At 67.2% G+C, this 131883-nt stretch overlaps 10 protein-coding genes across 13 annotated transcripts in view; 6 read left to right on the top strand and 4 right to left on the bottom strand.

Annotated features, from left to right (window-relative positions):
- Positions 1 to 24862, bottom strand: part of LOC114514595 (lymphocyte antigen 6H-like) — a 28652-nt gene extending 3790 nt beyond the window's left edge. Inside the window, exons 1-2 of one of the 3 annotated variants that reach the window (XR_004904461.1) lie at positions 24853 to 24862; positions 20911 to 20994 (exon numbers count right to left, since the gene is read on the bottom strand). The gene's annotated coding sequence lies outside the window, so the exon portion shown is untranslated. Of the gene's footprint in view, positions 1 to 20910; positions 20995 to 21088; positions 21169 to 24852 lie in introns of those variants that run through there. The other 2 variants (XR_004904459.1, XR_004904460.1) reach the window with 2 other exon arrangements.
- On the top strand, positions 3915 to 25905 carry LOC114514592 (lymphocyte antigen 6H-like). The gene is made up of 6 exons (XM_028533796.2): positions 3915 to 3949; positions 4050 to 4133; positions 4377 to 4499; positions 4767 to 5111; positions 18110 to 18115; positions 25895 to 25905. Exons 2-4 carry the CDS (start codon positions 4082 to 4084, stop codon positions 5042 to 5044), a joined length of 453 nt encoding a protein of 150 aa, XP_028389597.1. The 5' UTR covers positions 3915 to 3949; positions 4050 to 4081; the 3' UTR covers positions 5045 to 5111; positions 18110 to 18115; positions 25895 to 25905.
- A 6614-nt stretch (positions 25906 to 32519) lies between these two features.
- On the bottom strand, positions 32520 to 37818 carry LOC114514446 (cytochrome P450 11B1, mitochondrial; the record flags this gene model as incomplete). The annotated part of the gene is made up of 9 exons (XM_028533607.2): positions 32520 to 32812; positions 32987 to 33181; positions 33281 to 33359; positions 33736 to 33902; positions 35109 to 35263; positions 35419 to 35622; positions 35740 to 35939; positions 37113 to 37268; positions 37550 to 37818. Coding segments are annotated over 9 exons (1539 nt in total), but the record flags the coding sequence as incomplete, so codon positions are not given.
- Positions 37819 to 41686: 3868 nt separating this feature from the next.
- Positions 41687 to 48758, bottom strand: GML (glycosylphosphatidylinositol anchored molecule like). The gene is made up of 3 exons (XM_036031469.1): positions 48636 to 48758; positions 47957 to 48064; positions 41687 to 42113 (listed from the first exon to the last, which is right to left on the bottom strand). The coding sequence occupies exons 1-3, from the start codon at positions 48736 to 48738 to the stop codon at positions 41785 to 41787; spliced, it is 540 nt and encodes a 179-aa protein (XP_035887362.1). The 5' UTR covers positions 48739 to 48758; the 3' UTR covers positions 41687 to 41784.
- Positions 48759 to 72773: 24015 nt separating this feature from the next.
- On the top strand, positions 72774 to 74372 carry LY6D (lymphocyte antigen 6 family member D). Its single transcript, XM_028533606.2, has 3 exons — positions 72774 to 72848; positions 73553 to 73651; positions 73841 to 74372. The coding sequence occupies exons 1-3, from the start codon at positions 72797 to 72799 to the stop codon at positions 74074 to 74076; spliced, it is 387 nt and encodes a 128-aa protein (XP_028389407.1). The 5' UTR covers positions 72774 to 72796; the 3' UTR covers positions 74077 to 74372.
- Positions 74373 to 80391: 6019 nt separating this feature from the next.
- On the top strand, positions 80392 to 83040 carry LOC114514587 (ly-6/neurotoxin-like protein 1). Of its 2 annotated transcripts, XM_028533792.2 has the most exons (4): positions 80392 to 80539; positions 81447 to 81633; positions 81851 to 81952; positions 82131 to 83040. In XM_028533792.2, exons 2-4 carry the CDS (start codon positions 81582 to 81584, stop codon positions 82325 to 82327), a joined length of 351 nt encoding a protein of 116 aa, XP_028389593.1. In that variant the 5' UTR covers positions 80392 to 80539; positions 81447 to 81581; the 3' UTR covers positions 82328 to 83040. The 2 variants fall into 2 exon arrangements, with proteins under 2 accessions (XP_028389593.1, XP_028389592.1); XM_028533791.2 differs by having other exon boundaries at positions 80452 to 80539; positions 81447 to 81952.
- A 3735-nt stretch (positions 83041 to 86775) lies between these two features.
- On the top strand, positions 86776 to 88169 carry LOC114514597 (ly6/PLAUR domain-containing protein 2-like). The gene is made up of 3 exons (XM_028533801.2): positions 86776 to 86880; positions 87635 to 87754; positions 87943 to 88169. Exons 1-3 carry the CDS (start codon positions 86790 to 86792, stop codon positions 88131 to 88133), a joined length of 402 nt encoding a protein of 133 aa, XP_028389602.2. The 5' UTR covers positions 86776 to 86789; the 3' UTR covers positions 88134 to 88169.
- A 1280-nt stretch (positions 88170 to 89449) lies between these two features.
- Positions 89450 to 94385, bottom strand: THEM6 (thioesterase superfamily member 6). Its single transcript, XM_028533787.2, has 2 exons — positions 92685 to 94385; positions 89450 to 90755 (listed from the first exon to the last, which is right to left on the bottom strand). Exons 1-2 carry the CDS (start codon positions 93639 to 93641, stop codon positions 90642 to 90644), a joined length of 1071 nt encoding a protein of 356 aa, XP_028389588.2. The 5' UTR covers positions 93642 to 94385; the 3' UTR covers positions 89450 to 90641.
- A 6309-nt stretch (positions 94386 to 100694) lies between these two features.
- JRK (Jrk helix-turn-helix protein) lies at positions 100695 to 109152 on the top strand. Its single transcript, XM_028533605.2, has 2 exons — positions 100695 to 102573; positions 109140 to 109152. The coding sequence occupies exon 1, from the start codon at positions 100922 to 100924 to the stop codon at positions 102557 to 102559; it is 1638 nt and encodes a 545-aa protein (XP_028389406.1). The 5' UTR covers positions 100695 to 100921; the 3' UTR covers positions 102560 to 102573; positions 109140 to 109152.
- Positions 109153 to 117052: 7900 nt separating this feature from the next.
- On the top strand, positions 117053 to 119174 carry ARC (activity regulated cytoskeleton associated protein). The gene has a single exon (XM_028533763.2). The coding sequence runs from the start codon at positions 117705 to 117707 to the stop codon at positions 118926 to 118928; it is 1224 nt and encodes a 407-aa protein (XP_028389564.1). The 5' UTR covers positions 117053 to 117704; the 3' UTR covers positions 118929 to 119174.
- The last annotated feature ends 12709 nt before the right edge of the window (positions 119175 to 131883 follow it).

Below are 131883 nucleotides of genomic sequence, written 5' to 3'. Positions count from 1 at the left end.
TGCTTTTCCTCTTCCCCTTCTGGTACCCCTTACAATCGGATGTTGGAACGTTTTAAAGATGTCCTGGAGGCTCCTAAGCTTCTCCTTGTTTTTTTTGAATTCTTATTTCTTCATTCTTTCCTGCTTGGTTGGTTCATTTCTTTCTTCTGGTCCACTCTATTGTTTTGAGACCCAGTTTCCTTGCCTTTACTATTGGCTCTCCGTGCACTCTTCCTTCATCTCTTTTATGGTAACGTGCATTTTTTCATCTAATTTGCCCCAAAATCAACCAATTCCGTGAGCTTTCTGATCACCAGTGTTTTGAACTGTGCATCTGATAGATTGGGTATTTCTTGGTCGCTCAAAAGGATGAGTTCTGAGGCACTGATTTGTTCCTCTGTTGGACACATATCTCTCCCTGTTCCTCCTTTTTTTTTTTTTTGTCTGGTCGCCCTTCTTACAGTGAGGAGCTGAGCCTTAGGTGTTCACCGGGGCTGGGCACCCCAGTCGCTAGATTGTGACGTTATATGTGAGGGGGGGGGGGTCAGGAGTGGGGGCGGGAGGGAATAATGGCGGTAGTTCCGTTCTCCTGGGATCTCAGTCCCTTCTCTGGGATCCTGGGTTGTGAGCTCTGGCTGGTCCGCAACCGACTGCTCACTGGGTCGGCAAGCCGCTGCTTGCGTACTCAGGGTCCACCTCTTTGTTCTTGCGTGCTCCGGATGGCTTTGCGGGCCAAGTTCGTGCCAAGTTCCCCCCGGATCTCCAAGCGCCGCCAACCCGCGCCCTTCTGGCTCCTCGCTCTGTCCCCTCGTACTGGTCCTGGATGAACGAGTCTACTTCAGCTTCTTGGCTGTCAGACTTCCATTCAGATAAATTCTCTGTCATTCAGGTGTTATTCTGGCTCTAAGTTGTTGTGGTTCTAATCTTGGTTGTGCGTGGAGGTACGGTGCATCCACCTATGCCTCCATCTTGCTGGAAGTCGGAAGTCCCAGTTTCAATTGGCCTGATTATTAGGTGAGCACAACAGGACAGCAAGTGGTCATGTGGGCTTCTTTAAGTCTACTTTGTAGCAATGTTGCCGACATTGTGCAGGGACTCAAGGGGGAGGAGGGAGACAGGGAGAGAAACATCATGTGACACAGAGCCTTCATCAGGGATCTTGCCCATGCCCCCATGCTCCCGACCTGGCACACAGCACTACGACCCAGGCATGGCCCCTGAGTGGGGGACAGGTGGCCTTTCAGGTCACAGTCTGTTGCTCAACCCACTGACTCACCAGCCAGGACTCCCAGTTTCATTTTCCCTTTCTCCCCGGAGGAAGTCAGTTTCGTTTCAGGAGCTCTCCTCTGTGTGTCGGGTTTCAGTATTCGTTGGCGGCTTTCTCTCCTTTCAGAGGCTTGACCTGGTCTTTGCTGTTTGCAATCCACCAGGAATCTTCTGCTCTCTGCCACTTGGACCTCGTCAGGGTGGTTGGCGGTGCCACGGGGTGTGAGATAAGATGCTAAGGCTTTCCCCTGGCAGCTCTGGTTTCAGTGGACTGAGTGCTGGCCTGCCAGCTCACAGGTCAGGGGTTCGATTCCCAGCCAGGACACATGCTGGGTGGTGGGCCCGGCCCCCACTGCAGGTGAGCGGGAGGCAGCGTGTGGGTGTACCTCTCTCCCACACCCATGTCTCTCTCCTCTCCCTCCTTTCCTCTCTGTCTAAAAAATAAGTAAAAGTAAAATATTACAGAATCTAAGGCTGGTGTTCCAGTCCCTTCTTGAAGAGGATTGAGTTTGAGGACTGCTTGTGTCTTTGAACTTTGTCTTTGCTTAAGATTGTGTATCTGTGTCTGTTTTTGAAAGGATGGCGGGTCTCAACGTGGAACAGTTTTGCTGAAGGTCAGGGTCTAGTAAAGAGGATGAGATCTTTCCTGTGCAAACTCTCCCTGTTGTTTCAGCCTAAGGATCCTACTGGGAAGGGATGGAAATGGTGGTTTAATAGGGAGAAAGGACCCGCAGTCCCGTCTCCAGCAGTGAAACCCAGGAACCAAAGGGGAAGGGGAAAGGGGACATTCTGAAGTTTAGGGGTCCGCTGGGCCAGCCTGCTGTCTCCCTGCTGTTGCTCCAGCCCCGAAGCTGTGGAGGGCAGGGGGGTCCTGAGCCGCTCCCTTACCATGCACACTAAGAAGTAGCAGTGATCACCGAGAATAAAAATGTGCGTGTCCTTGCTGGGGGAGAGAGAAGCTGTTTCTGGAAGTTATGGAATAAAACCTGTCAATCTAGACAGAGCTGCCCCCTGGACTCCCAGCCCAGGTGGAGGCCTGGGCAGAAACCCTTCACTTCCCCCCACAACCGAAAAGAGGACAACAACCAGTTTGAAAACAGAAACAACCAGAACTGCCAGAAACCTCAACTGCTGGAAGTCCGACCCCCGAGGAGTGGAAGCACAAACAGTCCACAGACTGGGGGAGAGGCGGGGAGGGGCAGTGGGTGCACAGGGGAGCGGGCCAGGCGGGGGCCTGCACAGCAGGTGGTCCCACACTTGCGTGAGGATAAAGCAGAGGAACGACCTGGGAGTGAGGTCACATCTGGCAAGGAGACGCAACTCTGGACATGTGCACGGGGGACCCCAGCAGCCAGGGCTGCAGAGCAGGGCCACCCGCCCATGGGCTCCTGGGGAGGTTCCCCACTTGCTGCCAGGGGTGGAGGACACCTGTGAGGAGACCCAGAGGGAGGAGTCCACCCCATCCCAGGCACCCCTGAGGCAGGCTCCAGACCTCCCCCGAGACGGCTGAGCTCCAGCCCTAGGGAGCGGCCCCACACGGTGCTGGTGTCCTGGCGGCCCCGCCACCGGAGGTCGGCCCACTGGCCCCGGGGCCCTCTGCCCTGGAGTGACTGGCTCTGGGGCCTCTGCCTTGTAGGTCTGTGTCGGCTCCCCTGCCAGCCCTGTGCCCGGGCCACAGACTGAGGACTCTGGGCCTGGGGTGGGTCACCCCCATTCTCGTGTGTGGTGTTACTGCTGCTGCTTGGTCCTGAGTGATGAGTGTTGTCACTAGGCTGGCGTGGGTTTGGCCCCGGCAGCCATGCCCCCCCGCCCCCCCCGCCTGATGGTGCTGCTTCTCTGGGCTTCCACTGGGGCCCAGCTGAGGCCGCGGCGGTTCGGCAGGGGCTTGGGGGCTGCAGCCGGGGTCATGCGCACGGGTGCTGTTCACCTGGTGCTGGACCGCCATGGCGCGCCCCACCCATTGGCCATCCACACCCAGCCCCCCCACTGCTGCCCCACTCACCGTGGTCGGACCACCCGCCCTGAGGTGCGGGCTGGGCGTGTGAGACTGAAAATCATGGTTTCCACCCACACGTGCTCGAGACCCACTGAGGATGGATTCCGTGACATGCATGGTTCCCGGCGACAGTGAAACCCACGGACAAACACGTGTTAGCGTGTGAGGTGTTTTCTGCTTCTGTGCTTTCTGTGGAGGTCCTTCCTGGGGAGCCCCTTGAGGACCCAGGGCAGACCTGTGGACAGGGACTGGGTCCGTGACAACGGAAGGGAGGTGGGTCACCGCACGGCTCAGGGGAGGCAAACCAGGACCACTGAGACAGGCGGGAGGGCCCCCCACTTCCTCCTGAGATTCCCACAAACACTAATCAGTCATCCCTGCCACATGGCCCCTGAGATGGCCCCTCCCCCCCTTGTTGGGACTCTTCTGACTGTAACCTGCTGAGGTCCAGGAGGTTCCTCCAGGGGTTAAACCTGAAGGAAGGGGATGGGCTTGTTGTCTGTCCTCTTGCTCAGCACCTGGGGCTCTTGAACTTCAGGATCAAATAGGCCCAGTGACAACCACCATGGGTGGGGCTAGGGCGTTCCCCAGGAGAGGGGGGTGCGATAGGCTGCAGGGCAGAAGATATGAGGGCCAACCGGGAGGTGGGTGCAGATGCTGCTGCTCTGAAGGAGGCTGAGGCCAGCAGTGAGCACACAGCCGGTGCAGGTGGGAGGAGGCGGGGGAGGTGAGCAGGGGGTCAGCCAGGGAGGGTCAGGACTGGGGAGGGGAGGCCAGAACCTGAACCTGGGCCCCCCCCCCCCCGCAGGCACCCCCCTCGTGGCACAGCATCCAGGAAGCATGAGAGGCCTCCATCTGGTCCTGCTGGCGGTCCTGCTGTGCTCGGACCACGGTGAGTGCCAGTGCTGGCAGGACCTGTCCTGGGAGTGGGGGTGTGTCCTCAGTCCCCTGTTTCTGGGCCCTGAGGGGTCTGTGCTCCCGGCCCCGGAGGGTGGGCCTCCCGGATCCTGAGCAGGGGCCTGGAGGCGGCTGCCCAGAGCCCGGGCTCCAGTTCGGGTTGTGGTTGTGGTCGGCGGGGATCTAAAGCCAGCCTTCCTGTCCCCTGAGCCTGCCCTGTGTCCCCACCCTGCCCCAGCCCTGAGCCTACAGTGCTACCTCTGTGCTGGTGCCCAGATGGCCACACAGTGCTGGGTCATGACCTGTGGACAGAGACAGAACTTCTGCTTCAAGGGCACCGTGATCACCACCTGGCCAGATGGTGAGTTCCCTGTGCCCAGAGCGTGGGGTGGGTTCAGGGTGCCTCATGCAAGGGGTGTGGGTGTGTCAGGGGCCAGGTCCGTGTCACCTGGGGCTGCTGCCTGTCCCTGCCCCCCCGCCCTCTGCACTGAGCAGCCTGCAGAGGCCTCCGGGGGGGGGGGTCTCCCCGCTCATGGAGGGATGGCCAAGGGGAGCTGGTGACCACGGCCACCCCAACAGGGACAGAGGGACCAGAAGCTCCCACAGCAGGCACTTTTTCCTCCTGCAGGACGGAAGGTCAGCGGGAAGAGTGCGGGTTGTGCCCCTTCCTGTGAGGAGGTGTCTTACATGATGCAGACAATGTACGGCTCAGGCCCAGGGCCAAGTCTACTGGCAAACATATCCAAGCAACTGGGTTTGCCGGCCCCCAAGTTTGATGTGCAGAGTCTGTCTTGCTGTGAGAAGGACCTCTGTAATGGGGTGTCCCGGCCAGGGCGCAGCCTCTGGGCCCTCGCTGGGGGCCTCCTGCTCAGCCTGGGGCCAGCGTTGCTCTGGGCCCTGCTGTGAGGACCCGCCTCAGGCACAGAAAAGGGTGAGGGCGGCCGTGTCCACGCACCACCCACGGGGCCCCACGGCAAGCTGGATGTCCCACCCACACTGGCCCGCTCAGACCTGGGAGCGCTCGGCCAAAGGGCTGAGCTGCCCTCCTCCCAGTGCAGGGCCCAGAGACAGGGCGGCCCCCCTGCACGGACCCGGCTATGCCCACAAGCCTGTCTGCTTTGCCAGCAGCGACCGTTCACCTCTGCCCCACGAGGCAGGCACCACCTGCTGGGCAGGGGCCCCTGGGAGAGCCGCCCCACAGCCCCTCCTGCAAGTTCCCCAGTGTGCTCCCCGCAAAGAGATAATAAACTTGGCAGCCCCCACCTGCTGTGCGTGTGCCACTCAGCCCACCAGGGGACGTGGGGGCTCCACACCCACTTCCACAGGAGGCTGGGCTCCCGCCCCATGTCAGGCCCCAACCCCGAGGGCCTGGCGGGTTAGGAGGGGCCGGGCCCGGGGGAGCCCCCTCTGCAGCCCGTGGGGAGGTGCCCACCCCTTCCCTGCAGCACCTCCTCCAGGCCTGCTGCCTGCCCTGCAGCCCCCGCCCCTGGGGGTGCCTGCTGACCTGGGCCCCTGGGCCTGGAGGGCTGGGACGGGACGCCCTCCACAGGCCGTGAGGTCCGTTCCTCCCCTGGGTCGTCGTTGCTCCGTCTTCCCCTCTGCACACCTGCTCCCTCGAGCCCTTGCTCCCACCACGGGTGGGGTGGCCAGCGCCTCACCTCTCCCCAGGGCCCCCCCCCCACGTCTTCCCGAGGGAGAAGTCTCCCTCCACTCCCTGACACCCTGGGGCTGAGGATGTCCTGGGTGTGCCTCTAGGGCCCCCACAGAGACCGTCAGGGTGGGAAACTGAGGCGTCGAGAGGGGACGAGCTCCCACCCCGGGGTGCTGCCCTCACCCCTCAGTTGGCAGGTTGGAGGGGACCCCACGTCCCAGCTCAGGCTTCCTCGGAGGAGCAAGTGCGGACCAGGGGCCTCTCCCACCCGAACTGAAAGGGAGGCTCAGCCCCACCCCTAACACTGAGGCCCGTTCCCCCTCGCCCCAGGCTTTGGGGCAGCTGTGAAGTGGTGCAGGGCCTGGGGCGGGGCCGTGCCCCGTGGGACGGCAGCTCTGGGGCCAGGAAATCTGGAAGCTCCTGCATCCCAGAATGAACCCCCTCCTTCCTGCCAGGACTTTGGCCCCACACAAACCTCACCTGAGGGTACCCCACAGCACAGACCCAGGCAGGGCCCTCGGGCACTTGGGGAGCTGTGGGCACAGGTCTTCCTCCTCTGTCCTGCCTTCAGTGTCTGTCCTGCTGGCCCTGCCACACAGCGGGGGCAGGAGTGCCTCAGCCCCGCACCCTGCTCCCTTTTCCCTGCAATGGGGGGGAGGGGGGCCACAGGCTGTGAGGTCCGTTCCTCCCCCGGGTCGTCGTTGCTCCGACGACCCACTGCAGGTCCCACTGGAGGGAGGCGCACAGAGGGTCTGGGGTAGAGCCGTGCAGGTGTGGGGGTGGACGCACGTGCGTGGTGGGTGGTGTGCGTGGCGTGCCCACTCTGTGTGAGGTGTGTGCCGTGTGGGGGTGGGCAGTGTGTGCGTGCTGTGCGTGTGCGGGGCGGGGACACGGCACCAATGGAGCAGCCAGGGCTGGCACCCAGTGGGCCCCACCCTGGAGGCCCCCAGGATCCCCTTCCCAGACCGGCACCCTGGGTCCGTCCCTGGGTGGGTCCTGTCGGGAGCAGCTCGAGACGGGGGGGGGGGGGCACCTGTGACTCTGCAGGCCACAGGGCATGGGGCTGGGGTGAGTGGGGTGGGGTGACTGCAGCCCCCCTAGAACAAGGGCACCTGGGGCAGGGAGTCCCCCCTTCCCCGGCTGTCCACAGGGAGAGCCCCAAGAATGAGGACAGAAGTCTTCCAGGAAGGGAGAACAACGACCAGAAAACAGATTCCACCCCCCAGTCATGGGGTTCTGCCCCCCCCCCAGCCCCCTCCCCCCAGGTCCCCTCCCTTCCTGAGTGGGTTGCCCAGCACTTCTGGGAGTGGAGGGGCACCCAGGGGAGGGCCGGGGTGGCTGCTGAAACCCCTGCTGTCCCCCCTATGAGCCAGACCTCGGTCACCCGAGGACCTGCACACACTGGGGAAGGGAGTGGGCAGCAGGGACTCCACTGTGACAGAGCAGGGGGCCCAGCCAGGATGGGGAGGGAACAGGGTGCTCCAAGGTCTGGGACCCCAGGGGCTGCAGTGAGAGCTGTGACCATGTCCGTGACCATGACCTCTGTGAGGGCGTCACACCCACAGGCAAATTGCTGTGGGGAGAAATATAACTGAGGCCCAAACCTCCACCCTGGCCGGTGTGGCTCGGTGGAGTGAGCACCGTCCTGTGCATCAAGGTGTTGCCTGTTGGACTCCCCGACAGGGCACACACCTGCGGGGTGGGCCAGGTCCCCAGTACCGGGTGCCAGAGGGTCAGCCTCACCGGATGTTTCTCTCTCTTCCTTTCCCCCTCCCTTCCCCTCTATCTAAAAAGAAGGAAAGAATAAAAGATCTTCTGCCAACCCAGAAAGCCTCTCCACCTGCCCACTGTGTTATTGAGTCAGCACTAAAGCAGGTGAGGGCCTCCCATGCCAGGGGCCAGGAGGTCCCCATGATGGGCAGCAACCAGGGGGCCACCTGCAGCACTCTGGGGCCCCCGCAGAACTCCACCAGCCTCCAGGGCGAGGCCCTGGCAACGCCACTGGACACAAGCAGTGCCTAGGAAACCCACCTGTAGAAAAGGTTGAAATGTGTGCCAAAGGGGCAGAGAGGAACCTCACAGTGACAGCCTTTCTGAAGGGCGGAGGGAGGGGGGAGGGATGTTCCTCCCTGCACTCACTCACTCACCCACTCACTCCCTCAGCAAAGGAGTGTTCTCCACCCAGGACTCCTGTCCCAGCTCACCTGGCCTGTCCCTGCCCCCCTCTGCCTTGCCCCATCTTCAGTGCCCACCCACCTGTCCATCCAGAAGGCCTCCCCCACCCCTGCACCATGCTGGCTCGTTGCCTTAGACACCCCACAGCTCTCAGACACCCGGAATTTGACCAGCGTCTGCCAGTGTGCATCTGCCCCCTGCTGTGGCCCCACCTGGGCCTGACGGCGGTCGGGGCAACAGGTGGTTCCCCGAGGGATGCAGGGGATCCTGAGGGAAGGGGAGAGCCTGACAGGCACCCGGGGGCAGCCTGCCTCCCGGCTGCCCCTCACGCTCCTGTGCACGCGTGTGCAGGCCCACTCGTGTGACACATCTCAGCTCAGGGGCAGGCTGGTGAACACAGGAGGGTCCTAGGGGTGGGTGTCTCTCGGAGACCCCCACATGGGGCTGTGGTGATCCATGGGGCCACCCGCCACTCCACACAGGGGAGAGGGCCCGGGTGGTGGGTGGTCAGATCCTCCCTCCATGGCCCAGACCACTCGTGCATGCAGCATGCAACTCCCGTCTGCCACTTGAGGCTGTTCTTACAGTGGAAGCCCTTCCAGTCTCGGCAGGGAGTCCTGAGAAGTCACCCCAAGGATTAAAGTCCTGGACTGGGGGCTCCTGTGTTGCTTTCAGGACCGTGGACGGTGAGATGGACTCAGTGGCTTCCGATTCATCTTCTTAAATACAGGAGAGAGTGGGAATGAGGTGACCGGGGTAGGATAGAAAAATACGGAGTAACAGCCCTGGCTGGTGTGGCTCAGTGAACTGGGTGCTGGCCTACAAACCAACCAGAGAGTTGCTGGTTGGATTCCCAGTCAGGGCACAGGCCTTAGCTGTGTGCTGGGTCCCCAGTAGGGGGCACCCAAGAGGCAACCACACGCTCATGTTTCTCTCCCTCTCTCTCCCCTTTCCCCTTTTCCTAGAAATAAAGAAATGAAGTGTTAAAAACTAAAAAAGAAAAATACCGAGTAACAATGTACATATCTTGTGCATACTAAAAAATTCATTTCTTACAGGGTGTTTCCTCTGGCCCAGGCCAGCCCCGCCCCCAGCCTGAGCCCCACCCACCCGGCAGAGAAAACTGGGTCCAGGGGCCCAGGCCGAGGCAGGATCGGGGTGTGGGGGTCTCAGGGGGACTCCCCGGTGTTGCCAGACCCTTAAGGCAGCAGACAGGTGACAAGGTCAAAGCGCCTCGAGGCAGGCGGGACATTGAAGGTTGTTACCACAAAGCCGTTGTAAACTTCCCACCATCCCTTCCCCCACATGGCGCCCGGGGACAAGAAGATCCCAAATAAAAACACAACCTTTAAGCTTGGAGTCCATCCCCATCCACTCCCCAGACTGGAGCCCATCAACTCCCCAGAGACCCGATTCCTTCACCAACAAAGGGTTTCCAGGAGGCTCATGCCTCAGCGGGAGAGCAGGGAGAGCCCCCAAGATGAAGAACTGGGCAATTCCCGAGACCCCTGCAAGGGGGCAGAGGCAGGAGGCGGCACAGGGCGCACCCTGAGGCTGCCCTGCTGTGCCGACCAGCGTCCAGCATCCTGGTGGCCAGGAGAGCCTTCCAGCACCGAGCGGGAGTGAACAGTGAACCCAGGGAGGGAGGGGGGAGACCTGTCTCTCCCACTGACTCCGCCATCCAGAGCCTGGTCCCTCGGCCTGACAGGTGCTCCAGCCTTGCCAGAAACACGAGCTCAGCCTGGGGGAGGGAGCCCTGGAAACTCTGGGCATCGTCCCCGTTATGTGGGGAGGAAGCCTTTGAAACTGCTTTGTCCCCAGGGAAAGCTGGCACCCTGCCTACCTGCCACCCAGCATGAACCCTTTTAACCCCCACCCCACCCACTCTATGCATCCTCAGGACAAAGGGCTCGCAGCTTTGGGGCCCTTGGCTCTCTGGCCTCTGGCCACCCGGGGGCTTACCACGCTGGCCTTCAGCAGCCTTTCCTTGTGCCACCCTGCTTTGCCCTGAATGTGTGCCCCTCACTGCCCCCCACCTCAGTGAGGCCGGTTCTCCTCCCTGGGAACAGATCAGGAATTATCCCTGATTGCCCGTTAATAGACGTGCTGATGTGTACGTGTGTTGGCAAGAGGAACCAGGTGCCTCCCATGCACAGACTCAGCCTGTCACAGGCAGCTGGTCACCCACCCCAAGGCCCTCGGGGCCTCCCTGGGAGTGCACATGGTCCCGTCTGGAGTCGCCACAAAGGGGAACCCGAAGCAGATCCAGAGGCCCACCACCCCTACAAGAGCTGGTTCTCAAGAGGAAGGTGCTGATGTAAAGGAAAGTAGTTTAGTTGCAGGTGCTGGCCACCTGGAAGACAGGAGACTCACATCTCAGAGCCCATGTCCACCTCTCATGGGGGCAGCAGTTTTGGAAGGAGGACGGGGGAACAGAAGGAAGAGATGGAGGCAGGGGTTGAAAGCTTCTCCACAGGCAGGTGAGCACAGTGCATTCTGAGAAGGCCCGTGATGACCTGGAGTGTGTCACCCCAGCCTCCATGGGGGAAGGTTAGCAAATCTCCTGGAGCCGAGGTGCTTCAAGATCAGAGTCTGTGCCTTTTGAGCCATTACTTCCTCGGATTGTTATGCAAACAGGCCGTGCATGTACGAGCTGCACAGTGGTGAGTGCCGGCCCTCACAGCTACAATGTCAGAAGAATGGTGGGGCGGGTTCCAACTTCCCAGCATGACAACCTTCACTGTTTCAAACCTCCACTCTCAATTCTCCTTCCTTTTCTGTGAAAGTTAGTGCTGTAGCCCAAATATTTCCAAAAGTTAGGAGAATGAACCCTGAATCTCATTCTTAAGGGAAAAATAAAGTTTTACAGTCAAGTCACAAGATTCGAGTCTCATGTCCATATCTGTGTGTCTCAGACCTTGGTGAGGGGGTCCACAGCATTGTAGCTGAGACAAAAGAATTTCACAGGGACTGCCGAGTCCTGTGGAGAAAAAGGGTGGGCGACTTTTCTCTCAAGAGGAGCCCAAAGCCTCAGCCCTTGCTTTGGTGAGCTTTTATTCTTTCTGGGCACATTGCAGGAAGGACCTCATTTACTATGCACTGGCTTGCTTTAGGTGGTTCCCTTTCACACAAAACAAAGGAGAGGATGTTGCTAATCACATCACAGAAACAGGATATTTGCACATGAAAAGGCAAAAGTGGTTCAAGAGGTTACACTGGTTCTTGGAAAGTTTAGCATGGGTTTTAGGAAGTTACTTTGCAGTAAATGTTTGCTGCCTCAATTCAGCGTGAGAAAGTTTTAGCAAAAGCAAGTCTCATAGCACTCTAGGTACATTGCAGGCCTGATTTTCCACGGGAGAACCTACCCATGGGTGTGGGTCCTGTGCATCTCCCATTGGGAGCTGGGCCCACGCCAGGCAGAACAGTCTCCTATAACTGTGCACCACAGATTTTGTTTAAACACAGTTTTTTCTCCTAAATCATCCTCACTTTCATCAAAGAGCCAAATGAAGACCAACTCATGTACTGCAGGAAGTCCAGTTTCAATTGGTCTGATTATTTGCGTGAGCACAACAGGAACAGCAATTGGTCATGTGGGCTTCATTAAGTCTACTTTGCAGCAATGCTACCAGGAATTTTCATACTGAACTTGAGTTAGCCCCACAAGGAAGAGAAGCCAAGCTACTCAGTTGCCACCCGACTTTGCCTGCAGTACCTACTGTTATGGGTCAGTTCCTTAAGTTCTCCAGGTCCCCAAAGTGTCCTGGGTAGCATCTTCCCTGCTGCCTCCCAGGAAAGCAGCCTTTGCTCCTTACCTGAAAGGCCGCCATGAACCTTGTGAATCAGCACCAGGCTGTGTCTCCAAGGGGCCTTTATCACCTCCAGTCTTTCATCTTTAAAGGATTTGGTTGACATCCCGAGTCTGAGAGGGACATGACATTCCAGTCAAAGTCTTGCTGAACAAGTCCACAACTGGAAGTGAAGAAAATCAGATTCCTATTGAATACATGAGAGAACCTACTGCCATGAAAATAAGACTACTCTCTCAGGATCAGTTTCCAAATTCTGGAGGGATCCAGCAGGGAGAGAAAGGTAACTGCTTCAACATGGGTGGAATTTACCAGATGACTGGATGAAAACCAGTGCAAAACTCAGCAATATTTAGAACAAAGCCACAACAACAGTAATTATCCCCAGTTCATTCAGTCCCACTATTGATTCCTGTTTACCCTGATTATTTCCCAGTATCTCTGTGAATTCAGTCCTTCTCCAGAGCCCCCCAAACACCGACTTCTTTCAGGGAAATAATCTGAAAAGTTATTCTCAGAAAGCCATATTTTGGAATAAGGCAGAGTCCTTTCCACAGACCTTTCTGAAGATGTAACATTTTTTTTCAAATGCATCAGAGTGAAACAATGACTGTCTCTAAATGAGAAAGAAATACTCAAAATGACACACTTATAGACCTGATCACGGTGAAATCGAGAAAGGAATTTGCTTTTTATTTTTTTCTTTCTTTTTTTAAAGATTTTATTTATTTATTTTTAGAGAGGGAAGGGAAGGAGAAACAGAGAGAGAAAGAGAAACATCAATGTGCAGTTGCTGGGAGCTGTGGCCTGCACCCCAGGCATGTGCCCTGACTGGGAACTGAACCTCTGATGCTTTGGTTCCAGCCCACGCTCAATCCACTGAGCTATGCCAGCCACAGCAAGGAATTTGCTTTTTCTGTAACAACATTTCAAAACAACAATCAGAATGACAAAGAAAAGAATATCAGAGCAGGAAACAATTAATTTGTTCCCACTGTGCGATTGTGCCTGTGGTTTCTGTTGGCCAATTACAGTTGGTTTTGGAAAATCAAAGGGAGCTTTTGGCTTTTTCACTTGTGCACCATGACTGACCCCTTTTATTACAAATAGCATGTATTGTTTCCCAAGTTAATGAGAATTTTCCACTTTTGGTGACAAAGAAAAGAAATTAGTGTTGTTTAGATTGACAAGTGTATTTCATAACTCACAGACACATTCTTTTCTGGTCTGGAGGCCGGGACCAGCAAGGTTGGGGCAGCTGAGCCTGTGGTCAGGGCCCTCCCCTCCTTGAGTCCACGGTGGTGCCCTCCTCCCCTCAGGGCCCCCCCCACGGGTCTGTAAGTCCAGGTCACGTGCCTGTGCCCAGGGACTCAGCCCTCACACTCACAGCACAGGACCTGTAGAGAGCTGTCACACCTCAGCCTTTCCCTCAGCCCTCCTGGGTGTTGGCTGTGCCACAGAGAGAGTGACAAGGTGGTGAGGGGAGTGGACATGAGGGGAGGGGGAGGGCTGAGGCAGGCAGGCAGGGTGCCAGGATGGGCCTGGGTGAGAAGACCGACCCTCTGGCCATCCTGTAAGCCAGGTCTCGGAGCACATTAGGTGCCTTGTGAGGGCCCTACCTAGGCAAGTGTGTGTGAGTGAGTGTGTGTGTGAGTGTGTCTTCAGAGGCTGGGGTCCAGGTCAGCTCCCAGTGTGGTCTTCTGTGACCCTGAATGACAGAAACAGGGGACAGTGGGCCTAGGAAAGCTTCAGGGGTGTTTTCCCTGGAGCCTGAAGGCATGGCTCTGTGTGGGCCACAGGGTGTCCCAGGGAGGAGGGGCTGGGCAGTGGGAGGGCCACAGACACCACCCAACCCACCCTGGGTCTCTGAGGCCAGCCTCTGGGAGGGGGTCCCTCCTCTCCTTTAGCCCCGCCCCAGGAAGCTCTGCACTTACCACATGCTTTGGCTGTGAGAAGGAACTGCCCACTTTCTGCTGGCTGTCCCTGCACAGGGAGTGCTTCTCGCTTTTCCTGCCCCACTTTGTCCCACAGCCCCGGGCCCTGTGGGTGGAGGTGGCCCTGGTCTTGGCTAACTGTCCTCCCATATGCACACTTCCTAGGAGCAGGTGTCCCCCAGGCTGCAAAGGGCCCAGACCTCCCTTGACCCAACCCCCATGCCCCCAGCCCCACCAAGGATCTGCCTGGTGTCAGCACCTACTGCCCTCCACAAGTGGCCGGCTCCTGGGTCCCCATGCTGTCCAGGCTGGTCCAGGAGGCCCTGGAATGACCCCTTGGCCCCTAAACTTCTCTCCCTTGCCTGTGTCTCTTGGTTGGGCAGGGACCCTGGACCTGGTGCTGGCCTGAGCTCTAGCTGGGGGGGTGGCCATGGGGGCAGCTCAGTGAGCAGGGGAGCAGTCTGAGGAGCTGGTGAGGTGGTGCCCACCGTGTGACCTTGAACTCCCTGCCTAACCTGCCTGGGCCCAGTTCTCCCTCTGAAAGCCTCAGCACCCTCCTCTCAGGCTGGCCCTGCCTCCCTCTCTCAGATCACTGTCCCAAGTGCTGCTGGGAGCCCCCAGCCCCTGCCCCACACACAGGGGCCTCAGGCCCCTCCTGGAACCCACACTCACCCCAGGGCACCCAGTCCAGGAACAGGGACTCCCCTTCCAGCCTCCCAGGCCTGTGCCCTCCCCTCTGTGCTGGGTGCCGACCTGGGGAGGCCCTCCTCCTCCTGCCATGGAGCCGTGGGCATCTGCCCAGCTTCCAACCCTGCCTGGCGGGCACTTGGTGATCAGTAAATAGCTGGGCGACGGCATCTGAGTGGGGATGCGCCTGGCGAGAGGGACGGCGCTGTGGGGACCGCGAGCCTCAGCGCCAGTGTGCAGGGGCTCGGCGATGGGGGGCCGGCGCCCCGGCTCCTTCACTGGCCCGTGTGCACGGGCCCGGCCTCCCCAGAGCTGCCTGTGGCCGGCGGGTGCAGGGGGCCTGGGACGCCCAGTCAGGGGAGGACGGCTCTGAAGCCCGCACCCCCGGGACGGCTCTCTGAGAGGAGCGGACCGCAGGCTCCCGTCCGCCGGGGTCTCCAGACAGCACAGACCCCTTTCCCTAGATGAGGGGTTGACCTAGTGGGACCTTAAGGGACGGGAGCGCGGAGACCTCCCTTGTGCGTTTCTCCTGGTTAAGAGCGATCTGGGAACGGCAGGTGGCGACCCGGAGGCCAGCTCTGGGGGGTGATAGTTGGGGACACGGGGCGGGGCTCCCTTAAATAGCGTCCCTTGGGGGGAGGCGAGGTGTCGGGTGATGCCTGGGGACGCCGAGCTCCTAGGCACAGCCCCGCACCCCCGCACCCCCGCAGGCAGTGGTCTTCCAGATCGCACCCGTCCCCAGGTTCTCAGCTCTCCCCTTGCTTTCCCTGGCCCTGGAGGCCTCGCCGAGAACCCTCCCCGCTCCCCGCCTGAGGGCGGGGCCTGCGCCCTTGTCCCTGGTGCCAGTCCCCTTCCCGCGGCCTTCGCGCGCCCTCTGGAGGCCAACGTGCGAGTAGCACCCTGGTGCAGGCTGAGTGGCCCTGGCCGGTCCACCCAGGAGCAGAGGAGGTAGGCAACGGGCGAGCCAGTTCCCAAAGTCCCAGACACTGAGGGCATCCTCTCCCCCGGGCCCGGCTGACACCAAAGGACAGTGCGAGGTGCAGGGAACATACTGGCGGGGGGACCCACGGAAGACGAGGGGGGTCCAGAAGAGGGTAGAGCCTTCTGGCTGAGCAGCAGGGCCCGGCCCCTGCAAGGCGGGAGGGCAGAAGCCAGGGGTGGGGCGGGGTGAACTTGGGGCTTCAGAGCAGCGGGGTGGCATGGCCAGGGGACCCTGGGAGCAGAGGGCAGACATCCTTCCGCTCAGGGCTGGTGGGAAGGGGCGGGGCGGGGGGGGGGCGGTGGTGGTGTCATAAATCTCCCTGCAGGGGAAGGGGTGATGGAAGTTTTACAGCGGCTTTGTGGTAACAACGTTTCATGTCCCGCCTGCCTCGTGGCCTTAAGAGTCTGGCTGTGCTGGGGTGTCCCCTGAGTCCCCCACAAGCGGATTCTGCCTCGGCCTGGGCCCCTGGACCCAGTTCTGCCTGCAGGGTGGGCGGGGCTCAGGCTGTGGGCGGGGCCCACCTGGGCCAGAGGAAACACCCTGTAAGAAATGAATTTTTTTAGCATGAACAACATATGTACATTGTTACTCGGTATTTTTTTTTTTAGTTTTTGAACACGTCATTTCTTTATTTCTAGGAAAAGGGGAAAGGGGAGAGAGAGAGAGGGAGAGAAACATGAGCGTGTGGTTGCCTCTTGGGTGCCCCCTACTGGGGACCCAGCACACAGCTAAGACCTGTGCCCTGACTGGGAATCCAACCAGCAACTCTTTGGTTTGTAGGCCAGCGCCCAGTTCACTGAGCTACACCAGCCAGGGCTGTTACTCCGTATTTTTCTATCCTACCCCGGTCACCTCATTCCCACTCTCTCCTGTATTTAAGAAGATGAATCGGAAGCCACTGAGTCCATCTCACAGTCCACGGTCCTGAAAGCAACACAGGAGCCCCCAGTCCAGGACTTTAATCCTTGGGGTGACTTCTCAGGACTCCCTGCCAAGACTGGAAGGGCTTCCACTGTGGGAGCAGCCTCAAGTGGCAGACGGGAGTTGCATGCTGAATGCACGAGTGGTCTGGGCCATGGAGGGAGGATCTGACCCCCCCCCACCTGGGCCCTCTCCCCTGTGTGGAGTGGCAGGTGGCTCCATGGGTCTCCACAGCCCAATGCAGGGGTCTCTGAGAGACACCCACCCCTAGGACCCTCCTGTGTTCACCAAGCTGCCCCTGAGCTGAGGAGATGTCTCACTCTAGTGGGCCTGCACTCACGTGCACAGGAGCGTGAGAGGCAGCCGGGAGGCAGGCTGCCCCCACGTGCCTGTCAGGCTGTCCCCCTGCCTCAGGAGCCCCTGCATCCCTCGGGGAACCACCTGCTGCCCTGACCGCCTCAGGCCCAGGTGGGGCCACACCAGGGGCCAGCTGCACCCTGACAGATGCTGGTCAAATTCCGGGTGTCCCTGAGCTGTGGGGTGTCTCAGGCAAAGAGCCTGCATGGTGCAGGGGTGCGGGAGGTCTTCTGGATGGACCCTGGGACAGGCACTCAGATGGGGCAAGGCAGAGGGGGGCAGAGACAGGCCAGGTGAGCTGGGACAGGAGTCCTGGGTGGAGAGCACACCTTTGCTGAGGGAGCGAGTGGGTGTGAGAGAGAGTGAGTGAGTGAGAGAGTGAAGGAATGAGTGAGTGAGTGGATGAATGAATGAGTGAAGGAGTGAATGAGTGAACAAATGAGTGGATGAATGAATGATGAATGAATGTTGAATGAAGGAATGAGTGAGTGCAGGGAGTAACATCCCTCCCCCTTCCCTCCCCCCTCCCTCCTCCCTTCAGAAAGGCTGTCACTGTGAGGTTCCTGTCTGCCCCTTTGGGACACATTTCAACCTTTTCTACAGGTGGGTTTCCTAGGCACTGCTTGTGTCCAGTGGTGCTGCCAGGGCCCCGCCCTGGAGGCTGGGGGAGTTCTGCGGGGGCCCCAGAGTGCTGCAGGTGGCCCCCTGGTTGCTGCCCATCATGGGGACCTCCAGGCCCCTGGCCTGGGAGGCCCTCACCTGCTTTAGTGCTGATTGAATAACACAGTGGGCGAGTGGAGAGGTTTTCTGGGTTGGCAGGAGATCTTTTATTCTTTCCTTCTTTTTAGACAGAGGGGAAGGGAGGGGGAAAGGAAGGGAGACAAACATCCGGTGAGGCTGACCCTCTGGCACCCGGTACTGGGGACCTGGCCCACCAGCCCGGCGTGTGCCCTGTCGGGGAGTCCAACAGGCAACACCTTGAGGCACAGGACGGTGCTTACTCCACCGAGCCACACCGGCCCGGGTGGAGGTTTGGGCCTCAGTTTTATTTCTCCCCACAGCAATTTGCCTGTGGGTGTGACGCCCTCACAGAGGTCATGGTCACGGACATGGACACAGCTCTCATGCAGCCCCTGGGGTCCCAGACCTTGGAGCACCCTGTTCCGTCCCCATCCTGGCTGGGCCCCCTGCTCTGTCACAGTGGAGTCCCTGCTGCCCACTCCCTTCCCCAGTGTGTGCAGGTCCTCGGGTGACCGAGGTCTGGCTCACAGAGGGGGACAGCAGGGGTTTCCGCAGCCACCCTGGCCCTCCCCTGGCCGCCCCTGCACTCTCAGAAGTGCTGGGCAACCCACTCAGGAAGGGGAGGGGACCTGGGGGGAGGGGGCTGGGGGGGGCAGGACCCCATGACTGGGGGGTGGAATCTGTTTTCTGGTCGTTGTTCTCCCTTCCTGGAAGACTTCTGTCCTCATTCTTGGGGCTCTCCCTGTGGACAGCGGCAAGGGGGCACTCCCTGCCCCAGGTGCCCTTGTTCTAGGGGGGCTGCAGTCACCCCACCCCACTCACCCCAGCCCCATGCCCTGTGGCCTGCAGAGTCACAGGTGCCCCCCCCCCCCCCCCGTCTCGAGCTGCTCCCGACAGGACCCACCCAGGGACGGACCCAGGGTGCCGGTCTGGGAAGGGGATCCTGGGGGCCTCCAGGGTGGGGCCCCCGGGGTGCCAGCCCTGGCTGCTCCATTGGTGCCGTGTCCCCGCCCCACACACGCACAGCACGCACACACTGCCCACCCCCACACGGCACACACCTCACACAGAGTGGGCACGCCACGCACACCACACACCACGCACATGCGTCCACCCCCACACCTGCACGGCTCTACCCCAGACCCTCTGTGCGCCTCCCTCCAGTGGGACCTGCCACGGGGCCATGGGGGGAGGGGGGCACCTCCCCATTGCAGGGAAAAGGGAGCGGGGTGCGGGGCTGAGGGACTCCTGCCCCCCGCTGTGCGGCAGGGCCAGCAGGACAGACACTGAAGGCAGGACAGAGGAGGAAGGCCTGTGCCCACAGCTCACCAAGTGTCCGAGGGCCCTGCCTGGGTCTGTGCTGTGGGGGACCCTCAGGTGAGGTTTGTGTGGGCCCAAAGTCCTGGCAGGAAGGTGGGGTTCACTCCGGGATGCAGGAGCTTCCGGATTTCCTGTCCCCAGAGCTGCCGTCCCATGGGGCATGTCCCCGCCCCAGGCCCTGCGCCTCTTCACAGCTGCCCCAAAGCCTGGGGCGAGGGGGAACGGGCCTCAGTGTTAGGGGTGGGGCTGAGCCTCCCTTTCATCTCGGGTGGGAGAGACCCCTGGTCCGCACTTTCTCCTCCGAGGAAGCCTGTGCTGGGACTTGGGGTCCCCTCCCAGCTGCCCACCGAGGGGTGAGGGCAGCACCCCGGGGTGGGAGCTCGTCCCCTCTCGACGCCTCAGTTTCCTACCCTGACAGTCTCCGTGGGGGCCCTAGGCCCGCACCCAAGGTGTCCTCAGTCCCAGGGTGTCAGGGAGTGGAGGGAGACTTCTCCCCCGGGAAGACTTGGGGGGAGGCCCTGGGGAGAGGTGAGGCGCTGGCCACCCCTCCCGTGGTGGAGGCAAGGGCTCGCGGGTGCAGGTGGGCAGAGGGGAAGGCGGAGAACGATGACCCGGGGGAGGAACGGACCTCACGGCCTGTGGAGGGCGTCCCGTCCCAGCCCTCCAGGCCCAGGGGCTCAGGACAGCAGGCACCCCCAGGGGCGGGGGCTGCAGGGCAGGGAGCCGGCCTGGAGGAGGTGCTGCAGGGAAGGGGTGGGTGCCGCCCCACGGGCTGCAGAGGGGGCTCCCTCAGGCACGGCCCCTCCTAACCTGCCAGGCCCTCGGGGTTGGGCCTGACATGGGGCGGGAGCCCAGCCTCCTGTGGAAGTGGGTGTGGAGCCCCCACGGCCCCCGGCGGGCTGAGTGGCACACGCACAGCAGGCGGGGGCTGCCAAGTTTATTATCTCTTTGCGGGGGGCACACTGGGGAACTTGCAGGAGGGGCTGTGGGACGGCTCCCCTAGAGGCCCCTGCCCAGCAGGTGGCCCCTGCCTCGTGGGGCAGAGGTGAACGGTCGCTGCTGGCAAACCAGACTGGCTTGTGGGCACAGCCGGGTTGGTGCAGGGGGGCCGCCCTGTCTCTGGGCCCCTGCACTGGGAGGAGGGCAGCTCAGCCCTTTGGCCGAGCGCTACCAGGTCTGAGCGTGCGAGTGTGGGTGGGACAGCCAGCTTGCCGTGGGGCCCCGTGGGTGCTGCGTGGACACGGCCGCCCTCACCCTTTTCTGTGCCTGAGGCGGGTCCTCACAGCAGGGCCCAGAGCAAGGCTGGCCCCAGGCTGAGCAGGAGCCCCCCAGAGAGGGCCCAGAGGCTCTGCCCTGACCCGGACACCCCATTACAGAGGTCCGTCTTACAACAGGACACATCACGCACTTCAGACTTGGGGGCCAGCGCACCCAGGTGCTGTAATGGGTCGCCCAGTGGACCTGGCTCTCGGCCGGAGCCGCTTACACTCTCAGCATCTTTGGAAACCGCCTCACAGGAAGTGGAACAACCCCCTCTCAGCTCGCTGTTCTCTCCTGCAGGAGGAAAAAGTGCCTGCTGTGGGAGCTTCTTGCCCCCTCTGTCCCTGTTGGGGTGGCCGTGGTCACCAGCTCCCCTTGGCCGTCCCTCCATGAGCTGGGAGCCCCCTCCCCTTCCCCCTGGAGGCGTCTGCAGGCTGCTCAGTGCAGAGGGCGGAGAGGCAGGGACAGGCAGCAGCCCCAGGTGACAGGGACCTGGCCCCTGACACACCCACACCCCTTCCATGACACCCCCTGAACCCAGCCCCACGCTCTGGGCGCAGGGAACTCACCACCTTGCCAGGTAGTGACCTTGTAGCCCTTGAAGCAGACGTTCTGTCCCTGTCCACAGGTCATGACCCAGCACTGCGTGATCGTCTGGACCCCAGGACAGAAGTAGCACTGTAGGCTCAGGACTGGGGTGGGGTGGGGACACAGGCCAGGCTCAGAGGACAGGAAGGCTGGCTTTAGACTCCCGCCGACCACAACCACAACCCGAACTGGAGTCTGGGCTCTGGGCAGCCGCCTCCAGGCCCCTGCCCAGGACCCGGGGAGCCCACCCTCCAGGGCAGGGAGCACAGACCCCTCAGGGCCCAGGAGCAGGGGACTGAGGACCCACCCCCACTCCCAGGACAGGTCCGGTCAGCACTGGCACTCACCGTGGTCCGAGCACAGCAGGACCGCCAGCAGGACCAGATGGAGGCCTCTCATGCTTCCTGGATGCTGTGCCACGAGGCGGGTGCCTGTGGAGGGTCCCAGGTTGAGGTTCAGGCCTCCCTTCCCCAGCCCTGGCCCTCTCTGGCTGACCCCCTGCTCACCTCCCCCGCCTCCTCCCACCTGCACTGGCCGTGTGCTCACTGCTGGCCTCAGCCTCCTTCAGCGCCGCAGCATCTGCACCCACCTCCCCGCTGGCCCTGATATATGCTGTCCAGCTCCGTGCTCCACCCCCACCCCCTGCAGATTGCCCCAGCCCCACCCATGGTGGTTGTCACGGGGCCTATTTGATTCTGAAGTTCAAGAGACCCTGGTGCTGAGCAAGAGGAGAGACCACAAGCCCATCCCCTTCCTTCAGGTTTAGGCCCTGGAGGAACCTCCTGGACCTCAGCAGGTTACAGTCCGAAGAGTCCCAACAAGGGGGGGAGGGGCCACCTCGGGGGCCCTGTGGCAGGGATGACTGATGGGTGCTTGTGGGAATCTCAGGAGGAAGTGGGGGGCCCTCCGGCCTGTCTCGATGGTCCTGGTTTGCCTCCCCTGAGCCGCGAGGTGACCCACCTCCCTTCCCTTGTCCCGGCCCCAGTCCCTGTCCCCAGGTCTGTCCGGGGTCCTCCAGGGGCTCCCCAGGAAGGACCTCCACAGAAAGCACAGAAGCAGAAAACACCTCACACCCTAACACGTGTTTGTCCGTGGGTTTCACTGCCGCCGGGAACCATGCACATCACGGAATCCATCCTCAGTGGGTCTCGAGCACGTGTGGGTGGAAACCATGGTTTTCAGTCTCACACGCGCAGCCCGCGTCAGGGCGGGTGGTCCGACCGCGTGAGTGGGGCAGCAGCGGGGGCCGGGTGTGGACGGCCACTGGGTGGAGAGTGCCAGGCATCCTGCACAGGGTGAGAGCACCCGTGCGGCACGACCCCGGCTGCAGCCCCGGCCCCTGCAGACCGCCGCGGCCTCAGCTGGGCCCCAGCCGCAGGCCCAGAGAAGCAGCACCGTCAGGCCGGGGTGGGGGGGGCATGGCTGCCCGGGGCCAAACCCACGCCAGCCTAGTGACAACACTCATCACTCAGGACCAAGCAGCAGCAGTAACACCACACACGAGAATGGGGGTGACCCACCCCAGGCCCAGAGTCTCAGTCTGTGGGCCCGGGCACAGGGCTGGGCAGGGGAGCCGACACAGACCTACAAGGCAGAGGCCCCAGAGCCAGTCACTCCAGGGCAGAGGGGCCCCGGGGCCAGTGGGCCGACCTCCGGTGGCGGGGCCGCCAGGACACCAGCACCGTGTGGGGCCGCTCCCTGGGGCTGGAGCTCAGCCGTCTCGGGGGAGGTCTGGAGCCTGCCTCAGGGGTGCCTGGGAGGGGGTGGACTCCTCCCTCTGGGTCTCCTCACAGGTGTCCTCCACCCCTGGCAGCAAGTGGGGAACCTCCCCAGGAGCCCATGGGCGGGTGGCCCTGCTCTGCAGCCCTGGCTGCTGGGGTCCCCCGTGCACATGTCCAGAGTGCGTCTCCTTGCCAGATGTGACCCACTCCCCGGTCGTTCCTCTGCTTTATCCTCACGCAAGTGTGGGACCACCTGCTGTGCAGGCCCCCGCCTGGCCCGCTCCCCTGTGCACCCGCTGCCCCTCCCCGCCTCTCCCCCCCCCCCCCCCCCGTCTGTGGACTGTTTGTGCTTCCACTGCTCGGGGGTCGGACTTCCAATGGTTCGGGTTTCTGGCAGTTCTGGTTGTTTCTGCTTTCAAACTGGTTGTTGTCCTCGTTTCGGTTGTGGGGGGAAGTGAAGGGTTTCTGCCCAGGCCTCCACCTGGGCTGGGAGTCCAGGGGGCAGCTCTCTCTAGATTGACTGGTTTATTCCATAACTTCCAGAAACGGTTCTCTCTCCCCTGGCAAGGACACGCACATTTTTATTCTCGGTGATCACTGCACTTCTTAGTGTGCAGGTAAGGGAGCGGCTCAGGACCCCCTGCCCTCCACAGCTTCGGGGCTGGAGCAACAGCAGGGAGACAGCAGGCTGGCCCAGCGGACCCCTAAACTTCAGAATGTCCCCTTTCCCCTTCCCCTTTGGTTCCTGGGTTTCACTGCCTGAGACGGGACTCGGGTCCTTTCTCCCCTTAAACCACCATTTCCATCCCTTCCCAGTAGGATCCTTAGGCTGAAACAACAGGGAGAGTTTGCACAGGAAAGATCTCATCCTCTTTACTAGACCCTGACCTTCAGCAAAACTGTTCCACGTTGAGACCCGCCATCCTTTCAAAACAGACACAGACACACAATCTTAAGCAAAGACAAAGTTCAAAGACACAAGCAGTCTCAAACTCAATCCTCTTCAAGGAGGGACTGGAACACCAGCCTTAGATTCTGTAATATTTCACTTTTACTTATTTTTTAGACAGAGGGGAAAGGAGGGAGAAGGAGAGAGACATGAGTGTGGGAGAGAGGTACACCCACACGCTGCCTCTCGCTCACCTGCAGTGGGGGACGGGCCCACCACCCAGGCATGTGTCCTGGCTGGGAATCGAACCCCTGACCTGTGAGCTGGCAGGCCAGCACTCAGTCCACTGAACCAGAGCTGCCAGGGGAAAGCCTTAGCATCTTATCTCACACCCCCCTGGCACCGCCAACCACCCTGACGAGGTCCAAGTGGCAGAGACAGAAGATTCCTGGTGGATTGCAAACAGCAAAGACCAGGTCAAGTCTCTGAAAGGAGAGAAAGCTGCCAACGAATAACTGAAACCCAGACACACAGAGGAGAGCTCCTGAGAGGAAACTGACTTCCTCCGGGGAGAAAGGGAAAATGAAACTGGGAGTCCTGGCTGGTGAGTCAGTGGGTTGAGCAACAGACTGTGACCTGAAAGGCCACCTGTCCCTGAGTGAGGGGTCATGCCTGGGTCGTGTGCTGTGTGCCAGGTCGGGGCATGGGGGGCATGGGCAAGACCCCTGATGAAGGCTCTGTGTCACAGGGTGTTTCTCTCCCTGTCTCCCTCCTCCCCCTCTAAGAGTCCCTGCACATGTCTCTGAGCAACAAGATCCCAAATAAAAACACAACCTTTAAGCTTGGAGTCCATCCCCATTCACTCCCCAGACTGGAGCCATTCGACTCCCCAGAGACCTGATTCCTTCACCAACAAAGGGTTTCCAGGAGGCTCATGCCTCAGCGGGAGATCAGGGAGAGCCCCCAAGATGAAGAACTGGCAATTCCCGAGACCCTTGCAAGGGGGCGGAGGCAGGAGGCAGCACAGGGCGCACCCTGAGGCTGCCCTGCTGTGCCGACCAGCGTCCAGCATCCTGGTGGCCAGGAGAGCCTTCCAGCACCGAGCGGGACTGAACAGTGAACCCAGGGAGGGAGGGGGGAGACCTGTCTCTCCCACTGACTCCGCCATCCAGAGCCTGGTCCCTCGGCCTGACAGGTGCTCCAGCCTTGCCAGAAACACGAGCTCAGCCTGGGGGAGGGAGCCCTGGAAACTCTGGGCATCGTCCCCGTTATGTGGGGAGGAAGCCTTTGAGACTGCTTTGTCCCCAGGGAAAGCTGGCACCCTGCCTACCTGCCACCCAGCATGACCCTTTTAACTCCCCATCCCACCCACTCTATGCATCCTCAGGGCAAAGGGCTCGCAGCTTTGGGGCCCTTGGCTCTCTGGCCTCTGGCTACCCAGGGGCTTACCACGCTGGCCTTCAGCAGCCCTTCCTTGTGCCACCCTGCTTTGCCCTGAATGTGTGCCCCTCACTGCCCCCCGCCTCAGTGAGGCCGGTTCTCCTCCTTGGGAACAGATCAGGAATTATCCCTGACTCCTCGTTAATAGACGTGCTGATGTGTACTTCTTTACGTGTGTTGGCAAGAGGAACCAGGTGCCTCCCATGCACAGGCTCCGCCTGTCACAGGCAGTTGGTCACCCACCCCGAGGCCCTCGGGGCCTCCCTGGGAGTGCACACGGTCCCGTCTGGAGTCGCCACAAAGCGGAACCGAAAGCAGATCCAGAGGCCCACCACCCCTACAAGAGCTGGTTCTCAAGAGGAAGGTGCTGATGTAAAGGAAAGTAGTTTAGTTGACGGGAAAGACCTGGTTCTTCTTGCAGATGCATGTAAAGAATTACATGTCAGCAAATCTGGTCGTGTGTCATCAGTATATTAGTGGGTCTGCTTCCATGGAAGAGAACAGGACCAGGTAGAGTAGGGGGTGAAAGGGAAAGTTTCAGGGCAAAGCAGGGTGAGAGAGGCTGCAGACCAGGGCGGCAAGCCCCTGGGCAGCCTGTGGCCGGGTGGCCAGAGGCCCTGTGGCCCGAGAGCCAAGAGCCCCCTGAGCCCCTGAGAGCGAGAGAGCGAGTCCTTTGTTCTCAGGACTTACATAGTTGGTGGGATAGGAGGGAGAAAAGTCACATATTGATTAACGGGTAAATGTGGCACCAGCTTTCCTGGGGGAACGTGACCACCCAAATTTAGGGGTGCATGGGGGTCTGTCCACCCGAATTCTTATCTTGCTCCAGACCCCATTTGGTCATCCTGTTGTCAAACACATACGTGACAGGGGGCAGCTAATTAAATCTTGGGGCACTTTCCAACGTTATGTATGGGCTCTTTCTGCAAGCATCAGGGACCGCCTCCCACATTCAGGCCTTGGGATGAAAGCACGGTTTCAAGGCTCTCCTTCCCAGATTGTGGAAATGTTACGTAGAATTTCCAGGACTTGTCTTCTTCTGTGCTAACACAGTGTTTCTTGTGATGTGGGAGCACCTGGCGATATCATCAGACCAGGCTCAGGACTGTGAGTTAGCATGGGAGACTCGCCTCCTCCGTCCTCCCTGCCTCGGTTTACTGCTTACTCCACCTAGGTGGTAAAGGGCGTTGCCTGGCAACCAGGGCGCTGACGGCTGGCCGGTGACAGTGTTGCAGTCTCAGGGTTCTTCCTGCGCGGTCTCCTGCCTCAGTTTAGTTGCAGGTGCTGGCCACCTGGAAGACGGGCGCTCCCGTCTCAGAGCCCATCCCCACCTCTCGTGGGGGCAGCAGTTTTAGGAGGAGGACCGCGGGGAGCAGAAGGAAGAGGTGGAGGGAGGGGTCGAAAGGTTCCCCACGTGCAGGTGAGCGCAGTGCGCTGCGGGGAGGCCCGGGGTAGGCGGTCTGCTGAGCGTCGCCCCGGCCTGGTCAGCCTGGATTCCCGGCTTCCCGGCCCGGGGGCTGAAGGTCCCAGATCCCCCTGAGCTGGGGTGCCTGTGGGTCGGCCTCCGAGTGTTGTGAAACGCGTTCCTAGGATTCTGCTGCAAACAGGCCATTCACCCGCAGGCTGCGTCTGAGTCAGCTCTGGCAGTGACGAGTCAGCGGCCCGGTGGGCGCGGGCGGGGGCGCGGGGCAGTTCCCCCCGGCGGGACTCTCCTCGCCGCAGCCACAGCAGCCCCTGGAGGTGGAAGACGCCGTGCACACAGGCGGGGTGCACTCTCGTAGACGGGCAGGAGGCCCGACGCGGCTCTGCACCGCAGGCGTGCGGGACTGTGACCGAGTCCTGGTGTTCTGACACATCCGCGCTGTTTTAAGCCGCCGGGTTTGTGGCACTTTGTGGCGACAGCCCTAGGAGACCAAGGGGGCCCCTGCCAGCACCCATCAGACTTGGACTCCCTCCCACACCGGCAGCGGGCGAGTGGGGGCGGTCCTTCCCTGGACATCGGGTCCATGGAGGCCCTGAGCTGTCCCCTGCTTGGCCTGGCCAGCTTCTCCTTCCTGCCGGGTTCTTTCTGCCTGCATCAGAAGGGTTTCCGACACTGACGCCAGGAGGCCCCTCTCCTGCATTTTTTTCCTAAGAGCGTCTCGCTGCTGCTTCCCACCTGGGAGCCGGTGGCTGTGACCAGGGCCATCCAGCTCCCCCCCCCCACCGCTTCTGGACCCCAGTGGAGCGCCCGCCCTCCCGAAGCCTGCGCAAACCCACGCGCCTCGAGCGTGAGTCTGCTCCCGGACTTCCTGCTCCGTCTCGGCCCCCACTTCCCTGTCCCTGGTCCAGGCAGCACGGCCGAGTGTGACGGTCACTGTCGGGAGGCCTGGGTGCTGCGTGAAGCGGCCCTCCGCACGCTCGCCCGCCAGCCCCGCCCCCACTGCGCGGACAGGGCCCGCCCGCAGCAGCTTGTTCTGGTAGGACGGGCCACCCGACCGCCCGGTGAGCTCGGCCTCGGCGAGGCAGGGCTGAGCGCTTTGCTCCCGGCGGCGCGTGCTGCGGTGGCCGGCCCCGTGCGGGGGCTGCAGGAATCTGTGTCGCGTGAGTGAAGGAGAGGCCCAGAGGACCTGCTCCTCCGCGAGCTGATGGCGGGACGGGCCGCCGCGCTGGGACCGGTGGGCTGTGCCCTGCCGGGTGTCTGCTCATCCTCAGCCCCACACCCGACAGACACTCAGGGCTGCCTCAGGCACACCCCCCGCCCCCGTGAGCTGAGGGAAGGGAGAAAGGGCGTCAGCGAGGGTTCTGCTGGGCAGAACGGAGGAGACCCTTCCACGAAAGCGGGTCCAAACCCAGAGGAAGGGTTCAAGCGCCTCCCAGGGCCTGGCCTGGGAGCTAGCCCTCAGAGGCCTGAGAAAAGGCCCCGTGGACACGTTGCAGTTCGTTCTGTGAGTGGGAATCCGGGGAGTGAGTGTGAGGCAGGTCCGACCACACTCAGGGGTGGTCGACTGGGCAGGCAGGAGAAGGCGGAGCGGGGAAACCCCCCAGCTCTGGACTAAAGGCCGGACACCAGGCCCTTTCCCTCCCCCGTGATGAACGCCGACTTGGACCTTTCCGTCTTCGCCGGGACAGTGCAGCCTGCGACCGGCAGGCCGAGCCACAATCCCCCAGCGCCGGGGCACTCCGAGCTGGAACACTGTGGTTCAGGCAGCAGCAGGTAGTAAGCTCGGCAGACAACACCCGGAACTACAACTGTTGCCCCAGGAGCTGAGGGCGAGACCCACCCCGACTCCAGGAGACCACAAGCAGCCCCACCTTTGTGCCCCAAGAGGACCCCAAGCAGGTCAGGACGGTATCGGAGCCGCCGTGCTGCAGGGGGAGACCCCACCGCCCAGGGCACGGAGGAAAGGATGCCGGAGCTTTTATCAGATCAGGGGCTGGCGGGCCCGCCACTCCCACAGCTGCTGCGGATGAACCCGGAGGGACAACTGAAAGCACCTGTGGGGGTTGGGGCAGCAGGAGAAGCTCCCAGCCTCACAGGAGAGTTCGCTGGAGAGACCCACGGGGTCCTAGAACGTGCACAAACCCACCCACCCGGGAACCAGCACCAGAAGGGCCCCCTGTGCTCGTGGGGAGTGGGGGGGGGCAAGTAAAAACCTGCAGAGAGCGGAGCGAGCGGCACTGCTCCCTCTGGGACCCCTCCCCCACTGAGAGTGCCACAGCACAGCCGGGAGGGTTGCCCCGCCCTGGGGACTATCCAAGGCTCCGCCCCTTACAACATAATAGGTGTGCCCTGACCCCCCCCAAAAAAAAAGAAAAAAGAAAGAAAGAAAAAGGCCCAAATGGAAGAACAGATCAAAGCTCCAGAAAAAATAGAACTACCCGGTAAAGAGGTAGTCTACCTGTTACAGAACAAACAAGGGGGGCCTGGGACGATACACTATGACTGAAAGAAGCCCCCCAGGTCCGTCATGTCCGCCGCCAGAGGAAAGACGTCTCTCGATGCCAGAGATTTGTGAAAAGGAAAGGAAACGTTTATTTAATGCTAGACAGACTTAAAGTAGTGACCTAATGTCTTCACCAAAAATCCTAAAGTCCCTTAAAGCACCCACAAACAGACACAGTCCTTCCTTCCTTCCCCTTTTATCTCCTAAAGCTGCGGGGGTCCCCACTCTGGCAAAGGCATGTGGTCCTCTCTCCCCGGACCATGGGAGTCCCCACTCTGCCAGAGCCGCGTGGTTCTCCCTCTCAGGGCCGCGAGAGTCTTCACTCTGCCAGAGCCGCGTGGTTCTCCCTCTCAGGGCTGCGGGAGTCCCCACTCTGCCAGAGCCGCGTGGTTCCCCCTCTTAGGGCCGCGAGAGCCTTCACTCTGCTAAAGCTGTGAGGCTCTCTCTTGCAGGGCTGCACATGGTTCTCCCCCCTCCAATGGCTGCCGCGTCTCGGGTTTAAATCCCGGCGCCAATCTTCCTCTGCAGCCCCATTTCCGGCTCCTCTCACAATTGGCTCCAGCTGCCAGATTCTGGGCAGGTGTGGCCCTGTGGTGTGGAGCCAATGATCTCCAGGCTCTTCTGGATCTCATTACAGATCCCTATTTGAGGCTCCCCTCTTGGCTGCACCCTGTTACATACCTATTAGATGCACAGTTCAAAACATGGGCAATCAGGGTGCTCACAGAATTGGTTGAGTATGGTCACAAAATAGAAGAAAAAGTGAAGGCTATGCAAAGTGAAATAAACGAAAATGCACAGGGAGCCAACAGTGATGGGAAGGAAACCAGGACTCACATCAATGGTTTGGACCAGAAGGAACAAACATTCAACCAGAACAGAATGAAGAAATAAGGATTAAAAAATATGAGGAGAGGCTTAGGAACCTCGAGGACAACTTTAAATGTTCCAACATCCGAATCTTAGGGGTGCCAGAAGGAGAAGAGGAAGAGCAAGAAATTGAAAGCACATTTGAAAAACATAATAAAGGAGAACTTCCCCAATCTGGCAAAGGAACTAGACTGCCAGGAAGTCCAGGAAGCTCAGAGAGTCCCAAAGAAGTTGGACCCAAAGAGGAACACACCAAGGTGCATCATAAGTACATTACCCAAGATTAAAGAGAAGGAGAGAATCTTAAAAGCAGCAAGAGAGAAGGGGACAGTCACCTACAAAGGAGTTCCCATCAGACTGTCAGCTGATTTCTCAAAACAAACCTTACAGGCAAGAAGGGGCTGGAAGGAAGTATTCCAAGTCATGAAAGGCAAGGACCTACATCCAAGATGACCCTACCCAGCAAAGCTATCATGTAGAACGGAAGGGCAGATAAAGTGCTTCCCAGATAAGGTCAAGTTAAAGGAGTTCATCATCACCAAGCCCTATTATATGAAATGTTAAAGAGACTTATCTAAGAAAAAGAAGATGATCAAAAATATGGACAGTAAAATGACAACAAACTCACAGCTATCAACAACCGTGCCTAAAAAAAAAAAACCCACCAAAAACAAAAACGAACTGAGCCAACAACTAGAACAGGAGCTGAGTCACAGAAATGGAGGTCACCTGGAGGGTTACCAACAAGGGAGGGGGAGGGAGAGAGAGGGGGGAAGGTACAGAGAATGAGCAGCACAAATGGCAGGTACACAACAGGCAGGGGGAGGGTAAGAACAGTACGGGAAATGCAGGAGCCAAAGGATTTACATGTACGACCCGTGGACATGAACCAAGGGGGGGAGGAATGTGGGTGGGAGGGGTGTGCAGGACAGGGGGCAGTAAAGGGGGGGGATGGGACAACTGCAATAGTATAATCAATAAAACCTATTTAAAAAATAAAAAAGAAACAACTTTAAAAAAAGGATGCCTTTGCAGACTTTAACTGAAAGGGAAGGAACATAGAGAAGTGAAAGACGATCTTTGTTTTTTTTTAAAGATTGTATTTATTTATTTTTAGAGAGAGGGGAAGGGAAAGGAGAAAAAGAGGAAGAGAAACATCAGCGTGTGGTCGCCTCTCTCGAGCGCCCCCTGCTGGGAAACCTGGCCCATGGCCCAGGCCTGTGCCCTGACTGGGAATCAGACCGGTGACCCTTTGGTTCGCAGGATGGCGCTCAATCCACTGAGCCGCACCAGCCAGGGCCAAAAGAAGCTCTTTAAAAGCATGCAGAGATGCTTCAGATCAGGTGTCACTTCTGAAACGTGCACGCTCACGCCCCAAGGCAGGCCCTTCGACGGGGGAGAAGTGGGGAGGGCCGCAGAGGCGAGGCCCTGGGCAGGCAGCTGAGCTCTCAAAGCCTCGGCTTCCTCATCCGTCAGGTGCTCGCTCGCGGTCGCCAGGGTCCGGGGGCAAGGCTGGGGGTGGCGTTGCCGCACTCTCCCTCCCCGCCCACCGCCATGGCATCTGGCGAGAACACGGCGCGGGAGCCACACTGAGGGCACCCTGTGCGGTCCCCAGGGGAGCAAGAGCCCGCACACGCCGGTCCTGGCTCAGGGCCGCCAGGAACGTCAAGGGAGCACGTGCGCCCAGAGCTCTGCAGGACGACCCGACCGCGCCCTGTGGGGCGACGGTGCTTTACCTCCGTCTCCGTGGCTGCCGTCCCAGCTCGCTGGCTGGCCGCACGGCCGGCCCCGGGCAGGGGGGCAGGGGGGCAGGGGCTTTGGAGGGGCGGGAGGAGGAGCTCCCACTCAGTGCGCGCCTGCGGGGGCAGAGGCCCGGGGGGCTCTCCGGATGCCATCCTGGGGCACCCTCGCCGGGGACACGGGGCTCAGTGTCACTCAGAGTGCCCTGTGACGGGCTGAGGCTCGGGGGCTGCGGGGGCTGGCCCACGTGGGGAGCCAGGGCCCCAGCCTGGGCCTGCCCGGGACCTGAGCCCGGACCCTCCTGCCTCCTCCCCGGGGCTTCCCAAGTCCCTTCCGCAGAGCCTGGCCGGGGCGGGGCGGGGCGGCCGCGCTGCGGGGCTGCAGCCCTGCTCACGGGGGCCAGAGCGGTGGCGCGGGCGTGTGCAGACCCTCGCTCACCCAGGGACTGAACAGGGTGCCCGTGGGATGGCTCGGTGCCAGCCGCCTGTGCAGCCAGAAGTGTGGCCCCCTCCCTGACTGCCTCGGGGTGGCCTCAGTGCCTTGTTCTCGCCAGATGACGGGCGGTGGGGAGGGGAGTGCAGCGACGCCACCCCCAGCCTTGCTTCCGGGACCCTTTTTGTGTGGAGGGTGCCGCCTGGTCTGAAGCGTGTGGGACAGGTGGCTCCCTCCTGCCATCCAGGAGACCCCAGCCGGCTCCCAGCTGTCCGGAGCCTCTCCTGCCCACGAGGCCAGGGTGGCGCCTGTCCCGAGGGTCGGTGTGAGGCGGCAGCTGGAACTTCAGACAGAGGGCTTTATTAAAGGGGGCGCGCGGATGCACTCGGCTGGGAGGCCCCGCCCCTTCTTCCAGAGGCTTCTCTGCAGTCCCCCTGATGCTGGCCAGTGGGGTTCACCGTCCTTCCATCCTTCCTGCTTTCAGGTGGGCATCAGGTGTCTCAGGCAGCTTCTTGGGGGCCCTTCTTCCAGGAAACAGAACGGACGGCCTGCCTCTCCAGGCCCTTGGCTGGGAGACTTGGCCACAGTGGCCGAGGACTGGCAGTGCCGGGGGGGGGGCCACATGGGCCGGGCAGAGCAGGTGGGTGGGCAAATCACAGCCAGCGTGAAGGTCTGCTCTGGGCAAGAGCATCGCAGGCAAGAAGCACGGCGTTTGAAAAGCCAAAGAGCAGGACAGGGGACCCACACCGTTGGCTCTTGCGTGGGGGGAGAGTTGAGTGCAGAGGGTGCATGAGGCTGGACAGGGAGCGAGGGGCAAGGTCAGAGCCCCCGCCCCGCCGGGTGGACGCACGAGGGGTGGGCGTCGAGGCCCTCCGACGGCGTTCTGTGTAGGAGAAGGTGCCGGTGGGACTGGATCAGAGCCAGGGCCTGCAGCCAAGACGATCCCCAGCTCTGCCCCGGCCTCGCTGCGCCACCTGGCCAGGCCCGACCTCAGAGGCCCCGGCTGGCTGCTCCATCTGCGCGAGGTGCCGGCTGGACCGTGGTGCGGCCCCGGAAGCAGGGCCCAGGGGAGAAGGGGGATGGCCTGGGGTCAGGCGGAGGGGGGCTGGCGGTGTGACTACCTGATGGCCCGGAAGGTAAGGAGCGGAATGGTGGAAGGCATCAGCACGAACCGGTAGACCATCTTTACGTCCTCTTGCGTTAGCGTGTCCACCTGGAAGTGTTTCAGCACCTAGGACAGAAGCGCGGTTCCACCTGGAGGACAGGTCAGCCCCGTCTGAGGCCCCGGCGCGGCCTCCCCTGCTTTCCGGGCGGTCCGGACGCCCCGCCCCCAGGCGCCCCGCCCCACCCGCAGCCCCGCCCCCAGGCCTGCGCCCCCGCCCGCCGCTCGGCTCAAGCCGCTCACGTGGTGCAGCAGAAGCAGCGATTCGGTCTCGGCCACTCGCCTTCCCAGGCACTGTCGCGCGCCAAAGCCAAAGGCCAAGTGGGGGAGCCTCGTGCTGGACCCCTTTCTGAGCCAGCGCTGGGGGTCATAGAGCTCGGGCCTCGGGAACACGGAGGGGTTCCGACCCAGGCTGTAGAGTTGCACCAGGACCAGTGTCTGCGGGCGGAGGGGAGCGGGACGTGGGGCAGGGTGAGCCGGGCGAGGGCCGGGCCGGCCGGTGCGGCGCCCGCGGTGAGGGCTGTGGGGCTCGCTCACCCCGGCGGGGATGTGGTAGTTCTGCAGGACCAGGTCCGAGCTCACTTGCCGCTCCACAGTGATACCCACGGGGTACAGCCTGTGCACAGGGGCAGCCAGCAGCGTCCTCAGCCGCAACAGGGCCCCTCGCCTGCCTCCTCCAGGGCACGGCAGGGAGGGCAGCTCCCCCCTCACACGCCCCTGTGTCACTGGGAAGCTGCGTCCGCGCACCCCCGAGCTCAGCCTGAGCCCCCTCAGCCTGGGCAGCCTCCTGGCTGAGGGGGGCGAGGTGGGTGCTGGCGCCCGGATGCTGAGGTAGGACCCCAGGGGACAAAGCGCCCCTGCCCCTTTAGGGCGAGGGACAGGAGGTGCAGGGGATGCCTCTTTGGGCAAAGCTGCCTGTAGCCCCAGGATCTGCCGCCCTGCAGGCTGTGTGTGGCCCGAAGTGGCTGGGGCGGCCCAGGGGCCGCACCTACCGCAGGGTCTCCTTGAGGGCGGCCCGCAGCAGGGGCAGCTCCGCAGGCGCCCTCTGGGGGTTTTCTGAGATCTTGCTCTCCGCCAGCAGGCTCTCCTGACGCAGGGCCTCCTGCACCTCGGGGTTCCGCGCCAGCTCAAAGAGGGTCATCAGCAAGGGGTAGGCCGTCTGCAGGAGCCGAGGGTGCGGCCTCAGGCCTGGGCCCCGGGCCTGCACCGCAGCCCCCGGGCCGCCTCCCGCCACAGTGACGGGCGTGCTCCGAGCAGGGCGGAGCCCAGGGAGCCGAGACCTTGAGGCCCGGGTCTCACCCTCCTCTGGGCTCCAGGACGGGCTCACTCGCGCTGGCCTCTGCTTGGGGTGGGGCCTGGAGCCGGTCCGCCTGCTCCCACTCGATCATGTTCCCCGGGCATCTGCAGCTAGCCAGAGCCCAACCAGGCCCCCCCACCACCCCCGGGCCGTTTCTGTGCAGGGAGAGGCAAGCCCAGCCTGGGGTCTGGGGAACTGAGTATCTCCTAAATCCCGTCCCCATGGCAACGTGCCCCCCGGCGCCTCCCGACGGGGGGCGATGACCTGTCTGCTGCAGCCTTTGCTTCAGCAGAGGGGCCCCGGGGCCCGTGAGGCACCCTGGGGAGCAGGAGTCAGACCCCGACGGCCCCCTCCCTGCTCTCCCTTGCTCCTGCTCCTGCACCCCGGCCCGCCGCGTTCTGTGCCTCCTCCTCTTGCCTGCCTGCCTTCCACGTGGCTCTTCCTCACTCAGCTGGAAGTCCCTGCCCCCGGGACGGCTGCCTCGAGCTGTCCCTTGAGGCACGGGCCCTCCCCTGGGCTCTCTCGCCTCACGGCCGTGTCTCGGCACCGATGTGGGCCTTGCCGTCCCAGGTGCCAGGCCCAGAGCGGCCCTGAGATGCCGGCGGGCGGAGGCCGGGCCCAGAGGCAGGGAGCTCTGGCTGCAGCCAGCGCCCCGCGGCCTGCCATCTGCTCCGCCCTCCGCGTGCTGGAGCCCTGTGCTGCCCTTCCTGTCACCAGCCTGTCACCTCCACAGGATCTTCAAGGAAAGCCAAACGGGATCTGTCGCCAGGCAGGGTGCCCTGTGCAGCCAGGTGTCGGCCAGCCCCCGTTCTGCCGGGACCCTGTCGGTCTGCGCGGGGCTGCGCCACGCGTCCCCAGGCCTCGTCCCTCTGCGGGCTGCCGGGGCCCGGTTCCTGCCCGGACCGCACGCCTCCCCGAGAGGCCGCCCCCTTGTGCCCCCCCACCCCCCAGAGCCTGCCGTCGGTCCGGGGACTGAGGCCCCAGCCTGGACATCTTGGTGGGTGGCACAGACTGGGAGGGGACACGCGGGCTCCCTGTTCTACGGGCAGGGCTGGCTGCCGGCCTGACCGTGTCCACGCTCCCGGCAGTGAGGTCGATGGAGCTGGCCTTGATGGCGTCCAGGGTCATGTCCGCGTGCAGGAGCAGCTCTGCCACCACGCCGGTGTAGTGCTGGGGGCGGCCGAGGGCCAGCTCCTGGTAGATCTTCTGGATGCGGTCATTGGCTGCGGGCACAGAGACAGGGCCCTGGGCCCGGGGCCGCCGCCCCTGCCGGCCCTCCAGGCAGCCTCGGGGGGCCCCCTGCTCTTGCCCAGCCCTGCCTCGGTGCCCGCTCCTGAGCGGACGGGGAAGAAGCCTCGGCCCCCCCACCGGCCCTCACCATACTGGAAGACGCAGTCCCAGGCCTCAAAGTGCTGCCTCCACACCGGGGCACTGGTCCAGCGGGACAGGCTCCGGGGCATGAACATGAGCTGCATGGTGGACTTGAGCATGGCCTGCAGGGCACGGATGAAGTCCAGGCTGGCTGGGCTCGGGCTCTGGCTGAGGAGGCCCAGCCGCTCTCCAAACAGGACCAGGTTGCTGGCTGTGGGGGACACAGGGCTGACGAGCCTGCGGCCGCCTGGGGCCGCCCGGCGGCCGCCTCCTGCCGGCCCTCCTGCCCCCGGCCCCGGGCCCAGCGAGGCCGCTCCGGAGCCCGCACCTTCTAGGGTGTAGCAGAAGATGCCGGGCTGGATGTCCACGGTCAGCGTGCCCCGGGCGTTCTGCAGCACCCTCGCCCTCAGGGCCTCAGAGAAGTCCCTCGCCACCCTGTCCACCATGGGGGTGTATTTCTGGACAGCTTGCGGCGACATCAGATCTGGGTTAAGCCGCTGTCGGTCCGAGCGCCACGCGGGACCGTTTCTGTGGAGCAGAGAGCAAGCTTCAGGGCACCCCGAGTCAGCAGTGGGCCCCCAGCCCCGCACCCCTCCTTCTTCATCCTCAGAGGGAGGTGTCTGCCGGCCCGGGGCGCCAGCTGCCTGTGTCCCCGCCCCGCTGTACGCCTCTTCCAGGGAGCCCTTCGCGGGGCTCAGCTCTGCCGCGGCGGTCAGGCCGCGCTTCCGCCCAAGCGTGCGTGCGTGCCCACGCTGCACGGAGCTTGCTTGTGCCGGCTGCTGGCCCCGAGCCCGGCCCTCGGTGGGTGTGGGGCCTCTTCTTGAGAGGCGGTCGGCCCCCCTGTTAAGCTGTGCCCACCCCACTGGTGCCACGCCCGGAGGGGGTGAGGGCGGACTGCCTTCTCAGCCACAGTCAAGCACGGACACCTTTCCTCAGCCGGCCGCCCGCAGGGGCGGGAACCGTCACACGGGCACGCAGACACTGCCCGTGGGGCGTGGGACAGCGCATGCTCACGGAAGGGTGCCCATGGCACACGCAAATGTGCACCCGTGTGTACAGTAACACAGAACACACGAACACAGACACACAAAATGCTCCAAACCAGGCGGCCACATGCATGTGGGGAAACATGCCACACACATGTGCACACAGTGTGCGCACACACAGCAGCAGCCCACACCCAGGTGAGCACGTGCTGCCCTCTGCACACACATGCACGTGCATGAGCACACATGCTAGTGCTCCAACATGGGCAAACACACCCGTTCACGTGCACATAACCATGTGCACACACGTGTGCTGGCAGGCGCAGACGCAGGCAGGCACGGGTACAGCCACCCCAGCGCACCGTCCCCACAGACACGACACGCACGGGGGAGTGCAGGTGCCGGCGGCCACCCCCTCGGGAGCCCTGGGACCCGGCCCCGCAAGCACAGCTCACCGCACGCAGGCCCCCGGGGCCCGAGGGGCTCCAGCTGGTGCCCGCAGGGGCCTGGGCCGGCAGCTCCCCTGCTCAGACGGGGTGCTCCCTCTCAGACCCAGTGCGGGCGTGCCCTGTCCCCTGGGCACCGTCCCGTGGTCACGCTCTCTCCACTCCCCCACGGGGGGGCCCAGGGCAGGCCGGCTCCCGGCGCTCCCTGTCTTGCCGCCTCTGCTCCCGGGCTGCCCACCCCCCCACCCCCGACCCAGACCCGCTCTCACAGCAAGAACACGCCATGCTTGTGCCCGCGCAGCTGCCGGTGGGCCAGCCAGGGCTCCAGGACCATGCGGTGGGGCAGGCGGCCCTCCGCCTGCTTCAGCCTCTCCACGTCCTCGGGCAGCATCACGCACACCATGCGCTTCCCTCCCACGTCGTACCTGCGGGGGACGAAGCCGGCTGTGGCCGCACCTTCCCCGCCCCCACTCGGCCAGCGCATCCGGGCTGCCTTCGCTCGACCGCGCCGTCCCCCGACCTGGCTCCGAGCGGGCAGGCCCCCTGAGCTCTAACCCAGGCCTCTGCTGCCGTCCTGCCAGTGCACCTCCCGCCGCGACGAGCCAGGGTGCCCGCCCTCCGGGCCACGGACGCTCCCCTGTGCAGCCCCACCCACCTGCCGGAGGGCTCGGGGTGCGCCAGGGAGGCGGGGCGGGGGGGGGCTCACCTGAAGATGGGCCCCAGCTCCTGGAAGGTCTGCTGCATCTGCAGGTGCAGGTCCTCGCAGCCGGCCCGCCAGACCCGCAGAAGCCGCAGCCACTCGCTGCCCGGGCACCGGGGGATGGCTTCGAAGGGCAGCACGGCCCTGGGGGCCGGAGTGGCACCGGCAGCCAGCGAGTGGGCCCCGCGCAGGCACAGCCGGGGCCCCGCCATCCAGGCCCCTGCCCTGGCTCGGAACTCCGTGCGGGCTCCCCCCGGCCCCTCGGCCCGGTCCTTTTATCTCTCCGGAGATGAAAGGCCGGCTGATAACGTCATGGGAGAAAGTGTCCCTGGACTGGGCCAGGGCGCCCGGGGAAGGGGTCAGGGCTGCGGGGGTCAGGGCTGCAGGCGTCCAGCCAGAAGAAGAGGAGAGGGAGGGGTGGGTGCCTCGCCCCGCAACCCCACAGGTCTGCCGTGGGCTGGGTGGGTGCGCCGGGCAGGCGCAGGGTCGGGGCTGGGGGCTGAATTGGGCCGGGACGGACGTGAGGCCTCTTCTTCCCCCACCCCCCCCACCCCCCCAGTGAAGGGAGCAGGAGGGACGAGCCCCTTATCTGATCAAGGGCTGGGGGGGGGGGCCTTGGCTATTTTAGTCCCCCTGCCGCAGGCCCCGAGTGGGAGGGAGTGGGGCGGGCTGCACGCCCCGCCGCTCACTCTCCACCCGCACTTCTTGGGTGCTCCCCAGGCCTCGCGTGGGCGCAGGGCACGGAGACCGAAGCCCGGGGGCCTGTCTGTCTGTCTGGTCCGGCCGAGAACGCTCAGAGATAAGGGTCACTCCTCGGACTGGACGATGAGGGCACAGCTGGCCTGAGCCCTCCCAGCGCCCTCACCCCTCTTGGCCCCGCAGAGGGCTCTTGGGGTGTGGACGCAGGGCCAGGGCACGGCGGCAGGGGGGAGTCTGGCTGCGGTCGCAGGCTCCCCACTCTCCTAGGACTCTCCCTGGCGGGAACACAGTGGGGCCCGTCCTGGGAGCGTGGACCCGGTCGGGGGTCGGGGGTCCGGTGCCATCCCACCGACTCCCAGCGGCACTCCCAGGAGGTGGCTCTCGCCGCCCTCCTTCCCATTTCCAGACAGGCCGACTGAGGCCCAGGGCTTCTGTGACCTCCCAAGGTCGCCGGGCACGCGGCAGGGCCCCCGGAGCCATGCCTGCCAGCCCTGACCCTGCTTTGGGGATGGGGTGTGGGGGGGGGGGGGCTGGGCTCAGGCTCTGGGGGCAGGGCGGGCTGCCGGCCGAGAGCAGTTTCCTGTTGCGCCTGGCTCGTTCCCTGCCCTCAGGCCTTCCTCCGGGGCTGCTCTGGGGGCTGCTGAGTCAGACCCGCCAAGGCCACTCCAGGCAGCCGAGATGGAGATGGATGACGTGCCTCAGCCTCTGTGGTGTCACAGCTGTCCTTGGGCAGGGACGCAGGCCCCAGCCCTGCCTGGCCTTGCGAGCCGGTGCCCCGGCCCAGGCCTCGCCGAACGCCTCCCCTGCGGCCCACCTGCCTGTGCGCCCTCCCCCTACCCTTCCTGGCCTCCGGGTCTGTCCCCGGGCCCCTGGGGGTCTGGACCCGTGCCGGCTGGCAGGGTCCCCGGATGGCGAGCCTGGAGACAGCGGGGCCAGAAGCCGGTCTCTCCTGCCCGGAGGAGCCGCGACACGCAGGTGCCAGCCCTGAAGCCCGGGGCCCAGCTTTGAAGGCAAGGGCCGGGTCCCAGGAGCGGGTCCCGCTGGCAAGCACAGATGGGGCTCGGGGCGCCTGCCCTTGGCTGTGGCCGTGCTGCCCGCCTGCCCCAGACCCGCGGGAGCCTCCTGGGCAGGAGCTCCCGAGCCAAGTGCCGCCAGGAGCTCTTCCAACACAGCTGCTGCTGCGGGCCAGGGTGCAGCCCGGCCTCCGACCCCCAAGCGCGCAGAGAGCGGCCCGAGAAGGAGCCCCCAGCCCTGGAGAGGGCAGGCCGCTGCTGTGCGGGCAGCACGGGTCAGAGGCCGAACCGGTCTGTGCTAGTCCTTGCACAGCGAGCTCCAGTGCCACGCTGGGAGCACGGGCTGTGAGCGTTCACTGTGCCCGGCCCCGGGTTCGAGAATCACCCAGCCGTGCCCGCGGCCACACCACCCTGGATGCGCCCAACCTCATCTGCCCCAGGAAGCAGGGCGGGGCCGGGGCCGGGCCCGGTCGGCGCTCGGACTGGGGAGAATCGCCCAGCTGCGCCGTGGGCATCGGGCGACAGGAATACCTGGACGCGAGTGGCCTGAGTCAAGAGAAAAACAAGACCCGCACCGGGCTGCCCCTCCCTCACCGGCGACGCATCGGTGAGGCGGGCAGACCTGCACACAGGTCCTGCCAAGCCCCTTCTGTCCCGCGTCCCCATCGGCTCACGGCTTGGCTGGCTCTGTTTTGGTGAGATTCGGCATGTCACACATCTGGGTGTGTGTTGTTCTTTCTTCTCCTCCGTTGGATAATGAGACTGACATTCATTCACGTGCCCCCGACCTCTGTAAACGCCTCCCGAGGGGTCTGAACACTCCGGAGTGAAGAGACCCCCGGGGGCCCCTGGCAGCTCCGGGCCCCCGGGAGCGGCTGCGTTCCTGACCAGGGCTGGGAAGTCTGGGCGGCAAGTTGGTTACACCATAGAAGTCCTGCAAGTGGCGTCCACCCGTGATGGGACGGCTGCGTGGTGTTCCGTGGCCACTTTTTTAGTGAGTGGGTGGGTGAGACAGACAGGGAGGGAGGAGCCAGCTGCCTCCCATGTGCGGCCTGGCCAGGGACTGGACCCACCACCTCCTGGTGCGTGGGACGATGTTCCAGCTAACTGAGTCCCCCGGCCAGGGCTCTCGGCTTTTAATTCCTAAGAATGTCAAGTCATTGCCCCGGCTGGTGTGGCTCAGGGGATTGAGTGCTGGCCTGTGAACCAAAGGGTCGCAGGTTCGATTCCCAGCCAGGGCACAGGCCTGGGTTGTGGGCTGGGTATCCAATGGGCGGCGCATGAGAGGCAACCACACACTGATGTTTCTCTTCCTCTCTCTCTCCCCTCCCCGCCCCTCTCTAAAAATAAAATATTTTTAAACATCATTAACTGGTTAGATGTTAATATGTATACATATTTTTGGTGAACATTTGAGGTTTTGCCACATAGAAATTAAGTAGTTTATATTGTTTCTAGGAAAATATTGTAGCCCTGGCTGGTGTAGCTCAGTGGATTGAGCGCAGGCTGGGAACCAAAGTGTCCCAGGTTCGATTCCCAGCCAGGGTACGTTCCTGGGTTGCAGGCCATGACCCCCAGCAACCGCACATTGATGTTTCTCTCTCTCTCTCTCCCTCCCTTCCCTCTCTAAAAATACATAAATAAAATCTTAAAAAAATATATATATATATATAAAGAAAATATAGTAACTGCACATATGTGGTTGTAGGAAGTATTCCGCCACTGTACTTCATTCTATTTTTAAGAAGATTTTATTGACTTACTTCCGACAGTGGTGGGGCTGTCTGGGGGTAAGCGTGCCCTGGCACTGGATGGTGGTGGTGGGCGCACTCCATGGGGACAGGGCAAAGAACGGCCACGCCCTTCGAAGGGACGAACTTTGGGGTATGCACATTTTATCTCAGGAGTTTAGAGTCAGGCGCTGACTGGAAGACGACGCGGGGGAAGCTGGCAGAAGAGGGTCCTGAGTCGCCACCCCTCTGAGGCGCTGAGCGGGTGGTCGCCAGCCTCAGCCCAGGCTCCCCCTGCCCTAGCCACGCCCCTGGTGGGGGGGAGGGGGCCCTTCCCCCGCTCAGACCTCAGCTCTGGGGACTGACCCCACCGCTGCGTGAAGCCCCCCAGGGCCTGGGGACAGCCCAACCGCCCACCCCGCCCACGCAGGGACTTGGCACAGTCAGCAGGCACAGGTTCTGTGCCTGGCCCCCAGCCCGGCAGCTGCTCGCACTGTGTGTGTGTGGCGGGGGGGTCTGTGTGCCCCGTGCGGGCCACCGGCACGCCTCTTCCCGCCGACGTGCGCCCTGTGCCCTGGGGCTGAGGTGCTTCTGACTGAGACCCTCCCCCTCTGACGCTGACCCGTCTCGGGGGTTGGGGCGCACGCGTGAGCCGGTGCCAAGAGGAAAACATGGCAAATACGAGAAACGGAAAGGAATCTCTGAGCACGCACCACCCAGACAAACAGGGTCTTTATTTCTCTCTTGGGAGAAGCCGCCCACGGGGGCCGGTGGGTCCGTGTCTCTGGTTCCCGAGACACTAAGGGGGAAGGAAGTGCTCTGGGGAGGGGAGGGGACGCGCCAGGGCCCCGCTGAGCAGGAGGGAGGCCGCGGTGAGGAGGGGCCCCGTGCCCCGCAGGCGCTCGGCCCCTTGGACCGCCTCCTCGATGGTCTGCGGCTCCCCGACGTCCCGTTCCACGTTGGCCGGCCCCCCGCTGTTGCAGGTCATTGAGCCGCAGCACAAAGCCCAGTAGAAACTGTTCCTCTTCATGTTGGCCTTCGGCGCCGGCCCCGGCTGCATGGCTGCGTACACGAACGAGCAGTTGTCGGTGCAGTTCTTGTACACGAGGAGCTCGCGGGCGTTCACACCTGCAGTGGGGGCGGGGGGCGAGAGAGAGCCCGGGCGCCTCGCGGTCCGCCCGCAGATGTCAGCGCACGCCCCGCCCCCCGCCCCGCCCCGCCTGCGGCCTCCAGGGTCCCTGTGCTGCTGGGCTCCTCCCAGGACGGGGCGCTGGGCGGAGGCGCCCGGGCGCCGCACCCCCTGCTCCGGCCCTCCCGGGCGGCTCGGGGGAGCCGCGCGGCCGATCCAGGGTGGGGCCCGGGAGGCGGGGCCTCGCTGTGCGACGTGTGCACGCCTGCGAACCACCTGGTCCTTTTGAAAGTCTCAGGCTTTGAGAAAAGTTGCAAAGACAGCACGAGGAGTCCCTGCTCACCTCATAGCCCGTCCCCCGTGTCCGCTGGTGGCTTTGCTGTGGCGCACTTGTCCCCAAGCGAAGGACCACCGACACGTTCTCACTACTGCACGCCCACACTTTCTTCGGGTTCGCTCCTTTTCCCCCGTGTTCTTCCCCCGCACCAGGACCGACCCTGCACCCCGCACCGCACAGGACGGGGGGCCGCTGGGACACACGCGAGTCGCCCGGTGGAGGTGCGGTCAGCGCGGTGCACGTCGGGTCTCGGGAGAGGACCACCTGCAGCTCCTGCTCCCCCCCCACCGCCCCCGTGTCTCCGCCAGGCCCCGGGCGGGCCGGGCCGCCACTGGGAGCACACTGGCAGCCACCCTCCCCGCCCGCTGCAGGGAAGAGTCCGTGTGACGCCGTGGGTGCTGCTCTCACGAGACCAGCGGTGAGGCTGCTGGGGAAGCCGCCTCTGCCTGCGGGCTTTCGGGGAGAACGCGGGCCCTTCAGCCGTGGGCCAGGCGCAGTCGGGGCGCGTGCTCCCCACCTACTCGGCGTTTCCCCGTCTCCCTGAGCTCCTGTCGGGAAGGCTACACAGAACGAACGGCCTCTTGGTGTCTGGGTGAGGCCTCGCCGAGGGCTCCCTTTTCGCGCCGGCACCGAAAACCTGAGTCCTAGATTGATCTCCGGTGTCTTGCTCTGCTCGACCGACGCAACGGGTTCTGCCCGAGGGCCAGCGGGCGGCACGGAGGGCTCGTCCGTTGCTCATCCCGCCTCCTCGGTCCGGGGTTCCGCCCGCCTCCTCGGTCCGGGGTTCTGGGGTTCCGGGGTTCCCGCACCTGCTCCTCTGGTCCTTGGGGTGCCGTTCGACGCTCTTCTCTCTCCTTGAGCGGGCGCTTGGTCTTTTCCACCCTTTTCTCTCCTCCAGACCCCTGTGAGCTAACGTGTGCTGCTCTGAGCCCGCCCTCAGCTGCTTCCCGCGGTCTTGGGCCCGCCCGATCTTCACAGTCGTCCGGGCCTCGACGTGTCCCGCTCTCTCCTGGGGCTTCTACTTCGAGGGATCGGGTCCTTAGAAACGCTGTGCAGGGTTTCGGAGCAGAGGGGACCTTCTGGCCCGCTCCGGAGCGAGGCGGCCCAGCGTGCGCCCCCGGGGCGGAGGAGGAGCTCTGGCAGGGTGCGGGTGCCTGCCGTGGGCGGGTGCGCGCTGCGTCGCGGCTCGAGCTCAGTGCCGAGGACGTCACGTGCGGCCCTGTCGGAAACGCGCCTCGGGTCGCCGCAGGCTCTGCTGCCACACGTGGCGGTCGCCCCTTGTCCGTGGGTGGCGTTGCCCAGACCTGCTGCGGCGGAGTTTGGCCAGCAGGAGCCGTCGGGACAGACGCAGCCCGCTGGCTGTGTCCACAGTAAAGCTGTGCCTGAACGTGGGCACCAGCCTACGTGGACCTGCCCTCCACGGCTGCCTCCATCCCCACACAGAGCAGCGCCGGGGGGCTGCTCGGAGGCCAGACGGCCTCCTCCCGGGAGAAGTCTGTGGACCCCTGGCCTGTGGGTGCAGCGAGTGTCGCCTGCGTGGCCGGTCTCCCGGAAGCTGCAGGAAGGGGCGTGCCTGGACCGCCGGCCTGACTGCGGCCCTGATTCCGCCAGGGGTCTCTCTGTGAGTGCCGTGTCCCGAGTCAGCGGGCGCAGGGGCATCTCTGTCGTGTGCTGTCCCGGGGAGGTTCTGGTCTCCGCCTCTAGAGAGGGTGCTCTCACACCAGAGATGCTCTGACCTTAATGTGTGCTTTGCCTCTGTGTGTCCACGAGAGCCCTTTTTGGGCAGTATTTCATTGTATACCATTTTCTGTATTTCATTTTCACGCTTTCTACGTTCTTACTTTAGAGCAGGGGCCCCCGGCCCTTGGGCCCCGGCCTGTGAGGAGCGGGGCCGCACGGCCACCTGAGCACGGCCACCTGAGCTCGGCCGCCTGCCGCCCCCGCCCCCGCCCCAGGTGTGCCGGAGGAGGTCGGGGACTGACTGCTGACTGAAGCGTTCCTCCAGGACACACAACGTGTGATTTTTTGTTTGCTCCAGAAGTTTGGCCTTTCCCCACGTAGGAGCTCAATGTCGACGTAGCTGACCATGCTAGTCAGCTTTGCCAGTTCACGCTGTGCTTGGGGACGGCTGTGCACCCGAGCACCGTTGCAGGGAGCCCAGAGGGACCCCGTGTGACCCCTTCTCGGTCGCTTCCGATGGCGACGTGCAACACTTCAGTGAGATATCGAGACTAATGAGGGTCCTGCTACCCACGACGTCAAAACAGTGAGCAGACGCGCCACCGTGGTCTTCGCGCCCACAGACCCACTCACCTCCTCTACACCCACATCCCCTGACCTTGACCTCATGAACACGAGTTGGTGTGTGTTTCTATGGGTTTGCCATTTCTAGAACATGCCGTAAAAGGAGCTCCCAGTGTGCGCCCTTTGGAGGTTGTCCACTCCACTCGGCATAACCCCCTGGATCTCCACGCGAGTCCGGGCGTGCATCCACCCCCGCCCCGGCGTGCAGGTGAGTGACACCCACGGTGCACGTGCGCCCGGCCACGTGTGTGTTGTTGTGTGGGCTGAAGATTTTTAAACTGATTTTATCTACTTATCTTTAGAGAGTGGAGGGGAGAGAGAAAGAAAGGAAGAGAAACATCAGTGTGTGGCTGCCTCTCCCGCGACCCCCATTGAGTACCCAGCCTGCAACCCAGGCCTGTGCCCTGACTGGGAATCGAACCTGTGACCCTTTGGTTTGCAGGCTGGCACTCAGTCCCCTGAGCCGCAACAGCCAGGGCAGGGTTTAAGATTTGACTGCTTGGGGCAGACCCTCGGAGGTGCGATCTGGGCCACCGTGGCAGTTGCACGCTTAGTTTCTGAAGAGACGGTCACTGTGTCCTCCACAAGGTAGCTCCCCTGTCCCTTGTCATCGGCAGTGACCCAGCAGTCTGGCGTCTTTTCGTCCTGGCCGGCACCAGGTATGGCCTCTCTCACTCAGGACAACGAACTGCGGCTCTAACTGGATCACCCTGGCGGCTACAGAGCCCCTTGGGCTCACTAGCCGGTCACATCCGTGCCCGTGTGCCAGGGAGACCCCCGCATCGCCGCTGTGGACCACGGAGCGCTCCGTCCGGGCGCGGTCTCCGGGTCCTTCGAGGCTGTGCGGTTTGCCTGGACTTCCTCCCGGGGCGGAGCCCTCCGCACAGGGTCTCTGAAACAGAAGGGTCCCTGGGACTGGTGGGGCTCTCCGGTCACCCACCCTCTTCCCACGGGCCATGCGAGACGACGAGTCAGAGAGCTCCGCCGCGGCTCGGCTGCCAAGGACGCCCTCCCCGGCGCTCCCTTCTCCGGTCAGCTCGGACTCCGGCCCTGCCCACAGAGGCCCGCGGCCCGCTGAGTGGGTCCCGTGTGAGGCCAGGCTGCGGGTCAGGCCCACTTTGCCTGCAGGGGGCGACGAAGCTCTTCCTTCTCCGCTGGGTTCGAACCTCCGTTGACGGTCACGTGGGCGTACCTGTGCAGGGCTGTTTCCGGGCCCGGGTCTGCCCCACAGGCGATGTGTTTGCCCACCGGCCGGGGCCCCACTGACTTCACATGCAGTGGGCGCTCGCCTCCGACATTCAACAAGTTTTCCGTCGAGTCTTGTGCTGACTACCCTGCACAGCCACGGGAATCCGCCGAGACCCCGAAGGGGAGGAGCCCAGCGTCCCAGCTCCCCCGGGTCTCGCGGAGCGCTCCCACAACTCCCTCCGCCCGGTGTCCGCCGGGACCCCTCGGGAAGGTGGCGACACGAAAGCTCAGCGGAGCACGGCACTGAACCCAGGGGTCCGGCTTCCACCACGGTGGGAGGCGCTGAGAAAGAAGTTCCGGGGAGGCGGGGGGCCCCAGGGCCAGCCCAGAGCCAGGCGCACGGGAGGGAGCGGGGGCAGGGTGAAGGGTCCCAGTGGGCAGGAGAACACCAGGGCCACGCAGCCCTGTGGTCCGCTGCTGCCAGGCCGGATCACGCCCCAGAGCGCCGGTGCCTGCGCAGCTGCTGGGCTGTGACCTGCTCTCAGGGGCACAGCCCCGCCGTCGGGGTGGGGGATGGGCCCAAAAGGGTGAGAGTGAGGACAGCCTGGGCCCCCGCGCCCCCGGTGTCCACCGTTGCAGAAGACACCACCGCTGTGCCGAACCACCAGGACCTTCTCGAGGCATGGTCTCTGCCTCGCCTGTGCCTGGCCGTGCTCACACAAGCTCTGTCTGGGCCACTCGAACCCAGAGCCCGGCGGGGCTGAGCCTCTGAGGACGGCATTCCCGGCCCTCCTCAGGTGCCACGGTCCCCGCACTCCACGACACGCGGCGTGGCGCGGCCGGCTGACCTTCCCAGAGCTTTGAGGGCCAAGGGTCCCCTTTGGAGAGCTGCCACTCCAAAGTGGCCGGCCACCAGCACCGACACACAGGCCCCTGCCGGGCCCCTTGTCCTGGAGGGCAGGGTTCCCACAGCTGACCGGCAGGGGCCCCGGTGCTCCCTCTCAACCCCAGCGCTAGAGCTGAGACCTGCCTGTAAGGAACGGGTCCTGGAGCCCTCGCGCCCCGCCACGCCCAGCCCTGGGGAAAGCCCAGCCTTAGCTCCTTGCCTGTGCGCCCCCTCCAGAGCCGTGCCCTCGCCCTTGCCGTGGGCCCCCACACCTGCCCGGGACGGCCCAGGGCCGGTCTGGCCCCACACTGGGCGATGACAGGCCAAGGCTGGCAGGAACAGGGGCCCCTGTGGGGACACAGCCCAGGCCCTCGGCGCCTGCCTGTCCCAGGTCGGCAGGCGCCCCCAGGGCGAGGGTCAGTGCGGAGAGGAAACAGGGAAGGGCTGCTCTGAGGGTCTGACACAGACGCAGACGCGGAGGGACAGGAGCTCACAGACCCCGGGGACGACGGGCTCACGGGGGCCCGAGAGGGCCCAGGCCAGGCTCCCTGCCCGGTTCAGGAGACCCGGCCTCGGGCTATGCAGGCCCCCCGCGGGGGTTCTGGGGGAGGGGTGGCTTTCTCAGAGCACAAGCGCCTCCAAGGAAGCGCCAAAGCATCTTGCAAGGTGGGGCCGGGCCCTGACACCATATGTGGCCCACCAGAGTGGGGACGCTGCGTCCGGGAGTGCCTCCCGTGTCCACTTCTGGGCCCACCTTAGCTGGAAGCCCCTCCAGGGGCCACACTCCAGGGGCCCTGGGGAGGCACCCGGCCGCACTGTGGCGTCTGCACGCAGGCCCGGGGACCACCGGGAGGAAGGCCTTGCGGTCCAGCCGCACTCCCAGCCCTGGGAGACTGGGGGACTGCGACCGACGCCAGCACACCGCGCAGGGCGCAGGCTCCGCAGCGGGGCTCGCCCTGCTCTGTCCTGGGTGGAGCCCGGAGCCCGGCCCCACGCTCCTGAACGGGCACAGAGCAGGCCGGGGCGGGGCACACCCTCAGAAAAAGCAGCCCCTCCCTGCCGCTGCTCCTGCCCGTGCTCTGGCGGCGACTGCGCACCGACCAGCAGACAGACGAGCAGGCACTTACGGATGGCGAGCGTCATGCAGCGCCTCGTCTCGTAGGGACAGACCCTGGTGTTCGAACACTGGAAGGTGTTTATGACTGCACAGCTGAAGCACTGCACGTTGTAGGTCCCTGAGAGGAGCGAGACCCCGGCTGAGCTCTGAGCACTGAGGCTCTGCCCGCCCCCCCAACAGCCCTCCCCTGGGCCCCCCTTCTCGCCTGCCCCCACCCTCCCCCGCCTCTGAGGGTGGCCCGGGGCCCACAAGCAACAGTCCTCAGTGGGCTCTGAGTCTGGGCAGGACTAGCCTGTGCCAAGGCCAAGCACACCAGGAGCTGTGAGTGTTCCCAGAGGCAGGCTGCAGGGCGCGCCCTCGGCGGCTGGGGTGGGGGCCCTGGGCTCTGGGGTTCCCGCTGGCCTGTCCAGGGCACCCTCTGGCACCCGCCTGGACTCAGCTGCTCCTGCCTGTGTGCAGCTGGGACGCCTGGCAGGCCTCCAGGTCAGGTGCTTTGGGGAGAGGGGCAGGCTTCCCCGAAGATCTCCTAGCTAAGGACACTGTACCCCCCCCACCCCCGTGCCCACCGACTGCTGGGACGAGAGGGCGCCCAGCTGCCAGGATGAAGGCACCTGCACTCCAGCCCTCCCCATGCCGGGAACTAGGAAAGTGGGCGAGTTCCCAGCCCTCCAGACAGGCACAGGAAGGACACTTACACCGCACAGACAACTCCGAGTCCCCAGCGGTGGCAGACGTGTTAGGGTCGGCCAGCGTCAGCACCGTGGCCAGCAGCAGCGCCCCGAGCAGCAGCATGTTGGGCCGGAGCCGGAGCCTGAGCCTGCGGCGGAGGAGACCCGGGTGCAGGTCATCCAGGGCGGGGCTCCTCGGGCAGCGTCCGGCAGCACTGAGGCCGCGCGGGTGCCGCGGGGGCCCAGGCTGGGGCGGGGCGGGGCGGGGGGGAGGGGCCGGGGGCGGGGCCTGGCCTGCTCTGCTGGGGAGCAGGGGGGCCCCGACCCTTTTAGGGCGCTAGGCCCGCCCCACCCGGCCCCGGTCCGAGGGCCGCCGCCCAGGGCCCGCACAACTGACCCCAGGCAGGGTCCCGGCCCGTGGGCCGCGTGCCCCACGATGTACCCACACCTTCTGGAATCTTCCACCTGCCCCTCAAGCTCCCCGACCACCTGGAACCTTCCCTCCACCCAGAATCCGCCACCCGCCTGCCCCCACCCCCCACCCCCGCCCCGGCTGCGGCCCCCAGACCTCTAGAACGTCCCAGCCCGGGCGAGCCCTCGGAAAGAACGTCCCAGCCCGGGCGAGCCCTCGGAAAGAACGTCCCAACGAACGTTCCCGAAGCTGCGCGAAGCATGCCGGGAGCGGCTCCCGGGCCCCGGGGGCCCTCCGATCCCAGAAGTCCCCGCGCTCATTGCCCGAGGCCCGGCTCCCAAACCGCCAGCAGCGAAGGTTCCAGAAGGTGTGGGCGCGTGGCAGGGCAGACAGCCGCGCGGGCTTGGACGGCAGCCTCTGGTCAGTGGTGGGGGACCTGCGCGGAGGCCCTCGGACGCCGGCGGGATGGGCCGGCGCGGCGCCCCGCGAAGGGTCCCGGACCCGCTAACGTGGCAGCTGGGTGGGCCCCGCCCCGCCCCCTTCCCCTCCCCCCTCCAGGGCCCCGCACCGGAGTGGCAACCCCTCCAACCGCAACCCCCTGGTCCTGAGCCCCACCAGCGGCACTGTCCCCCCACGATATGCGGCTCCCCCCCCACCCCCCCACGGTCTCGGCCGCAACCGCACCACCCCTCCCCCCATCCTGGTCCCCCACCTGCATGGCACCCCCACCCCCCACCCCGTACCCCATGGCGGGAGGGCCGGATGCACGTGGAGACAGGCTCCTGAGAGGAGGACCGGGAGACGGGGGGGGGGGGGGGGGGGTCAGGGGGGGTGTCGGGGTGTGGCCCAGGGGCTGGGGACTGGCTGTCCTGCACTGGGGACCTAGAATGGTCTGAGCGCTGGAGTCTCGAGACAGGCTGGGTGGGGCAGCAGCTCCTGCCTGGAGGGGCGGGATGGCAGAACGGGGCGTTCCAGAGGGAGCCTAGGGGCCACCCCCCCAGCAGGGGGCAGTGTTGGGGCTGTGGGGCAGCGGGCCACCTAGGCAGGGAGCTGGCTGCAGGGCATCCGGGCCAGCCTGTGCACTCGGGCAGGGTGCCCCGTGGGGATGCCCTGGGTGGTAGGTGCAGAGGGAGCGATGGTGGAGGGGGAGAGTATGGGCTGTGGGGTGAAAGAGCCCCTTGGGGTTCTGAGAGAGCAGGACCTCAGGGCGGGGGTGGGGAGCCGGGGGCTGCCTTCAGGGAGGGGTGGCCGGGTCCCCTGCCGAGAAGGGGTGCTTGAGAAGGTGGGGGTGGATGCACAGCGCGGGGGGTCCTTGGGGATGGAGGGACCTTGGTAGTGGTGACAAGCCACTCACCACCAGCAGGGCACGCCCGGCTCAGGCCCAAAGGTGAGGAGCAGGCAGGGTGCCGGCCCCAGTGGCAGTGGGCTTGGCCTGTGGGGGACACGCAGGTGGCCGAGGTGACTGCGTGGCCGTGTCCCTTGTGTGCAGGGCCGGGCACTGCTGGAAATGTGGGTCTTCCTCGTTCTTCTCCTGGCCGTGGGCCTGCCTCAGGTGCAGATGGACGTCGCCGTGGCCGGGAGACAGCGTGAGTCCCGCCCCAGCACGGAGCCCCCGGGAGGCGATGGTGCCGGAGCCGGGATGCAGGGCCTGGGGGACCGGAGCGGGAGAAGGTCCCGGGGCCAGGACGGTGGGCGGGACGGTCACGTGGGGGTGGGCGCCAGCGCCCCGAGTTTCCTGCTGCTGGAGCCAGGGAGTGAGAGCCCGGGGTGCACACGCGCTGGCCCACGAGAGCTGGTGCCATGCGGGGTGTCCCCCGGGCACGTCTGGGTGTGGGCGTGTGAGGGAGCGCGGGACGGAGGCCACGAACTCGGGGGGCAGGCCGAGGGGCATGGGGAGACGGGACCACAGCGGGAGGGAGGGTGCATGTGGGGCTGTCCCCGCGACCGTCTGGAGAAGGTCTCTTCCCACTTTCCTTTTTACCCCTCTTTCAGGGGCACTGAACTGTCACGTCTGTGAGAGGGAAAATGACTTCGGGTGTGTGAACCCCAGGGACTGTCCCCAAAGCACGGAGTTTTGTTCTACCGCAGCCGTGAGTAAGTGTCTCGGGCGCCCCTGGGCCGCAGAGGCAGGCCCACGGAGCACCTTCGGGAGTGAGGGTCTGCCTTGCGCCCCTCGGGGACCCGGGAGTGACGTGGGAGGGACCCTTCGTTTGAGTTTGAGGAAGCGGGTCCTGAGGAGCCAGCCAGGAGAGGGGAGCCAGCCTGTGCAGGACAGGGACATCCTCGGGGCACACGTCACCGGTCGCCAGGAGGTCATGCGGGAGGAAGCACAGAGGGGAGGGTCTGTTCATCCACCTTTGAACGGCAAGTGTCAGCATGTGGCCCCCCCACTGAGAACAGCTCTTCCGGGAGACGGTCCCGGTCGGGCCCAGGGTGCACAGTGCGTCCCAGGAGGCCCAGCATCGCCCCTCCAGCCCCCCCACCCAGGCCTTGCGGGGGTTGGAGAGCTGGGATTCGGTTCTTGAGCTGCTTGGGGCAGGACGGGGGAGGCTCCGTGTCCCTGGAAACGTGTGGGGGCCGCGCCCAGGCTGAGCGCCACCAGAGCCTCCTGCGGAATTCATAAGTTCACCTGTGGAGGTGACTTGCACAGCGAAACGGACGAGCCGCCGTCACAGACGGCCAGGCAGGCCAGCGCTGAGCCGTGCCCACGCAGGCTCTGGGCCCCGGGGCTCCCAGGGGCACCCTGCGCAGCGGCACGGTGGCCGGAGTCCTGGCTCCCTGTGTCTGCCCCGGGGTCACCGAGGCCCGACGACCCTGTGTTTGAGAGCCGAGGTCCAAGCTGCCTGTGCGTCCCCGGACGCGGAGCCCCTGGACCAGGTTCCCCACACACATGGGCAGGCCCCGCTGGGGGTGCCCGGTGCCACACTTGGCGCGTGCCGGAGCCCCCAGAAGCAGCTGAGAGCAAGATGTCCGTGTCTCTTCCTGCCTGGTGGGGGCTCCAGCCTTCTGGAGGGCACCCTCTGTGGCGCGGCTGGTGGGCGGGGGGAGGAGGGCACCCACCGGGAGGGCCCGGGTGGGGCAGAGACAGCAGGAGTGGCGCCGGGGGCCCTGCCTGCGCTGTACGTGGTCCTCTCTCCGTGTCCACGTCCGTGTCTGTGTCCGTGTCCTGCCAGGGCTGTTCCCACGTTTCTTCTACGTGTCGAAGCAGTGCGCCAGGTACTGCCCCGTCTACGCCTCCTCGTCGTCGGCGGTGGCCAAGTCCTTCGTCCTGGAGAAGCCCATGCCCTTCATCTACGTGCGCTGCTGCCGGGGGCCCCTGTGCAACGGCTACATTCCCAACATCACGGAGTTCAGGGAGTTCAGAGAGGCCGGCCGGGCCCCCGGGGGGCGGGGCGGCGGCGGCGGCGCTGGGCTGGCGCTGCTGCTGGCGCTCAGCTCCGGGGCCCCGGGCCTCGGGCTGTGCTGAGCTGCGCGGGGGCCGGGCCGGGGCCACTGGCTGTCGCATTAAACTTGTTTTCCCTTGGCGGACTTGTGGTCTGACTTCCGAGGGCCCTGGCACTGCAGGCGGCACAGACCTGGGGCTGTGGCGGCAGCTGGCGTCCAGAGCCCGTCCACCCCTGCTCACAGCAAGGTCGTGTCTTGGTGTCTCTCTGACACCACCGGGCCTTGTGACTGCCTGTGGCCGTCAGCCATGCTGGCCTCTCCCGCTCCGGGGCTGCAGGAAAGGGGAGGGGGCGCCGAGTCCCCCTCCCGAAGAGGAGCGTTTGCGGGTTCCGGGCCTTTGGGGGACACAGGGTCAGTGGAGGAGGCAGCCTGACTGGGTGGCGAGGACCCCTCCGCCAGGGACGGGGACGGCAGCCTGTGCCGAGGAGGCGGGCCCTGGCTGCCCTTGTCCCGCGCTCCCTGCCAGACCCCAGGAGCCCCAGGAGAAGGGCTCCTGTGCGGTGAGCCTGGACCTCAGCCCCCAGTGGCGTCTGTGCACTCACAGACGACTGCTGGGCCCGCGTCCTGCCCCTGAGCCTGGGCCCGGGCCCAGCAGCGGGTTCGCAGTCCGGGGGCCTGGGACACTCCCGGAACTCGGGTGTGGGCGGCCCCCCTCCTCTCCAGCAACCTCTGGGCCCCGGGTCTGAGCTTCGAGGACCTGCGGCCGGCAGGCAACTCTTGGCCCTGGGGCTGCCCCCTCGGGCTGGAGCCAGCAGCAGGCAGCCCGGCCTTCCTGCCCTTGTGCCAGGCCCGGTGTCCCCTGGGGCGGAACGGGCCCTGCGGAGGGGTGTCTCGGGCCGGGGTCTCCGAGGGAGAGGAAGGACGTGGTCTCAACGCTGAAAACGGCAGCCGGTGCAGCCGCCGGATGAAGCAGCAGCAGCTGCAGCTGGAGTGGGGAGCTGCGGGTGGATCAGAAACTGAGCCTAGTAAACCGCCAGGGCACGGGACGTAGCCCACGGCCAACCCTGTGCCCTCTGGCGCCCCTAGCGGCGGGGCCTGGCGCAGCCGCTAGGGGCTGGGCCACTCTGGGGCGGGGAGCTGGGCTTGGACCTGAGGCCGGGGGCCGGGGCGGCAGGGCCAGCCGCAGTAAGCAGGGGGTGGAGGAGCTTCCAAAACAGGCGTGAAAGTGACGGTGGCTCCAGAGCTGAATGGGGAGCCCGCTCACAGGAGGCTGTCTCAGCCTCAGACCCCAACTGCCAGGGCGGCGCCAGGCAAGTGCCCGCCCAGGACTGGCGCTCAGAGCCGCCCGGGCGTCCCCCATTGCCCCTGTGAAGTTTCCCCGGTTTGTCACATGCTGGTCCCGGCTTATGATTCTCTGCTATTCCCGAAGAAACCGATTTTGCTGGTGGAATGACTTGTTTACTTGGTTTTATTAGTTAGGACGGCACAAAGAGGATGAGGGCCCACGTGACCGAGACCTTTCCAAGGGCGAAGGGAAACCCCACGGGCTGGCTGCTTCCAGAGCGCCTGCATCTGGGAACCTAGACTCGCCGTGGGGCAGCTGGCGGGACGTTCCCGAAACGCCGCAGGCTTTCTCGGACCACCCCGGGGCCGCAGCCGCAGGGGGGCGGGCGTGTGCGCAGCCGCGGTGGACAGAGAGGGAACGCGCACGGCGTGCGGTGCCGAGCGCTGCTCGTCCGTCCCGCGCCGCCTGCGCGTTACAGGTGGGGGAACCAGGGCTCCGCTGGGCGCGGACTTCAAACTTGCCCCAAGGGTAGCTCCCCGCACCCCCATTCTGCAGGACGCTTTGTGGACAAGAAATGGAAGGCACCGCCCCATAGGGTCAGGGGCCTTCCTGCGCTGGGAAGGTCCCCCTCGTGGCAGGCCTGTGGGAAGCGTGTGCAGGGTGTCCGGCCAGGCGGGGCAGCACACGGCACCCGCGACGGGAACGGGAAGTCCTGGCCCGGTCATTGCGCCCCGGGCCCCCAAAGCCCCCGCCCCAGTTCTGGTCGCCCTGACAGGGCCACGTACAGACGTGGAGCTTAGGAGACATGTTTGTTTGTTTTTTTAAGTAAAAGAATCATTTCCTCTGAAATATTCAGATAACCCAAACAATGGCGCGGGCCTGCGTGGACCTGGACGTTGGGAAGCGGGCGACGTGCCCGTGATCCATGCCCTGCTTTGCAGACTTTGCTTAGGACCACGGGTCACCGGAGTGGGGAGCTGCCACTCGCCACGCGTCCCACCTGGCTGTTGAGGGCTGGAAAGGTGCCTATTGCGCTGGAGGAACTGCATTTTAGATGTTATTTAATTTCATTGTACTTTAAATGGTGACCCTGGGCTCCGGGTGGTGTCGGCACACAACTCCAAGAGACCTGGAACGTCCGCGTCTTGGTGTTCCTTGCACTTTTAACACTTAACCAGGAAAAGAATGCATCCTGGCCTCCTGACAGTCCGAACCAGCTGTCGCCTGCGCAGCTTTCCCTGCTGTCCGCGCTAAGGCCCCGGGCGGCCTCAGTGCACCCGCTCTTTGCCGCTCGCGGGCGCCACCTACGGGTGAGAGCGTTCCCGCGTGCAGCTCCGCCTCCCCGCACCGGCGACCGGCGACCGAGCCGTTGCGGCCGGGAGGAGGCCCCGGGAGGACGTGTCTGCCCTGCCGCGCAGCCCCAGCGCTGGCCGCCCCCCAGCCCTCCCTTTCCCCCTGCCTCGCGTTCCCACTCGCCCCTCTCCCTGTCACGTCTTTTCCTCCCTTGGCCCGCGTCGCCGCGCACTCGCTGCCCCGCCGCCTGCTGTGCCCTCGCGGGTGGCAGTAGCGACCTGCTTGCGGAAGCCAGTTCGGTTGGTAGGAAGTCGGGGGAGCTTTGGTTAGGGACACTCACGAAAGTTCAATTACGTCAACTCACACTGAAGTGAATTTACACGGAGAGAACGGTCGCGTTCGGCACCTGCACTTCGGACGATTTTACCCCGGTGTGCTGTTCTCCAGGAGTTCTCCGCCTCGTGCCTACGTGGCGCGCGCACTGCGGCAGAGCGCCGGGCCGCCTCCTCCCCGCACTGCGCGCCTCGTCCCGGCGGTGGCCGAGGGAGGCCAGCGTGGGGGGCGGTCACGCCACAGGAGTCCGCCGCCGTCAGGGCTTGACTGCCGGTCTCGCTGAGTGTCCGCGCCTGGGAAGGTGGTGCAGGAAACAGCGGGCTGGCAGAGCGGTGTGTCCGGGCGGGGCTCCGCGCACACACCTCCCGAACCTGAGCACATCCCCGCACTCCACGAAGAATTCACGCGCGTCACTGGTGGAGGAGCGCCCACACGGTCCCTGCTGCTGTCCCTTCTCCTCGGAATCGTTAACACGAACGGAAACCTCAGGCGGCGGTTCGCGTCAGAATGGGCGCCTCGCCGAGGACACGGGGCGGGTGGTGCCGGCCGTCCCTGGGGAGCTCACGACAAACGGCATCGAGTGGTCTCTCGTTGTTGGCGGGCTGTGTGCCGCGTCCCCTCACCTGGGCGGCGTCTGCGGCGAGCTCCCGCACCTGCGCAGATGTGTGGTTTCTCCAGTGAGCTGCCCCTCCGGCGGTGGCCCCTCCCAGCCCCCGCGTCTGCAGACGCCCCTCTCACTCCCCCTCCGTGGTGCTCCTTTGCGCGTCCACTGGCTGGTCCCTCCTGACCCTCCTGGAGCAGATGGCCCTCTCCAGGACAGAGGGTGGGCCCTCCTCAGCAGGCACCGTGCCAGCCGAGACGCATCACCCCCAGAGCCTTCTGGGCTCCTGACGTCTGGGACACGCCGCCCAGACTTTGTTCCTAAGAGACCAGCACGCTATTTGACCCTCCGGGCCAGCCTGGAGGAAGCCCCCCCACCCCCCACCCCCGGCTGCAGAGACCAAATGGCCCCCCAGCTAAGGAGCTGCAGAGCCGTGCCGGGACCCGGGCCCTGCGGGCCCTGCGACACCCAGGCCAAGCTCCCCTCCCCCCACAGCTTCCGGAGACAGCGTGCCCTTGGCAGGGTCATGTCGGGTTTAGCTTCTACTCGCACCGGCCTGGCGTGAGCCACACGCAGACAGACGTCTCGGCGTCTGCGGCTGCCCCGCGGGGCCCGTCACTCCTGGGATCCAGGGTACTCCCGCTGCTGTGTGCCAGGCACTGAGGAGGCGGACCTTGGGTCCCCAGAAGCAGACCTGAGATGAGCTGGAGAGCAAACTCAGGCAGGGCAGGGGGTCTCGGGGAGAGACAGGAAGGCAAGGCATTGTCTGGCCGGCCCACTGCAGGCTTGGGCTCCACGCCGCGGGCGTCTCGGAGCCCGTGGGGGACCCTCACCACAGACCCGCCGCCTCCCCGGGCAAGCTGCCGCTGCTGGGGTCCCAGGGCCCAGGGGCACTCATGCCTGGGCTCTGGGCCTGCCATGCTGGGGTGGGGGGCGGGGCCCAGGCCAACAAGTGCGGTGCTGTCCTGGGTGCCAGGCATAAGCATGGGGGGTGGGATCGAGGGTCAAGTGAGCCCCGACAGCGCCCACCGGCATCATCGTACTGGACCTGCAGAAGTGCCTTCCCAGGCCGGCCACCAGGGGCCCCCAGGTGGAGAGGGAAAGAGTGAAAAGGGAAGCAGGCCCGAGGCCTTCCTGGTGGAGGCGGGGGTGGGGGCGGGGCTGCAGCTGGGTGTGGGGGCCGAGTGCTCCTGTCCCTGAGCCCAGAGGGCTTCCTAAATGGGCCTTCTCTGTGGGAAGGGCTTGCAGCTTCCCCCTCGCCGCAGGCCTGCATGCCTGTCCCCCCCAGGGCCCCTCCCTGTGAAAGCCGTTGGCCCTCCCCACCCCAGCCAAGGCCGGCCAGGGTGGGTGAGCTGTGCCCAGCGTGTGGGAGGTGCAATAAACAGCTGTGGGAGGAACGGATGAGTGACTGCAGCGTGTGGGGACCACCCTGCACCCAGTTTGAACAGCCCCCCCCGCCCGTCTCCTGCTTGCAGGGTCCAGGTGGCAGGGGCGCCAGCCCCAGCGTGCCCGCTGGCCAGCGGTCAGTGTTGGGAGAAATGACTCAGGGGAGAGGTGGGGGACAGTGGTCCTGCTTAGTGACCCGTGACAAAGGCCTAGAGGTGGGACTGAGCCTGCTGCGTTCAGGAGTGTGCACTGTGTGTGTAAACACGTGTGTGGGTGTGCACACGGGGCTGGCACTGCGTGAGCGTGCATGTGGGAGTGGCAGGAGAAGCGTCGAGGGGAGAGGGGGTGGGGGCTGAAGATGGGAGGGTGGCTCCCCAGTGCCAAGGGCTCTGGTTGCTCTCGCTGTGGGCATTCCTGCCGGACGCCCAGGCAGGCCCCCCGTGCCCGGGGGGGGGGGCCGGAGCCCCCAGCCTCTGCGCTGGGCAGGGAGGAGCAGCAGACAGACGCTCTGGGTCTCGGGGCCATGCTGAGGTGTTGGCCCTCAGGGCCCCCCCCCCAGCTGCCCCTTTGAGGAGTCGCCCAGCCCGAGGCTGGGGCATCAGTGCCCGGGGCTCCCCACGGCTGGGAGGAGCCGTGAGGGGAGCACCCCTCTGCACGGGGCTCCGGTGCGCCCCACACCGGGTGCCCAGCTTCCAGCAGCCACTCTGCCCCCACGCTTCTGCTGTGCCAGCGGGCAGCACCAGGGGAAGCTGGATGCCTGAGGACAGGGGCCAGGCCTGGGACCCCCCCACCGCACTTCCTGAACCAGGACACCAGGTGTGAACCCCAGGGCCAGGACCTGCCCTGGGCGTCTCACCATCTCCCTGACACGTGGCGGGAAGAGAGTTCGGGGGGCTGTGGTCAGAGAGGAGCCCCTCCTACACTGACGTCCCTCCGGAGGTCTTGCCGGTTCACCTGGGCCCCGCCCCGCCTGGGGGGCTCCTATCCACCGTCCTAGCCCCCTCCAGCGCCCCAGCTGGGCCGTCTGCACTGTCCCAGCCGCACCCCCCCCCCAACCGTGGGACACCGGCTGCCAGTTCATCCAGTCTGCCGCCTCCTCGGTCCTGGAAGATGCCTGCTGCCCATGCTCAGGGACACCGGCGTCCCTGAACCCGGGCTCCTTGCTGCCCAGACAGGAGGGAACTGGAGTGGCCACCACCCCCACCCCGGGACCCTGGGAAAATGATCCCGGCCCTCCTCCTCCTCCCTCCTCCCCAGTCGCTTCCCTGGAAGGAGCCGGCGAGGCTCCAGGGGGCACCAGCCGGACCCGCCCGGGCAGGCAGCCCCAGTGCGGCTGCGGGCGCTCTCCCTGCTGCAGGAGGATGGGCGGGGCCAGGGCAACGCCGCAGGACAGCACTCGCGGCACAGGCCACTCTCGTCCCACCGCCCCAGCCGGCCCGCCCGCCGCGGAGCCCCTCGAGCCAGGGCTTCCTTTGCTCCGCCGGCTCTGGCCACGGGGTGTCGCGCTGGAGCCGCTCCCTGCGCTCAAGGCTGGGGCTCGGGCTCCACGTGTGGCCGGCGTCAGGGCAGAGTCCTCCTTGGTGGGTGGGGGCACAGAGCACCTTTTGGGGGGCCCCTGCCTGACATCAAGGGGCCCACGTACAAGGTCTGGGCCCCCCGCCCCTGCTGGCCGTGGCGGGGAAGCAGGAGGGAGGAGGGGCTGAGGCCGGGGAGGCTGGAGCGGCACCCGAGGCTCCCACCTGGGGCCCGGGTGTCTCACTGGGGACCGACCGGCTCCTCTGGGCGGCAGGCCGTGTCTTCCGGGCCTGGCCGCCGCCCGGTTCGCTCACCTGCCCTGCCACCTGTGGGACGGGGGCAGGGGGGGGGGCGCGGAGGGGGCCGACCCCTCTCAGCCACTCTGCGGAGTGGAGTGCGGCGTCAGCCTGGGGGCGGATCGGATGGGGTCTGGGCCAGCCTGGGCCTAAACTGGAGAGCACCCTGCTCCCAGTGCACCCCAGGGGCGGGGGGCAGCAGACGCCCAGAGTAGTTCAGAGGGGAGGCTCCGCCCCTCCCCCAGCCCGGCCTTGGCCCCGGGGCTCCTCGCTCTGCGTGCTCCCCGCCCTCCCCACGGGCCGGTTCTCGCTGCAGGGGTCTGGGCCAGCCCGCCCTTCCCGGGCACGCGCCCCTCCTCGCAGCAGGGCCCGGAGCCTTCTGGGGCCTGGGCGACGGGCTGAGGCGGAGGGCGGGGCTGGGCTGCGGGACAGGGGCGCCAGCGGCTGCTGGGCAGGGCCCCGCTCACTGTCAGGGCCGTGGCCACAGGGGGTCCTCGAGGTGGGCGGGGAGACGGAGTGGAAGGGGCGGCCGGCAAGGGAAGATTGAATGGAGTCCGTGGCTGGAGTGCAAGGGGGCGGGGCGGGGCGGGGCGGGGGCGGGGTGGAACAGACTTAGTGTTGTGGGCGGGGAGGGGGGTGGGGGGCACAGAGAGCCCTGGGGTGGTTCGGCAGCGCCCCCCTCAGCCCAGACCGACGCCCGGCGAGTGGCCAGCCCTGGCCTTCGGCTGCCCCTCACGGAGCCCGCGCTGCGCTCCTGACGGGGTCGCCCACCCCTTTCTTTCGGGGGTGGGGCAGATAGGGACCCCCACAGCATTTGCCTAAACACATAAGTAAGTTCTAGAAGAAGCTAGAAAAAAACCCGTTAAAATAACACCAAAACGAACTAGCCAGTCGGGCCTGACCCTCGGGTCCCAGCTCCTCGCCGCCTGTGCTGGGGGGACAGCCTGTCCTGAGCCTGACCCGCCCTGCCCTGCAGGGTCCCCGCAGGCAGGCAGGCGGCCCAGCCCAGGCTCCAGCCCCGCCTCCCACGCCCACCCAACCCCCTTTGCCACCCGGGAGCCTGGGGATGGGCACCCAGCAGCTCAGCCCGCTGCTGCAGACGGCGGGGAGAGGCTCTGGGCGGGCGCAGGCCGGGCAGGGGCTCTCGGAGTGTTCCGGACGAAGACGGCTCTGCTCTGCGGGGGAGGGGAGGTGGGAGGCGTGTCCAGGGCTCAAGGGTCCCCCGAGGCCCAGGGGGTGCAGAGGCCAGGGGAGGCGAGTCGTGCCGAGTGGGCACCCTGGGCTGGCAGAACTCTGGGGCCGCGTCTGGAACGGTGTTGTGGTCACTGAGGAGGGGGCTGCAGCCCCCAGAGGAGGCCCGTGGCGCCGGAGGGGATGCAGCAGAGACACCGGGAGGTGTGAGCTGTCACCCCTCAGGTTCTGGAACCCGAGCCACGCCCCAAAACAGCCACGGGGGGTGGCCCACTTGTGCCCTTTCTTGTGCCCCCCAGGGCACCCTTGTCACCCACGGTCCCCAGAGCCTGGATGGCAGTAGCCGAGTGCCACTGGGATGCCAGGGCCCCTCGGACTCCATCCCCCCGCACCCCCTGCCCCGCTGGCTGGCCCCGCAGATCAGCAGCTCCAGCGACCCTGCGAGTTTGCTGGGGGAGGCAGTCTCGGGTCCCGCCCAGGCCTCCAGGTCACAGTCAGCGGTCAGTCCCCAGGGCCCCAGGCAGCCTGCGAGCACAGTGAAGGTTGAATCCTGGGCCCAAAGCCGGCTTTCAGCCCGCAGTGCCTCAGTTTCCCCACTAAGTGGATTCGGGACCTCCCTGCCCGCCCTGGCCCAGAGGAGGTGGCTTTGCCTACTTGGAAGAGCTCTGGGCGGGCCGTGTCCCCCGGGCCCCCGGGATGGGCTGCCACCCCTGGGCCACTGTCCCTGTGCCTCCTTCTTGCTCCCCAGACCAGCCCGGGGCTTCGTGACAACTGAAGGGACCGGGAGGCCAAGGCTCAGGGCAGAGGGACGGCCCGTGAGGGGCACAGGCGCCCTTCCGAGTGCGCCCGAGGGCGGGGCGAGGGGAAGTGGGTCGGCACCCGGTCAGGCTGGCCCTGCTGCCCCACGCTCGTCTCCAGCTAAATTACCGGGTCGGAGCTGGCCGGCGTATAAAGGCCCCCGCACGGCTGCGCCCAGTCTCGCGGCAGACACCCCATGATGAGGCCACTCCTGGTGTTTCTGCTCCTGGCCGCTCTGTGCATGGACCTGGGTAAGGGCTGCTGACCCGGGGGGCAGGGGCAGCGACAGACAGGCGCCCGGCGGGGCTGGCTTCGGTCCGTGGGGTCTGCGGTTTTGCACTGCAGGGAGTGAGGGGGAGGCTGCACAGCTGCTCCCTGAGCGACCACACCTGGGGCCCCCGTGCCCCTTTGGGCCCCTTTTCCAGGGCACCTGGCTCTGGTGTGTCGGGTGAGAAGCCCGGTGACAGGCAGGGCCACAGAACCGGGGGCAGGGCACGGGACCCAGGCTTCAGCAGCGGCCCCGGTGGCCCTGTTTTCTGGGACAAAGAGAGCTCTGGCGGGTGAGGGTCTCGGTGCTGCAGCCGGGGAGGTGGCTTGGTGGCCCCCACCTGCCGGCCTGGCCGTGAGGCCTGGAGCAGGGCACCTGCGGTGGGGGGGGGAGGCCCCGGAAGTGGGGCCTGTGATTATCAGCCGAGTAATTACCATCCAGGGTTAATGACCCCCATCGGCCCCCCTGAGAGCGGGCTGCGGGGGGTGAGTCTCCCGCTGTCTGGGGAAGCGTGGGGGGGTTGGGGTGCCCGACATGGAGGCTTGGGGAAGCTGGGGAGGAGGACGGGAGCCCTCCTGCCCACGGGCACCAGGTGGCTGCCTGCCTGGGAGGCCGATGCTGGGACAGCGGCTGCTGGGAGGGCCACAGCTCCGGGGAACGACAGGCCCTAACTCTCAGCACAGCCCAAACCCCTGTGGGGGAAACTGAGGCACAGTCAGGCTCTCTCTCTCCCTCTTTGTTTTAGAAAGAGAGAGAGAAACATGGATCAGTGGCCTTGTGCACACCCCCAGCTGGGGGCCCTGGCCAGAAACCCAGGCATGTGCCCTGACGGGGAATCGAACTGGCGACCTTTGGGTGCACAGGCTGATGCTGAATCCACTGAGCCATGCCAGCCAGGGCCAGGTTCTTGTTCAGAGGAACCCAGCAGTGTCTCCCTGCCCCTGTGAGCACAGATCCTGGGTCACCTCGGACAGCGAGCCTCCTGTTGGGGGTTCTAGACCCCGGGCCTGGGGCCGCGGCCTCTGAGCTGGGGGTGGGGCTGAGCTGGGCTACCTGCTTGCCCGTGGTGCAGCCACAAGTGTCCCCACTCTGCACACTGCAGGGAGAACGGCTCTGGCACCCCCTGGCCCACCCGGGGAAGGTGCTGTCCCCTCATTCCATGGGTGCCGGCTCCCAGGTCAGCCAGCGCGGGCGTGCCTGGTCCTATAGGGCAGCCCCAAACCGGGCGCCCCCTCCAGAAACCCTCTGGGGGCACCCAGCCCCCCCCGAGCCCTGGCACACAGGGCTCGTCCCTGCGTTGCCGGCCGCACACTGGGCAGGGTGCCCCGGCTCGCCCGCCTGTCCACCGGCCCTGTCACAGCTGGGACGCCCACAGCTGGGTCCCAGCGCGCCTGGCCCCCGCCGCGCTGTACCTCCTGCCCGCGGGTCCCCTCCCCGGTCCAGACCAGAAGTAGAGACCCTTCCATCGGCCCGGGGCCCGCTCCGGGCCACCCACTGCAGGAGGCCTTCTCCAGCGCCCTGCTCTCTGTCAAGACCATGCTGCCCCCCGGGCAGGTGTCCCACGGTGTCACCATGCCCTCCCCCCACCCTCCTCGGGGCACGTGCTGTGCCTGGGTCGGCCACCCCCTCGAGGCCCATGGAGGCTCCAGCCCGGGAGACGTGTCCTGAGCTCCCTGTCTCTGGGACTGGGGGCTGCTCAGGACCAGGCTCTTCTGTTGCAGGTCCCCACCCCCTGCCGAAGTCCCAGAGATCCCCCCCGCCCTGGGGACAGGCCCCGGGCAGTGAGGGGCAGGGATGCTCCTTCCTGTGACCCTCTGCACTCCCAGCCCTTCCCTGGGCCAGGCAGTGGGCTGGGGGGGGGGGCGTGCCGAGCAGGGGCTGGTCGCGTTGCGTCATTTCATCCCGGGCAAGACGGGACCCCGCAGGCTGCAGCCGGGCCCGTCTTATGGGGGAGGACACTGCGGCTCAGAGAGGGACAGGGACAGGGACAGCGAAAGGGGACCCTGCTGGCCTCTGAAGCCCACCCCCCATCCCGGGTGGCCTACAGACACGCACCCGCCACCGACACGCTCACTCCTGTACTCACTCACACCGGGCCAGCCACCACCGCCAAGCCCCCAGGCCCCTGGCCCGTCCCGGGGGACCAGGGCCCCCTCTGGAGGGCGGGAGAGGGCTCCAGAAGCCGGCTGGGCGGCCCCGGCCGAGCCCGCGCTGACGGGCCTGTGCTTCCCCCCCAGCCCGGGCCCTGCGGTGCCACGTGTGCTGCGGCCACGCCAACTGCGAGTCTCTGGCGGAGTGCGCGCCGACGGACAAGTACTGTGTGATCACGCGGGCCAGTGAGTACCCTCGCCCGCCCAGCGCCCCGCCCCGGGCCGCCCTCCAGCCGGCGCCCCCGGCCGCGGCCCCTCGCACACCCCCGTGCTGACGTGAGGGCCAGAGCTCTGCCGGCACCCCGGGGCCCGAGGGCGGGCCTTGTGGCCGGAGTCGGGGGGAGCCGTGCCCAGGAGGGCCCGAGGGTGACAGTGACACACAGGCAGGCCCGAGTGCGGGAGGGGCCGTGTGGAGGCCTGAGCCCGGCAGGAGGTGACGCTGGGGACAGATGTTGCTGTCTAGCGTCCTGCCCGGAGCTGCCCCAGCCTCAGGAAGGAGGCTCCGTCTGGGGAAGTGACCCCCTGCCCTCCCCTGTTCCCCCTGGTCGGCCTTTGCTCCTGGCCCCTCGGCTGGGCCCCGGCCTCCGATCTGTCAGGAGGGCGCCGGCGGCGCTGTCCACCCCTGCTCTGCGGCGGGCGCTGCACCTCCGCGCTGCGCACCACTGGGCGCCCCTGTGCGCCCCACGGCTCTCGGGCGGCCCAAACCGCCATAGAGGCCGGCTCTGTCGTCATCCGCGTTCCCCGCAGGGAGTCCAGGCACCCCAGCTGCCCTGGGGAGGCAGTCGCCTGAGCAGCCCCCTGCTCAGCCCCGCCCCTTCCCCTTCTCGACCGTTCTCCACAGTCTCCGGGCACCGCCTGCCCCCCGCACCGTGCCATCCCCAGACCCCTCCTAGCGCCCCCCCCCCCCCCCCCCCGCGCAGCCGCGGGGCTGGGACAGAGGAAGGCGGTGGCCGAGGCCTGGACCCACGCCTGCCCCACGGGCCCTGCTTCCCGAGACGGCAGCCCCACGCCCGCCCAGCGCCTGGTCCCCTCGCGGACTGGCAGGGCTGCGAGCGGCTGCCGCGACCTCGTGTGCCCCGCCCACCGTGTCCCGGTTTCCAGCCCCAGGAAGGGACGGGGGGGAGCCAGGACCCTGACCCGGAGCACAGAGGCCGTCTCCGGCACCGCCCGAGGGAGAGGGCGCAGACACTGGCCGTGGAAGCCCCCAAGCCCCCGCCTGGCCGAGATGTCACGGAGGAGCTCGGTGTGGGGGGACAGGCCCCCCGGCCCAGGGGCACTGGGGAGGACCGCGCTCACACGCACAGCGGGGGGCTCGGGGGGGGCACTGCCGGCCAAGCTCCCAGGAGCCCCAGGAGCAGGGTGCGTCTGTGGCGCCGAGGGGCCCCTGGGCGGGCCGGGCGAGGGGCGGGCACGGGGCCTGACCCCCACGGGCCGCGCCCTGTCTCCACAGCCAACCCCGGCGGCATCCTGGTGATGAAGTCCTGCGCGCCGACCTGCCCCAACAGCACCGTGTCCTCCGACGGCCGCGCCCTCTCCGTCTCCTGCTGCCAGCACAGCCAGTGCAACCGCAGCGCGGCCCCGGGCCTGGAGGGCGGCCGGGGGGCCCTGTGGGCCTGCACCTTGGCCAGCCTGCTGTGGGTGCTGCTCCGGGCCGCCTGCTGAGCCCCGCCCCCAGGCCGGCCGGGGGGGGGGGGGGGGGAGCGCGAGTGTCCCCTCCCACCCTCCCAGCCTGGACTCAGCCGGCCCAGCTCCCAGCACACCCCAGTGGGGAGAGCCCCCTGTGGCCTGTGCCTCACCCCTGCTTCCCCAGGGTCCCGCCCCAGGGAGGGACATGCCCCCTGCCCCAGGGAACCCACCAGGGTGGGAAGCCCAGGCCTGCACCTGCGGGGGTCCCTCTGGGGGGTGGGCGGAGCACCTCTGTTCTCCTCAGCATCCCCCACCCCGACACAGGGCCGCTGCCCCGAAGAGGCCCCGCAGCTCCCTGAACACCAGGCCCTCCAGCTCTTCCTTCGGGAGGGCCTGCGGAGGGGCAGGCGGGTCTGAGGTTTGGGGGCTGGGTCTCTGGGGGTTCCTTCCCGCTCCTGTGCTCACTCATCCATCCACACGCTCAGCCTCCAGGCACCGGCTCATCGACGTCGGCCCCCCCATTCCGGCCGGTGCGTCCACTCTTGACAGGCCCACCGGGGTCTCCTGGGAGCCAGGAACCCCAGGACGGCCCTCTGGGGGCCCCCATCCTGGGCTCTATCTCGGGGACTCCCAGTTTCTGCCGCCCGGCCCCACGGTCCCGCCGGCCCGGCTGCGTGGAGGCGGGGCTCTGCCAGGGTCCCGGGGCCGCCCGCTGCAGGTCTGGGCCAGGGCACCGAGGGGACCGGGGTCGGGCTCGGGGTCCCTCCTCCCTGGGCTCGGGGGCTGCCCTCTGCCCCCGAGGCACCAGGGTCTCGTCGGAGGAGAATAAAGCTGCCAGCCCTGCTCTGTCCTGCTTCTGGGTGGCGCCGAGTTTGTCTTTGGTCTTGGGGTCAGCGCCCTCCACCTCCGAGGCCGGCGGGGGTGCCTGACGGAGGGGTGGGCGGAATTCTCCATGCGCAGGCTCGAGGCTCGGGGAGGAAGCCCCCTCTCCTCATCATCTAAGAAGCCCACCCCGCGGCCACGGGGCAGAAACAGGCATTCGACAAATCCCAGGTTGGGGGCTCACGTGGGTTCTGGGGGGGGGCTGCTTTGAGCTGCGGTGTCCCCAGCATAGGGGTCAGTCCTGGCTGCCCCGCAGCCCTGGTCCTTCCTCTGCCCAGGGCCCCTCCTTAGGGGCCCACCCAGGTCCTGGCACCTACGGCCCCCTCGGGTGGCCCTGCTGCCCCCTCCAGCAGGCCCGGGTCCTCTCCCCGCCCCGCTTCTGTGTCCTGCACAACCTTCCCTGGGGGACAGGCTCCCAGGCCGGGTGCCCAAGGCCCAGCCTCCCCACTGCCCTCCCCGCCCCCGCCCCTGCCCCTCCCAAAGCCCAGTCTTGGGGCGGCGTCCGGGCTGTCCGTGAACACCCCTCTGAGAAATGGGGGCCCTTCCCGCCCCAGCAGCCACCTCTCTGGCCTTGCAGGGCCACTGTCCCCAGCTCTCGCTCCCCTGTGCCCATGGCAGAGCTGTGGCGACCCTTCTGTCGGGGGACACAGGGCTCCTGAGGCCTCTCGGGGGAGGCAGAGGGCCCAGGCCCGCGGGAGGGCCTGGCTTCTGGTGGGTTCTGCCCACCGCGCAGGCGCCTTGGGCTCTCTGGGGACTCGAAGGGCTGGGGCACCCCGCCTCAAAACTGGATGGGGGGACTCCCTCAGGGCCCCCCAGCGCCCCCGGCGTGGTCCCCTGCACGGCCAGGCTGTGGGATCCCGGGACCCGGGGGGAGGCTGGCATCGGGTCTGGGCGGGGCCGCCAGCCCAGGAGAAAAGTCGAGGCCCAGGGTGGGGCCTCCCTGCCCAGCCTTGTGGTGGGAACCTGGTCTCCGGACTCCTTCGCTCTGGGGCAGGCCCCACCCCTGCAAGTCTCAACGGGAAACCGCCCTGGCCGCCCCACCACAGCTGGGGACGGCCTCCGCCCTGCGGCGGTGTTCCGTAGTCGGGGAGTCAGGGTGGGGCTCCGAGGCTGTTTCCGCAGGACGACGGCGGCTCCCCCTCTCTGCCGGGGACGGGGACGGGCTGGGCCCAAGGCCTGCTGGGCCTGCCGGGGCGCGCAGCGGCGTCGGCGACCGAGCCCGAGCTCCCTCCACTCCCTCCCCCGCCAAGTCCATGGGCACTCAGGGGGCGCCCATCGCATGCCAGGCTCCCGTGGGTGCTCACGGGGACAGAACGGACAGGGGCCACGGCCAGCAAGCCGTGTGGGCTCGAGCTCCCGCGGGGCTGTCGGGGAGGACGGGGGAGGGTCCCGGCCGCTGGGAAGCGGAGGGCGTGGCTGCTGCCTGACCGCGGAGGAGGCGGAGGAGGCGGAGGAGGCGGAGGAGGCCCGGAGGTTGTCCCAGTGGCCCGAGGCAGGGCGAGGGGAGCCCCCGAGCAGCAGCAGCGAGGGCAGCAGAAGGACAGGGAGTCCAGCTTCGGCCCCGAGAGCCCCTGGCACCGAGCTGCTGTGGGCAGATCTGGGGGCGCGTGGTGTGGCTCACACCGTGGACTCAGGCCGCGACCTGGCACTCGCGACCCGCCTGGCGGAGGCCTGCGCGGATGGAGCTCGGGGAGCTGGGGCTGCGAGGCAACCTGCGCGGGGCGGGGCGGGAGGCGGGGGGAGGACTGTGGGCGTGACAGCCAGTGGGAGGCCTTCTCCACCGCTTCACGGGACCCAGGGTGGGCCTCGGCGTTAGGGTTGGGGCCCCACGGGTCACCGTCCCTCCACCCAGCGTCCCCTGCTGCCCACAGCTCCGCCCCTGTTGCAGCTTACATAACACCCCCGGCTCAGAGGACTGGAACGCACACTCCCCTAAGCCCTGGGATTGTGGTGACAAGCTCCCTGGCAGGCCCAGCGTGGGGCCCACCGCCCTGCCCTGGGGGCCCGTCCCACGCCCAGAGCAAGCTGCGACAGTGCGCAAGCCCCGGACCGGGAATGGCTGCCAAAGCCGGGCCCCTGGCTCCACCAGGCCCAGCCGAGGGTGGCTGAGCGCGGCCGTCCCCGGCTCGAGGCTCCGCAGCTGCCTGGGCCCCGGAAGCGCTGGGTCGGAGCCTGCTCAGGTCCCGGGCCACTCGGGGGCCCTGCGGGTTCCCTCCTCCTGCCCCTGGGCCGACCTTAGGGCCGACCCGCACCCGCCAAACCCAGGGTTCCGGCGGAGGCTGCCGGCGCCTGGAGTCGGGCTGCACACCGACTTCAGGGCACAGCAGTCCCGCCCCGGCACGCCACCCGCTGTTTCCGGAAACCGCTCAAAAAATTCCTTGTCGCCCTGGCGCTGTTTTGGTGGGCTTGAAAGGGTGACAGCGCCCAGCAAGGGGCCGTGTCGGGTTCCCAAGGCACAGAGGGCAAAGGGACAGCTGTCAGGTTTTCCAGGACAGGAACTCACGCTGTGTAAGAAGTACTGCAGCCAACGACGGACGGACAGACCGACAGGGCACTTACAAGTGAGGGCTGTCCAGAAGGAGTCCAGCTAGGTAAAAGGAAAAGTGGAGACATTTATGGAAAAAGGACACGAGATGCAAGAAGCATGGCACACAGGACAGTGACGCCTCAGTCCCCTGCAGAGCAGGCACCTGGGACCTCACCCAGTCCTCCCAGTCGCCATCAACTGCCCTGTCATATTTTCCTGAATCTCATCGACGGTGTGAAATCTCTTCCCTTCCAAAGGTGATTTTCGTTTTGGGAAAAGCCAGGAGTCCCAGGGCGCCAAATCTGGGCTGTAGGGGGGCTGAGTCACCTGGGTGGTTTAACGTTTCGCCAAAAACCTCTGCACGAGACACCATGCATGAGCGGGCATGTGGTCGTGAGGAAGCTGCCAGTCACCAGTTCACAGCCGCGGCCTCTGAGTCATCCAGATAACTTTTGTGGAGGAACGTGCAAGCTCAACACAAACTTGGATGCACACTTGCTGCTGTCCTCGCTCAGTCGTCTTGAATGCGACGCCCACACAGCACACATGCCCGCCCCATGGTGTCCACCGCCCCACGGACGGGCACAGTGAGGTCGTCACCGCTCACACACCTGCACCCCAGCCCACGCTCCCTGGCTGCCAGGTGACGCTGGTGTCGTGCAGACCCTTCTCTTGTGTCAACAATGGCTGCACTCCCTCCGGACAGACCTCACGTGTGAGATGCTTACTTCCCCCTGAAGGGTCAGGGTGAGCGATGTCCTCCAGAGTCCCCCCCCCCCCCCCCGGCCCCAGTTATCACGGAGCCTTCAGTGACTGCGTGCCGGGTGCCCCGGCGCTGCCACCTGCAGAGCCCCCGCTGGGCCCCGCTGAGACGGCTGTGCTCTCTCGTCCCGGGCAGGCGTGCGGACGAGGGAGGGAAGAGGGCGGAGGAGGTCGGGGCCTCGCCGCCACTGACTCCTAGAGGACGCCCGGGCGGTGTGAGCGGGCGCGCAGGCGGGCGAGCGGGTGGCTGGGTGGGCGGGTAGATGGGTGGGTGATAGCTGGGTGGGTGACGGGTAGATGGGCGAACAGGTGTTGGAGCAAACGAGGCGGGGGAGTGAGGAAGGAAAGAGAGGAGGGCGGCGCTCACTGCCCTGAACCCGCATCCGCAGCCCCGTGGGGCTCAGGGGTTTGCAGCCGCAAGCTGCAGGCTACGCAGGAGGCGCGGTGGGGAGGGGCAGAGGGGGGGCGGGGCGGAGCATGCGCACGCCCACTCTGTCCTTTCCCGGAGCGAGAGCACGTGTCCTGGCGCAGGAAGAACGAGCCCTCCAGTCCCCGGTGGTCAGGGGTCTGGGTTCTGGGGTCCGAGGGTCGCCCGTGCTGCGGCCCAGTGGCCCGGCGGCTCTGTGCCCCAGCCCTTCTGTGGGCTGTCCCCCCCCTTCGTAGGATGCAGCTCACACCCTGAGAGAGGGTCTTCTCCTCAGCCCCCAGCCCCTGAGTCCCACGGCCTCTCGGGGATGCAACCAGAGGAGTGGCCCACCCGGGATCTGGGGAGGCTGTTGCAGTACCGGTCCCGGGCGCCAGTGTGGACAGGGGTCCGGGGGGCCCAGCTCAGGGCGTCTCCTGCCGGGCCCCAGGTCTGGCGTGTCTCTCTTGGCCCCGGGAACCTAAGGCTCCCGTCCAGCCAAGCCCGGGAACGGGCAGCGCCTTGGGCGGGGGAGGGTTGCGCAGTCTGGCTGGCAGGGCCGGAAGGAGGGGCCCGGCCTGGCTGAGGGGCCCGATCGGGGGCAGCCCCAGCCTCGAATCCCAGCCCTGACCCAGCCCAAGGACTGGACTGCACCCAGAAGCCCCCAAGAGTAGGGCAGGGTGTGTCTAGGGAAGGGCTGCTGGCGGCCAGGGTCGCAGGGACAGTGGTAGGACAGTGGCGGGCCCTGGGAGCAGGTGAGAGGGACTGTGTGGGCCCACGGGCCTGTGTGTGGAGGTGCCCCTCCGGCCAGGAGGGGGCAGGGGAGCCCTGGGCGGGAAGAGCCCCGGCTGCGTCTCCCACTCACTGGCTGGGGGGCCCCGGGCAAGGCCCTGCCCTCCATGTGTCGTCCAGGGGGGCCCGTCTGTGTGCACAGGCGTGTGGCTGAAAGGACAGAGCAGGACTGCGGGAGAACCCGGTGCCAGAGGCTCCCTGGCCGCCTCAGCCCTGCTGGGGGGTGGGGTGCGCGGGGAAGGAGTGGCCCACCCCCTGGCCCCTGCCGCATCACTCCTGCTGCCAGCGCTGTGGTCTGTGGTGCAGCCCGGCCTGGGGGCGGGGTGGGCGCCCTGGCTGGAGGAGAGGGCGTGGGGTCTGGAAAGTGGTAACTCTCTCGGGAGGAGTGGGGGAGGGGCCGTGCCAACAGGGAAGTGCTGGGTCCCGCCCCACTCCCCAGGGACCTGGCCCCAGCTGGGCCTCCTCCGGCCCTTGGTCCCTGACCAGTGAAAAGGTGTCGGGAGTGGGTCGTGTGCGGCCGCTCCTCTGTTCCCTGAACCCTGAACCCCCTAAATCCTGCCTCCAGGACGGCGGTCAGGTCACCACCTGAGGAAGCCCTCCTGGCTGCACTCCAGATCTCTGAGAGTGCCTGCCGCTGCCGGATTCGCACGCTTTATCTCATAAGGGAACTGTGTCTGGGGCTGTCGGTGACTTTCCTGCTGGGAAGCCCCCAGGGTGGGCCGCCGCACCCCCGGGGCCGCTCCGCCAGGGGCGGAGAAACACCTCCTCCCTCGCAGCGGGGACCCAGCCGCCGCCTCCCCTCCGCTCCGCTGCCTCCCACCCAGACCTCTGCTCCCGCCCGGCAGCCCTGAGCCCTGCGGCCCCACCGTCCCCCAAACCTGTTACTCCAGCAGCTTCCCTGCCCCTTGGCCCCAGTGAGTCACCCTCCCCCCACCTGCACCCCCCACCTGGGCCACTCAGCACCCCGTCATTGAGCCCTGAGCCCTGCTTTCTCAGGCATGCTCCCGCCCCGCCCCGCCCCGCCCCTGCGTGGCTGTGCCTGAGGGACTCGGGAGGCCTCGGAACGTGGGGTGACCTTTTCTGTCTGGGTGAGGACATGGGGACCCCCGCGATATCTGCCTCATTAAGCGAGACCCCGACCGCCTTAAACAAGCCTCCAGGAGTCTGGGGCCGGCAACGCCGGCAGCCTTCCCGAGCTCCTGCCTGCACCCCTCCATCCAGCTCCCCCAGCGTCCCGAAGGCACCCCCACACCACCCTGCACCTTTGCAGGGCTGCCTCTGGGAACCCCTTCTGGGAGGACGGCATGAAGCATTGCGGTGGCGCGCTCCGCCCCCCAGGGCCCCGACGGTCCTTGCTGGCACGCACCAGGCCCCCGCCTGGCCCTGCGGGTGCAGCAGAGCCGCGCTGTGATCCGGGGGCCGTTGGCAGGAAGGAAACCCAAGGGGAGGGAGGGAGGGAGAGGGGCCAGGGCGGGGGCTTGTGCTCAGAGGCCGGGCCTCCTGTTCTGTCTTGCGGTTTCAGAGGGCTGGCTCGGAGCCAGCATCCCCCCCACACACACACCCCAGGTCTCCGGTGCCAGCCCGGAGGGGCTGCTGTCTCGCGGGGACCAGAGCAGAGGCCAGAGAGCGATGGCCCCGAGGCTGGCAAAGGCAGCCGCTCGTGAAAGCCCCACAGTGAGGGGTCAACCCTGTGCCCCCGTCCTGCCGCCTTCATCCCCCTGACTCCCGCCCGCACCAGTGCTGGACCCCCCGGCTCGCCTCTCTGCGGGCACACCCAGCAGCCACACCTTGCCCACTGGCCCTCACCACCCCGAGCTCTGGCACCCCAGCAGGACACAGGGCTTCCCTGGAGCCCCTTGCCAGGGTCGACCCAGTGACCCTGGGCCCAGAGCCCCGGAAGGCAAGGCCAGCAGCCTCCTGCTGCCCACCCGGGGGTGGGCACAGCCCTAGGCACCCCAAGGCACCTGCCCAGACCCCACCCCTGACCCTGTCTGAGGGCGGGGAAGGCCAGGGGGCCCGTGGAAGACGAGGACCAGGTGACCCAGGGGTGGACAGAGGGCGGGGGGGTGGGGGCTCTGGCCAGGAGCTCCCTCAGCCCGAGGGAGGCGGCCTGGCAGACCCCTGCCTGCTGGGAGGGCCCGTGGGCACGAGGTAAGTTCCGCTGGAATGTCCCTGCCTGGCCGGCTGCCCACTGGGCCCGCCCCTCCCACCAGCCTCCGCCAAAGCTATAAGTTTCCAGGGAGGAGGGGCCCTGCTGCTATCTCGCAGACGCAGCGAGATGAAGACGGTCCTGCTGCTCCTCCTGCTGCTGGCCGCGGCCACTGGCCCAGGTGAGGGCCGGCCCGGGGGCCGGGGCGCGAGCGGCGCCGGGAGCCCGGAGCTGGGGACTCTGAGGCTCAGAGGACCCCGGGACCGCAGGGTGCTCCGGACTCGGACCTTAGAACCACGCCCCACACCCTGACTCAGTGGAATCAGGCCCCCGAGTTTAGAGCCGGAGGACCCCAGGCCGCCCCAGGGCTCCGCGCTCTGCGAGGCGGCGCGAGTGCAGCTGTCTCCAGACGCCCCCCGGGGAAGACAGGGTCATCTGGCCCCTGCCCCTCCCGGTCCTCAAGCCCCCCAGGACAGGCATTCTCCCCACAGGCTCAAGCAGGCAACCCGGGGCCCCGGGTCACCCCCAGGTCCTCGGAGGGGCCCAGCCCCTGGGGCGGGGGCCTTGGCAAACGCCCAGCCCTCTGGCTCTCCAGGCTGCCTAGGAGAAGGGTCTGCAAGGCACCCCCTGTGAGCCACTTCCCCACCGGCCCTCTAGCCGTGCCCTGCTCCGGTCCCGGGGCCCCAGTGGACAGAGCCTGTGGCCTCTCTCCTGCTGAGGCTGTGCGGGACGGGAGCCCTGGCAGGCCCGGGGGGGCCTCTGCAGGCACCGGCCCAAGGAAAGGGCGGCGGGCAGCTCTTGTCCAGCTGGGGCCCCGGGCCTCCCTGCGGCCCTGAGCGGCCTCCCTGGGGCCGGCCGAGCCCCTGACGCCCCCTCCCCCGCCAGCCCGGGCCCTGCAGTGCCACGTGTGCACCAGCGCCAGCAACTGTGAGAGGCCGAAGATGTGCCAGCCCTCCTCGCGCTACTGCAAGACCCAGCACAAGGGTGCGTGACCCCGGGCGCCCCCAGGGCGGGGTCGGGGGGCCGTCCCGGGGAGGGGGGGGCAGTGATGTCAGCGGTGGCTCGGTCGCGGTGGCAAGAGGGGCCGGGGGCCGGGATGGGTGCTGTGGGTGCCAGCTGGGCGGGGCGTGGGGCCCAGCGGCGGCCCGGCCTGACCTCGCTGGCCGCCCACAGTGGACGCCCTGAAGGGCAACCTGGTGGAGAAGAGCTGCGAGGACGCCTGCACGCCCGACACCCACCAGACCGGCCAGGTCAGCAGCGGCGCCTCGTACACCCACTGTTGCGAGACAGACCTGTGCAACCGGAGGCTGCCCAGCCGCGCACCCGCCGGCGCCCTGCCCCTCAGCGGCGCCCTGCCCCTGGCGCTGGCCCTGGGCCTCCTCGCGCTCCTCTGGGCCCCCGGCCTGTGAGCCCAGGAGAGGTCCTACTTCCCCGGCCCTCCCCGGCCCTCCCCAGCCGTGATGGGGGCCCCTGGGCTGGCACAGCTTCCTCAGGAGCCTGGGCCAGGCCCCGTGGGCAGCCAGAGCCGGGGAGCCCCGCCCCTGTCTCTCCCAGGATCCCAGGAGGGGAGAGCCCAGCTCCCTGGGCCGGGGAGGGTGGGGACGGGCACTCTGACCCCTGCCGCTTTCATATCCGTCCTGTTTGGTTTCCTTGTTTTTTTTTTTTAGTCGGAACTCCAGAGGAATAAATGATTAAGAACCAGTGTGGTCCTGTGTGTGCGATTCCAGGAGTGGGGGCGGGGGAAATCCGGCCACACAGGACCCCAAGTTCCAGAGCCAGCCACGCCTGGAATGCCACTGCTTCCCTCAGAGGGGACCTGGCCCTCCCCAGGCACCGCCTCCCACGCCCGAGGAAGAGGAGGAGGGAGGGGAGGGAAAGGGGGAGGAGGGGAAGGCTGCTGGGGGGGAGGCCTGAGGAGGAGCGCAGGGCAGAGGGGCTCTGAGGCCCCCCCAGGAGGTCAGGCCCCTCCCACACGGAGCGCTCAGGGAGGACGGGCGACCCCTCTGCCCCCGAGCGACCTCCAGACCCCGGTCCCCGAGTCTCCGGGGAGGCTGCCTGTGGGGCCCCAGGCCCAGCAGCGACTGGGAACCACGCAGACGCTCCAGCACGGCCAGGGAGGGTCTGGTACCGCAGGTCACCCCGCCTCCCCTCGACCACCTTCGCCCCAGGGGAGAGAGCGGTGTGTCTGTGTGTGAGTGTGAGTTGAGTGTGAGCAAGTGTGAGACCACTGGGGGCTGGGGGCCGAGCAAGGGCCCAGCCTCGGAGGACCGAGATCCGAGTCGGCTGCCCGGGTTCTGGACCCACGCTCTGGGTTCTGGGCCCTCTGCCCGGGTTCTGGGCCCACGCTCTGGGTTCTGGGCCCTCTGCCCGGGTTCTGGGCCCTCTCTCTGGGTTCTGGGCCCACTCTCCGGGTTCTGAGCCCATGCTCCGGGTTCTGGGCCCTCTGCCTGGGTTCTGAGCACCCTGAATCAGTGCACCTCTGTGAGCACCCAGAATCCCACCGATGCCCAAGCAAGTGGCCTTTCTCTTCCGGGAGGACTCCGAGTGGGTGGCGGCCCCACTTCCGGAGCAGCTACAATACTCCCCCCCGCCCCTGTGGTCAGAGCCCGGACTCCCTCCCACCCGCTGGCCCCTTGGCCTGAGAAGCCTGTGGCACCCCCACCCCTGTGGCCGTGGAGGGGTGGCAGCTGGTGTGGAGGGGTCAGTGGCCTTTGCTGAGCCTGGGACGAGCGCCCACCTCGTAGTCCCCACATTTGGTGAGCTGAGTCCCTCCTTGCAGCCCTGGGGGGACGCCCCGAGGCTCCGGACCTCTGTGAGTGCAGCGGTGACGCGAGTCCTTCCGCTGCCACCATGGAACCCCGCCCCGGAGGGCGGCCCACCCAGCCCTGCGTGCCCCTCCCCCACCGCTCTGCCTCTGAGCTCCACCTGCCGAGGGCCGCCTGGCTCCCACCTTGTTCTTACCGGTGACCTTGAACCCAGCACTGCACTCCCAGAACCTCCGGTTCCTCCCTGTGCCTTGGTACCCCCTGGAAACCAGCGCCCCTCAGTGTCCCCTGTGCCTGAGCTTGGGGCCCCGAAACCCTCTCTGCAGGGCGGCCAGCTTCTCTCCCCTTGGCGCTCCCAGGGGCTGTGAGCTTCTGCCGCACGCCCGCACGGCCACAGGAGCATCCTGAGGGCAGGGCCTGGGCCAACCCCCCCTCTGCGGCCCCTGCAGAGTCAGACACTGGGGGGAGCCCGCCCACAGGGAGTGGCTGCCCTCTAGGAGCCCCTGCTACACTCTCTGGGCCCACAGGGGGGTCCAAGTGGCCAGTGACCCAGGGACTTGCAGGCCACAGACCGCTCCTCATTTCTGCCAGTAGGGGGAGGGCGGGGACAGCACCCCGGGGAGGGAGGGCACTCCGTGCTGGTCCAGCTCAAGACGGGGGCATCGAGTGCATCCAGGGTGCCAACTGGCTCCCCCTACCCCGGGCAGCAGGCTGGAGACGGGGTGCACGAAGAAGAAGGGCTACCCAACCCCTCGGCTGGAGGGGGGGCAGGGGGGTGGGGCTGGCCAGAGGGGGTCGCTTTGTTCAGGACACTCTGTGTTTACAGGGGGTGCTAGCCTGTAGCTGCTCCCCTGGAAGACTGAGCCTGTTTCGGGCACGGGGGAGGGGGGCAGGGTGGGGTGCAGGCATCCCGGCCGGACAGGCCACGTCCCATAGCTGCTGGGTGGGGCCGCGTGACCCTGGTGCTCTCTTCCTTTAAGTGCCTCGTCGGGTTCACTGGAGAGGTCACTGTTTGTGGGAAGATGGCTAGCTACAGTTTCAAGTACTTCGAAAGACAGCGGGATCATCAGCTTGCAATGAGGATGGGGAAAAGAAAGTTTGCCGTTGTCTGTATGAAAAACAGCACCACAATTTGTTCATAAAACCCACTGGGGTCCCCCCCTCTATTGCCGGCTGTGTCTCTGAAGGAGCTGGCCCCAGTCAGCGAAGCTACAAGCTGGCTAGCCCAGTATCCACGATGCTTCCTCGCCGTGCTTGCTTTTTCTGTTTCCGCCTTGTTGTCCGTTTGACATCACGACGACCTGTTGGGGTGTCCTCTTCGTCCTCCTGGTGCTGCTGGTGAGTCCCACTCCCCTCCTCCCCGTCCCTCTGGCGCAGGGCTTCGTGCTCATGATGTTCTCGGAGAACCGACTTCTGGGTTGAATGGTCTTCTCTATTGTTTTTGTTCCATTGACTTTTTTGCCCTATTTTATTTTCTTTATTTTGCTCACTTTGGGTTTGATTGGCCTTTTTTGTTCTTGTTGCAGAAGTTGTTGAGACCGAAAGTGACTAAAAGGCACCTTACTAGCCCTGGCTGGTGTGGCTCAGTGGATTGAACACTGGCCTGTGAACCAAAGGGGTTGCAGGTTCAATTCCCGGTCAGGGCACATGCCTGGGTTGTGGGCCAGGTCCCCAGAAGGGGGCGTGTGAGAGGCAACCACACATTGATGTTTCTCTCCCTCTTTCTCCCTCCCTTCCTTTCTCGCTAAAAATAAATAAATAAATAAATATTTTTTTAAGTGCTTCGTAGGGTTCACTGGAGGGTTTATTTTTAGAGAGGGAAGGGAGGGAGATAGAGAAACATCAATGTGCGGTTGCTGGGGGTTATAGCCTGCAACCCAGGCATGTACCCTGGCTGGGAATCAAGCCTGCAACACTTTGGTTCGCAGCCCGCGCTCAATCCACTGAGCTACACCAGCCAGGGTTAAATAAATAAATAGTCTTAGAAAGAAAGAAAGAAAGAAAGAAGAAGAAAGAAAGAAAGAAGAAAGAAAGAAAGAAAGAAAGAAAGAAGAAGAAAGAAAGAAAGAAAGAAAGAAAGAAAGAAATAAAGAAAGAAAGAAAGAAAGAAAAGAAAGAGAAAGAAAGAAAGAAAAGAAAGAAAGAGAAAGAAAGAAAGAAAAGAAAGAAAGGAAAAGAAAAAAGAAAAGAAAAAGAAAGAAACCCTACTAAAATGTCATCGGGGGCCAGAAGGGGGCGCTCTCACACCAACGCGCGGCAGCTCCAGCAGACACGTCAATCACAGCCCGAGAGAGGAAACGTCAGCGGGAAAGAACCCTCAGTGACAGGTTCAACGGGAAGAGACGCCGGCGGCATCCCCCACCGGAAACTGACCGCCCAGCAACTCGGCCAGTGACAAATCGGGGAAGTGCGCTTTCCTCCCACGGACTTTCACGCAAACCAGCCTCTCTCCACTGTCCCCTTTTTCTCTGTAAAATATCATTCCTTTCCTTTTTTGGACCTGCCTTGTCTCGCCAGTGACCCCTGAACAGCACGCGTTTGGACCGCGCCGGCCTCGAATGCCGAGGGCTGACCGTGAGTTACACTCAGATTTTCCACCGTCCGGGGGGCCTGCGCCCCTGTCCCCCTGCGTTGTTCCAGGGTCAGCGGAACCCCAGCGGAGCAGGTCAAGGTGAGGGAGTGCGTGTCCTCACGCCCCCTTTATCCTCTCTGAGGGTCTGTGCGTGCGCCTCGGTGGGCTCCCCGAAACCGGAGTGGAGACCCCTGCCTGTAGCCCTGCACTCTATTTTTCTCCTTCCCGCCCCAGCACGCTTTCTGGCTGTGTGTCTTCCGGAGCTCAGCTGGGCGCACAGACATTGAGGATCCTTATGGCCCCCAAGAACTGAGCCTTGTGGTTACAAAATGCCCCTCTTTCACCCAGCTGTGTTCTTTGCTAAAACCCACTCTGCGTCGCGTTAACACGGTCACTGCTGCTTTCTTTCCGTGGGTGTTAGCCCGGGAAACCCCTTTCCAGCCTTCGGCTTGTGGCCCATCTGTGTTCGGGGAGTGCAGTGGTTCCTTTCTGGTTAAACACAGCCTACACCTGGCCCTTTCTCTCTTCCGCCACCCTGACGCCCTCTGCTTTGTAGCCGGGTGCGTGAACCACGTAGTGCGGCTCGGTGGGGCTGGGCTTCAGCTCTGTGAGTGGGACCGGGCGAGGTCTGAGGCGCTGAGCTGGCCACAGGAGGGAGGCTGTCTCCCTCTGAGCGCTCTGCCAGTGGCCCCTAATTCAAGGTTTGTCCTCCCCTCACGCGGGCCGGCCCCTCCCAGGCCGGTGTGAACTCGGGAACCGTCCCCCCTCCCCCAACAGCCAGGTAGGTTCCTCAGGGGCCACCGGTGGGCACTCAGCTGGTGACTTGGGGACTCTCTGCTCGCCCCCAGCTCTCTCGCTGGCGGCTCTCTGTCCTGTGCCCCGCCCCGTGAACTCCAGCGGCCCTGACCTCCCCGCAGCCCCCAGTTTGTGTCCTCTGTCCTCCGCCGTGGCCCGTGGCTCCTGCATCTGATTCCCCTCATCCAGGGTCACTGCCCCTCGTGGTCTGAACGCCGTTGCCTGGGGGAGTTGCCTCTCGGGGACCGTGTGGCGCACAGGGCCCCCCGTCTGTCCGGGGATTGCTCGCTCACCTCTGGAGGCGCAGTGCCTGGGGCCCCCCAATGGTGCATCTCTTTCAAAGGGAAAAAAAGGGGGGGTGGAATTTTAGGGTCCTTGTTTTCTCTGAAAGGACTGTACATTTTTATTGGTTTATTTAAATTTTTATTGATTTATTTTTACTTTTTCTTTAGAGAGAGAGGAAGAGGGAGAGAGAGACAGAGAGAAACGTCGATTTGGTGTTCCACTTACTGGTGCACTCATTGGTTGATCCTGCGTGTGCCCTAACCGGGGATCGAACCCGCCACTTTGGTGTATCAGGACGACACTCTAACCAACTGCCTACAGGCCAGGGTCTGTATTTTATTTCTCACATTTAAACAAGAGAAAGTATACCCTGGCTGGTGAGGCTCAGTGGATTGAGTGCTGGCCTGTGAAGCAAAGGTTCGATTCCTAGTCAGTGCACAGGCCTGGGTTGTGGGCCAGGTCCCCAGTAGGGGGGTTTGCAAGAGGCAACCACACACTGATGTTTCTCTTCCTCTCTCCCTCCCTTCCCCACTCTAAAAATAAATAAATAAAATCTCTTTAAATAAATAAATAAATAAGTAAAAAGTTTTAGGGCCCATGAAAATCTTAAATTTTGCCTAAAACAGAACAAAAGCTAAATTTTAGTGCAGCCATGAAAAAATTATTTGGCGTTGATATCGCCACGGTGGGAGGGGCCCAAGGCTTGCTTTGGCGCTTTGTCAGCGCGGAACAGGTGCGCGGCGTGAGGCCCAGAGGTGCTGGTGACTGGCCGAGGCGGCACAGCAGGTGAGGAGGGTGCGGTGGGGGGCCGGGACGGCTGCCTTGCGTGCAGAGCCGGCTGCTAGAGTCACCGCGCCCCGCCGCGGCTCGGTGAGCCCGAATGCAGGGATGACGGGCGGGGCGGCTGGTGGGCGTAGGGTCCACTCAGGGCTGCGGCGTGGCTGAGTGGGCGAGGCACCCTCGGCAGCACCCAGGCAAGCAGAGGGCGGGGCCAGACCCCGTGGAAATGGCCCGGGACGCGTCAGGGCGCTGCCAGTGCGCCCGAGGGTCGAGTGGGTGTCCCGCGGCGCCGCGTATGTGCCTGGCAGGGGCCGGCTGCCCGCGACGTCACAGCGTCGGGACGCCAGCGCTGGGGTCCCGGTACCCGCGGGGGAGGAGAGCCCGCAGGCGGGCGGGCGGGGGCGCTGGATCCCGCCGAGCGGGAGGCGGGGCTGGGGCTGGGGGCGGACGTGGGGGTGGGCCGGGGGCGCGGCCGAAGGAGGTCCTGAGCCGGGTCCGGGCCGGGCCCGGGGGCGGGCCCAGCAGCGGGGCGGGCCCGGGGCGGGGCCTGTGCGAGCTCACGCGCGGCGGGCCAGCTGCCGCGGTGCGGGGGCCGGCGAGGGCCGGAGCGGACTTCTCCGGGCGTACCGACGCCGGCACTGTCAGACCCACGGAGGGGCCGGCGGTCGGCCGCGGGTGAGTCCCGGGCGCAGCGGAGCCTCCGCGCGCTGAAGGTCAAGGTGGAGGTCACCCGGACACCCACCGGCTTCGCACCTCAGTCTTCGGGGCGGGGTCCCCGGGAGGGGGCGGGAAGCGCGGAGTGCAGGCGGGGCCTTACTCAGGCCCTAGGCATCTCGAGTCCACACCCTGGAAATGGGTCGTGGAAGCTGGAGCTGTTCTCGGGAACGGGAGTCTGATTGGGTCCCCGGGGCCTGGGGCCTGGGGCCGGAATCTCCCCGCGGAGGCCGGGGAGCCGTAGTACAGACACCCCTCCCCACCCGGAAGGGGGCCATCTGCTCCGTCCCCCGCAGCACTCCCAGACTGGCCGGTCCATCCTGCTGTCTGGCCAAGTGCCCTCCGGGAATGCATTCAAAATGCACCCTGCAGGCTGCATGTGGCTCACGGCCGCCGCAAGCTCCCGCAGTGGCCGGCTCTCGGCCTGAGAGCCTGTGCAGGGCTCCGGGGGTGTTGTGGCGGAGGGGACCCCCGCCGGCCCCAAAGTAGCAGGGAGTGGGGGCCCCATGCAGGGGCAGCCCCGGAGCAAAGCAGACTGGGGAACACTGAGGAAAAGCCCACCCACAGGCCCTGGGCAGGAGTGGGCTGCGTGCCAGGCTCCCGTGGGACCCTGCTGAACAGGCCCTGGGTGAAGTGTGGGCTTTGGCCTGGTGCCCAGGGCCCCTCTAGCCTCCCCCTGCCCTGCCTGCCCCTCAGTCTGCACCGCCCTCTACGCTGCAGGCGGGGGCTCTCTGTCCCAGCCCTGCTCCCTTCTCTTCTCGAGACTCCTCCCCCAGGATACCCCGCCCCGGGGCCCTGCAGAGTGGGGGGCTCCTCTGTCCGCTGGCACCCTGGTCCAGGCCCTCTCCTTGTCCCCCCCTCTGTGCAGGGCTGCAGTGCCACCAGGAGACCGGGGGCTCCCGGAGGGCAGGCAGCCTGTGCCCTGCCCCAGCCTCACCTGCGTGGAAGCGAGGACCCGCCGCTGCCCACTCCCTGCACCCACTGTGCTCTCTCGCCTCCGGCCATGGCGCCCCTGCTCGCCCTAGTCCTGGTGGCCCTGGTGGGCCTGCCTCTGGGTGAGATGGGTGGAGGAGGGAGGGATGAACCCACCACGCTTGTGGGCGGGCCGGCGGGCTGACAGTGGGCAGAGGCCAGAAGGCCCGCTGACCCCCGCTCCTTCCGCTCCTCTGCCCTGCGGAAGGCGATGGGACCAGGGGGTCCGGCGGGTCTCAGGACAGGCCTCTCCCTGTCCTGTGACCCCTGCGCCCCCCTCACCCCGTCCCGGACGCCCAGCCCAGGCCCTGGACTGCCACGTGTGCACCTACAATGGGGAGAACTGCTTCAAGCCCATGCACTGCCCGGCCATGGTCAGCTACTGCATGACCACACGCACCTGTGAGTCGGTGGGGGGGCTTCACGGGCCTCCTGGGGAGGCTCCCACCTGCCCCAGGACCCTTCCTGGGGGCCCCCAGCTGAGGGGGAGCTGCCCTAATGGCCCTGCATGCCGGGGGTGGGCCGTCCTGGGGCAGGTGGTGGCCCCTCCGGGTCCCAGCCAGCCCCCTGCCCTCTGCAGACTACACGCCGACCAGGATGAAGGTGAGCAAGTCCTGTGTGACCAGCTGCTTCGAGACCGTGTACGACGGCTACTCCAAGCACGCCTCCACCACCGCCTGCTGCCAGTACGACCTCTGCAACGGGGCTGGCCTGGCCGTCCCGGGGACCCTGGCCCTGGCCCCCATACTCCTGGCCACCTTCTGGGGCCTGCTCTGAAGCCCTGCCTGCCCTCCCTCCCCAGGACCCACTCGGGGACAAAGCTCTGAGAGGCGCGTCCCCGCCCTCTCGCCCTGCCCACCCTCTGCCCCGCGGAGACCCCCTCAGCCACAGCCAGGGCTGTCTGCAAGAGGACCCTTGACCTCTCTGAGCTACGAAGGGGCCTCTGTCCCAGGCCGAGACCTTCCCATTTCGGAAGGCTCCCGTGGCACTGGGCCTCGCGCAGGCGGCCAGTCGTGGTGGGAGAGTGTGGTCCTCCTCTGCCCCACCCAGCAGGGAAGTGCGCTATGTGCGGGGGTCCCAGGCAGCCAAGGAGCACCGGCTAGGCTGGCAGGGAGATGTGCCCCGCCTCCCCGGCAGCCCTGGGGGCCACTGTGGCCTGAGGGCCAGGGGAGGGAGGCCTTGTCCCCCAGTTGTCCGGGCAGGAGTGCTGGACTTGGCGTCTCGAGTAGGCGAGGGTCTCGAGCTCTGGAGGTTCTTCCTGAGTGCCGCTCCTGCTCAGTGTGGGAGGGATGTAGCCCGGCGTTTTACAGACGAGCGCCCCCCGCCGCAGCTGAGTAGTGCGGCCCACGCACAGAGGAAGCCCCCCCCTCACCCCGTGTCACTAACCAGAGTGGACAGGCTGTGGCTAGGGCTCCCTTAGGGCGCCCAGCTTTGGGTGTGAAGAACATCCCCTTCGCTTGTAAGTAAATAAAACCATGTGGACAACCAGGTTTCCTGCTGGTGGGGAGCACCCAGGCGCCTTGGAGTTCCCTAACTAGGGGGCGGGGTCCTCCGCCTGCCAGGCCCCTCCAGCCCCAGAGGCCGAGTCCTGGTCTGGGGAGGGGTCCGTCCCTACCTGCTCAGCCGAACCCTGGGGCTGCCCCCCTCCGCCTGCCAGGGGCTCTGCTGATGCAGAGGCGGGGCTGGGCAGGCCTGCAGGACTATATTTGCTTGGGCCTGAGAACTGACGCCGGGCTATTTTGGGCCGGGAGGGCGGGGAGCAGGGTGATGGGCCACCCCAGGTCTGGTTTCCAGGCCCAGCCGAGCCACACGGAGCGCAGTCAGAGACGAGGGGGCTGAACTGGGACCCTGCCCCAGGGCAGAGGTGGTTAGAGAGCCTCGGGCAGCCGGCGAGCGTCCTGGGGGTCGGGCCTGTGGGAGGGGAGGAATCCTGGAGGGTCGCACCGGGACTCGGCGCTGCCCGGACTGCACCTCTGCACCCTCGCTTGCGGTGACCGCCGTCCGCGCTGACTCGCTGCACGATGCCGGCAGAACAGGGGCGCGGTCAGCTGGCCGTGGCCCCGGAGGCCGGCCGCCCTGGCCATCCCGCGCTGGAGCGAGGAAGTCCGCGCTCCCGAGGCTGGAGAGCCGGTGGAAGGCGGGTCTCCCACCGCGGGGCTCGGCGAGGGCGGGGGAAGGACCCTGATCAAGTGGTGCAGGGTTCTGAGTTGGGGGGTAAACTGTCCCGCATGGCTCCCGTTGAAGAGCCGGCGGGTCTCGCGCGAAGTTCCTGCCCGCAAGGTAGTCTTCGCCTCGGTCAGCTCCGGGAAACCGGAGGGGTGGAGCGCCGGGGAAGGGGGCGCGAGCAAGGGCCCCCGCAGCGCTCGGGGATCCTCCGCCCTCGCAGCGCGCCTGCTCCCCCCGCTGGTGGCGCGTGCGCAGACCGGGCCCTCCAGGCAGCAGGATTTCAGCGCAAACTGCGAGCCGGCAAAGCGCCCGCGGGTCCACGGGGGCTCGTCCGCGCGGCACAGTTTGACTGAGAGGAAGTGGGCTCCGCAGCTGCCCTCGGAGGGAGGCCTCCTCCACCGCCAGCAGCGGCATAAGACCCTTTCTGCCCGGCGCCCCCCAGGGGGCGACAGTGAGCAGGGCGCAGGCCCGGCACCTCGCGCCTACTTGGGGCTCCCCGGAGGCTGCAGGAGACCACCCCACAGGCGGGCTGGGCAGGAGGCCCCGCTGGGCACACCCCGACGCTGGTCACACTCTGAGCCCTGACACCGGTCACTCACATGTGGAAGGAAAGGGGCCACACATCAACCTGACCAGCTCAGGGGGGCCTGCGGGCGGCCTGAGACACTCAGAGACCGAAAGTAACCACGCAGGCCGGTCTGAAGTGAACACGCAGGATCTCAGAGCAGTTCGCGGCGGGTAGCCATGTGCCACGCCGGCACCTGTCCCTAACAAAGGGCCGTCTGTGCCCCGATCTTGACCTGGGTGGACCCGCCTGCCGTCTCCCTGCATCTGTGCCAGCCAGTCTCAGGGATGGGTGCAGCCGCCGCACCAGGGCTGAGACCACAGATCCTCTCATTGTTTCTTACTTAAGGTTTTATTCATTTATATTTAGAGAGAGGGGAAGGGAGGGAGAGAAACATCAATTGGCTGCCCCCATCAGGGCACCTGGACCGCAACCCAGGCACGTGCCCTGACCGGGAATCGAACCGGTGACCTTTCGGTTTGCAGGCCAGTGCCCAACCCATGGAGCCACACCAGTCCGGGCAGTATCGTGTTAACTGCTGACTGTTAACTATCCCTCACCCTCCTGCATCAAAGAACTGTGTGTCTCACCTTTCACCCAATCCCAGGGCCCCCCACCTTGCTTTCGCCCGCCTCCCTGTCACCCGTGGGTTTCGTGTAACCCTCGTCTCCTCCTTGGACTGTGGTGTGGAAAATAAGGTGGTAAAAGAACAGAAAACGTAGAAAATGAGGAGCGAAGCCGCCATTCTCCGCAGCATTGCTCAGTCCGTTGAGATGTTGCTTCCCGGCCATTGCGTTCAGTTGGGCTCAAATAAACACACCGAAAATTCCCACAGGATCAAATGTCTTTCTCGTGACGCCCAGGAGCCCTGGCCCTGGTCACTCACGGAGACCCGGCCCCAGGTGCGAGCTGAACGCCGAGCCCCAACGCTGTGGAGAAGGCGAGGGAAGGTGGGATGGCGGCTCTCAGCACACAGGTGACCCCTAGACAGAGGCGGCCCGGGCCCCGGCGGGGCCACGGCTCCCCTCACCCCCAGCAGACCGTTGAACTTTGCAGAAAGGGTCGGCTCAGGGGTGTGCTCCGGGTGGAAAGTGCGGGAGGGGCCCCTGCGAGCCGGGACTGGGCCGGGCTGGGCTGCAACAAAGGAACCCAAAGGGGTGGGCCGGCCAGCCGGGGAGGAACCCAGGGTGTGTGTGGCCGCTGTCTAATCCACTTAGCTCACCTGTGTCAGCGCCCGCCCGCAGCCAGCAAGGGGAAGTGTGAGTGTGAAGCCGGGCAGGCTGGCTGCCCCGGTCACCCAGCACCCGCAGTGGCCTGCCTGTCGGCCGCGGCCAGGAGCCTGAGTCCCGCACCACGGTGCAGCGCAAGGGCCGGGACCCCCAGCTGCGGAGCGGAGGCACCTGGGTGCCCACCAGCGCCCACGAGGCACGGGCCCTCCCAGTCTTGGGCGCAGAGCAGGTCCCTGACCCTCAGGGCTCCCCGGGGGTTCCCTGGAGAGGCAGAGGTCCGCAACTCCGAAGGCTGCGCGATGGGGCCCCGTGTGAGTTGGCTCAGCCCAGGGAGACCGTGGCCTTGACCACTCTGCTCAGCCCCGGGCTGCATTTGCTACCCCGCCCCGGGTTTGCTCCAGCGTCTGTGGGGCTCAATGCCGCGTGGGACAGGGTCGCAGGCGGGCACAGTCTGGGGCAACTCGGGGTGCGGGCACCCCAGGGGGGTGGGGAGGCGGTGGCTGGAGCGACGCCCGACTCTGGGCTCACATTCTCGCTGTTCTCCCGTCTGAGCCCCGGCTAAGGGCCGCCCCAGCAACCTCCACACCTGCAGCGGGGCCAGTGGGGCCCTGCCTGGGGGCGGCCCCACTAGAGATCAAGGCCGACAGGATTAGCGTCCCCAAGTGGACCCTGGCCCCTCCCCCCCCGGGGGCCTTTCCATCGACCCAGCACTCTTCCTTTGTCTCCTTAAGCCTCCGAGCGCCGGTCGTCCAGGCAGCCACCTGCCCTGTCACTGCACGCCGCCCCCTGCCACCACCGCAGAGGAAGGGGGAGGCGGCCGGCCCCTGGGGGACTTGGACCCAGAGCCACAGAACCAGGAACCTGCCCTGGAGACGGAAGTGGGGACCCAAGGAAGGAATGGGGGGAGCGGTGGGAGAGTCTCCACCCCTGCCCCTCTCCCAGGCAGCCTGGGGGGTGGGCTTCCAGGCACAGGCTGTGCAGGGTGGTTGGGGCGGAGGGGGGCGAAGGGCCCCAGGGGGAGTTTCTGGGGGAATGAGAACTCCCAGAGGCTAAGAGGGGGTCACGGGAGGGGCAGGGAGGGGCGGAGTGGGAAGGGGGTGGAGAAGTCCCCCCCAGAGAAAAGTGGGCCGTGCAGGTGGAGGCGGGAGGGGCCCAGTGGGCGGGGTGGGGGCAGGCTCTCCACAGCTCCGCCACCCACGGGAAACCAGACCGCCAGTCTGCTCGGCTGAACAGTCTGGCCGCTGCGTGGGGCGTCCAGCACCCGTCGGGCAGGCCGAGGATGGGCGCGGAGCGGCAGCGCAGGGGCTGGACCATGGGGGGGACGAGGCTCGTCCTGCTGGCGCTGCTGCTGGCTTCCTGCAGCGAGCCTGGTGAGGGGCGAGGGTCAAGGGTCAAGGGTCAAGGGGACAGCCGGTGGGGCAGGGAGAGGAAGAAAGGGGGGGCCGAGGAGTAGTGGGGTCCGCCTGGCACCAGGAGAGGGAAGAGAGGGAGGGGGCGGGGAGGCACGGAGGGGCCCGAGGGCAGGCGGGGGCTGTGCCATGAGGGCATGGTGGTGCAGGGCTGGGGCCGCCAGGGAGCTGCTGGGGGTCGGGGTGGCAGGTGACAGGCAGAGGGAGGCAAAGGCAGACGTGTGCAGGGGCGAGGGCCCGAGGGAGCAACGGGGGCGACGCCCCAGCCCCACAGGGCCCCTCGTCAACCACACAGGGAGCCGGGCCCGGCCAGGGGGAGGGGAGCCGAGGCTGGCCAGAGACCTGGCGACACCAGCAGGGGGCGGGTTGGGGGTGGAGGAGCCCCTGGCCTCACTGAGTGGGTGGGCTGCTTGGGCGAGTTCGGGCCGCCGGGCACCCTGTGGGGGCGGGCACCGCAGCAGCGGCCTGCCAGCTGGGTCCCCGCCCTTGCTAGGACAGGCCCTGCCGGTGCGCCGGCCGGCCCGCCCGCCCCCGACACTCTCAAAGCCGCTCCGTCCCCACCTCGGGGACAGGCCACCCCGGGACATCCACGGTTTCGTCCAGTGGGCACCTGGGCGCTGGGGGGGTGTGGCCCCCCTCAAACCTGGGCCCCCAGGACCGAGGGCTTGGGCCGGGCGGGGCCCGCCTGACTCACACCTCGTCACCTCCCGCCCAGCGGCGGCCCTGCAGTGCTACAGCTGCCCGGAGCCCACGGGGGCGTCCAGCTGCGTCACCGTCGCCACCTGCAGCGCCAACGAGACCGTGTGCAAGACCACACTCTACTCCCTGGAGCTGGGTCAGTGGGCGCTGGGCGGGCGGGGCTGCCCCCGGGGGCACCGTGGCGCCCCCGCCCCTCCCACGAGGAATCCCCACGTGGTCCCCCGTGCCCTGGTGCACAGCGGGCGCTCAGCTGGGGTTGGGGGAGGAAGGGGGCTGGGCCGAGGAGGGGCGGGACCCTGCCTGATGCCGGCGCCGTGCCCACAGTGTACCCCTTCCTGGGGGACGCCACCGTGACCAAGTCCTGCGCCAGCAAGTGCGTGCCCTCGGACGTGGACGGCATCGGCCTGACGCGGCCCGTGTCCTGCTGCAACACCGAGCTGTGCAACGGGGCGCCCGCCCTGGGCGGCCCGGCCCTCGCCCTCGCCCTCGCCGCCCTCCTGAGCCTGCACCTCTAGAGCCCCCCTCCCCACCCCCCCACCCCGAGTGCCTCGAAGAAGCCTGCCCACCTGCACCAGCCTCCGGGTCTCCTTTCTGCGCGTGGGCTGCCCGCCGGGGTGGGAGGGTCCCTGCCTGCCCAGCCTCCGCGGCTGCATCCCCCAGCCCACATCACTGTCCCCACCTGCCTCCCGTGGCAGTGGGCACGGTCACTGGGCCTGGGACAGGCACACGGACCAGGCGGGACTCTGCCCTCGGGGGTTCGGAGGCCTGACTGGGAAGGGGGTCCCCATGGGGCGCGTGGCTCCTCGGAGGTGGCAGGGCCATGGACGGTGGAGAGACAGGGTGGGTACAGGGACACACCAGGCCAGGCGGGCAGAAGTGGCCCAGGACCCTGGACAGCTCCACGAAGCGCCCCACTGCCCGCCCCACGGGCCGCAGTCGGGCCTGCAGTGCCGGGTCCCCCGCCTCATGTAACAGGGAGCAGAGAGGAGCGCCTGGCGGGGGGAGTCCCTGAGCACCCACCACCTGCACCCCACTCCCTAGGTGCCCGGGGAAACCCAAGTCCCAGTGTGGAGGGGGGGACCCTCAGTTCACCTCGGACTCGGGCCAGCCCCAGACGCTCCAGGCCATCTCCCCTGTCACCGCCCACCAGGCCCCTTGTCCCCCGAGGGCAGTCTGGGCCTGAGTCTGGGTTGGACTCGGCACTCGAGTGCACACAGAGGCAGCTGAGCGCCCCCTCCAGGCTGCCTACCCCCATCTCGCCCTTGCAAACACCCCCTCCCTCTGGTCTCCTTGTAACCCTCCCTCGGCCCCACGCAGCCGGCCCCAGCCCACAAGGCCGGGCCACCGCCACTGCCGAAAGCTGCTGCCAACCCGACCGCCTGCAGCCACCTGCCCCGCCCGGGTCTGGGGAGCCTGGGGACATGGTTGGAGCAGGGACCCCGCCCACGTCCCTACCACTCACCTGCTTCACCAGTGGGTCCTGGGGGTCCCACCTCCTGCCCTCTCCCAGGGGCCTGCAGAGCGGCCCTCCCACTCATCGTGGGCCGCCACCCCCACCAGGAGCCTGGGGGCACAGGCCGAGTCTGGGGTGTGACCTCCCAAGCCCCCCGGGACCTGACCGTGGGAACACACTGGGAACCCGGCCCAGGCATCCCCCGATGGGACCGCAAGGCCCTGGGGCTGGGGCCACAAAGGCCAGCAGCTGGGTGGGGACCGAGGCGATGCCTTCCTGGCCTCGGGCCAGGGTTCTGGGTGACAGGGACAAGCCCCGGCTCGTGCCCGCTGCGTCACCGGGGGGTCAGCGCTTCCGAGTGAGGACACCCCCGCACGCTCACAGTTCAGGCCCTTTAATCGTGAGCGTTCTGCACGAGAAACAGACAGTGCGGCTCTCCAGTGGCGGCTGGAGGCAGGCGGGGGGGTGAGGTGGGGGGGCGGAGGGGGTGGAGTCAGGTGTTGCTCTGCTCCTGGCTCTCACTGGCGGAGGGCTTCCTGGAGGAGGCTGCAAGGAGGCAGTTCTGGGAGTAGCAGTCGCACACCCAGGGCCCTGACCCGTGTCACTAGCCAGCCCACCAGGGAGCTGCGGCCGTGAGGCAGAGCCTGGGCTGTGGCCTCCCCGCTGGGTGCCTCCCAGGCTCTCGGCCAGTTCCCGCCCCTTCCCAGGCCTCCCTGCTCCCGGCTGACAGGTGAGGTGCCAGGCTGCAGCGGGCGGCCTCGGCCAGTGTCCCAGCCCTGAGAGCAGCGGCCAGAATGGGCCACTGGGACAAGGCCAAGAAGACCCCTCCCATCTGGAGAGGTGGCCCCCCCAAACCATCGGCAGGCCGGGATGTGAGGCAAGGGCAGCCCAGAGGGGGGGCCAGAGAGGGTAGGGTGCACCCGAGGTCACGTGGCGCAGCCCTGCGGGTGTGCAGACAGAGGGCAGGGTGCCCAGGGCACCCGGGCAGAGTCCCATGCCCTGCTTTGCTCTCTCCTGAGTGGCAGGTCCCGACTCGGTCGCCCCACAGCTACGGGAGGCTCACCACCCCCGCAGGAGCCCAGTGCCCCCCCCTCCCCCGCAGGCCCCCGCCAAGCACCCTTCAGTCAGCCTCCCAGGCCTCTGACCTGTCCTGCGGGCCCCGCCCCCCAGCCTGCAGCCCGAGGGAGCGCCCTGAGATGCGGGTGCTCAGGGCCCTCCAGATGGTCCCTGTGCTCCAAGGAGCCCCTGAAAGCCTGGCTCCCCAACCGCCCCCACAGCCTGCCTGCCAAGGGCCTCGGGCCCCCCACCTCGTCTCCACCCAGAGGGCAGACATGGGTCAGGGCGCCCAGGTCACCCCATCCCATGCTCAGTGAGGTGTGGGTCACAGAGGGCGTCACTAATGGGGGAGCGGCAGGGGGCTGAGCCGGGGAAGGGGGGCTAGGCGGTCACAAGGCCATGCCAGCTCCGAGGGAGAGCCTGTCCTGGCCAGCCCAACCTGCCTCTCTGCCCCCTGGCAGGCAGGGATGAGCAGGCACCTCCCCAGGCAGAGGCTGGCTGGGGGGAGGGGCGGTCACTGGTCCTTGACAACGTCGCTGAGCCCGCTCTCGGCCCGGAGGAGCTGGCTGCTGGCCTCGTTGTAGGCGATCCAGTGCCGCAGGTCTTCGGGCAGCTCGGGAGGCTCCACCTGCAGCAGGGAGGAGGGGGAGGCGCCTGCTGGCTGCCATGGCAACGAGCAGGGGCGTGGCTGGGCTGCTGCCTTCGCACCTCTGGGCCTCTGTCCCCAGGCTTCCCCCTCCAGGGCACCCCCATCCTCATGGGCCTTCAGTGATTAAACTGCCCTCATCCCAGCTTTCCTTTATCAGGCCCATCTGCCCCGAAAATCCATGGGGGAGCCCCCCACGTGTCCCCAGAACTCAGAGAGAGCTCTCCGAGGCCTGCTGGCTGGAGAGGGTGACAGGAGCACGGAGGAGCCAGAGGCCTCGGAGCCAGACAGAGTAGGGGCCGGGGGCGGGGGAGCGCTGGGCCACTGTTGTGAGACGAGGTGTCGGGTGAGGCATGGGGTCAGGCCTGGAGGGCGGCGTTGAGGATGAGGCGACAGCCCCCAGGCAAATGCCTGCCCATCTCGGCGCATCCAGGGGGCTGGGCAGAGGGGCTCGGAGACGCTGCCCCGTCCTCCCTGCACACGGGGCAAGTCTAGGCTCCCGCGCTGCTCCGGGTCCCAGCCCGGCTCTCGGGAACACTCCCCACCCAGCCCAGCTGTCCCCCCCACCCCCAAGGCCATGCCAGCCTTTCAGCAGGCAGGAACCCTGGGCCTGAGTCTCCATAGGGGACTCCCGAGGCCTCCGGATGGAAACCGGGCCACTCCTGCCCACCCCTTGGCCCTCCTGTCCCTGGCTGGGTGTCTGCGGCACCCCCGCCATGCTGTGCTGTCGGCCCCTCACCGCTCACCTGGACCTCCCCCATCAGCCCGAGGGACCCCGCAGCCCCGCCTGACTATGCCGCAGTCCCCCCTGCAGGAAAGCCGCCTCCCCTCTCCTCCCCTCTCCTCTCCTCTCTCAGCCCATCAGCTCACAGCCCCCGTGGCCGCTCCCTCCCAGCCCCCTGGCACATGAAGAGACACACAGAGCATCCCTGTCCCCCTCTGGTGCGTCCCAGGCTCACCAGAAACCAAACACCCGGGAGCTGCACGGTGGCCCGCGGGCAGCCTTGAGCCGCCCCATCCCCCTCTGAGCCTGTCCTCTCCTCTGATGTGGGAAGGGCGGGCCTCCCCCAGGCGAGGGGGTCCGTGTACCTCCTCTTCCCAGAGAGGGCACCCAGCCATCAGGACAGGCCCCGGCTTGGACAGAGGCTCCACGCCAGTGTCCAGGAGGCGCCTGCAGCAGGAGCCTGCCCTTGCCATCACTGCTTCTGTGGCACTGGGCCGTCCCCAGGGCCTGGCTCCGAGCTGCCGCAGCCGCTGTGCTGTGCGGGGAGGAGCGGGCCCTGGGGAGGGGCCTTGGGCCCCAGGCAGCACTCCGGCTTCTGTCTCCGACTGGAAAAAGCAGAAGGGCCTGCAGCTCCCCCGGGCTCAGTCTCCCCAACCCCCCACGGCCAAATCCAGGTGACAGTGACCCAGCCTGTTGGCTCTAAGCCATGAGAAAGGGGGTCTCAGTGTCTTGAGAACTCCCAGCAACTTCCTATCACTGGCACCCGCTCCCCGCCCCCCAACACACACACACACACACACACACACACTCTGGGTTCAGAACCAAGGACCAGAGCAGGTGGTTCCACAGTCCAAGGCACACAGCACTCAGTCTGCTGGAAGAGGGCTGTCCTGGGCTTCCCTGCTCTGGAAGAGATGACAGATGGGCACGGAGCCTTGCGGGGCTGGGCTAAGGAGTGGCAGGAGGGGAGCAAGCACAGATCAGCGATGAAGAGTGGATCCGGGGACCCTGGGAGCCCCGAGGAACAACGGCATCCACGAAGGAGGCCCTGGGCCCAGAGGAAAGGGCTGCACAATATGCAGAAAGGCAGGGGCACCCCACAGGGTTGGGCCTTCGCCCGGGGAGTGGGCAAGGACTAGGAGCCCTCAGGGCCCCGCGGGGCTGTGCACGGGAGTGGGGCATCTCACCTTGCGCTTGCACAGGTGCTGCACAATACGCTCCGGAGAGGTGCCCAGCACGTGCTGGCGGGAGCGCAGCAGCGCGCACACGAAGCCGTCGCGCAGGCTGATGAAGCGCGCCTCCAGGTAGAAGGCGCGGTCATCCCAGCCTAGCAGGCGGGTGCGCACCTCGAAGGGCTCCAGCAAGCGCAGCGAGCGGCGGTAGCGCGCGCAGGAAGCAGCCAGCACGGTGTGCCCCCCGAGCGCGCGCAGCGCCTCGAGCACGCCGCAGCGGACTAGGTGCACGGTACGCGCCACATCAGCCTCCCGCAGGTAGCGCGCGTTGTTCATGTGCAGCAGCAGGTCCAAGTCCGAGGGCAGAACGCGGCCCGCGTAGCGCTGCTCCGCCAGCAGGTCGCGGACGCGCGGCTGCAGCAGGCGAGCGTGCAGCACGGCGCACGGCAGACGCACCAGGTACCACCCGTCCAGCAGCGCGAAGTAGGCGAGCGCTAGGCCCAGCAGCGGCACGAGCAGTCCCAGCATCGCGACGGAGCCCGAGACGCCGGTGCTCGCCGGTGCGCGGTCCGCCGCTGCCCGCGCCGCCAGTCCCGGAACCGGCGAGCGCCGCACGGCCGGACCGAACCACCTCACGTAGCCGACTGAGGGGAGAACGCGCCTGGGGCCGCCAGTATTGTAGGCCTCAGCCCCGCCCCCCGTCGCGGGCTCCCCCGTGGCCTCCGTGGTCGGTTCCGACCCGCCGCAGGCGCCTTCCTGAGGCGGGCGGAGCGCAGGGCCGCGCGGGGGCGCCACAGCGACATCTGGCGGTCGCGCTCCGCGTCGCAGGCGCCGTAGCGCTCGGGGTCGCCGCAGGGTCTCTACCGCGCCAGCAGCCGCAAGCCTGGGAGCCTCTCCGGGCCCTTGGAGACTACGGCTGGCCCTAGAGATTCGACCCCTGACCTGAGCAGAGTCAAAGGGCCCGGCACTCATCCAGTCCTGTCTGCCGGGCTTTGCAAGAGAAATGATCACAGCCAGTCTCCAGGGAGGCTAACTGGACACTCTGCTGGAAGCTGACCCTTCCTCGGCTCCCGAACCTCCCGGGGCTCCCCACTTCCACATGGTGACACCCTTAGAGTGCATGCCGCGGATTTAGGGCGCCTCACAGTCTGGCCCCAGTCACCTTTTCAGTCCCAGCCTGTGGCCTCATTACTCCTCCCCTCCCACGTCCATCTCCACCCCCAAAGATCCTGGCCACCCGAGCTTATTCCCAGGCACTCCCGCCCTTTGCCCCTTTACGAACAGCAGCAAGCAACGCCCGGGGAGCGGGCAGGGGAGGCCGCGAATGGAAATGACTCAGCAGTGGATTCACAGGTGCCTTGCACTTGGGGCTCAGCCCAGCGGACTGTGGCACAGGCTCCTCCGCCTGTCCCTCTTCTCTGCAGGGCGGGAGGGAAAACCCAGAGCAGCCAGGCCAGCTGGCTGGCCCCCCAGGGCTCTCAAGCCACAGTGTCCGCCAGCAGCCTGGCAGGGTGCTGGAGTCCTGGGGCGGGGAGGGGCGGTTATGAAGGAGCTCCTGGGTGCCGCCAGCAGCTCTGAGAACGCACCCATCGGCAGCGGGGCTCTAGTCCACCCGCACAGGGTCTGTGCTCAGCTGGCGGGGTCTCAGCCTCCATCTTGAGGGGGCAGCCCTCCCAGGCAGCCCCACTCCACGGCCCTGAGCTGGCCTCCCTCCGATGCCTCGCCCCCATTCTCGCTCCTCCAGACCCGCCCTGTGGCCGGCCGGGGTCTCACCTGGCTGTGGGGGCTGGGCCAGTGGGCAGCAGAGCAAGGGGGACAAGCTTCACGGTCGCAGGTGGGCAGCAGTGCAGGAGGCCTCTGGGCAGCTTTCCAAGGCTCTGCCTGGCAACAGGGAGGCTCCAGGGCCAACCTGGTCAGTCCCACGGCCAGCGGGTGCCAGAGGGCCGGGCAGATCCCAACGCCCAGCCGCCCGCTAGGCTGCACCCTCCACTTCCTTTGTCCTTGTTTCCGCTTCCTGGGGGCAGGGCCGGCCCACGCAGGGGCCGCTCCCCCACCCTCAGCCACTTCTCAGCCACCCCAGGACAGGTCCCAGCTCCACCTCCAGCCATTCAGAGCGTCCAGGGAGGGGAGGCCACTATGTTGAGACCCAGCCACCCTGTGAGTCTTGCAGTTAAGGGGCAGGAGCAGCGCTGCCCTCCTGGGGTTCACGGTCTACAGCGGAGTGGCCGGCCTCTCACAGACGAATCAGCATGAACTGAGCTGTGGGCTGCAGGGAGGGCGCCACAGGTGGGGGCTGAGCCGGTACTGAGGTCACCGCGTACCCCAGCTTACACCACCAGCCCACACCTCTGTGTCACCTGGACCCAGGGTTCAAGGCGACAAGGCGGGAGCTGCCCCGGACCAGGAGGGACCCCCTGCCCCTTGGCCTCCCCACACTGCCCGGGGCAGCTGGGAGGTGCAGCCCATTTCCGCAGGGCTCCGCCTTGCAGCAACCTCCTCGTGACCCCAACACGCTCCAGGCCAGTTTTCAGGGGTGAATCAAGGAGGAGGGGCAAGAAGGTCAGAGGTGCTGCCTCCCCCAGAGCCTTTATCAGCGCAGCCCCTGGCCTGGGACGCCCCCCGCACCGCCGAGGGGCGAGCGTCTGTCGGGCGGGCTACCTTGCTGTGAAGCGGGACCGCTAAGCAGCAGCTCTCAAACGTGGTGCGCCTGCGCCCCAGCGGCCTCGTGACAGTGCTTGGAGGCATTCCCTGTTGTCCCCACTGGGGGCGCTGCTGGCTCCAGGCGGTGCAGCCCCAATGCTGCTTACCACCCTGCAGCGCCCCGGACGCCCCACGACGGGGGATCGCCGACCCCAGGGTCAGGCCGAACTGCAGCGCAGCAGCCGAGCGAGGACACGGCTGCGGCCCGTGGGCGTGGAGGGCAGAGCGTGACGCCCAACAGGACGCCTCTCGAGCCTGAGCGCCTGGTGAACGCTGCCTGCTGGCCTTGGGACCGCTTGGGGCCCGCCACCCCTTCCTTCTTCCGCTGTCTCCCTTGTGGAGTGGGGGTGCCCGTCCCCCCTCTGTGTTTGGAAGCGCATAGCTCGTCTACTTTCACGGAGTGGACGAACAAGGGGCCCCAGACTGACCCTGACCGGCCCAGGGGAGGCCAGCACGGTGGGCCCTACGCACTGGGAGGCCACGGGTAGCCCCAGGGGACGGTCGAAACACGGACCTTCCCCTCTCAGAGCGGATCCCGGCGGGCAGTTGGCAAAGGTCCCGGGCCCCAGGGGCAAAGGTCAGGGCACAGCCACCGCCCCGAGCGGGGAGACCACAGAGCCTCTCAGTTATCTTGTTCCCCGCATACCACCTCTGCGGGGCTGTCACTGTCAGACATTGGCTGCCCTGTCCCCACCAATGGGGAGGGAGCGCTCGGCTCTCCGCTCGAGTCTCCATCCAATCCCAGGGCTTCCCGCTCTGCTTTCGCCCGCCCCCTCCTCTGCCACCCACGGGGTCCACGTGACCCCCGCTCACGTCTCCTCTGATTCCAATGTAGAAAATAAGCTGCAAAACTGCCATTCTCCTGCGCACTTTCTAAACCTATTGAGATTGTGCTTCCCGGCAGTCAGTTTGGCTCCAGTAAACTCCAAGGTTTCCCAGGCACCAGGCTGACGGCCGGCGGGGAGCCGGCCTCGGGCGGGAGTGTGCCCACACCTCACGGAGAGGGTCCGTGGGTTCCGGCAACTCACCCTGAGCCCTTCCTTTCTGCCGCTCTGGGGTCACCTCCTGGGACTCCAGGTTTTCCTGGTCTCTCTCAGCCCCCCGCAGCCTGCCCAGTCCCACGGGGCCCAGAAGAGCTGGGGAGCCGGCCAGGGCAGCGCACAGAACTCTGGCCTCCCGGCACCTGCGGGCAGAGGGGCCGGGCCCTGCGGGGAGCCCCGCCCACCCCGGGAGGTCCTGGCCACCAGAGCTCGGCTGCGTCCTGGGGCTGCCGCACCGGCCCGCACTTGAACCACGTCCCGCTCCACCCGCTGGGTGCGGGCTTCCCGAGCTCCCTCGGCTTGAGCCCCTTCTTTGCTGTGAGAAAGTCGTCATCCAAAGACCCTCCCCCCAGGGCCTAGCTGGTGAGGTGTCCCCACCCTAGGCCCCCAGAACCTGGGGGAGGGGCTTGGCTGGGTCTAGCGCCGCCTCCAGGCCAAGGGCTGCAAGCGAGGGACAACAGTGCTGGGCCCCAGAGGACACCCGTGCGTGCTCTTCCTGGTCCTCCTCTCTTTCTGACCCCTCCCTCTCTGCCTGAGTGGCCTTTAGGCAAGGCCAGAGGATCCCGGAGGGATGGGGGGATGTAGGGGTGCCCCATGCATCTTGGGGGTCCATGCATGTGGTCCCATGTTCACGGGGCTCCAGCAGACTGGCCGTCACACACAGGGATGGAGCCGGCCTTCCTGGGGACACCCTCGATGTCCCGGGAGACCCGCGGAGGAATGGTCCTGGGCTCTAGGCCCCCTCACCTGCCCGTTTCCTGTCTGCCAAGCACGTCTAACGGTAGCACGCCTGAACCCCGACACATGGAACCGTGAGCAGCCAGGCGGGTGCTGTTCCAAGCCACTAAGTCTTGGGGTCCGTTGGCACGTGGGGACCCTGGCTGATAGGGGGGCTCGAGGCAGAAGCAAAGACCAGGGACAAGGCAACTGTGAGACGCAGTGAGGACAGGACAGCCATTGCACGGCTGCAGAGGGCAGAGCCCAGCCCAGTTCCCGGTGGGGGGTAAGGGACACAGAGGACAAGGGTGACTCGGAGGTCTTGCCACCTCCCTGTGAGGGTGTGACACCTCCGAGTGAGTGGAACGCCTGGGCGGCAGGATGAGCGCTCAGGCTTAGGAAAGCCGTCCGCGGTGTCTCTTGAAAGCTCCCTGGAGGTGGGCATGAGACCTAGGGGTCAGAGTTCTCAGCAGGGGCGCTGGCAGGAGATGCAAACTGCGGTGAAGCCGTCAGCCTTTGCTGGTGTGTAAAGCCAGGAGGAGAATGGAGGGGCGGCCCAGGGAGTGGGCGTAGGCAGACAGGAAAAAGCCAAGGCTCGAACCAGGCTAGTCAGGAGTCGGCAGGAGAGAGTGAGGAAGGAGGACCAGGGGTGGGGCCAGGGGAGGGAACGAAGGAGGAGGGAGGGGTGGAAGGCATCTTAGTTCCCTGCTGTGGCTTGCTGCTGCTGCTCCTGCGCCAAATGACCATGAACTTGGCGGGTTCAAACAACAGACATTTATGAACTTGCAGTTCTGGGGGCTAGCAGTTTGAGATGAGCTAAAACCAAGGTGTCAGCTGGGCTTATTCCTCCTGGAGGCTCAAGGGCAAGTGTGCTCCCGTGTTTTGCATTTTCCAGCCTCGGGAGGTGCCTGCGTGCGTCGGCTCGCGGCCCCGCCCTCCACCACGAAGCACACGTAGCACCGCTCGTCTGCCGTCCCATCCGCTTCGCTCCCTCGGCTCCTGTCGTTCCACTGTCTTCTCTGACGTGCCCTCCGTCCTCCCTCTTACAGGGTCCTGGGATGACCCGGGGCCTTCCCCGATTATCGGGGCACTGTCCCCCTGTCCTGAGCCTTAACTTAATAGTATGTGCGAAGTTCCGGTTGCCACGCGAGGTGACACATTCACAGCTTCTGGGGATTAGGACGCGGGACCGTGGGGTGGGGGGCATTGTTCAGCCCACCGCAGTCTGCCCTCTGGTTCCCAGGGTCCCATTTGCCCCACGTGCCAAATATTCATCCCAACTCTAGGTCGCCCAAGGTCTCACTCAACTCATTACAGCATCAACTCAAGTTCAAACCTCCTCCCAGTCTCAGTAGCTCAGACTTATCAAATCTCATCACAGGAATCGCCAAACTTAGGTACGGGCGAGGCTCCTGCTAGGGAGGGGGCTGGGTGGGACGACAACGGCACGGGCGCTGGGCGTCCCTACGGGTGGGCGCTCGGAGACTGCTCTGCAAAGGCCGTCCTCCCGCAGTCCCCTGCCCCGGACTGCCAGGGTCCCAACTGCTTCGACACAGGGCGCCCCGATCACAAAAGCAGAGACGCCAGCCACCCCGCGCCCATGCTAGAGACAGACAAGTCGAGGCGCCCGGGGCGCCCGGGGCCAAGACCGTCGGGGCCCACCCCTGGCCGCCCCGCTGTCTCCGGCCCGCGCCCCCGGGGCCTCCCGCGATGCCACCGAGAAAAGAGCGCTCCGGATGCCTAGAGCGTCCCGGAAGTGGTGGCGTGTTGGGGGGCGTGGCCCGGCGGAGGGCTGAGCGCCGCAACTTCCGGTGGCGGTGTCCGCTCCGGGCCCGCAGGTGAGTGGGGCCGGGCCCGGGGAACACGCGGGTGTCGTGCGGTCTTCGGTCCCCTCGGGCGGGCAGTGCTGCCGGGGGCCGCACTCCGGGCGCAGGGCCGAGCTCTCCGCCTGCCGCCCCGCGGGGACCCGGCCCGAGCCGCCAGCCCCGAGGCTTCCCTGCAGCCTTCGCTCCGAGCCGGGCGGTGGCGCCCGGTCCCGACCCCGGGGTCTCGCCTGCCGAAGCCACCAGCCACCGAGGCACCTCCCTTCCCGGGGAGAAACCACCGCAGACTTGACTTTCTGTCTTTCCCTTTTGGTTTGCCCTTGCCCTTGCCCCAGACCTGGCCCCCGAGCAGAGACGCTTTCCAGACCAGCCTCCCGCCGCGCGCTCGCGCCCTGCCCCGGACCCTCCGCGCTTGCTCTGCGGAGACGGGCTCCGGGTTTGTACTCACCGGACCCTCGAGGTCGCTTCCCAGCTCCAGGCGCCGTCCCTGTAGGATGCGCACCCGCAGTCTCGGTCCCTTACCGCCCCGCCCCCCATCCTTCTGGTCCCCAAGACCATCTCTTCCTCGATCTCCAGAAAACTTCCTTCTTGAGCATTTCTCGCTGACAGCTCCCTCCGCCCCTGCAGACCGCCGCTCCTCCCCTAACGCCCACGGGCTCTTCTAGGGACTGGCAAGGCCCACTTGTGCGTGCCGGGCTCCCTCCCTCTTTCCTGCTCCAGCTCTCTCCCCTTCTGCCCTCCCTCCGTGTTTTGGTCTTCCGTGGACACCGGAGGGTGATAATGTGTTCATGGCTGGCTGTGCGCACCGACCTGGGTGGCAGGGCCTCCCCAAGGGGCAAGGCTGGGCCCTCCGTGCTGTGCCTGGCTGTGCTGTGGTGCCTTTGGGTGGAAGGAACGGCCTCAGAGGTAACATCCGAACCTCATCTTTAGAGGAGGATTTTGCCGCATGAGCCGAGTCACCGAGTTTTCGGCCGTCCTGTGCCGCCCCGCACATCCCTGCCTCGTGAGGCAGTGTCTGTCCTGAGCACACCCTGGTGCTGAGCCCCCAGGACGCCTCTTCCGGCTGCCCCAGCCCTTCCTCCCGGGACCCGTGTCCTGCTGGTTTCTGAGCTGGTTTCATATTAAACACCTCTCTAAAAGTGGCTTATGCCTTTACTTCCCCGGGTTTCCCCCAGGGCCACCTGGTGCAGCGGCATGCTGCCACCCCCGTAGATAGGGCACAAGCAGCGTCCCTCGGTGCGGCATCTTCCCGCACCGCGCAGACTGGAGGTGGTTCGGAAGGGTGCCCGCGCACACTCAGAGCCAGCTGCTGATGGGCCCGGATTTGTGTCTGGGGCTCCTGCTGCATTTGAAGAAACCCTTCACTTCTTTTGAGCTGTGGTCTCAACGGGCCGCGTTTTCGTGCTCCACATGGGACTTGCCCTCTGGCCGGCCGCACCAGCTGCTTGGAGTTGGAAGGAGCAGTTCCAAGGCTGTGTGTACGGGCAGCCCGGGCCGTGCTCCGTGACATCATTGCTCTTTGTCTCCCTCCGCTTTCCAGTTCCCGCTCGGGATGCGTGTACAGCAGCGCCTGGAGTCCCGGAGAGCAGTGCCCTGCTCCGACAGCGCAGCCCGCTAGCCCGAGCCAGCTCCCGGGGCCCCACCGCTCTGGTCTGTGCTTGAGGGGAGGAGCCGCCACCCTCCCGCAGAGAAGGCCGCAGGTCTCGGCGGCGTGGAGAAGCGAAGGCGCCAGGCCGCACGACTGTGTGACTCGACAGAGGCCCCAGGAGCCGGCCGCGTGACCAGGAGTGGAAGACAAGGGACAGCTGAGGCGCGAGGTCACCGGACCCGAGAGGCACAGAGGAGACTCAGCGGACGGGCGGGCCGAGGAGGGAGACAGGGGAGCTGGGGGAGGCAGGAGGCTCCCGGCTCAGGTGCCTGTCCCCTGTCTGCCCGCCTGCCCGCCTGTGCGGGTCCTGCCACCTCCCTCCACATGGCCTCCAAGCCTGTGGCCGGCAGGGGCCCGGGGGCGAAGCGCAAGAGGGTGGTGCTGACGCTGAAGGAGAAGATGGACATCTGTGCGCGCCTGGAGAAGGGCGAGAGCCGCAAGGCGCTGATGCAGGAGTACAACGTGGGCATGTCCACGCTGTACGACATCAAGGCCCACCAGGCGCGGCTGCTGCGCTTCTTCGCCAGCTCCGCTTCCAACAAGGCGCTGGAGCGGCGCCGCACCCTGCACACGCCCAAGCTGGAGCACCTGGACCGGGTGCTGTACGAGTGGTTCCTGGGCAGGCGCGCCGAGGGCGTGCCGGTCTCGGGCCCCATGCTCATCGAGAAGGCCAAGGACTTCTACGCGCAGATGCAGCTCACCGAGCCCTGCGTGTTCTCCGGCGGCTGGCTGTGGCGCTTTAAGGCCCGACACGGCATTAAGAAGCTGGACGCGTCCGGGGAAAAGCAGGCGGCCGACCGCCAGGCGGCGGAGCGGTTCTGTGGGTTCTTCCGCAGCCTGGCCGCGGAGCACGGCCTGACGCCGGAGCAGGTGTACAACGCCGACGAGACCGGCCTCTCCTGGCAGTGCGGGCCGGGCCCCGAGGGCGGGCCGGCGCCCGGGGGCAGGCAGGGCAGGGACAGGCTGACGGTCCTCATGTGCGCCAACGCCACGGGCTCCCACAGGATCAAGCCCTTGGTGCTCGGGAAAGGTGGCGGCCCCCGGGCTCCCAAGAGCACCCAGCACTTGCCCGTGGCCTCCCGGGCTCATGGGCACGCGTGGGCCGACAGGGCGGTCTTCTCGGACTGGTTCCGCCACATCTTCGCCCCCTCGGTGAGGGAGCACTTCCGGGCCCTGGGCCTGCCCGAGGGCAGCAAAGCCGTCCTGCTGCTGGACGGCGCCCGCGCCCGCCCGCCGGAGCCGGAGCTGGCCTGCGGCAACATCCGCACCGTCTTCCTGCCCGCCGGCGCCGCCGCGCTGCTGCAGCCCATGGACCGGGGCATCCGCCGCGGCTTCCTGCGGCGCTTCCTCGGCCCCCCGGCCGCGCCGCAGGGCTCGCCCCCGCGCGCAGGCGCGAACGACGCCCTCTGCAGCGTGGCCTGCGCCTGGGACGCCGTGCCCGGCGCCGTCTTCAGCCGGGCCTGGAGGAAGCTGTGGCCCGCCGCCGCGCTGGCCGAGGGCTCGTCCTCCGAGGAGGAGCCGGAGCGCCTCGGGGCCAGGCCGCACGACCAGACTTTCGCGCACGTCCTGGAGCTCGGGAGGGAGGCCCGGTCCCGGCTCCCCGGGAGCGTGGTCGCCGAGCAGGCGGGGCCGGGGGCCGGAGCGGGGTGCGCGGCCCAGGGCCAGCCGGAGCAGGCCCAGAAGGACGGCCAGGCCGCAGCCCCCAGGGAGGGCGAGGAGGCGGCCTGGGAGCAGGCCGCCGTGGCCTTCGACGCGGTGCTGCGCTTCGCCGAGGGGCAGCCGTGCTTCACGGCGCAGGAGCTGGGGCAGCTGCGTGCGCTGCGTGCCGTGTTCCTGCGGCAGCGGCAGGGGTGGCAGCGGCGGCCCGCCCTCAGGGCTGTGGTCAAGCTCGAAGGCCCCCAGGAGCGTGGGGGGGGCTGTGCCACCGTGGGCCCCGCCCCGTGCACCACGGGCGAGGACTGATGGCGCCCAGCGGGGTGGCCAACGGGTGCCGGCTGGCGGGAGCTGCCCTAGGGACTGGGTGCTGAGACCCCGTGGCCCCCCGCATCCCGGTTAACCTGTCACCTGTCCTGTCGTGTGACTCAAGGAGACGCTTTGGAAGTGCCACCCAACCAAAATCATCCTAGAGCCCCCCGGCCAGAGCCGGGACTGGCGGGCAGATGGTGGTCTGGCGGCTGCTGGCCAGGGCGAGGTCCGGCCGGGCGTGCAGATGTCTCTCTGCCCCAGCACTCCGGCCAGCTGATGGCAGCAGCCGCTGCCGCCTGACAGGCTGGACACCCAGGGCCCCCCTCCCCCCCATGGGGTTCGGGCTCCTGGTCTGGTGGCTACACCTGTGTTAGGTGGGCCCCGGGGGCTGGTCCCCGGGGGCGGGGACTCAGTGGGTGACCTCAGGCCAGCAGAGTCCCTGCTTGTGTTCGCACGGGCAGCCTGTCGCCAGCCTGGGCACGTGGCCCCCCTTCCGGTGCGATCGCACTGAGCACTGGGCGGCGCGAGACTCTCCTGAGGGCCCCTCCCTGCTCCCGGCAGCCCCTCTGCCCTTGGGCTCGCACCAGGGTGACCAGGGAGTGGGCTGCACGCCGGCCTGCCCGAGCTGCTTCGCCTAAAGCGAGCGGGAGCGGGGGCCGGACTGCCGGTCACCGGCGGAGGACCTCGGGCCCTGCGCTGTCCCCAGCATCTCGTGGCAGCGGGAGGGACCCGCCACTGTCACCGTGCGCTGTCCATCCCTCCGGGAGGCTGCGGTTCTGAGAGCCGAGGGGACACGAGCGTTTCACCACTTTCCCGACGCGCGTGGCACGAGGCCGCGTGGCTATGGCCGAGCGTCCTGCCCGCCTGCGTGCGTGAAGATGGGACAGGAGCTCGCGGTCTGAGTGTCCTCACTGTCCCCTCGCACACTGCTGTGTCATCTTGTGTCACTTCCAACTCCCGCCCCCGCCCCACCGAACCGCAGCCTGAGGGGTGGCGGGGGGTTAGAAGAGGGGTCTGGCTGGACGGGTGGAGCTGGGGCGGGGCCGGCAGGCGGGGCCCCCCTGGCCTGGACTCCAGGCCGTGGGCGTGTGTCACCCCCCTGACAAGCCGCAGCCATCCTGGCCTGTGGTGGCCAATCAGGAAATGCTGTCGGAGGGCCGGCTGAGCGGTGTCTGTCCCTGGGGCTGCTTCCAGGGCCGACCACCGCCGCTGCCGCTGCCGCTGAGGTGCTTCGGGGCCAAGGGCTTGCCAGGCGGAGGGAGGCCCTCAAGGTGCAGGCGCCGGTGGGCCCTGCAAGGCGTCCTGCAGGGCACCGGCTCCGGGGAGCACACCTGTCTACCAGCCTCCCTGGGCTTCTCTGGGAGAGGGCCGCAGCTGCTGAGTGTCCGCCCCCCCCCGCCCCCCCCGCTGCTCTGCCCACTGCTGCCCCGTGTCTGGGGGTCTCAGGGGTGTTGCAGCCTCAGACTCTTCTCCCAAACAGTCTTAGGTGGGCCCACTGGACTGGACACAACACTGAGAAGCGTGGGCCCGAGCCTCTTGGTCACCCTGCGAGCCAGATGGCGGCTGGAGTCCTGGAGGGGGCGCTGGCCAGGCAGCAGAGGCCGCTTTTGGCCCAAGGAAGAGAGCTCCGTCAGGCACCCTCCGGGGTCTGGGGTGTCTGGGCCGGGGCTGGCCAGCACAGGGGTGGGGGTGCCCCCCCCCCCCCACACACAGCCTCACAGCAGCCTGGCATGAGCGTGGACGGAGCTCAGCAGACGGGCCGCAGCATCTGGTGGGGCAAGTGGGCACCGCCCCGGGGGCTTCTGGAGGAGGGGGGCCCTTCCTGACTGTTCCCACCGCCCCTCCCTCCCTGCCCCCCCCTCTGGCTCCCCATCCTGTCCCCGAGTCCCAGCCTGAGCCTGTGGCGGGACCACACTGGGCCCCCCGCCAGGCTGCGCCCCATCCTCCCCTCGGAGCCAGTCCCCGCCTGTGGTGGGGCGGCGGGTTGCAGCAACAACCAGCCTGTCGCCCCCGCCCTGATGAGGACACCGAGAATCTCCCACCTGTGGCTCTAGAACAACAGGCCACTGGCTCTCATTGCACCTCCTCGTTTAACCAGACAGCCACTTGCTCGCTCTCTCCCTGGGCGCTGCCCACGGAGGTGGCAGCCACCTCAGACCCCGCGTGACACCCAAGGTTGCCAAAAAGAGGACCAAGAGGTTCATTCGGCACCAGTCAAGCCGCTACGTCAAAATCGGGCGGAACCGGCGGAGACCCAGCGGCCCTGACGGTAGGTGCGCAGGAGATCCAAGGGCCAGATCTCGATGCCTGGCGTCAGTGACGGGGGCAAGAAGGACACAAAGCACGTGCTGCCCAGCGGCTTTCGGGAGTTCCTGGCCCCCAGCGTCAAGGAGCTTGAAGTGCTGCCGACGTGCGACAACCCTCCCGTGCGGGGCTGCTCACGACGTCCCCGCGAAGAGCCAGCCGCGGTGGACCGAGCAGCCCAGCCGCCGGCAGAGTCCCCAGCCCCCATGCCGCCAGGCCTCGCAGTGAGGAAGACGGATAGACGGATTGTGTGCTCACTGTCTTTGTGTTAATAAAACCTTCTTAAAGTTCTGAAAAAAGTAAAACAGCCACTGAGAGCAGCGGGGTGGGGGTGGGGCCGCTCGTGGAGGGAGGGGCGGGGCTGGGACGCCTGGGGCCGCCCCCACTGCCCGCCCTGGGCGGGGCCTCACACCGCTCAGCCCATCACATCCTTCCGACCCCCAGGGACCGGCCTGAGTTCACTTTGCCCCTTAGAAGGAAGAGACCCCTGCACCCCTGCCTCACCCTGGGAGCCCCATAGCATAGCTCCCAGGTGTCCCGTCCGTCTGTGGGGCCCACACACCCAGGGTCTCGCCACCAGGGGGAGCTGGCCGAACAGGGGTCTGTGGACCCCGATCTCCAAGGACAGATTCAAAATGCACACCGCGCCCCGTCCCGCAGCTGAACCTCCGAGTCGGCCGTCTGGAGGCGGAACCCAGAGAGTCCGCGGACTCGCCTCCAACCTGCGCCTGCCGGGCGTCGTCCCTGCGGTCCGAGGTCGCCGCTCCGGGACAGCAACAGCGCGGGGGACAGGGCTGCCTGCAGGCGCTGAGCCGGGGTTCCGCGCGCGCCTGGGCTGGGGACAGGTGTGTGGTTGTGGTGGGGGGCTGTGGGCCTGCCCAAGGCCGATCGGGGCCTCGCTGCAGGGCTGGGGGTGGGGGCGCTGGCTCAGAGCCCTGTCTGGCTTGAAGACAGGTTCTGGAATCAGATGGGGGTGACGATGACACTGTGCATGTGGTCAGTGCCACTGAGCTGTCCAGGCGAGGTGGGGGACGTAGTGAGTTTTATGTTATGGGTGACACACACACAAAATCGTGAGACCCCAGGGCTGGACGATTGGGACGCAGGGACAGGGCTGAGGACAGCAGAGCCTCACAGGACAGTGGGGTCCCCCGGAGACCAGCTCCAGCAGGAGGGACAGAAGGGTCAAAGCCACCTGGCCTGTGGGCACCCACCTCCCCACTCCCCTCCTGCGGCCCCGGCAGACCCAGCTGCCTGGGGAATTCGAGGAGGAAGGGCCAGGAGGACGGGCAGGAGGCGAGGGCTCAGCTCCGCCATCGGCCACATTTTCCTGGGCGCCTGCTGGGGGCCAGGTGTCGCCGGACCCCCTGCCCAGCCCTTGGCACACTCAGGCTGGTCAGGCCCCGATGGAGCTGGCCCTGTTCTCTTGTGGGGAGTCCCCCGGGCTGGGTCCCCCTCAGACCCCACCACCCTCCCTCCTGTCCCTTCCACCACATGCATTGAGGTCCCCTCCTCAGGCGCCCCCCCGGCCACCCCACCATGGAGGCCCTGGGCCGTCTGCACCCCAGGCCAGCGGCTTGTTGACTCCGGTGTGCCCATGGCCACCTGCTGGTGACGGGTGTCCTGTGTCACTGAGTGCTGCAGGCACCGAGGGCCTCCTGGGCCCCCCTCGTGGCCCCAGGCCCAGGGCCGGCCTGCCGGCATCAGCTCAGGTGCTGGGGGGTCTCGTTCACCCTCGATTTGAAAGAATAAGTGGTTAACACATACAGGTTAAACACACACACACACAAGGGTAAAAGGACGGTTTTTAGTCACTTGGGAAAACGGGACCCGGGTGGGCCTTCGTGAGGATGATGCTGGAGTGAGGAGTGTGGGTGGTCCCGTCTCCCAAGGCCTCTGTCTCATGGACCGACCACCCAGGCTGTCTGGGCGCAAGCACCTGTATGGGGCTGGCACTCCTCGTTCCGGGACAGGCGCTGCCGGGAACAGCGGGGGCCCTCCTTCCGTCCCCTCCCCTCGCGTGTCCCGAGTTCCCACCGCGAGGTGCTTGTCCCTGAGCCTGGAGGAGGGGCCGCCCCCCCCGCCCGCCCACCTGCCTGGGCAGGTGCGTCAGGGCCGGGTGCCAGCTGTGACGTGCTCCGCGCGGAGACACAAAGGCCTCTTTCCGCTGCAGAGGAGGCTCGGCAGGTAGCTGGGAGGTGAGTCAGAGGCCCCCAGCGAGTGGTGAGCGGTGAGTGGCAGTAATGAGTAGTGTGGCTGCGACTGCCTGGCAGTAGCTTCTGTCACTCTGGGCAGCCCGTGCTGAGGGAGGGAGGGAGGGAGGGAGGGAGGGAGGGAGGGCAGGGGGCGGAGGACAGGGGGCGGGAGGGGAGAGCTGGGCCCGCCCCCACCCCGGCACAGGTCCCTGAGCCTCCCTGAGCCACGCTGCTGCGGGGTCTGTGCCCTGCAGGCCCTGGGACCCGTGACTGTGTGAATGGCATGGGGGGGCAGGGCCCTCAGACCAGAGCCGGATCCTCTCTGATTAGCAGGAGCCCCGGGTCCTGGGGAAGCTCACAGGCAGAGGGTGCCAGCCCTGGGGCCGCCGTCCACCTCCCTGGAAGGGGGCCCAGCCAGGGGTGCAGTGATTTCGGTGCCTCAGCTCAGGCCGGCCGTCCTGGGTCCCCCAGACAGACGCTGCTGGCACAGGGCGGCCAGAGCAGCTGGGGTGGGGGGCCGGCTGCTGCTACACCTGGACAGAGACGGGGACCCACAACCCCGCACCGCCCGGGGGAGGGGGCCGTGGTGGCCACTTCCACGTTCTCCGGGAGGCTCCGCCGAGGGTCTCCGCCCCCTGGGCAGCCAGGCGGGGGCCACTTCGAGGACGGAGGAGAGGACCTGGCAGGATGGGCGGCCCAGCGGGCCCAGGGGAAGGGGAGTCTCCTGGAGCCGGAGGGTGTCCCGGCTCTGGGGACCTGGAGCCGCCCTGGGTGGGCAGGAGGTGGTGGGAGTGGCTCGGGGGCGGGGGCGGTCCACAGTGCTCCCAGTTGTCCCCCAGTGGCCCCTGCCCTTGGGCCAGCCCGCCCGTTCCCCACAGGGGCCCCGTCCCGGAGCGCCCACACCTGGTGGTGGTCACGGCAGCCGCTTCTTGAGCACCCACATGCCGGGCCGTGGCGTCAGCCCCCGTCCCCGCCACCGCCTCTCGGGCCGGCGCCATTGTCGTCTCGGCCACTCCACGGCCGCGGGGGCAGGTCCTCACTGCCGCTCGGCGGTGTCACGGTCACACTGAGGGGGTGGAGGGCGGGACGCTGGGGCACAGAACCGGCCCTTCAGCCAGTGCCTCCGGTTTCATCAGACCCCCGCCCCGCCCCCCCCGCCCCCCGCTCTCCCAGGGACAGAAGCTTCCTTTCCGGCGACAGAAGTGTCTGGGCAGGAAGCCAGGCTCCTACCCAGTGACATGGCGGTCCCCCACCGCCCAGCCCTGGGGTCTGGGAGCGGCTTGCCGGCTGCCGTGGTGTCTGAGGGTTCCAGTGACGTGGAATCTTCTAGAGACTTGAGGACAGGGGGTTGTCCCGCCCACTGGGTCAGCCGGGCTGTCACCCACGGGGCCCACACCCCTCGGAGCTCCCCCAAGGGTGGACTCTGCCCCCCGAGGGCCAGATGGCCGGTGGGATGCCTTCAGAGCTGCCGGGTCTTCTGGGGTCAGGCAGGTGGGGCCGCAGTCACAGCTGGCTCGGGGGGAACTTGGGATTCAGGCCTCATGTCAGTGCCTCCTGCTGGGGGCACCCCTGTCCAGGGCCCGCCTCCTGCACCCCCAGCTCCCGGCCGCTCCCCAACGGAGACACTGGGCTCCGGATGCGGCCTTTCCGTTGCCTTTAGAATGGGGCTGCGTCTGGGGGCTCAGGGGTGTGGCCTCCGCGGGCGGTGGGCGGGCTGTGGACCCAGGCCTGTCCGCACTTGGCTCCCTGGCTGGCGCTGAGGTGTCGTCCAGCGGGTGGACGGCTCACCAAGCTGCCGCCGCCACCGCCACCGCCTGTGGCTCCGGGGATGCACATGCTCTGGTGATGCGCCCACCTTGGCCACCGGGGGGCGCCCCCACAGGTCCTGGGCGGGCGGGTGGCAGCGGAACTGTCCCCAGCCCAGCTCCCAGGGCAGGGCTCGGTCCCTTGGCCTCTCCCCTGAGGACCCCGGACCCATGGGCCCCGCCCTGACCCCGTCCCGGGGCATCTCCTGTCTGAGGGGGCCAAGACCCCCAGCCCCACATGGGGGGCCCCCGGCACAGCCCGAGGGTCCCGAGGTGGCTGAGGGGTACACGGTCAGTGCGGGGGCTGGGGACCCCCCAGTGCCCCCCCCCCCCCCAGGGGCACAGGGACCCAGTGTGAGGGCCGCAGGGGGCTTCGGTCCAGGAGGCTTTGGGGAGGAAGGGGGAGGGGCGTCCAAGCAGGGGGCCGGCCCTTACTGGAGTGGGTCCGGGGGTCCCATTCCTCAGCTCAGACGGGGTGTGTGTGTGTGGGAGTGGGCGGTCCACAGGGCCCCACACCCTCGCCCTGCCCCTGCCCCTGACACACCCCAGCACGGCCCGGCCTCCCTGGCCTCCTGGGGGCGGTGAGGACGGCAGCACCAGCGAGCGCCGTCTGGGGCTGGGTGGGCAGAGGGGCCAGCCCCGAGGGCATCAGGCCACGAAACGGAGATTGGGCAGGGCAGAGACGAGGCCAGGGGTCACTGCCACCCCCCAGCTCCTCCGGCGGGGCGCCTGCCCCAGACGAGGGTCTCGGACTGAGAACAACGCAGCAGGGACGCGGTCTGGGGACGAACATGCCGCTCACGTGCCCTGCACAGCCTGCCCCGGGGCTGGTCAGCGACCCCGAGCCCCCAAGGAGCGGCCCCCCAGCCACTGACGCAGCCGAGACTCTGGGTCTGGAGCGGCCGGGACCGATGTCGGCAGCGGCTGCGGGCAGTGGGGCCAGGACCGGCCCCGGGGGCCAGAGGTCGGGATGCAAACCGAGGCTCAGCCGCCCCCTCCCTGGCCGGTGCCCGGAGACGTGCCGCTGGCCTGGGGACGGAGGCTCCGCTGTCCGGCTGTGGACACCTGCGCTGAGACCAAGGCAACCAGGGGGCTGTGGCAGGGCGGCAGAGTCCCCAGGGCCCAGGGTCATGGGCCTTACGCCCGGTGCCGGAGGGGCCACAGCAGACAGGGGGGTGTCCGTGGCCCTGAACCAGGGGCTGGGTGGGACGTCACCGGCCTGGGGGGCTGCTGGACAGGGTGTCCGGGCCGGCGGTCATGGGACACGCAGGCCCGGAGCCCAGGAGAGAGCCTGCAGCTGGATGGAGTGGCCAGTGGCAGCTGGGTGGGGCGGGGGCAGGGAAGGGCTGGTCACCCAGGCCCAGCCGCAGGGCAGGGAGGCAGTGGCCGGCGGGCAGAGCGGTGGCCCAGCTGAAGGCCCGGAGGGGCTGGGGACGGAGGACACCCTTCTGAGCCCACCCCCCGGAGCCCCTGGGGCTGCGCTCCCTCACTCAGACCAGCCCCCCCACTCCCGGCACCCAGTAGGTCTCGGAGAGTCCCCACGGCCCCTGCTTTGCTGGCCCCGCCTTGTGCCCATGCTCCCGCAGCGCTGGGGACTTGGGGGAGGCCGGGGGCCGCTGGGCAGGGCCGCTGGGCTCCGGGAGGACTGTCCCCAGGCGGCACGGCGGACCCTCTGGGCGCAGCGCTCGGGGAGCAGGCGACGGGAGGGGGGCACTGTGTCAAGGTCGGGCCGCAGGCCGGCAGCCGGGGCGGGGGTCCCGGGCCTCTGGCCAAGCCGCTCGCCGGCACTTCCGGCAGCAGGGGTGCCGCGCGGGGTCCCTCCGGGCCCCTCACGGGCGAGGCGGGGCGGGGCGCTGCCTACGTGGGGAAGCTCCTGGCGCGTCACAGCGAGCTATTCTCAGCCTCACTCCATTTATGGCTCCGGAAGCGGCTGCCGCGCTGCGGAGAGATTTCACCGGAGGTGCAGGGACGGCAGGAAGACGCCACCTCCTCCCTGGCGCTGTGTCCCAAATCTCCGGTTCCGGGGTGTCTGGCCAGGGCCAGCTGGCAGCGAGCCCCCACCCCGGCTGAGGGGCCGGCCACTGGCCTGGGTGGGACCCAGTGGGGCAGAGAGGAGGGGGCAGCTAAGGCTCCAAGCCCCCAGGGAGCTCCCGGTGGCTGCTGGGCAGCCCTGGCCTCCTCCCAGGCCTGACCGCTGGGGCCTCTGCATGACACCCTCAACCCTGGGCCCTGAACAGCCCCCTGCCGGTCCCTTCCCCCATCTGCCACACCGGGCCCTGGGTGGGGGGGGCACTGACCTGAGCATCGCCCCACCTGCCTGCCCCCACAGCCCGCTGTCCGCCCTCCAGGACACAGACCCGCTGCTGTGAGGGGGGCCTCTGGACCCCTTCCCACTGCCCCCGCCCCCCAGGCTCCGCCACTGGAGACAGACAAAACCCAGCTGCCTCCATCCCCGCCCTGCCGCACCCCTGTCCCCAGCTCACCCCTGCTCGCCCCCCAGCTGTCCCTGGCCCCCCAGGGCCCCCCGGGCCGCTGGCCCCAGCACTTGGGGGGCAGTGCGGCACTTCTGAATGCAAGCAGTCTCCTTGGGGCAGGACCTAGGCGGGCCTTGCCCAGCTCGGGCCCTGGCACACCTCAGCTGGATGGAGTTCAGGAAGACACCGTGCACACTCACACACACGCACTCACACACACACGCATGCCCAGGGGCAGGCAGGTTCCGGGGAGGCCGGGGCTCCCAGAGGATGGCTCGCCCGGCCTCGGGACGCTGGGGGGGCTTCCTGGAGGTGACAACGCAGGACTCGGCTTCGGATGGCACTTGAAGCCACACGCAGTGTCACACTTGGGTTTTCACACGGGGCGGGGTGGTGGGCGGGGGCCGGGCATGTCAGCCGGAGGACCCCCAGAGGCGTCCACAGACACAGCCCACTCCTCACCGCGCACCGAGGCCGTCGGCCCCCGAGCCGCCTGGGCCGAGAAGGGCCCCGGCCGCCGTCAGTGCAGCCCGCCCCGTGCACATGGGTGATGGAGGGCAGGAGGGCGCACGGCGCCTCGCGGAGAAGCAGGAGGGAAGGCAGGTGCCCAGCCCTGTCCAGTGGTCTGTGCACCCTCAGACTCGGCCCGAGGCAGCTGCGCACCTGAGGGCGCCCTTGAGACCCAGACCCCCCCCCCAATGGAGCTGCACTCGCCCCCCAGCCCCTGTCTCGTGCCCCCCCACGCCCCGCCCACACCTGGGTGGGGCCCCCACCGTAATGCGGCAGGTCCTTCCCCTGCCCGGGACCCAGCTTGGACTCGGCCCAGCAGGGACCAGCCCGATCCCCAGACGCTGCAGGCGGCGTTGTGCCGGGCGCCCTCCATGGGGTGGCCGTGGGGGTCACCTCCCTGGGGTGGTGATGGTGCCCATTTTATGGGGTGATCCACACTTCCCTGCACCCCACCTGGCGCAGTGCCCACCAAGCTGGGCCCGGGAGCTGTTTGTCGACTGAATAATTAACCCACCGCAGGGCCGAGCAGGGCACAGACGATTGTGTGCCTGGGCCCGAGAGGGAGCTGAGCATGAGCAGGGCAAGGCCGCTCACTGGGGGCGGCCGGCGGGCCTCTCCCCACGCCCCTCACCCTCCCACCCTGGCCCTGGCTTCCTTGGGGCGAGGCCCGGCCGAGTCCCTGGCCCTCTCTCAGCCTCAGTTTCCTCCGCCATAAGGGCTGGGAGGTGGTGAGGCCGGGGGACCCGCCCCCCAGGCCTTCAGCTCCTGGACTCGGCCTCCTGGTCCTGGGTTCGGGGGACGCCTGCTGGGCACACGGAGAATCTGGCTCAGGCACCGCCGTGCCAGGATCATCGGAAAAATACCAAACTTTCCTCGGATGCTGAGCCGGAAGACGCTGAGGCAGGAAGGGGGGGTGGTGGGGGGCTCTGCCGTGCCGGCTGGGAAGGAACAGGCCGCCTGTTCCGGGGACAAGACGCAGTGCGCCCTGCCAAACCGGAGAAGGGGGGATCGGAAAGAAAGCGTCCCCCGGCCCCGTGAGGCCTCCCCGAGCCGCAGGCCGCGCCCAGCCCCTGCCCCCCACCGTCCCCTCCTGTCTCGGGCCCCCCGACCCGCCGTCGGCGTGTGCCCTGCACCGAGGGGCCTCCCACACCCCTGCCCCATCCTGCCCCCAGCTGCCCTGCTGCAGTGGGGACACCAGGCCGGTGTGGCCCAGGGTCCCTGCCGCTGCCACTCCCTGGACGTCTGTGACGATGCGGGTGGGGGCCGGGGGGAGGAAGTGTCCGTGACAGATGACAGGACAGCATGCCACCGCATCCTCGTCTCCCTTTGCTGGCGTCCCGGCGCCTCCATCTTCCCCACCTCAGCCCGGCTTTCCTCCTTGGTCTTCAACCCCGCCCCCCGCCAGTCTCAGCTCTGAGCCGAGGTGTCCCATGTCCTCCCCTCTGCGGCACCCTGGCCGGGGGGAAGGGCATGCCGGCTGGGACTGGGGCAGGGCCAGCAGGTGCCTCCTGGCTGCCTGGCTCAGCCGGCAGGCCGTCTGCCAGCTGCTCACCCACGCGGCCGCCCCAGCACTGCCTCGGAGACAGACGAGCAGGGGGCAGCGGCGGGGAGCCCACAGCGGGGGCTGCGCGTCCCCCAGGTCCCAGGCGTGACACTGTGTCGGGGGGCTCGGGCCGGGAATGGCAGGGCAAGAGAAGGGGCCCTAGGCCTCGGGGACCCCAGCCCATTCACCCTGTTTCCCGGGGGGGAAACTGAGGCTGGGGTGGGCCCAACGTCTCCGACCAGAAATGGGCCGACAAGGGCCGGGCCTCCCTCCGTCGGTGACCCCGCCGAGGGCCCGCCCTGGGCAAGGCCCGCGCGGGATGCAGCCCTTGGCCGCGAGTCCACAGACGCCCTGTCCTGTGTGTGGCAGTGGGGGGAGCAGCTTGGAGGGGGGGCCCAGCCCGGAGCGGGGAGGCCGGTGTCACAGGCCCTGCTGCTCGGGGACCCCTGGGCTGGAGTGGAGACAGGCTGTCCGCCAGGAAGGGCAGGTCCAGGAGCCGGGCCGGGCTGTGGGCTCCCTGCGGCGGGCACAGGGCCAGCCTGGTCCGTGGTGGCAATCGGACGAGGCCATGTGGCTCGGACAGCCCCCCGGGGTGGCAGCCTGAGCAGCGGTCCCTTGAAGGGTGGGCACCCGAACCACAAGCCAAGACCACGCAGCAAGAGGCCAGGGGGAGTGGCAGGCAGACACCCCCGCCCCATGCCCAGCCGCCCGGCGTGTCCTCCGCGAGGACGGGGCCGGGAGGCAGCTGTTGGCCTCAGCTGGAGCGTGTGTGAGTGCACACGTAATGGTCTGCACAGGCGTGTGTGTGTGTGTAGGGTCACATGTGTGCACGCATGCACGCACATCACACACGCCAACACATCTCTGCGTGTACGTGTGCACGTGCACACACAATGGTCCGCACGGGTGAGGGTATGCCTGTGGCGCATGTGTGTGGCACGTGTGTGCATATATGCACACACATCGCACACGCCGATGCATCTCTGCACGCGTGTGTGCGTGCACAAGCACGTGTGTGTGTGTCAGGTGCGGGGCTGGGGTGCGAGGTGGCCTAGAGCTGGCCCCCACCCCCACCCGTGCCACTCACACCCAGGTGCTGGCTGCCCACACAGCACCGGGGGGCCCCGGGAGCTGGCACTGTGGGGTCCCCCGTGGGCAGGTGTGGGGCTGTGGGGAGGCACTCGGTAGGCGGGCGCTGTCGGAGGCTGGAAGGGGGTCTGAGAGGCACAGGGTTCCGTGTCAGGGGGTGGGGCTCCCCGGGGCTTTGGATTTGAGGGAGACCCATTTTGACATCAGCATCTGGAGGCCCAGGGGCAAAAGTCCGAGCCCCGGAGGGGCTTGAAGGGGAGCTGCCTGGGTTCTAGCGGGGGCAGACACCCCCCGTGGTGGCCAGGCCTGCCCTCCCCCTCCTCCCAGGGCAGGCAGGCAAGGCTCCGAAGGTGTCAGGCCCAGGAGCAGCACACCGGCTGAGCTCTGAGAGGGGGGGTTCCCCAGGCACCCCCCCACCCGGCCCTCCCCACCCTGAGCGTCCTGCCCGGGCGAGGCTGGGGGTGGGGGTCTGCGCTCTGTGGGAGAAGGGCAGGGCGGGGGGTGGGGCGGCCCCTTTCCCAGAGGCGCCGGGATGGAGCCGGGCTCCAGTGCGGAGGTTTGCGGAGGGCTCCTGGGGCGGTAATTGGTCAGCGATTATGTGTTCCCGAGCCAGCAGGGCCGCAGCCTGTTGCCACCTGTCACCACGCCCCGAGAGCTCGCCCCTGCACCGTGCTGCCGGGCCCGCCTTCCCTGGACTCCAGCTGGCCGTCCAGGCCGTGGGAGGGGGAAGCCCAGGGCCTGGGTCAAGCCCAGCCCGACCTTGACACCCTGTCTCGGCCGCCGGCCCCCAAAGGGGAAGCATCACCCCTGCCTTCCGATCTCTTGCCTTTGCTCACCCCTCCCCCAGCCCCTCTGAGCCCCACAGCGGCTCCCTGCCTGGTGCAGCCCTCCCCGGCTCCCCCCTACAAGCCCTGCCGGACCACTGCAGCCTCGGGTGGGGAGGGTGGAGGCTGGGGACCGCTGGGGCCCCAAGGACAGCAGAGAGCTGGGCCCTGGCTCGGTGCCCAGCCGGTCAGGGGACCGGGGCCTGAATGCCACCCTCAGGGGCCTCGGGGGCTTTGTAAACTGTGGGGGTCCGAGGGGCTGCTCCTGTTCACTCGGGTGCCGGCTCTGCCACGCCCACGGCACACAGGCGTGCGCGTGCACGTGGGCGGTGAGTGAGGTTCCCGGCCGGCTGGCTCGGGGGCGCCCCCCACCCCGACCAGGGCCCTCGGACACGGGCTGGGCTCACCTTAGACGCCGGCCCGGGCTCCCGGTCACACACGCCCTGCAGGTGGCTCACTCGCAGGCCTGCAGCCTCCCCGCTCGGGGACGCCCGGCCGGAGACTCCGGGATTCCTGCTCTGGAAGCTTCCCTGCCGCCTCCCCCTCCCTGCACCGTGCGCCCCCACCCCTGCTGCCCACCCACTCGCCTTTAATTAGAAATGCCAGGAGAGCGATTTTTGGAGAGTTTGTGCCAGAAAGACTTTCCCGTCCACAGCAGGGGCGGAAGCTCGGGGAAAAGGAGGAGACAGATTGGCTCTGGGCGGGGAGGGGGCCCCGGGAGCGGGGGAGGGGCGGGGAGCAGGGGACCCCGGAGTGTGGGCACCCGAGCGGTGTGTCATGGAGTGAGCCAGAGCCGGTGGGGCGTGCGAGGGGCGCGGGGAGAGCATGTGTGTGGGGGGCGCGTGTGTCGGGGGATGAGTGTGCCTGTGGGGGGTGCGAGTGTGGGGAGCTGTGACTGGGACATGAGTGTGCAGTGTGTGTGTGTGTGCGCGTGCGAGGGGGGAGAGGGGAAGGGGCAGCCGGGCCCAGGCGTCCGGACCGGCACTGGCCACGACTGGCACCTCTGGCTGGGGACAGTGGTGTTTGTTCCCCAAGCCCGGGGGGCCGGGGGGGTGCGCATCAGAGGACCCGGGGCCCAGGCCCGTCCCCCTGGGGTAACCCGGGAAGGACGTCCTTCCCGCCGCGGTTGCCAGGGAGGCGGAGGGGAATCTCAGCTTCCGGAGCCCTGCTCCTTATATGGTGGTGTCTTCTCGCCTCAGCCTCTCCGCCACTGCAGAGGCTCCCGCGCCACTGCCCTCCCCCCTCCCCCGCCACCTCTGCAAGTCTGCAGCTTCTGACCAGGTGCCCCGGGGGCCAGGGGGCTCAGGGCCCAGCCCCCGGCAGGACCCCTCCACCTCCTCCCCGCCCCACCCCAGGGAGAAGCTTCTAGATTCCCCAGGGGCACTAAGTGGGGGAGCCTTGGGCCTCACTGAAGCCCTGGGCGTGGGGCGGTCCTGGCGGCCACGGCAGAGGCCGGCACCTCCACACCAGTGCCCGGGGCCGCCCTCGTGCACGCACAGGCGGAGGGGCCGGGCAGAGGCTCGGGGCCACGCTTGGGACTCACACCTGACACTTGAGAGTGAGCCTGTGTCTCGCGCCGGAAGGCGCCCTGAAGCCTTCGGCTCAGGGGATGGAGGGTCTGAGTGTCCTGGCGGCCGTCAGGGTTAACCTGTGGCTGGCCGGCCGGCCGGCTGCTGCTGGACTGGGCAGGCTCCGCGTCAGGGCGGGGAGCAATGAGAACACAGGAGAGTACAGCACGGTACCCCTCCCCGCCCCCACCCCCCAGTAAAGCGAGAAAGATGAGAAGAGAAGGCCCACCCTGAGGCCTTGGGGGAGGGGCTTCCTGCTTACCCTTGGGTGGGGGTGGCCTCTCCAGGCACACAGCTGCACCCCCCGCCCCCGCCCGGTCCATCACCGGCCGAGGGTGGTCGCTGGTGCCCAGAGCGGCCCGCAGACTTTGCAGGCTGAGTGACCTGGGGAGGGGGCGGCGCAGCCAGCGGATTAGTCACCCGGGGCCAGCGTGTGTGCAGGGGGTGGGCCCTACCTCCGTGCCGAGCTTGAGTGGGCGCGGAGGCGGGCTCGCGGGGCGGGCGCGCGGGCCAATGGGAGCCGGGACTCAGCGCAGGGGCCGCCCACGGCCGCGCTGGCAGCATAAAGAGCCGGCGCGCGGCGGCAGGCTGCAGAGAGCTCGGCGCCGCTGCTCCCGCACCGCCTTCCTGCGCCTCTCCCGCCGCCTTCCTGCGCTGCTGCCGCCGCCGCCGCCGCGGCACCAGACCCAGAGCGACTCAGCCTCCGCCGCCCCGCCAGACTCGCCGCTGCCGGCGCGCCCGCACTTGCGCACGGCCGGACCCGAAGCCCCGCCGGCCCAGGAGGACTTTGCAGCCCGCCGCCTCCCGCTCGTCCCAGCACCTGCGCGCAAATGGAGCTGGACCACAGGACCAGCGGCGGCCTTCACGCCTACCCCGCGCCTCGAGGCGGGCAGGTGGCCAAGCCCAACGTGATCCTGCAGATCGGAAAGTGCCGGACGGAGATGCTGGAGCACGTGCGGAGGACCCACCGGCACCTGCTGGCGGAGGTGTCCAAGCAGGTGGAGCGCGAGCTGAAGGGGCTGCACAGGTCGGTGGGCAAGCTGGAGAGCAACCTGGACGGCTACGTGCCCACCAGCGACTCCCAGCGCTGGAAGAAGTCCATCAAGGCCTGCCTGTGCCGCTGCCAGGAGACCATCGCCCACCTGGAGCGCTGGGTCAAGCGCGAGATGCACGTGTGGCGGGAGATCTTCTACCGGCTGGAGCGGTGGGCCGACCGCCTGGAGGCCATGGGCAGCAAGTACCAGGTGGGCGGCGACGCGGCCCGCCACACCGTCTCCGTGGGCGTCGGGGGTCCCGAGGGCTGCTCTCAGGAAGCCGACGGCTACGACTTCCCGGTCAGCCCCTACGCCATCACGCCGCCGCCGGCCGCCGGCGAGCTGCCGGGGCAGGAGCTGGAGGAGGCCCAGCAGTACCCGCCCTGGGGGCCCGGCGAGGACGGGCAGCCCAGCCCCGGCGTGGACACGCAGATCTTCGAGGACCCGCACGAGTTCCTCACCCACCTGGAGGAGTACCTGCGGCAGGTGGGCGGCTCCGAGGAGTACTGGCTGTCGCAGATCCAGAACCACATGAACGGGCCGGCCAAGAAGTGGTGGGAGTTCAAGCAGGGCTCGGTGCGGAACTGGGTGCAGTTCAAGAAGGAGTTCCTGCAGTACAGCGAGGGCACGCTGTCCCGCGAGGCCCTGCAGCGCGAGCTGGACCTGCCGCAGAAGCAGGGCGAGCCGCTGGACCAGTTCCTGTGGCGCAAGCGGGACCTGTACCAGACGCTCCACGTGGACGCCGAGGAGGAGGAGATCATCCAGTACGTGGTGGGCACCCTGCAGCCCAAGCTCAAGCGCTTCCTGCGGCACCCGCTGCCCAAGACCCTGGAGCAGCTCATCCAGCGGGGCCTGGAGGTGGAGGGCGGCCTGGAGCCGGCGTCCGAGACCGCCAGCCCCCACCCCCCCGCCGGGGACGAGGCCGAGGCTGAGCCTGAGAACGAGAACGAGAACGACGAGGCGCTCACGCCGGCCCTCACCAACGAGTCTGCGGCCAGCGACCGGACCCAGCCCGAGTAGAGGGCCTTGCGGCCCCGGCCTGCCCGCCACATCCCGCCTGTGGCCTTTGCCAACCAAGACTTTTGAGCCGGGCTGACCCCCGCAGGGGGAGCCCGGGTCCCCCACCCGGTGGACGCGCTGCCACCGGCCTCCCAGCCCGATTCGCACAGCACATGCCGCCCAGTTCTGGACAGCGTCCCCCACACAGTGAAGGAGCCCCCGTCCCCTGCAGGGCCCTGCCCGGCCCCCTCCCTCCGTCTGTCGTCCAGGGCCACCTCCCGCCCCGCACCGCACCGCCCCACCCAGTACACACACTCTCTCAGGCCACCACAGCGGTCTCCGCCTCCTCAGCCTGCTCCGCGCCTGGGCCCTCTGGGCCCTCAGAAGCCATGAGCCCCCGTGGCTCCGGCCAGCAGGCACCACGCTCGCTCGGGGGACACCCCGGAGCAGGAGCAAAAGCATGCCCGGTGCCCGGTGCCCGGTGCCCGGTGCCGTGAGACCTCACCTCCGGGCCGGCGCCCCCTCCTGGCAGTCGCCTTGCAGGCCAGCCCGCCAGCCCGCCTCGGACAGCACAGTGTGGCTCCGTGTCCTAGGGGACACCCGAAGCTCAGGCACAGCCGCAGCAGCAGCAGCAGACCTGGTCTCCTGGTCTCCTGGCCGCTCAGGTGAGCCCCCGCATCAGGGCACGGCCACTAGGGGTCGCCACAGAACCGGGAGGGCCCAGGGCCAAGTCCCTGTTCCAGGCCAGCCCACAGAGCCGCAGGGCTGGGGTGGGGGCCGCAGCGTGGAGAGGCGGGAGGGAGCAGAGACCCTGGGGCCAGGGAGAGGGGCCGGGTGGGAGGCGGGCCGGGGGAGGCTGCTGAGCCAGCTCTCACAGTGTCGGTGCTCCTCTCCCGCAGTGGTGTCCGTGACTCACGCCAGCTCAGCTCAGCGGGTGACTCAGCCCCCGGCAGGCGGGGGTCCCCAGACGCCTGAGTCCCCGAACCGGCTGAGGCAGCCGCCGGTGTCTCCGGAGCCAGGAGAGCGACAACAGGTAATGGAGCCCCAACCCCCCCACCGAGACTCCCACCCTCCGCTGTGCTCCCCCGGGGGCCTTGGGGGTCCCTCCCCAGGCCCTGCCCCTGCCCCAGGCCTCTGGGCCGGCTTGGGGGCAGCCCTCCAGGGTCCCCGGGTCCCTGGCCCCAGGGAGCAGCCCTGCTCTGCCCTTCCTGCCCCTGACCATGCTGTGTCTTCCTCCTTCCAGGTCCCCAGGCTCGCCTAGAGCCCCGCTGCTGTGGCTGGCACTGCCCGCTGCCCGCTCCTCCCGCCAGCTGCCCACGCGGGAGGAGCCGTCTGAGGCCCCAGAGGGGCTGCTGTAGAGAGGAGGGGCCCGGGAGAGAGCGCCGAAGATGCCCGGCCTGAAGGCCAGGGCCCGCCGCCCTGCCCGCCCCGCCCCCCGGCCCCCAGGACCTCTGTGGCTGGAGCCGTGGCCCCACACCCCGGGCCGTGCCTTGCTCCGGCCCAGCAGCCCAGCAGCCCTGCGCGGCCTCCGCCCACGCCAGAGCTTCCCGAGAGCCCCGGCCTGAGGCCAGGAGGCCGGCCCCAGGACACCCCAAAGCCTCGCTCCTGGGGCTCCAGCTGGCTCTCTACCAGCCACCGCTGCCCAGGCCCTGACCACACCGTCCCCCACGCCCCAGCACCAGCACCCCGGTGCCGCAGAGCCTGGCCTGTTTGGGGGGCCGCTCTGCCTGCCCGCTGGGGGCTCCCAGATTCACCATCAACGTCTGCAGGTGACCGTCAGCTCCTTCACTCTGTGCCCCTGCCGGCCCCCCAGATTTTATTTTTACACACGAGCCATAGCCCGTCCTCTCAGGCTGCGGGGGGCCCTGGGTCCCCCGCCCCCACAGACCCAGCCTAGAGGGCCCGGCCAGGCTGGGGCCCCTCCCTGAAGACAGACCCTTTTGTAAGACTTTGTTAATAAAATGCTGAGAACCGGACGGTGGTGCGCCTTGTCTGTGCCCGCGGGCGTGCTGGGTGGGGCCGCGGGGGACACTGCTGGGCTCGGGGGGCCCTGAGCTCGGACTGAGGGGCCCCGGGGAGCACAGCCCATTGCCCCCAGGGCCTTCGGGGGTCTCCTAGACAAGCAGGTCCTGGCAGCACTTGCCCCTCCCCCCCCATCCCAGGCAGGCTGCCCACAGGCCAGTGGGGCTGCATGGAGGCTGAGGCCACCCCCTCCACTTGCCAGGGGCCTGCCCGGTAGGGGCCTGCCCGGTAGGGGCCTGGGGACTCTTCTCCCGGGCCCAGCTCCCACAGAAGCCGGCCGCCCAGGGAGGCTTCCCAGGTCCCGGAGCCCCGGGCACAGGCAAGGCAGGTCCCTGCAGGGAGGGGACCCTGGCGGGCCCTGGCTGCAGAATCGTGCATTTGGTCTCTCTAGGCCTCAGCTTCCTCATCCTCAGAACGGGGGACCCTTACCGACACAGCCCGTGCATGGGTGCGAGGACTCAGGAGTGAGGGCTCTGGTGCCCTGGCGTCACCTGCCCCTGGGGGGCACGCCAGGTCCCCAGGGGGAGGGAGAGGTAACCTGGAGAGGGTGCGTTCCCACGTTCCCACCCACCAGTGTTTCTGGAGAAGCAGGACACGGTGCGGGGGCGGCGGGGGGCGGTACCCTCCTGTCCCAGGCCAGGGCCGCTCTGCTGGGAAAGCCTTCCAGCGGAGGGAGGGAGGGACGGAGCCCGGCCCAGCGTGGCCACCTCGGCGGTGGCCCCCGTGCACACAGGGCCTGGCCACAGCCAGATGGGGACGTGAGGCCACGCCCAGGGACGGTGCCCTAGCCAAGTGCCCTCACAGCCCCGCTCAGGGCCTGCCCTCAGGAGGCGCCGCTCTGCTGGGGGCGGCGAGGGGGCGGCGGGGATGCCGCCCAGGCTGGGCAGGGCTGCCCCTCCGGGAGCCTGGACGCAGGGCCAGAGGCCGGAGTCCGCCGGGACCTGAGAGGGGAGCACCTGCAGCCGGGACTCTCTGTCGCCCCCTGTTGGAGGGGAAAGGGCCACGGCCCCCCCACTCTTCCTGTTCTTTGTTGTGCGGGACGACAGCTCTGAGAAAGAGGGGACAGGAAGTTGAGGGGACGGGAGGGCTTTCCTTCGAGCATTGTGCTCTGCGCTCCGGCTGCCGGCGGCAGGCGCCCTCCCCCCGCCCCCTCCCCCCTCCCACCGCAGAAATGCCACCGCCCCGTCACCGCGGCGGAGCAGGCTGTTCCGACACCGCCCGTGCTTCCGCCGGCAGCCGCAGCCTGTGTGCCTGTCCTCTCTCTGTCTGTGTGTCTGCGAGTCTGCCTGTCTGCCTGTCTCTGTCCCTCCTCCTCTGCCCGCGCCCTCAGCAGGGCGGGGAAGCAGCTGGGGGCTGAGTGGGGGGGATGCCTGCGGGCCCTGGGGACGAGGGGGTGGAGGGGCGGGGAGGGGGCTCTGTGGAGGACAGGGGGGACAGAGGGGAGCAGCCTGTCCTTGGATGCTCAGCTGGCCGCCCCAGCCCTTCCCCACGCAGCCGCCCCTCAGACAAGGCTGGACCAGCCGTCTCCCCGCCAGGCGCCTCCCCCTCTTCCTGCACCCCCAGGCCGCTTGATGTGGGGCCGCAGGCACAGGGGCCCTCGGGCCCTCGGCCGCCACTGCTGTCTGAGAGGGGGCCTTGGAGCAGAGTGGGGAAACTGAGGCCTGAGCAGCGGGCAGGGAGCTGCCAGGGGAAGTGGACGGTGTCCTTCACGTCCCTTTCGGCCTCAGGCTGAGCCTGTGGGCTGGGGTCAGCCGGCCAGCGTCCCTTCCTCAGCTCAGCCCAGGGGTCCTGCCGGTCATCTCCGGCCTGTCCTGCCTCAGGTGGACCTGAAGGGGCGTTGCTCTGCCTGGCCAGCCCGCCCCCCTCTGTGGCCTCTCCAAGCCCCACCCCAGGGCCAGAAACCCAGCCACCCCCGGCGACCTTGTGGCCAGAGGGTTGGCAGGGCCTGGAGCCCCGACCTCGGGCCAGTCCTGCCCTGCTCCGCACCCGCACGCCCGCCGGGCGCTGCGTCCAGTTCCAGCAGGGAGGGGCCTAGGCTGGCTGCCCCCCTCCCCCGGGCCGGCCGGCTGCAGGCTGCCTGTGTCTAGGACTGCACGGGGCACCCCTAAATGCTGCCGTCTGTCCCTTCCCCGGCCTCGCTCGGTGTTGGGGCGGCCCTAGACGGGGAACCTGCCTTCCCCCCCACCTCGGCCTGAGCGGCCAGGTCAGGGCACCGTCTCTGGGGGCTCACCATCCGGCGGCCAGTTGTCCCGGCCCCGAACACCCCCCAGGGCCCCGGCCAGCACCTCGGCCTCCTTTCCCACACGTCCGTCTCCTCCCCCGGGGGTTTCGGATTCCCGAGGTCCGGGTGCCGCCCCCGACACCCCATCCTCCCCGCCGCCCCGCCCCCAACTGGGTGCCATTCTATTGCCTCCGGGGCTGCTTCCCCGTCTGGCGCCGCTTCTTGGAATGAAAACATCTTTTAAAAAAATCGGACCGCTCCTGGGCCCGCCCGGGTGTGTCCTGCCTCAGGCTGAGGCCGCAGGTCCACGCCGGCCTGCCAGGGCCCTGCCCGCCCCCCCCCCCCCCCGCCGCAGTGGTGGGCAGCCACCCCAGCCCTCCGTCTCGGGCCCCCTCGGCCCCTCCTCCACCACCACTCACCCTTCTGTCTCCATTTTTAAAAAGAATTTAAGAACGTATTTATTTTCAGAGAGAGGGGAAGGGAGGGAGAGGGGAAGGGAGGGAGAGGGGAAGGGAGGGAGAGAAACGTCGATCTCTTGCCCCTTGGATGCGCCCCGGCTGGGAATGGAGCCCAAAACCTATGCTGTGTGCCCCGGCCAGGCACCGAACCGGCGACCTTTCAGTTTGCAGGGCGGCGCACAGCCCGCTGGGCCACACCGGCCCGGGCTCTGTCTGTGCTGCCGTCTCTTTCCCGCTCAGCCTTGTCCCTCCAGGCACTGCCCTCCCCCAGAACCCCACCTCTGCCCCCCGCCTTCCTCCCGCTGCCCTGCCCTCTGCCCTGCCCTCTGACCTGCCCTCTGCCCTGCCCTGCTTGCCAGAGCCCAGGACCTCAGACCTCAGGCACAGGCCCCACCTCCACGACCTCAGTGACCCCAACACGGCCGGAAGGAGCCGGGGCGGACCCATGTCCCTCCCCGGGTCCCTCCCCGGGTCCTTGACCGGGCCCCAAGCTGGGTGCCGAACCGAGGAGGAGCCGCAGAGGCCGCCGGCGGCTCGGCTGGAGAGGGTGGGGCCGAGCTTTGGCCGCTGACCTGTCCCTGAGTCGCAGCCCCGCACGGAGCGCGCCCCGGGTGCCCAAGGGAGGCCGGCCTTGCTTATAGGCCGTTCCCCAGAGACGGCAGCTACCTGGAAAGGGAGTGAGCCCCTCGCCCCGAGGGACAGCCAAAGGCTCTGGAGAGACGGTCAGACCCGGGACCTCCGAGGCCCGCCCGACTCCACCCTCAGCTGCCTCTGGGAGTCCTGCTGGGAGCCACGGAGCTGCCTGGCACCCGCCCACCCCCACCCCGTCCACGGAGGACAGCTCGGCAGCCGGACTTCCCACACAGCCTCCGCAGCCCCGCTCCCGCCCTCCCCTCCCCGATGTTTCCCACACGCCACCCTCGGGGTCCTCCGCGGACCCTATTCTCCCCTCCCCGTCCTGGCACCCGAGGACACAGCCCCCCCCCCCCCCGTGCCCGCCCAGCAACCCCTCCCCCACCCCTGGCTCCTCCTTGGGGGGCCCTGGGCTCCCCGCTCTGGCTGCCGGCTTGTCTGGCGTCTCCCGTGCCAGCAGCGGAGTGTGAAGGGGCTATTTTTAGCCTCCGTCATCCCCGGGATTGTCTCGTCTCTGCTTGGCCCTGGTGCTCGATTCCGCCGGAGAACGCCGGCCCGTCTCCTCGCGCTCAGGGGAGGCCGGGAGAGGGGGGCCCCACGGAACCTCCTCTCTGCCCACGCCGCTGGGGGGCTCTGCCCGTCCACTGCGCAAAGGCCACCCCCCAGCCAGAGGGGCCTGGGCATGGGAGGGAGGCCGGGGGCTCGGGCTGGGGCCCTCACTGGCCTGCACAGCCCTGGGGTCGGGGCCCGGCTGGGGGCCCCTGGAGCTGGCCATGCAATGATCCCCCCCATCCGAGACGGCCCAGACTTGGCTGGGGAGTGGACACTGCTTCTCTCTGGCCCCGGGAGCAGCGGGAGCCTGTGGTCCCACTCGGGCCCCCGCCTCTGCCGGGGTCCGTCCACCCTCAGGAGGGACGGCCAGTGAGGGAGCCGTGAAGGCACTCCAGCTGCGGGCTGCTCTGGTCAGCACGGCGCGGGGTCTGCTCCCCGTGGGGCTTCCCCGCTGGGGGCAAGGGGGGAGGGGCGTGGGGGCCTGCACGGTGGGCTGGGCTTCTCAACCCGTCCTCTGTCGGAGGCAGGCGAGGAAGGGGGTGGGGGCAGGGATGAGGCTTCTCGGTCAGGGTGGACAGGTGACGTGCCTGAGGGTCTGGGGCCAGCACCTGCCCAGGACCCACCCAAGACCCACCCAGGACTCCAGCTCCCAGCCCCCAGACCACCGCACCTCCCCTCCAATCTGCCTCCTGAGGTTGTCTGGCCCCCTGCTCCCCAGCCCCCTTTGGCTCCCCTCAGCCCGGCCTTCCAGTTGGTTGGTGGGCTGCCTCCTCCAGGAAGTCCCCCGTGATTTCGCTGCCATCCAAAGTGAGCCCTGGCGAGTAAGTCGGCCTGGACACGTTGCCTGTGTCACAGCCCTGCTTCCAGCCCCATAGGCCTCCCCGCCCCCCGGGAACAGGAGAAGCCCCCCTGGGCTGGCGTTCGGCTCCTTGGGGCCCTCCTCCTGCATGCTGGCCCGACCACCCCAGTAGTGGTCTCAGTTACCCTGCGGGGCCTGTCTCAGCCGGCAGCGCCCTCCCGCCGTGGGCACCGGCCGGGGGGCAGCCCCTTCGGCCCCGGGCCACGCCTTCCTTCCGTCTTTATTTCTCCTCGGATGCTTGTGTTTGCACTTGTTGGTCTCCCTTCGTGCCTCCTGCATTTGCAGTCTTCCCCCTCCCCCACCACCTAGGCGTTGCCATGGGAGCCAGGCTGCGGCACCCACAGCACCCCGGAAGGGCGCGTCGCAGGGGCGCCCGTGTGCCTGTGCAGGACACGTGTCCGGGCGGCAGGGCCGGCGGGGGCTCGGGGGCGTCGAGAGGGCGACCAGGCGTCCGCAGCGGGAAGCGGCGGCAGAAAGCTTGTTCCGGCACCCCCACCAGGGGCAGAGCCCCGCCACTGCCTCCCCTCTCTTCTCGGTCACCCCCTCCTGGGCTGTGGACACCATCCTGCCCCTGTGGACGGACGTCAGCCTGGTCACCGCAGTCCAGGAACCGTGCGGGGAGGAGGGCACGGCACCGGCGGACGGCAGCCCGCTTGTCTTCCGAGTCCGCCCAGCCCGGGGCTCCGAGCCTGCAGTCCCAGCGAGCCGTGCGGGCAGGAGGAAAGGGGGCCTCTGGGAGGGGAGGCCGGAGGCCCCCTTGCACCTCCCAGCCGGGATGTAGGCCGGCGGGCTGGGGGGCTCTGAGGAGCCGGAGGGAGACCCGGTCTCCCCTGGGCCAGGCTTGTCGGGCCTCCCTCCCCCCCGGCAGCCCCATCTCCTCCCCCGCCCTGCTCCACACACCCGACGGGAGACCGTCCTGACCCCTGACCGCCCCCTGCCCCCCAGGGCTGGCATTCTCCCTGCACTGGGTCCGATTTTGCATGCATTAGGTTAAGTACAATATGGGATCAAAATCAACTCCATCTCTTCTCTTTGCTGCGGCCACCAGCCACACTCAGTTCATTCCCAGTGTCAGGCGCCCCCTGCCTTGCCCACGGGAGGGAGGGAGGGAGGCAGGGAGGGCTGCCTGCGGGATGGGCCTCCTCTTCTGGGTGTGCATAGTGGGGAGCGGGCGGGGGGCTCGCTGGCTTTGGCTGCCCTCAGGGGCTCCGCAGCCCTGGGGTCCCACTGGCTGGGACAGGCCCCACCAGTGCCTGAGACGGCTCCTGCCCCCTTGGAGGGGCAGGCTCAGAGCCCCGGGTCCTCGGGCAGCGACTGCCACAGGGCAACTGAGGACGCCGGTGGGGGCGGCCGGCCCCCCCGGCCACCCGCTCCTGACAGCGGTGGCTTCCTTCCAATGCCCGAGGCCAGTTCCATGCCTGTCCCCAGAGGTGTCCCTCCCAAGGGATGACTGGGCCTGCGTCCTGGTCGGCCTCCTGGCGACACAGCCCGGAGGCTGGGGCTTCCTCCTGAAGAGGCAGCGGGACGAGAGGGCTGTCCCCAGGGAGGGCGGCGACTGCCCCCCCCAAGGCAGGAGGAGCCCTGGAAGCCACGTCCTTGCTGCACTTGCAGCTCCTGCCCACCCCCCCGCCAAGAGCCCCCTCTCTCCATCATCACAGGGAGGGGGGCCCGGCAGCTCCCTGGACGGCGGCAGCGTGACGAGCTGGCCTGGCTTTCTCAGCGGGCTCCCCACCAGGTCTGGGCCCCCGGGGGGGCCCAGAGGGGCCTGCCCTGCGAGTCCAGCCCCTGGAGTCAAACTTGCCTTAGCCCCTGAGCCTCCTCTCGGGAGGGAGGCCTGACCTGCACCGGCCACCCGCACCTTCACCCGGCGCATTTGAAAAACAACAGTCCGGGAGCTGGCGCGGGGCACCCGCAGGGCTGCGGTGGGCGGGGCGGGGACCCCGGGGGTGGTGCTCTTTCCCCTACTGCCACCCACCCCCCACCCCCGACCTCTTTTTCTGCGGGGGCTCCAGTCTCATGGTGGGGCCCCGCAGGAGGAGGGGGTCCGTCCTTGGGGTTGGCCTCCTAGACCAGCCGGGGGCAAAAACAGCTAAGGCCCAGCCACTGTCACCACGTGATGACTAGACACTTGAGTCAGAGGGGACGGCCCGGCACGGGGGGGCCCTGGGCTGCAGCAGGACCTGCCTTTGGGGCGCTGCAAGAGCCGAGCTGGACCCCCGTCCGGGGACCGTCTGGCCCCTGGGGCAGAAAGCCCCCAACTGCCGGCCCGTCAGTTGGAGGGTGGAATTCCGGGGCCGGGGACCGCTGAGAGCAAGGCCTGCGGGCAGCCCGAGGTTGCCGGACTCGCCTGCTCAGCACCCAAGCGCCCAGGGAGCCCGGAGCCGGACTCACTCGACGAGGGTCTCTCAGAAGGTATGCCCCCCACCCCCGCCCCCAGCCCAGCACTAGGGGGTGCCTCCCGCCAACCGCCCGCCACCGGGCCTGGGCTGAGGGCTCTGCCCTGAGCCAGCGTGCTGCCCTGCCCTCCGCCCGGCCCTCCCTGGCGCCTGGCTCCTCCCCAGGCCCCCCGAGGCCGCGGCACACTGGGGGTGGGGGGGACTCAGGCTGGGCTGGGTCATCGGGGCCCCGCTCAGCGCCCAGCCCTGGGAACTCGTCCGTGTCCCCCAAGTCCCCTCTGGCGGTGGCTCTTCACGGGGGGGGGGGGGGGCTGGGAGAATGAATTCCATGCTGTCTGGGCCAGTGGGACCCAACCGCCCTGCAGAGCTGCTGAGTGGCCTGGGGCCGGCCCTGCCTCCCTGGCCTCAGAGGTGGGAAGGACACCCTCAGGTTTGCCCACGGGCTGCAGGGCTGGTGTCCCCAGCCCCCGGCCCCCCCGCCGAGCCCGAGCCCCCCCCCACACACCCTGTAGGCTCCAGGCCCGGGGCCTGACTCCTCCCTTCTTCTCCAGAGGTCCCCGAGGTCCCCAAGGCCACCACCGGGCCCTCTGGACTCTGGACTGGGAGCTGGACTGGGAGCCGGGCAGGCCCCGCCCCCGCCCGGAGCCTAAGGTAATGCTCGCTGACCCGTGTTTCTCTCACCTCTTTCAGCCTCACAGAGCCTTAGCTTTCACATAACCCCCCCCCCCCCCCCCCCCCCCCCCCCCCGCCCCCGGCCAGAGGGGCCGTGCCCGCTGCAGACAGCAGGCTGGGCATCATTGTGGAGCAGGGTGCGGGGAAAATGTCCCGACGCCTGGAGATGAGCCTTAACTTGAAACCAGAGTCCCGGGACTTTTCCGGTACCTGCCGGATCCTGAGCAGTTTCCACACCATTAAATAGTCTTCAAAACACAGGGTTTCCACCCGTTCTTCCTCTCGTTTTTCAACATGCCTGGCTATTTTAAAGCCGTGAGGAGTCTTCGTGGGTTTTTAGTGCAGCCCTCACTTGTCCCACCAATCGGACTTCCGGAAGTGGGACTCTCCGCCAGCTGGTGTGCCCCCAGGGGTGCAGCCGAGCGCCCCCCGGCCTGGGGGCTGGCATCTCTACGGCCTTCTGGAGATCTTCCCAGGGGCCCCGTGCTCTGGGCAGGGCTCCTCTGCGTGGGGGGGGGCCCTTTCTGGGCTGGCTCAGGGCACACCCGGGTTTCTCCAGGCCCTGGCCCATCCTTAGGGCCCCTCCTCCCTGCTGGGGCTCACAGCCCAGGGGACTGAGCGCAGGCACCCGCTGACACTGGGGCATAGTAAGGGGAGCCCCGGGCGGGGGTGGATGGGGCGGGCCGAGCGAGGGCCAGCAGGTCAGGGTGAGGGAGTGCAGGGGGCGGAGGTGCGGGGGCAGTGGGGGAGGGGTGCTCCAGGCTACAGGGCAGCTGGTCCGCTGGGCGGTGGGGTGGGCCGGAGGAGCCAGAGAGCCCTGTGGCCCTGGGGGGTGGGGGGCCGAGGATGAGCCTGCTGGGTCCTCTGGGCTGCGACCGGGAGGGTGGGCGCTCACCTGGTGGCGGTGGCAGATGGGGAAGGGGACAGCAGGGGAGGGGCTGAGCATGCGGTGGCAGTGTACTGTGGGGCCAGAGCCCAAGCCCTCCCCTCCCCCAGCTGCTCCCCCAGCTGCTCCCCCAGGCAGATTGTCCTCCAAGGGGCCACCCTACTGTCACCTCCCAGGGCTCTCTGTCCCCTCCTCTGACTTTGGATGCCCTGGGGTCTTACCTCACCTCCTCAGGGGGCCCCCCTTGGCTTGCTCCCACAGTCTTTTCCACCAGGCGGGCCCCGCCCTTGGCTTAGAATGGGTGACAATGGCCTTTGCTTTCTCAATGCAAAGGGTTCTGGGACGAGTTGACAAAAGGGGGTTCAACCTTCAGAGAAAACTCTTCTCCAAACACACCCCACCCCCCAGCCAATGCCAAAATAGCCAGGGTGCAGGTCGCGAGGGTCTTTGTGGGGGCGAGCGCCCCTGTAGCTGCGGGGTGTTCTCAGGGAAGTGCCACCAAGAGTCCCGAGACTGGGGTTGCTGGGTGGGGGACAGGGCCCGGGGGGGGGCCGGGGGGTGCAGCTGAGTGAGGGAATGGCCAGCTCAGGCCGGCGTGGGGGCGCGTGTCGGGGGAGAGAGGAGGGTGGGCAGCGCTGGCACATGGCGTGTGACCCTGAAGGGACCGGGTGCTGGAGGGAACAGAGGGGGCACTGGGACAGGCCCAGAGGGCATCTGTGGGGAGTCGCGGGCCTTGGGGTTTGGGGGACAGGGAGCGGGAGGGGTCACAGGGATGCAGGGGCTCTGCAGCGTGGGGACCCCGAGGAGGTGCCCCTGCCGGCGCCTGGAGGTGCCTGGAGGTGCCTGGAGGCGCAGGCCCCACTGCTCTGCCCCGTGGGCCAGACGGACAGGCTGGGGGGCCCGGGGGGAGGCGGCCTCACCCACTCCGCAGCTGGTGCTCAGGGTCTCATGTGGCTGCCGCTCGTGTGGCCCGGCCTGAGCTGTGCGGGGACTGGCAGGGAGAGGATAGTGTGGCCGTTGCCACGTGACCCTGGGCACGGAATCGCAGAGCTTCTGGGGTGGGAGTCAGTCGGGGGGGGGGGGGGGACAGGCTGGGGCCAAGGGGACTGGGAGGATGGGCCGCAGCTGGGAACCTGGACCATCAGCTTCTCTGGAGCCTCCTCCCCTCTCCCCCTCCCTCCCCAGGCCCCACGGGGAGTCCTTGGAGCTGCAACTGACCAACTGACCAACTGACTGACCGTGGGGCCTGGGGAGGTTTGGGGGGTGTGACGGAGGCGGAGCCTGGGGTGTCCTGGCCGCGACTGAGCTCAGGCCAGTGACGCAGCCCCGTCCCTGTCCCAGGAGGCCCTGAGCCTGGGATGGCTTCCACTGTCCCTGCTGGATGTGGCCCTGCCTGTCCCGCACAGGAGGAGGGGGAGACCCAGGAGGAGCTGGAGGAGGAGCTGGACTCTGGTGAGCACGCCTGGCGGGCCTCCGTGCGGCCCCCACGCCATCCCCCACGCCGCCCTGGGCCGCCCTGGGCCGCCCTGGTCCCGGGCTCTGAGCAGGCTCCTCTCGGGGCCTCTGTTTCCCTGGGTGTGAGGGCGGGGGGTCTTAAGTCTGCCCAGGCAGAGGGCCGGCTGTTCCCAGACCCCCCTCCGGGGTCTTCCCTGGCCCCGTGTGGGGCCGTGGGAGATGGAAGATTCTGGAAGGGCTGCAGTCAGAGAGAGAGGAGGAGAGCCAGGCAGGCCAGGTCGCCGCGGAACCCCCTTTCAGCACGGCGGGCGTCACGGCCGGCCCTGCCCCCCACGGAGGACTTGAGGTCCACCACCACCCGGGGTCACTCCTGCCTCTTCTCAGCCCCCCACCCCCCGCCCCCACTCTGGGGGCACAGACCCCTCCAGGGCACTGACAGCACAGCCTTTGAGGTTCCAGGGCCTGGCACGCAGTAGGTTCTCTCCGTTTTTGCTGAGGGAGAGAGGGGGGGAGGGAGGGAGGGAGGGAACAGCTCCAGCTGGTAACGGATCGGTCAGTGTCGCCAGCAAGGTGGCCCGACAAGACACCTCATGCCTGGCTGGGCCCTGCCCTCGCCGTGGCCCCGGCTGCGGGGGTCAGCTGGGGGCGCCCCTGGCGTGAGCAGCAGGGTAGACCCCGCCTCTCCGATTCTCTGCCCGGCAGACTCCCTGGGCAGCCTGATGCTGGGCCAGCCCCCGAGCGGCGGCGGCCTGCCCTGGGAGTCGGTGCTTGTCAGCAAAATCCGGGCCATGTCGGTGTTTGAGAAGACCCTGGCGTTGGAGA

This window comes from Phyllostomus discolor, chromosome 7, assembly GCF_004126475.2.
Source record: "Phyllostomus discolor isolate MPI-MPIP mPhyDis1 chromosome 7, mPhyDis1.pri.v3, whole genome shotgun sequence".
In the NCBI taxonomy this organism is placed as follows: domain Eukaryota; kingdom Metazoa; phylum Chordata; class Mammalia; order Chiroptera; family Phyllostomidae; genus Phyllostomus; species Phyllostomus discolor.
The sequence above is the reverse complement of the archived record's forward strand: the minus strand, read 5'-3'. Positions and strand labels throughout refer to the sequence as shown.

What these genes read in the sequence shown, in the direction of transcription:
- LOC114514592 (XM_028533796.2), top strand. Translation starts at nt 4,082, where the DNA reads ATGAGAGGCCTCCATCTGGTCCTGCTGGCGGTCCTGCTGTGCTCGGAC. An exon ending in CCTGCTGTGCTCGGACCACG is followed by an intron (nt 4,134 to 4,376) that starts GTGAGTGCCAGT and finishes ACCCTGCCCCAG; the next exon opens with CCCTGAGCCTACAGTGCTAC. An exon ending in GATCACCACCTGGCCAGATG is followed by an intron (nt 4,500 to 4,766) that starts GTGAGTTCCCTG and finishes TTCCTCCTGCAG; the next exon opens with GACGGAAGGTCAGCGGGAAG.
- GML (XM_036031469.1), bottom strand. Translation starts at nt 48,738, where the DNA reads ATGCTGCTGCTCGGGGCGCTGCTGCTGGCCACGGTGCTGACGCTGGCC. An exon ending in GTTGTCTGTGCGGTGTAAGT is followed by an intron (nt 48,065 to 48,635) that starts GTCCTTCCTGTG and finishes CGCTCCTCTCAG; the next exon opens with GGACCTACAACGTGCAGTGC. An exon ending in CTGCATGACGCTCGCCATCC is followed by an intron (nt 42,114 to 47,956) that starts GTAAGTGCCTGC and finishes CCCCCACTGCAG; the next exon opens with GTGTGAACGCCCGCGAGCTC.
- LY6D (XM_028533606.2), top strand. Translation starts at nt 72,797, where the DNA reads ATGAAGACGGTCCTGCTGCTCCTCCTGCTGCTGGCCGCGGCCACTGGC. An exon ending in GGCCGCGGCCACTGGCCCAG is followed by an intron (nt 72,849 to 73,552) that starts GTGAGGGCCGGC and finishes CTCCCCCGCCAG; the next exon opens with CCCGGGCCCTGCAGTGCCAC. An exon ending in CTGCAAGACCCAGCACAAGG is followed by an intron (nt 73,652 to 73,840) that starts GTGCGTGACCCC and finishes GGCCGCCCACAG; the next exon opens with TGGACGCCCTGAAGGGCAAC.
- LOC114514587 (XM_028533791.2), top strand. Translation starts at nt 81,658, where the DNA reads ATGAACCCACCACGCTTGTGGGCGGGCCGGCGGGCTGACAGTGGGCAG. An exon ending in CTGCATGACCACACGCACCT is followed by an intron (nt 81,953 to 82,130) that starts GTGAGTCGGTGG and finishes TGCCCTCTGCAG; the next exon opens with ACTACACGCCGACCAGGATG.
- LOC114514597 (XM_028533801.2), top strand. Translation starts at nt 86,790, where the DNA reads ATGGGCGCGGAGCGGCAGCGCAGGGGCTGGACCATGGGGGGGACGAGG. An exon ending in GGCTTCCTGCAGCGAGCCTG is followed by an intron (nt 86,881 to 87,634) that starts GTGAGGGGCGAG and finishes CCTCCCGCCCAG; the next exon opens with CGGCGGCCCTGCAGTGCTAC. An exon ending in ACTCTACTCCCTGGAGCTGG is followed by an intron (nt 87,755 to 87,942) that starts GTCAGTGGGCGC and finishes CCGTGCCCACAG; the next exon opens with TGTACCCCTTCCTGGGGGAC.
- THEM6 (XM_028533787.2), bottom strand. Translation starts at nt 93,641, where the DNA reads ATGAGTGCCGGGCCCTTTGACTCTGCTCAGGTCAGGGGTCGAATCTCT. An exon ending in AGCACCTGTGCAAGCGCAAG is followed by an intron (nt 90,756 to 92,684) that starts GTGAGATGCCCC and finishes TCCCTGCTGCAG; the next exon opens with GTGGAGCCTCCCGAGCTGCC.
- JRK (XM_028533605.2), top strand. Translation starts at nt 100,922, where the DNA reads ATGGCCTCCAAGCCTGTGGCCGGCAGGGGCCCGGGGGCGAAGCGCAAG.
- ARC (XM_028533763.2), top strand. Translation starts at nt 117,705, where the DNA reads ATGGAGCTGGACCACAGGACCAGCGGCGGCCTTCACGCCTACCCCGCG.